The sequence below is a fragment of the Amphibalanus amphitrite genome, unplaced genomic scaffold (genome assembly GCF_019059575.1).
Source record: "Amphibalanus amphitrite isolate SeventyFive unplaced genomic scaffold, NRLGWU_Aamphi_draft 000308F_arrow, whole genome shotgun sequence".
In the NCBI taxonomy this organism is placed as follows: domain Eukaryota; kingdom Metazoa; phylum Arthropoda; class Thecostraca; order Balanomorpha; family Balanidae; genus Amphibalanus; species Amphibalanus amphitrite.
The window spans coordinates 548,350-668,795 of NW_024881803.1; the positions used below are offsets into that span (position 1 = coordinate 548,350).

The 120,446-nt window shown below is 49.9% G+C and overlaps 3 protein-coding genes and 1 pseudogene across 4 annotated transcripts; 2 read left to right on the plus strand and 2 right to left on the minus strand.

Moving 5' to 3' along the window:
• Nucleotides 1-4,280: 4,280 nt before the first annotated feature.
• On the plus strand, nt 4,281-67,536 carry LOC122388114. Of its 2 annotated transcripts, none has more exons than XM_043378915.1 (9): nt 4,281-4,349; nt 12,281-12,482; nt 59,030-59,127; nt 60,802-60,969; nt 61,942-62,133; nt 62,455-62,634; nt 64,225-64,347; nt 64,731-64,815; nt 65,752-67,536. In XM_043378915.1, exons 2-9 carry the CDS (start codon nt 12,346-12,348, stop codon nt 65,834-65,836), a joined length of 1,068 nt encoding a protein of 355 aa, XP_043234850.1. In that variant the 5' UTR covers nt 4,281-4,349; nt 12,281-12,345; the 3' UTR covers nt 65,837-67,536. The 2 variants fall into 2 exon arrangements, with proteins under 2 accessions (XP_043234850.1, XP_043234849.1); XM_043378914.1 differs by lacking the exon at nt 4,281-4,349 and adding an exon at nt 10,644-10,915.
• LOC122388115 (uncharacterized protein K02A2.6-like) lies at nt 15,470-17,559 on the minus strand. Its single transcript, XM_043378916.1, has 2 exons — nt 16,250-17,559; nt 15,470-16,053 (listed from the first exon to the last, which is right to left on the minus strand). Exons 1-2 carry the CDS (start codon nt 17,411-17,413, stop codon nt 16,039-16,041), a joined length of 1,179 nt encoding a protein of 392 aa, XP_043234851.1. The 5' UTR covers nt 17,414-17,559; the 3' UTR covers nt 15,470-16,038.
• Nucleotides 67,537-67,812: 276 nt separating the features above from the next.
• On the minus strand, nt 67,813-83,566 carry LOC122388113 (armadillo segment polarity protein-like). The gene is given in 16 exon segments (XM_043378913.1): nt 67,813-68,912; nt 69,468-69,649; nt 70,001-70,240; nt 71,756-71,906; nt 72,210-72,490; nt 72,808-73,036; nt 73,281-73,391; nt 73,393-73,401; nt 74,508-74,657; nt 74,926-75,226; nt 75,455-75,609; nt 77,356-77,505; nt 79,205-79,392; nt 79,731-79,949; nt 80,376-80,444; nt 83,449-83,566. Coding segments are annotated over 15 exon segments (2,427 nt in total). The 5' UTR covers nt 80,407-80,444; nt 83,449-83,566; the 3' UTR covers nt 67,813-68,882.
• Nucleotides 83,567-119,126: 35,560 nt separating this feature from the next.
• Nucleotides 119,127-120,439, plus strand: LOC122388117 (annotated as a pseudogene).
• The last annotated feature ends 7 nt before the right edge of the window (nt 120,440-120,446 follow it).

Consider the following 120,446-nt stretch of genomic DNA (forward strand, 5'->3'; position numbering starts at 1 on the left):
AATTGGCGATGTTTTGTAAATAATCTTTTTGCGGTTAGGGCGTTAGGATTAGGTTTAAGGCTAAGTTTGTATCGAGAATGGCGAGTTGACTATATCGATCGCAATGCACCGGTTATGGCTTGAGCTTGAGCATTACTGTATCGCCCGTTTGTAAATATAGCGTGAAAATTTAACAATCTGTCTGGGAAAAGAAAGGGAGGGTTACTCCAGATATGTTGCTGATTCAGATTCACAGAGACCGCTAACGTAATTATCATTGAGTCGTCATCGTCGATCACACGGCCTCACGCTAGCCTAGCACCACAGACTCACCGGAGTTGAATGAGACTACGCCACGGCCGTCTGATCACCAATCAACGGAAATGCAATGATCATCCCTCACGACGCGACCCTTACAGATACATTTTTTTTCGAAGCTAGTAGGTCAGCATAAGTTGTTTCATAATCTAATCAGTTTGAACTCGGTAGGCCAGCGTATCAATTCATTATCAATCTAGTGTTAATTCCAAGTTTGTCAATTGATTCTCAATCCTTACAAGTGCTATTCGAGATAAATCGACGGTCATCGTAGGATTGTCACATTCATGGGATATACTCATCATTCGGATACGGTTTGTCATGAAGGCGGCCCAGAAGTCGTAACGTGTTCAGTTACATTCGGATAGGGAGAGTAAACATTGTAAACATCAAACATTATTCTGCTCCTTCGGCAGCTCAGCGCCAGAACAAGAACGCTGTGAGTCTGAATCGCCTTCCGGTTCGTTATTAAATCAGCATTGAGCCGTTTCGTGACTCGTGTTTATATATAACCGACACATCTGAATCACCATTTCAATCGTTATAAATTTATCGCTGTTCGTAACCTGTCAATCAATTACTCCTTCTGTCCTAGCATTATCAGTACCTACTGATACTGATGCTAGCTCCCCCGTCGAGGTATATCAAAGATTAACGTAGAAATGTTACGGTTGTTAAATTGATGCATCATTTGAGGCAATTGATCATAAACATCAAGCGAGTTACCGTTCAATGTGACGTGACTATGTCAAAATGTCACCCTGCTTGTACACAACTAGAGTTGGTCACGGAGGGAAGCCAGAAATTACCGCAGCTCATCGTCATTTATGTAGGATGAAGAATTTGTTTTGTTCAGGTCAGATTGTCACCAGGCCACCTTACTGAACGAGATGCAGACCCTAATTAACTGATGTTGGACCTGTGAGCTTTTCTTTAAACTGAGCGATTGTAGTCCAAACGAAATGGAAATGTATGACCCTTGACCTTAAACATGACCTTAAACACTTAACAGGTCAATAGACGCACCGACGACAGCACCACTAGCGCCACCTACAAGATCCAATGCCTTCAGTGCAGACTCCGACAGTGCTCACTGCTCAGCTGCAGCTGACAGTACTAACAGTGCCACCTAGCATGGAATACGCCACACTGGTTCCCAAAACTGCCATGAGAGGTCGCCACATAACCCTGAATCTGACGCGTATGCGAGTATGCGTAGGAGAGACAGACTGGCAAGGATAGAAAGAGTAAGTGAGTGATGAGTGAATGAGTGGACGCGTGCGGGAGTGGATGAGTAAATTGGGGCGTGAGTTGGTATGTATGTGAGAAAGAGAGCAAGATGTCGAAGTTTCTAAATCAGTAGTTATAAAGATCGATCTCATACATAAAATATTTTGGTACAACTTCGACAATCCAGACCAACCCGTGACTCCCTACCGCCACCTAGCTAACGTAACCTTGACGACATCCGCTAGGAGTCGCCAAAATCACCGATGAGTCAGAATGGGCGCCGATCAGATCTGAAGCAGGGTCAGGTCGCCGCAGAGCTTTCATTACAATCAATTAAAGGCCGGTTATCACCTGTCCCTTTGTGTTTGCTTAATTTACAAATATTGTACAATTTCGATAAATCCCGTTTGCCTAAAAGACTCAACGATATGGTTCAATCTTAAGACCTGCGACAGTGAGTTAGAACAGATAATCGAGAGTGAGAGTGAGACAAGACAGAGACAGAGACAGAGACAGAGACAGAGACAGAGACAGAGAGAGAGAGAGAGAGAGAGAGAGAGGGAGAGAGAGAGAGAGAGAGAGAGAGAGAGAGAGAGAGAGAGAGAGAGAGAGAGAGAGAGAGAGAGAGAGAGTGGGCGAGTGAGTGAGTGAGATATCCAGGTGTAATACTTCATTTATATCTGTAGGCAAAAGCGACCTTCATGCTAATTTAAACCAGAGAAGACAATGACGCGAATGCTTTGGATCTCACAAATGCGACCTGGTCCCCCCGCCGCTGGATCGGAGAAAGCACGGGCCCATGAAGTCCTCAGCTCAGCTGAACCGCGGGCAGTACACGAATATGGACCTGCTGAGAGAAACAATTAGTATGTTAAGATAGCTGGACGAACACCTAATTTAACTATTGACCCATCCTGACTTCAGTGAAAAATGACGGACACAATTGCGGGTGGTTAAAGGGGAGAAAGAGGGAGCAGAGTCACATACGATCAAATTTTAGAAAATTTTGGTGAACAACCCTATAACCCTAGTCTAATTCAGGGAGAAACTGGTTACCTATGTCAGTCGAAATCAAACTCTGCATTGCAAGGCATGCCACCAAATCAGATTAGCAGACAATTATAGGCTAAAGGCAGGAATGGATAATTAATTGTGTTATGATTGAGCGTGTATCACTAAAACTTAGAAATTAAAAGAAAGAAAGGACCATGGCTGAGTCAGATGGTGTTAGATTCAATTGAACAGTACCAGGGACTTATGAGGAAATAGCACCAACCCCAGTCACCTTTCTAGTGTCATTCCCTAACGAACAGGTACTACAATATGTCCAAGGTCATTGCCACCCAAGCTAGGAGGACATTCATCTCATGTCATGCGTGGTGTGAAAAGCTACTGACAACTATACTTACAAAGTTTTGGAGGGACACGCTGAAATTAATGAATTCAGATGGTAAATCAGTAGCATGCATCAATTCGAGTCAGATTATTCCCAGTAACATCCAAGGTTATTTGATCCCTTTCTATTGACATGATCTATTGAACATGGAATTTCAATGTCAATGATCATTGACCTCTCAAGTCACAACTGATCTCATATCTGGCCTTGGATGCTAGCACAACAGTTTCAGACCAGTGCAGTTTCACTTAACATCCTGGAATTGAAAATTTATAAGGCATCATTGAACATGACAAACTTTGTCAGGTGACGGAACAGATACAACGATGATTACACCAGTCTAGTCTTAACCGAGCCATCAATTTAGTTTGAAATTAGCACCATTCTCCATTGGACAGTTCCCATTAGCTTGTTAAAGTTACTGCTCTTGCCCTTTTTTTTAATTTAGTCTGAATGGGTGAATGGGCAGAGTTGAGAAATCAGAGCTCGCACTAAGCATAGCTTGTTGTGCTGAACTCGGCCTGCCAACCGACCGCGCAATTCCAGTTGCATAGCATAAAATTGTCAGAAAGTTTAACATGTCCTCATGACTGGAAGTGGACACAGTCCCCGCTTGATTTGATATAACCATTTCTCATTGCTGATGTTCCCACTCGAATAATTGGATATCACATTTGCCAAAATTTGTATACCTTCAACAACATAGCAATCGGTAAACCGAGCTTCCTTAAATTAGAACACCACAAGTCGATTGTCAATTGCAAGTAAATAAATCATCTGGTCGAGTATGTCAATAAAATCTGTATTATAAAATTGACTCTCATAAATCGGTTCAGTAAGATAACATGAAATCACATGAATTGAATTGTTTTTAAATCGAAATGCAAAATTGAGACTAATCCGGCGCACTATCTTAGAGTTCCCTTGATGCAAATACTTACAACCCCAGAGAAATTTGCGACAACGTGGCGAGGGACGCCAGACAGCAATCCACAAACAAAATATTCATGATCACAAATGATTGGGCACTTCCGAGAATTACTTCATTAAATCACAGGCAACACTCAGAATATTCAAGCTGAAATTCCGATCAAAGTTGGCGTGTCCAAGGTTAGACGATGAGAAGTCAGGATGTACCAACCGCAGACGGCACGATCTTATGACGTCATTACTGATCAACAAGCGTAAACAGTCTGTTTCCTGGAGTATGACGTCACTGAGTGAATATAGCAAGCTGCGGTGGAGACGTTTCGGCTGATAGGCGTAAATATCGTGTAGATGAAAGGAGTAGTAGATGGTCTGAGTATTTGGCGGCGCAGATTTCTCTATCAAATGATTTTTTTTTTTGTTCATGTCACGGGTAACAATCGACACGTACCGCGCAGCGGGGCGCACATGGACTGAAGGGATTCTACGGATCAGACAGGTAAGGGGATACAGAAGGAGTGACTCTGAAGTGGTCGATAGATATTGAAACCGGAATTACACAAGGAGGAAAGATCTAAGAATGGATGCTAGCCGAAGAGGAGGTATGTTGCAACACTTCCATGTGTTTTTGACTCTGCTGATACGTCTAAGTCTACTAGGATTGGAACTGTCTCACGTTACAGAGGAAGTAAATAAATATGTTAGGCAGATATCAGAACAAAGAACGCCATAAGACGCCCAAGCTGAGAGGTGAGTCAGAAAGAGACAGAGACAGGACGAGGGAGCACACTGCCGAAGGTGAGTGACAAATACGAAAATGACAGAGGATAAGGCGAGGGAGAATTCCGCAAGAGGTGAGAGACTAGAGTCAAAGAATTGGGCGAAGGATTAATACCGCCGAGATGAGGTAAGTGATTAAGCCCATCGTTGGAAGGCCACAGCATGTATCACTCATGAAGCTAACGCGCGTGAACACACATCTGTAGGACAAACTTCCGCGACTTCGGATAAAATTGAAGGTTAGATAAGTCATGGAGTCTTTCGAATCACACCGGTCAATGATTGAAAGGCGCCACTCGCGGGTGCCATGGCTGTATGAGAGGGTAGGGACCTGTTCGAGCCCAAAGAGACTGCGGTCGCCGGGGCAGCAGGCTTGTGTCCACCGGTTCGTTAGGTGAAAACGCGTAAGACGGTCTCTCACAGAAGGGCTGCAAGGGTCAGTAACCAACGTCCGGCCGCGGATATTTTTAGTAGGGAGACAGAGATGTGCCGTGAGCGGCAGGGGTTGACGAACCAATCATAGTCACCGAGGAACGCTAATAACTGACGCTACCCGCGTCATATCTTTAGACAAGTAATCGGGGTCAATGATGTAGGTGTTCGAAGAGAGCGGGCCAGCAGAGATTGATTGAACCAATCACACCCATCGACGAAAGCTAATAATGTAATCGCTACCTGCGTTGCACCTTTAGACAAGTAATCAGGGTCAAGTGATGTAGGTGTTCGAGGATATTGGGCCAGGGAGCCAGAGAGGTGCTAGGAAGAGCACACACGATTCCAATGTTGGAATGGGGGCGCGATAAGTCGTTGGGAGGTAAGAGTAAGCTTAGATGAAATTTGCACTAATCACGGAGTCTATGGAATAAATTGCGTTTATTGTCCCTGATATGTACCGCTGGAGGGAGTTAGAACAATTGCTGGGAGGGACTGAGAGGTCGACGCGGGATAAAATTTATTGTAGTGGGATGAGAGAGGTATGACAATGAGAGTGAGTCTGAGGGAGATTGAGGTATGCGTCATATAGTGTAAGGACCAGCGGGAGATCTAATCTCAGCATTGAGGGCGACATTAAATGGGGATGTACTCGATTATCTTTGGGATGATAGGCATTAGAAAGGGAGAGAATGGTGGGTAGCTATCAGGTATCAGATGGTGGCTTCAGGTTATGTCCTCAAGGGAGGCATCAAAATTATATGCTTTGGGGAGACATCCGTGTCCTAAATTCCTTATGAGACAGATACCATCCTAGGCAGTGAAGACTATATGTTGACAAGCGACAAGCCAGCCTCATTATAAATATTGTTTGTGACGAGCCCCAGGCGCAAGGAACGGTGGCGGAGAGGAATCGGTCAGCTTGAAACCAACGGACCGACCAGCAATTGGAAATGGGTGTGTAATTACGTTTGAACAAGAGAGAAATCAAACAGCAAAAAAAATCAACTCATTAATCAACCATTTGAGGATCTACCAGCCGAAAACACTCACCTGAGGTTGTTCCAGAGCACGGCGCAGGTCGGCAACCATCTCGGAAAGAAAAACATCCCCGATGAAAGAAATTTTATTAAACATTTTTTTTTTGAAAACATACTCCCCACCGCTTCCGGACCCCCAGGGGGGCATCATCACACTTACACAATGCAAAGAGACTATAACGCTAATAAGAAATCCAACATCAGAGACCGCAGCGCCGCTAAGAAACAAAGCACAAAGAGACTATAACGCTAAGAAACATAACCACAGGGACTGCAACGCCGCTAAGAAACATATCGTGAAGAAACTACAACATCACAAGGAAATAAAACCACAGCGACTGCAACGCCGCAAAGCGTTGCAACATCAAGAGACTGCAACGCCGCTAAGAAACATATCATAAAGACTGCAACGCCGCAAACAATATAACACAAAGAGACTGCAACGCTGCTGGCAAACATAGCATATAGAGACTGCGACGCTGTGTTAACAATACAATGCAAAAACTGCAACGCTTACAAGCATAACACACATTATTGACACATAGACTGCAACGTTGCTAAGAAATATCACAGAGACTGCAACGTCGCAAAGAAACATAACACCGAGCGACTGCAACGGCGCTAAGAAACAACTAAAGAGACTGCAACGCTTTTAACAATACAACACAAAGAGACTGCAACGCTTGCAAGCATAACATACATAGACTGCAACGTCACCAATAAATATTAGCACAAAAACTGCATTTTTGCTAAAACACATATATATAACATATGTTACGGGTCATATGCTAACTTGGGCAGTATGCATACTACCCAGGCAGTATGCATACTACCCAACAGCCCGGGCAGTATGCATACCGCCCGGGTAGTATGCATACTACCCGACCCCTTGGGCAGTATGCATACCGCCCAAAAGCTTGGGCAGTTTGCATACTGCCCGCTTTCCGACATAAGGTTGTGTAATCCATGTCCACATTTTAAGATTATAAATGGCTCTCTAGATAACAATACGAGTAGATCAACCGAGAAGAATTTTTGCCGTAAAACGTGATTGATCGATCGTAGGATGGAATGAGGATTGGAATAAAGTGTTAAATTACTTTTTTCCCAAATCCAATAATGTTTAATAATGAATAACCAGTGGCCAAAAAGCCATTGTCATTGTGAAGCGTGAACTGAGTGAAATGAAACGACGACATAGTGTCGGCATTTGATGGCATGGGTTAGGTTTGGCACATTGACCGTAGAGGGCGTTATTACCAGGGCTGCGGAGTCGATGGATATTTTGATGACTCAGACTCAGACTCCGACTCCAGCTTAAAATCGACTCCGACTCCGACTCCGACTCCAGCTCAGACTCCGGATGTTTCTCTCAAAATCCATTTGATAAATGAAGTTCCAAGTGGATGTGTTTTTATTTTGCCTGAAACGATCTTTTTGAGTTCTAAGGCCTTACATTGCAAATATGCTTTATAAATAACATGCAGAATTAAAAGTAGGTTTTGGCGAATCCGCCGTCTTCGTATCTCTCGCCGAAAACGCTCGTCCAAAACAAAAATTTGACCTTTTTTAACAAAATCTGATTTATTTCGTCAACGAAATAATCAACGAGCGTAGTGTTGCCAAGCAAACAGGTGCAGGCCGCAGGGTATGACGTTGAGCCATGCAGCGTTAACTCCGATTGCGGAGTCGGAGTCGGTAAGATTTCAGTTTTTTCGAAATTCAAAAAAGAACTTTTTGGATTTTTTTGGCTATTATATTCAAAAAAGAACTTTTTGGATTTTTTTGCCTATTATATTCAAAAAATTACTTTTTTGATTTTGGGGGTCAAAATCAAAAAATTTAAAAATCCGAAATAGCAGTTTTCTAGGGCCCTCTAATTCCATACCTTTTATTTCTCAAACATTTTTCTGTATCTCTAAAGCTGTAGGCCTGACAGCTCTTCCCGCGAAACCTTTTTTGGGTCGAAAATGGCAGAACTGACGTCACTCCGACGTCATAAGCGGCCAACATATCATAGCCTTTGGAAAAAAAATGGTCACAATGTGTAATAGCTACGATCCCGGGAGGGTACTAAAAGTTTGTTGGCGATCGGCGCAGCGGTTCTGGAGATATATCGAAAAAAAAACTAAGGGGGACAAAAAATTTTCCCCCCCCCCCACCACCTGGAAGGTTAAAACGTTTGTCCTTCACATATATACGCGAGTTATTGTATTAACAAGCCTCACGAAGTGTAGTCAACATACTGCCCGAGTAAGCATCTTGCCCGTGAGAAGAAAGGTGGGTGGTATGCATAATACCCGGGAGGTATGCATACTGCCCGGGCGGTATGCATACTGCCCAAGGGGTCGGGTAGTATGCACACTACCCGGGCGGTATGCATACTGCCCGGGCTGTTGGGTAGTATGCATACTGCCCGGGCAGTTTGCATACTGCCCAAGTTAGCATATGACCCGTAACATATATAAACAAAAAGAGACTGCAATGCTGCTAAGGCACATAACCACAAAGACTGCAACGCCGCTGAGAAACATAACACACAGAGACTGCAGCGCCGCAAAGAAACATAACACCAAGAGACTGTAACGCTGCTGAAAAATGCAACAAAATGAGACTGCAGCCAAGAGTGGAAAAGTTACCCCGGCCGCGCCGGGGTAGACTGAAAGTTACCCCGGCCACGGCCGGGGTGGCCGGGGCAGGTTCTCCACCCATGACTGCAGCACTGATAAGAATGAGACTGCAGTGCTGCTAAATGACAAAACCACAGAATGATGATAACCTAAGCTTTGCTCATACTTAATCGATTTTCATATTTTCATCATCACTACAGGTATAATACTAACAATGCTCATCACAGCAATCAATCATATAACTACAGAGACTGCAACGCCGCTTAGAAACGTAACAAAAAGAGACGACAACGCTGCTGAGAAATGTAACCAAATGAGACTGCAGCACTGATAAGAAGCATAACATAAAAAGACTGCAACGCTGCCCAGAAACACAACGTAAAGAGACCGCAACGCTACTGCTGCCAGCAAGGATAACACGAAGAGACTGCAACGCTGCTAAGGAACACACAGAGAGACTGCAACGGCCAAGTGCAACGCTGTACAGAAACAAAGCATAGAGACTGCGACGCTACTAACAAGCAGAACACCAAGAGACTGAAAATAAGAATCATGCTCCTTACAAAACAATAACATCAAATCAAAACATCAAAACATAGAAAACATAGAAATCAAAACATAGAAACTAAGAACATCTGTATGAAAGCGTGCCATGGCCGCCGCTCTATCAGCGCCGAGTTTTACCTGACCGGTTTACCAGCCGGAGTCACCGGTCGACCGCGCACTACTACATACAGCGTAAACGGGTCTCCAAGTTGTGGCCAGGCAGCGTGAATGCTCTATGAGAGAAAGTGCTCGCGACGAGGAACACCAGCGAAAGCCAATCGCCAGATGAAAACCCCAGAGCATGAACGTGCGATTAAAAATTGGGGCACTGTGGTTTTGTAACTTTTTATGTGAGCCCTTTTTCGGTGTTGAGTGTCTCAATGTTTCAGCTTTCGCTGTGAGCAGGAGAAACAACTTTTTCGCCCTCAACAGCAACAATAAAGAGACAGCTATTCCACTAGCACATCGTCCCCTTTTCCGCTGGGCACATACAAAAATATGTTTGGCGAATCTTATATGGGTAACACCGACGCCCGTTGTTACCCGGGGACCGACGGGCGTCGGTGTTCCCTATATAAGATTCACCAAATTTAGGTATACTTTCACACAAAAGGTGACACATCCTTTGCGCTGGTCTTACCTCCGACAGTGTTGTTGCGTTATCTTATCTCTCCTACTGTAGGCACTAGGCAGGTGCATACGCGTTATATGTAGTAATGCAATTTTCAACTAATGCCGGGGTGAGGTAGGTTAATCATGCCCCCCCCCCCCCCGTGGCGCCGGTCGCGGCAGTCTGCGACTCTGGTTGCGTGACAAAAGATCGAAGACAAAAGATCCTATGGAAAAATATCGTAGGAAAATGATCGTAAGATAAAGATCGTGTAGATCGCACCATATGAATACTTTATTTTGATTGTATGATCTTTATCTTATACGATCATTTGGCGTACGATCATTTACTTTGACGATCTTTTGCGTATACGATCTTTCGTCCATACGAACATTACATTGTACGATCTTTATCATATATGGTCTTTTGACATACGATCATTTTCACTGATTGCACCCACGATCTTTTGTCCATACGATCATTATGCCGTACGATCTTTATACCATAACGACTTTTTGCCATACGATCATTTTCCTTGACGATCTTATAGCGAATACGTTCTTTTGTCAATACGAGCATTATGACGTACGATCTTTGTCCATTGCGATCTTTTGCATACGATCAATTTCCTACAATCTTCTGCCTTACGATCTTTTGCTTTACGATCTTCTGTCCGGTTACCGCGTCTCTGCACTGGTAGCTAGCGTACCCTTATAACAATGCCTACAACTATCAGTTTTACTTACGCCCGCTAGATGGCAGGCACTCCGCCAAATGGCGCTACAGCTACAGGTCGTCGTTTGGCGATGCGCTCCCGCGCCGTTACCGACGCGAGCCGCAGCAGAAGGCGGAGTCAGTCGTGCTCGAGCGGCGAGGGGTGGATGGGCGCTGTGCGTCCGATCGGATCGATGAGGCGTGTGTGATGCAAGATGCACGAAGTGCGTGACTATGCGATTGTTGACAGTGGCGGCGCTTTGGCTTTTGGCGCGCTGCACGCTCCCGAAGGATATCGACGAAGATGAACCCGGTAAGATAGTAGATACTGTTATTTTTTTAATTTCGTTTGTTTATCGCACGAACTCACTCGACGAACTTTATTTTTCCTGTAATCGGTGTCAAGTGAATATCGATATGGCGCCATTCTCTTCGTTCGCTAACAAATCATTCCATACTTTTTGTTGCACTTGCAATTGCAATACCTACTAGAAATTAATTTCAACTCATGGGGCGTGAGAAGAATTGGTATTTGCTTGTTTTCTTGAGTAAGTTCTGCGGTTTTTTTTTTTGGTTAGACTTGGTGTGTGTCGCAGGACAGGAAGAGGCGAAATGAACCGTCGCCAGTCGCCACCTTGCGCCGGTCCATCTGTCCCGACTCCCGTGCCACCGTATTCGCAGCTGTGTGGTGACGCCGAGTGTTTTCTGTAGCTCACTGTGAATTGGTTGGAGTCGCTGTGAGTCGCCAAATTGGCATGAAAAGTAATTGCGCGTTACTGTAAGCCACTGTCTCTCGGAGAGTCGCTGTGTGAGTCGCTGTATGGTCACTAAGTTGCTGTGAGTTGAATGTGGCTGCTTCAGTCTGTCAGTGTGAGCTGATGGGTGTCACGGCGAGTCATTGGGATACGTTATGAGCCACTGAGTCGCGGTGAGTCGCCGTGGTTACCGTTCCCAGGCTGTGTGGGAGAATGTCCGGCACGACGCCGGTAGTGCGTCGTCTGCCGTAGCCGCCGGCGCTGCCCCAGGGTACCGCCGCTGAAGGGTTGTACTCCTAGACAGATTAGGAAGTTACAACAGATGGATGCATTCCCAGACAGACAGAGACACTAATTGCTCCCTCCGGTACATTGTCATATGCCCAGAGGGGCCAGACGGAGTTCAGGACTTCACTGGTGCTTCACTGTTATTGAACTGCTTGCTTCTATGAAGTAGCCGTCTCACTTGGGTACTGTACTGGTTCTGAAGAAACGGTGTTTTAATAGGACCCGTTGCTAGCTGTGCGTAGTCAGTGGCTCAGTGCAGGATAAACTGCAGTCTTTCTGTTGCACTGATGTTGGTTGTATTACCCTTAGAGGAACGAATTCCATTTACGAAGCGCGACCCAATAGCTGACCCCATGCGGTCTTGTCCTAGTTAGATACCTCTCACTGACTCTGAACCTGAACTGCACTGTCATCGATCTCGCCAACTGTCACTTCCCCTGGCACTGACCTGTCACCACTCGACACTGACCTGCCCACTAGGTCTGACACTGACCTAGGTATCACTTCATTTGTCCTTGAATTGCCATTGCCCTGATTTTAAACTGTCACAGCCTAGTGCCCACTGCCTAGTGCCCTGACACAAGTGACCTGCCACTGTTTCCACCCTGACCTGTCACCCCCCCTCCCCCCGTCAGGTGTTGAGTCGGTGGTGAGCTGCGGCCACGACCCCGTGCGGCTCCGCTGTCGCTCCTACCACCAAATGGCCACCGTTCTCGAGGCGTGGTTCTACGAGACGGCACACGTGTGCGTGGAGCGGCCGCCGCCACCGCCCCAGCCGCCCTCCACAGCGGACACAGCAGTGCCGCGGTATTCCGTCCTGGCCAGCTTTAACGCCAAGTGAGTCCTCGAGTGGGGCAGGGGAGAAGCTGGGTGGCGATGGGAGGGAATCATGAGGGCTTGGTGATGAGAGGTTGGGAAAGCGAAAGGCAACGATGATCAAAACAGGAAAGGTTCGTTTTCGCCGTGGTGTGGACTGGATAAGGCAGTTGAGTTGGGTCGGATCTAGCCAGCCTGGTATCTTCAAGCCTTGCATGGCGCGTCCGATGTGGTTAGGCAGATCAGGCCTTGATCTAGATAGGGCAGGTCAGTCGCTCAGTTCAGAGTCAGGTCCTCTATTTGAAGGTCAGTTCGATTGCAAAATGTTCTCGCGAGCGCTGAATTAGTAAACAAGCCGTCTCGGTAATATCGGGCTGTTCTGCATACCGGTCACCCCATAGCCGCAGTTTGTTATGCTTTATGGCTCCTGACAATGTCGTTTGGCAAGAGGACATCGCACGATGATCTTTCTTGTTATTCATATGTCGCTACCTCCGGCGGAAGCGGCGACCCAGCCGGCAAAGGGTAGGTTCAAAGGACAGGGTAGTCTGCAAGCCATCCATTCGAATTGATCTGCTGAATGATTTATGGATAAGGATTAACTTAAACATTCAGCATTCGGATACATGTGTCTGAGAGATCCTGGTTAGCGATAGTGAGGGTTGGGCTGTGGAAGAATGACAGTGTCTGAGGCTTTGACATCGGGCAGCCCGATGTTGTGTTCACATCACGTTGTATCCGCCAATCCTGGAGTGGCATGATTATTTCTTTTTGACGAGATCATCAAAGGGTTTCCACAAATCAACATACCTTCAAAGCCTATGAATATATTTGCTTACACTTTTGACTTCGGTGTTCCGGCGTAAAATGTGCAGCATGCATCGGATGTTATGCCTCGCACGGTAACTTTCAAGGCTAATTTGTGCATTCATGCTTTCAGAAACATTTCAGGGTGCTAGGTTAAGCCCTTTATGTGTCTGACAGCACGTTGCATCATTGCCTTTCATCAATATTTTTTAAGGTGGCTTAGTCGCTGTGGGACCAGCTCAAATAAAAAACAACCGTGAATTCATAGATGGATATTTGTCCTTGAGATCCGTGCAATGTTGTAATTTGCCCATGTCCTCAAAAAGTGTTTCCATAGCCAAGTTTCCATAGTGATAGTAGAGCGTGATCGCATGTCATCCCCGCCCAGTTGTTTTCCTATCCAACCCCACCGCTGCCTGTCCGCTCAGCCTACCCACCATCCTCGGCACCGTCCGTTTTGTGGTTCCACACCGGTAACGGTGCGTGGCCGGGCGGTGTGGTCGTCCGTGCCGTCATTAGAAGCGTCTAATGCTCCGGGCGGTGACCGCTCCGTGCTGCTGAGCTCACGCCAGAACTCCGGAACTGGAGGTTTGTGGTCTGTCTCTGTCTGTGGGCTCTGAAATGTAAAAACTAAGCAAACTGAACTCTGTGGGCAGCTCAAGAAAGGTGTGTTTTATTTGCACTTCTCAATTTAGTGCGAATGCGACGCTGATTTGATTTCAGTCAGTGCACGTGAGCTCACACTAAAACACTCATATCCTTTTATTGAAGTTGGCTTGGTTGTGTGCCTAGCCGAATTCTCAAAGGTCCGTGTTTCTACGAAGTCTGTTCGTCGTGTTTTGTTAGAAGGAGCCACATTGTTTACGGTAGTGTGTGGTGGCTAATTCCATCTGCGGTTTGAGCTGATGTTCGGTGCTCGATGATTGATGCTGGTTTGTTTACTGTTGACGGATTCCGGTGTCTGCCGCTCGCCAATAGACACAGTGTAATGATTGGCAGACCAGAAACCACAGCCGACAGACGGGGCTCGCTGAACAGAACAGCAGATGGCCCGGTGGATAACTGTTCGGCACGGTGCGGTTACCGGTCTCGCTTTACCGTCAAGAGCACGTTTTGACGATTTATCAGTTACTCACAGCCTAATAAATATTTCTCGAACATAAAGTGAGGGATCGATTGCGCTCAGTAGCTAAGATCAGGTTAATTTATTTGGACATCAGCATGAGCATGAAGCATCGGATCTGAATTTAGCTCGACTGTTTCAGGCAGGTATTTCTGTGCGCGCTTTGCCGCCGGTATGTTTGTTTTAGAGGTTTGAGTTCCTCCAGCTGACGCACGGCTCTTGGGAACGCTGCTATTTTGGCGAGCTCTTTTGGTCCCTCGAGCCTCAGTTTCTTCAAAAACGGCACCTGAGCCCGAACTGCGGGTGTCGGGGGTTCTTTACTTGCCGTGATGGTCTGCCCTGCCGGTGAAAAATATCCGGTATAGGTACTCGGTAGGTCAAAACGTGAGCGTAACGTGCCAGAAAGTGGTATACGAACCACTTCCTCACCTGAATGTTTGATTAAATCACATGAGCTTACAGCTATTTTGGCACAAAGCCACCATCCTGCAAAGCCAACATTTACAAGATATTTCCGACAGAGCTGTTCACCGTTGTTGTCGTGTTGCTGACGTCAACAGCTATCTGGTATGTGGAATTTGTGAAATGCGCCTGCCTGTCCTGATGCAATTCTTCACGATTGTCTCAACTGGCCAGTGATTATCAATCGACCATGTAATTTGATCGGTGCTTTTATCGTTCTGAGTGTGAAATTATCAATCGAACATATGATTTGATCGGTGTTTTTATCGTTCTCAGTTCCTTGTCCAATTATCGTCAATACTTTGCTTCTCACATCCGTTGGCTGTCACTCAGACATTTTTTGTCCCTTTGCTGGAAAGGTTGATGCTGATATACAATTTATCACAATGTCCATCGATCTTATTTACTGTCCGAATATATCCCCAGGATTTCCGGGGCTTCTACCTAAAGCTGTGTACAGGCAGCAACGCCAGTATTAAATGCATAATAAAGCCGTTAGCCCCACCGTTAGCTCTCATAAAACCGCACTTGTGTCGAGTTCTACTGTAAAGTCCGTGCCGAGCTCCTTGCTGTATTGGGTCCAGCTGCCGACTGCCGCGCGGCCGCCCGACCGGCCGCCGCGCCAGGCCACACAAAACCGCCCGAGGCACATGCGCCGCGACACGCAGGGACGGACACCGCGCAGGGACGGACACAGGGACGGCCGATAAGGGAGGCGCAGCGGCGCACTCAGGCCACAGGTGGGGGGAGGCGTGAACCATAGTTCACTACACTGCCCCCTCACAAAACACAAGTAATATGAACAGAGCTAGGAACCAAAAAACTTAGTCTGCTTTCTCACTCTAGTTCCGCGACGAACACCACCACCCTCGTCCAACACACGAGACTGTACACCTGCACCAGCCTCCACTCCGAGCCCCGAACGCAGTGGGGTTTCCGTCCGTGCACCAGCGTCGCCGGCGACACACGCGGGCTCGAGCTCTGATGCCTCAGGCCGGGGCTCCGACGGAGCAGGCGCCGAAGACGATGGCGATGCTGCTGGAGCGCTAGGCGCCGCTCCAGGTGTGCTGAACGGCGGCAGCGACGCGTCCAAGCCAGACTCCCCCGGACGAGACGGCTGCAGCGCCGCCGTCGGATTCCGAGATGGCTGCCCTCCTTCCGCAGGAATGTCACCGGGCTCCGAAGTCAGCGCAGAACGTCCTGCAAACAGTTCGCCGTCAGACCTATGCCGAAGCTGATCGATATGTCGTCTCCACAGCCTACCATCTTCAGTCTCCACAGCGTAAGACACAGGTCCATCCACTCCGACGACAACACCAGCAACCCACTTCGAGCCAACACCATAGTTCCTTGCAAACACCAGGTCAGCCACATCCAGTCTCCTGCCAGTGCTCACCTTAGCATCGTGGTTTTCCTTTTGGATCACCTGTTGTTTCTTCACCTCAGTTCGCAGGTCCGGGTGCAGAAGGTCCAGGCGACTTCGGAGGACACGCCCCACCATCAGCTCTGAGGGGGCTACGGAAGTTGTGCTGTGCGGGGTGATACGCTGGCAAAGCAACCATCGTGATAGCGTAGTCTCCCAGTCACTGTTCGACCTCTGCAACGCTAGTTTGACATCTTGTACAGCACGTTCAGCTAGTCCATTCCCCTGACTATGGCGAGGTTCTATGGTCTTATGATGAATGCCGTTCTGGCGCACGAACTCCTCAAAATCTGATGACGTGAACGATGTAGCGTTATCAGTTACGATTACGTCCGGTAGCCCCCACCTTGAAAACATCTGTCTCAGTTTGGCTATAGTCGTCTGGGAGGAGACACTGGTACAACACTCTGCCTCCACCCACTTGGAATAAGCATCCACCACGATCAGGACGTACCTTCCCTTCTTCGGCTCAGCGAAGTCCACGTGGATCCTCGACCATGCCCGCTCAGGCCACGGCCACATGCAGATTGGAGAACGTCCCGGTGCAGGTCGGCTTTCCTGGCAGGCTTGACAGGAGTTCACGATGTGCTCAATATGCTGGTCCAGTTGAGGCCACCAGACACAGCCTCTCGCCAGAGCCTTCATGCGGCGGATGCCAGGGTGCGCCACATGCAGCTCCTTCAAGACTGCTTCACGTGCCCTGCTGGGAACGACGACACGGTGACCCCACATCAGCACTCCACGACAAACAGACAACTCCAGACGCTTCGAGGCAAAAGGTGACAGGTCTGCATTTGTAACCTGCGGCCAGCCACCCCTCTGGACAAGACGCATTACCCGAGACAGCACCGGGTCACGAGACGTCAGGAGGGCTACCTTCCTGGCGTCAAACAGCTGTTGATCATCGACCAGGAGCACCAGATCCTCCTCCTGCGAAGAGTTCGAGTCAGGCAGAGGACAGCGGCTGAGGGCATCAGCATTGCCCATCTCTTCAGTCCGCCGGTACTGAATCTCGTATCGGTACGTCGAGAGCTTCAACGCCCACCTCCGGATTCTGGAAGACGCCATCTCAGGTAGGTCAGCATGTTCACCGAACAACATCACCAGAGGTTTATGGTCGGTGACCAGCGAGAACATGTTACCGGCCAGGTACGCGTGAAACTTGGTAACCCCGAAAACGATTGCCAGTGCTTCCCTCTCTATCTGAGAATATTTGCGTTCACATGGGGACAGACTTCTAGAAACGAATCCCACTGGCTTCTCAGTCCCATCAGCTTCCCTCTGAGCCAAAACGGCTCAGTCACCAGCTGCTCCAACAACCTGTCCTCCAGAGTGTCCTCAAAGCAGCAATGTTCAGACGCTTTCCTGAGAGCAGCAACATAGTCAGCAACAGCCTGACCCGGACGGCGATTACATGTTCCGAACTTGAAACGACTGACCAGTACGGACGGTTTGGGATCCTGACATCTCATCCAGCGTCTGCAGTTCTGAATTCCCCCAGGACTGAAATCACATCTCCTGTGTACGTTCTCAACCTGAGAGCGCTGGGTTTCAACCTGGGACGTATCCGTAGAGATTTGTATGTGTCCTCTCCTATCAGAGTGTTACCCGAGCCGGTGTCTATTTCCATGTCTACTTGCGTTCGCTGAAAGTAAACAGAACAGCGAAGTGGCGGAGAACTCACCTGGAGGACGCTTGCAGATTGTGGGCTGTCGCTGCTGGTAGCCGCCACCTGCTGGACGTTCCCGGCGTCTTCATCGGGCCAATTGTCCCAGTCCTCGGTGTCTGAAGCGCTGACGGCGTTCGTCACCTGCCGACGACCCCTGCCGCGGCCGGCTGGGGGCCTGCCTCGACCTGCTCCTGTGCGGCGGGGCTTTGGACAGGCCTTGGACACGTGTCCAAGTCCGTGACAGTTGTAGCATTTGGAGTTACGGAAGCGACAAACATCAGCGCTGTGATTGTCTCCAGTACACCGCCAACACTGCGGATGGGCCTGCTGCTCCCTACGAGAACCTGCACTCACTGCCTGTACAGGCTCGGCCCTCTCACCGTTATGAGACATGAGGTGGGCGTCCTTGGTCGACGTCTCCAGAGCCAGGCAGATTCTCACGGCGTTGCTGAAGTCCAGGCTCTTCTCCGAGAGAAGACGCCGCTGCATCCTCTCGTCTCCGACTCCAATCTCTGATCTCATCCTCGTCGCCAGTGTAAAGTCCGTGCCGAGCTCCTTGCTGTATTGGGTCCAGCTGCCGACTGCCGCGCGGCCGCCCGACCGGCCGCCCCGCCAGGCCACACAAAACCGCCCGAGGCACATGCGCCGCGACACGCAGGGACGGACACCGCGCAGGGACGGACACAGGGACGGCCGATAAGGGAGGCGCAGCGGCGCACTCAGGCCACAGGTGGGGGGAGGCGTGAACCATAGTTCACTACACTACACATGTGGCAAATGCTGTCGTATCGTTTGACGTGTTTTCATACCGCTTTCGTGGCACATATTCGCGGTCTCGCTGGGAAACCGGCTGCTGGCTGCTACCGTATCCAGTGGGCAACCAGAACCTGCCCGCAGACACGCAAACAAACACACAGACACGCACACAAACATACAGTTGTGCCCTGAAAACCACAGCGACACTGAATCTGTGGGTGTGAATGTCCGCTGAACTGTGTGGACGCCCGCCGGGCCGGTGCGCGGTGTCTTGTGTCACGTTATTAAATCCCGGTGCAGCGGCAGAAGCCAGCCGTGACGGGGGCACCGTCACGGCTCTGTCACGATCCCATCGTCACGGATTTGTGATGATTCCTGTGACCGTGAAGGAGGGCGGCGACCGTGGAAGGCCGTGAATGAATCGGCATATTTTTGGCACTGACAGAAGATAGAGTCTAACGAATATTAGTTCTCAGCTAAACTGATCGTTGCGCCGGCTTTGCTTCTGAAGTTTGAACATTGGTAATATGTGAAAGATAAGTGCAATGTCCATTCGTACGGCAGGTGTAGCTTGACTGTTTTATCCGCTATCCGTGAAATGCTACAGGTACGAATAACTAAGTTCCCGATTCCCATTGTTATTTAATCATCCGTAACCCTCCTGACTACTCCAAGTATTTATGCAAGTCTTTCATACAGTCAATCAACTGCGAACTTAACCCTATTCCTGGCGGGCTCCGCCGGGACAAGAAACTGGCGGGGGGGGGCCGATTCGGCCCCCCCCTGAGATCTCGAGAACGAAGCAAGATAGCGACAAACGGTAAACGGCATCGGATACGCACGGTCAAGATCTACAATTTTTACTAAGGTCATTTTCAGGTCAGGTCAAAGATGACGTCACAGGGGTCGAAAAAGTCAAAATGGCGGCGCTAGATATGGAGAGAGTTTTTCTCGAATAACTTTCGAATTAGTCAAGATAGGAACAAACTAAGGGCATCATCGTGATCCTCTCGTCAATCCGCATCGAATGATATATATGTTGACCTCGCAAGGTCAAGGTCAAAGGTTGACCTCAGGTCACGTGACCTCGAGGTCATCATGTATATCATTCGATGCGTCTTGACGAGCTGAACACAATGAGACCATCCACGCGTCTGTATCTTGTTCCTGTACGGAGTTATTGGCCAAAAACCTTTGGTGACCTTTGATGACGTCACATGACCTCACAGCTGCCCAACAGCAAAACAGACCTCAAGGTAGTGAAGGTTGATCGTATATGAAGTCATGTATGGTATATGGGGCCATTCCGACCCGTTTTAGTGGTAAAAACAGGGAGTTGATTTTTCCCCCATTGACTTATAATGGGGAGGTCGCGAAACTGACCTGACCTTAGGTCACCGATATCAAAATTCCGAGATATAAAAATTGCACATACTGGTACCCTAACTAAAGCCTGAAGAGAAGAAATTGATCGGTCAAAAACTCTAGCTCTGGCGTGATTGCAAACTTTTCTGAGGTAGGGTCACCAAACCGCCTCTGGTGACCTGACCTGAGGTCAGATCAACTCAAAATTTTCAGACATGTTGCGTAGAAGCCTTTTAGGAAAAGTCAGAAAATTTGAGCTTCCTAGCTCAACGCGTTTGGGAGAAATAACCAAAAAACCTCAGGGGGGGGGCTCCTGAGGCCCCCCCCCCCCGCCAGGAATAGGGTTAAGCTGATGTCTGAATGTAAGGTAATTCTTCATTAGTCGGATTATTCCTGTGACCTTGGCCGAATGGCATGGCGGTAAATTCCGTCCAACTAATTTCATTTTTTAATAAAGCGGCTCATACATAGCTGGTACCTATGTGAGCTTATTCGACATACCGGCTTTATGTAGCAAATGCGGCTATGATGTCTTGCTGGCGGTTGTTTCATTTCCGGTCCCACACTGAAGATCTTTTTTATTTCTCCGCAGAGATGCTATGTTGTTTGTTTGTTGGACCTTTAATTCTCGGGGCTCGTTGGTCGAATGCGTCGTAAACTCAATTAAGTCGTCTTAACTATGTACTCTGGCGTCTCCCCTGCACCCCTAACTGTAGTTTGGTGTCGTCTGTATTCCGTCTGGACCCCATAGACTCTGATCTGGCCCGTACTGTCCCTCCCTAACGTCCCCTTCCCCTCCGCCCCGGCGCGGTGGTTCGGCGCGCGTCGTATCGACGCCGCCACACAGCTCCGATCACATTCCACGACTCTCGACCCGCCGCCGCCGGCCGCCGTCACCGCCTCGCCAACCAGACTCGGTGGGGACCCGCCTCATTAATACCCCTCCCCTCCCCTCCCGTCTCCTCCCCTCCCCGACCGACGGCCGCCTCTGCAGCGTCGCTCCCGACGGACCAGCGTCGCTCCCAACGGGCCAGCGTCGCTCCCAACGACGACCGGCGGCGGGATGCGTCCGTTTCTCAGAGACCTTCATCCCCTACCCTGCTGTCCCTCATCGACGAGGGATGATGTGCAGTGCGGTAGCGCGGACGGACGGTGATGAGGGACCGCCGCGCCGTGACCAGGAACGTCAGGGACGTCAGGGACGGGTCCATTAGTCGCCGTAAAAAGCGGCCACCCAGACGGTGGCGGCGCGTGCCCGTCATTAGTCCCGGCCGCGATGATGAAGGCTCAGCGCTGGTTATTTGTCACAGCGCTCGGATGTGTCCGTTTTTGCTGCGCCTTGTTATGATACCTGTGTTATCCGAGCGTCGGTGAGCTTCGGGTGGTGTCTAATGAGGGAGGGAGATAGGGGCGGGTGTGCGTTTTCAATCGCTCCAACAGACCGACAGGCAGGCTTTGACAGGTTTTGACAGTGGCGATTCGCCTGTCAGTTCCCTGGGAAGCAGCCCTCTGGACAGGCCATTGTTTGGCGCCGTTGTGGTGTGCGACAGGTAGCGTTTTTGACCAGCTCCGAAAACGGCAGTTGTCAGTAGGCTTGTGAAAGACGCTCTTGGCGATTGTGGTGACAGCATGTCTTTGTCGGGTATCAGTTTTTGTTATGCCAGTTTTTATGCGTTAATTGATTATTGCACATCCATTATAAGACGAAGTTTCCAATAGACGATACCATATTTTCCACATATTTCACAATATATCAACACCTTTTGACAAGAACGATATGTTGACTGAAAAGCTAGCACCATGTCGGCAAAAAGTCATGACATGGCGATAACTTGACATGGTATGACAATGATATGACTATGTCATGCCACAGACATTTTCGTCCCGACCTCGTTCCCAGGATACCGGACAAAGGTGCTCCATTCATCCCTTTGACCGTTTCTCTCCAATAAGACGACGTTTTCCGCGTATTCCGTCTGGGTCGCGGCCTGATATGTCGCCGAGACAATACCTCCGTCGCAACACATATCGCCCCGGCATGCCTTGGACGCCTCCCCGTCCCCGTCCCCCGTCTTCGTCCAGCGGCCTTCGCTAGCGTCGCCATCCGATCTCGGACCGTGTACGGACCCCGTGTTTGCGGTCAGTGTTGCTCTCGGTCAAACACAGCCTGTTGTCGCAGCCGCATCTGTCGGACATGGGCACACGCTGACCGAGTCGGTCTGTGATCTCGGGAGAAAGACGATCGAGAGACGGGAATCGGAGACGGTCGGTAGACGAGATACGGGATCCAGAGACGGTCGATAGACGAGGAACGATGTCTCGTCCTTCTTCTCATAGTGACGGATAGACAGACAGAGGAGCTGGCGGTGGCGGCGGTGGTTTCCCGGCTCCTCACAGTAACGGATAAATGAGGTGACGGTGAAGATGGTTCTTCCCGTCCTTGACCTCTGAGAGGTCAGCTTGCAGCACTGTGTAACCAACAGATGCTCCATTTGCTTCTAAGTTATCGCCCCTCATCCTTCTATTTGAACTATCTTTAGCTGCATCTGTTTGCTATCCTTAGCAAACCAAACATCTGCCGCTGCTTCAGCAGCAAAAGTATCAACACACGGACCCGTGGACAAACACGGAGCTTTAAATCCAGAGTTCCAAGTCACTCCAGATCGACATTTGTCCAAGCTTTGTTTTGCGCCATAATCGTATCCGTTTGCTTTTGTTGACGCAAGGACGAGGGATGAAACCTGTTTTAATCTATTCCAGCCTGGTCAGTAATTTGCAGTTGTGAATGCAGGCCTAAGGTGAAATGCAGACCATTGGTCCACGATGCGGAGAGCAGACACCCGTGAAGCTTGCTATATTTTTTTTTCGAATGATGTCTCTACCTAGCTCGCCATTGTTTGAGTACCCAAGTCTCCCTAGAAATGGCTTCTAGCTACAGGTCGCCTAAAGGCTGAAACAGACTCTTTCCGCGTTCAGGAAATCGCATGCGAGAGCCTATTCAAATACATTATAATTCTTCCCGCATCAATCGCATCCGGGAGGTGCGTGCGATTGATGCGAGCGTGCTTACATGTATTTTGATAGGCTCTCGCATGCGATTTCCTGACTGCGGAAAGAGTCTGTTTCAGGCGTAAGGCTGACCGCTGCACATCAGACGCCCGTCTGTAACCACTGCATGGCCAACCATGGGACAAATACACCGTCAGACACTCAGCTGTCGGCTGCCCGGCGCCAACTTTCCTAACAAGCCATGGACGTCGACTGTCGACCCTCTGGCGTTGACCGTCCGACTGTCGACTGTTGTCGACTGTCCCGCGCCAACGGTGGGGCGTCGACTGTCGACCGTCGCCTGCCGCCGGGCGGCGGATCGGTTGCAGCAGCCCACCGGCCATCCAGCCTCCCGCCCAGGCGGTCTGCCATCGGCCCAGCCGTCCAGGCAGGCAGTCAGGCAGAGTCCGTCCCGTCGCGCTCGGGAGCCGCATCGATCGCATTGTCGGCAGCCTTTTCACGGCCAGACAGGCTGCAGCAGGATCGGACCGGGACCATGGAGCAGAGACTGGACCGTGCAGATCGGATCAGAGATCTGACTAGGACTGTGACTGGACCAGATGCCGGATCGGAATCGGGCATCGGACCAGATCAGAAGAGAGGGCACAGATAGGTACTGGACCGGGACCAAATTAGGAGTCGTTGGGGACCAATGACCATATCGGGACCTGGGCCTTGTCATGTAGTGGGTTTTGTCTCCTCGCATTGGGTACAGCAGATTGCGACCGTATCGCTTCCATACTTCCTTAGGTGGACTCTCGGGCCTTTGAACACTTTCCACGATGTTTGACTGATTCTTAAGAAACCAACAATCTCCTCGCTAAATGCGTCAGTAAGACTCGGCCTTCCATAGTATTTTTAACATCATCATTCATCATGACTAACAGAATGTCCGTCGTCTCACATCATTCCCCGTATCTAATAGACTTCCCTCCCGTCCCCAGACACCATCCCCGTCTCTAACAGACTGCCTGCCCCGCGGACCATCTCCCCAGAGACCAACTGCGGCCAGACCGGACCACTGGCGGCCTCCCGTCTCCCAGGGGACCAACTGTGACCCCGGGGCAGCCCCGCGCAGCTGTGCCCCTAGGGAACCACTGGGCCTGGAACCCTGGGGTCCTCCGACGGGCTAGCCGGGCCGCTGGCATTGGGTGATGTGGTGATAAGGCACACAGGGCTAATCCTAGTGAGGCTGTATGCATGGGAGCCACGGGCGGGGGGGGGGGGGTTGGCTGGGGTATGATTTATTTAGGGAGAGGTAAGAGAGATTGAGGGGCTAACGAATGAGACAGGCGGAGGTGAGGAGTGTTAGAGAGCAGCAAAGGATTTGAAAATGAATAAGTAGGATGGGAGGTAAAGTAAAAGAACAGGGAGATGCGATAACGGAAAAAGAATGGAGGGAGAGAGAGAGAGAGAGAGAGAGAGAGAGAGAGAGAGAGAGAGAGAGAGAGAGGGGGGAGGGAGGGAGTGAGGGGGAGGGATAGAGAAAGAGGAAATGGAAGAAGCGCTGTAGTTTGAACATCGGGAGGGCGGCGGGTACGGTGGGCAGAACGGCGGACCGGAGGACTGAGGAGAGAGGGACGGAGCAGACGACGGCTGCGGGGGAGGGGCAAGGCCGTCTGGAGCGACCCAGCCGACCGACCGGTGCCAAGGGAGAAGGCAGTTGGCACCAGACACCGACTATTGACCCGCCGCCGCCGCCGCCTCCTCCCCCGCCGAGCGCGATCACGTGACCGACCTGTGCGGGGTCAGACGGGTCGCGTGGGTGGTTTGTGAGGGGCCAGACGGGTCTGTGTTGAATTTATCCAGGACATGCAACATTGATGCACTTCAATAAGTTTCAAGTTCCGAAGGCATGAAATAGTAGGGATGCCCATGTTTTCTGGTGGTTCCCTGCTCTCTCACTTCACCGTGGCTCAAAATTATTTGATTCTGTCGTGATCCTACATTTTTATTTCCTTTTATATTCATTTGCATTACTTTTAATTTTTTTCTTTTTTAACGGCAAGTTCTTGCCTTTTCGTTCTCATGTGACCTTATGTAGATGGTGGGCCTTAGTGGACGTCACTAGACATGCTATCTGTCTGCTGGGTCCCCAGGGGAACCTTTTTACTAATACCTGTGGTGGCGGGCTGTCAATAGCTAGAAAAAAGAGCGGGGAGTGATGTGACCTAATGTGCTTGAATTTCCCTCCTTAAATGAAGTTCTATGGTACTTAATGGTGCCAGGTCACATGGGCATGGGCACTCCTGCATACCAGTTCCACTATGTTTCACAAGGTGGACAATTCAATAGGCATGGGACAAAAAAAGAGCCTGAGTCGCTCACCGACTCACCTTGCCAGTATGGTGAGAAGGCGCAGGTAATCGGCACGTTAACTTCTGCATTGCTGAATGAGGTCATACGTGGAAAGCTGTGCACATACACCGATCTCCTTTTCCAAGAACTCCGTCGCAATATATGCGACTGGTCGTCCATGTAATCAGCTTATTGTTTCTCTAATAAGCAAACAATAAGTCTTATGTTCTGGTCTGATCGCTGTTGCCTGTTCCTGCCAGCGTACATCGGGCTAAAAGCAATTTCCAAGATCATAGAGTAGCTCGGAATTATTGAAGTTGAGCGGCTTGGGGCAATGTACCTAATACTTGGGGTATTATTATAGCAAAGGCTTAATTCCATTTCCCATCTGATAATTCAGACGCTTAGCGCTTAATCGGATGTTATGGTTTCATGTGATGATGATGGGAGCAGATGATTCAAACGCAAACGCTCGTCCTTGCTCTGAAAGTAGATTTAGTAGATAGCATCAATGCCATTTTTAGACCCGCTTCTGGCGATGCTGCCTGTTGCGTGTTTTTGACGTCATTGCTGAAGTGTGACGTCAGCATTACCTCACGATCAATATTGGCGAGAGGCGAACCCTGGGCGTTGGGAGTCGATAGTTCTCCCGCGGTTCTGGAGGCTATCGACCGGTCTGTGACCTTTCTCATCCTGCCCCGGTGTCTCGGAGGGTCGGGCCCCGCTGGTAAATCTCTGCTGCCAGATGAAGTCCAAGGCTGCCAGACGCACCAGTGACGTCATCCGCCCCCGTTTCCGGCGGGCTACGTCACCGGACGGTGTTTGCCGTGCTAAAGGTCGGTCCTAAGACAGTCGGAAACGTCTTTGGGTGCAGTTTACTCCCGAGAGTCCGGAGCCAGGCCAAATGGACCAGACAGGATGTTAGCGCTTCTCTAAGTGAAGCTTTAACTGAAAAGTTTGCTTTGATTTTAGGGAGTTTAACGAAATCCTTGATGTTGGCCGCTAGGCGACCATGAACCCGAAAAGCTGGATATCTGCCCGTCACTCGAACGAACTATCATGCGAACAAAACATTTTAATCAGGAAAATGGACATCACCTCAATCACGGCTCAGAGTTCAGACCATATCATTAAGTGGTTCCATCGTGTTTATTTAATGGAATTAACTGATTGTTTCATAATACCCTGGTTTCATATGCTTTTCACCGGGTATAACAGCGGAACCTTTGTCATGGAGTGCTTCCATTTTTACGTTTATCCTACCGTTCTCGTCAGCGTCTTATTTCTGTCCTGTTCCCATGTGGGGACTATCGTCTACCGCCACCACACCGATGACCAGGCCGGCACGATTGGCCTGTATGTATGACAGTCAGCCTCTGCCACATTATCGTCGGATCACCGGCAGAATTTCAACATCAGTCCGGTGCTGACGCCACCGCGGTAACACGCTGATTGCCGATCGACGTGGGTGGAATGGGACCGCGCCCGATCAGCGCGGTTTGGACTGTGACCTGAGTCCTGAATCTCATTAGTGTTATTTCTGATCTCCAAAATCGATGATGACTTCCGTTGCGCGGTATTGCTGCTTTTCCGCTATTCTTCCGAGAATTCCAAATCAATCTGTTTTACAGCTGGGATGTTAGATTATTAATAGTTCAGAAGTGTATGCTAGAAAGAAACCCATCCATTATTGGCAGTGTGCGGTGTTTGTGAGGCTAAACGTTTCCGTCGGTTGCTCGGTGCTCTTGATCGTCGGTGTGCCGCCATCTCTGCGCTGTCTCTGCAATCCAGTGGCGTAACCAGAACCTCCCAGAAGGGAATGATACAACTAACGCCGTAATAAAAAAGGAACGAAGTAATTATCGATAACATAGTTGGTTTCACGATTAAAGTGCACCATCAAAATAAGACAATGGGGGAAGCATGGCTAATTTAAGCTTTCGATGGATTTTCTCATTAAGAATTGCTGAAGCCTTCATTTTTTTTATTTGTCTGCACTTCCTTGCGCCCCATCTTGGGGCTCCTGGCTGCGCCCCGTTTACAGTCTGTGTAATATCTATGCTGTATTTCCATCGGTCGTTCGTCGCTGTGCGCGATCACTGCCTCGCCGGTTACTCGATCCGTCCCCACGAGTAGGTCCCGTTACAATCAAAAGAGCACCTGAGCAGCGGCGGCGGCGGCGGCGGCGGCGGCGGTCTGATTGGACGCACCCTAATGAGCATTGGGTGTACATACTGCTTCCCTCAGGGTGGAGCGTGGCGCACCGCCTCCCGCCGGGCACGGGACTGGGGGAGGGCAGGGGAGGGGCGTGCCAATCACGTCTGATCAGTGGGGAGTCGGCGGTGGTGTGGTACCGTTCCGCTTCCTCCCTCCCTGTCCTCCCTCGTCCCTCCCTCCCCTCCCTCCCGTCCCGTCAGGCAGTCAGACGCGGCAGAGACGATGCGGGAGTCATTAGTTCGGTTACTGACCATTTACCGCGAGGCCACTGGTGATGAATGGTGTCAGCTCAGCCGCTGACAACTGTGTCACCATTTGTCATGACACCTCCGGGGTGTCTGCGGCCGAATCGCGGCATCCCGTGGTGTAATAAATCGGACCACAATGGGGTAATCCCTCCGGCCATATCCGCTGGGCAGGTGCAGCTAGCCGGAATGCCGGCCATCAAAATAGAATGGCATCCTGCGCGCCCCTTGTCATGTGTTGTGCTGTATTGCTGGTATTTGGGCTGGACGCCAGCAGCCTTGATAATTTACCAGCGGGACCTAATTGCCTTCCGGTTGATTACTAGGATTCGATCAATCGTATGCTTGTAATGAAAGGGTCCAGCCGAATTGCCTCAGGGTGATCGTATCGAGTATAACGGAAGGCATCCGTTGCTGGTCTACGAGTATGTATTTACTGGCGCTAGAACGCTTGAGGTACGGGAAATTAACAACAGTTGAGTCCAATATGTTAGCCAGTGACATAGCAGTTATCCGGGAACTTCACTCCATCTTCCAACCTGAACTGTCTTGTCGAGCGAGAACAGCCGACATCGATCCACTTAGTGTGCCGCAGAGCCGGCTTTCCTGAAAGGAGGCTCGGATTTCCGTCTTTCACGCTCAGCCGCCCCGCTCCGCCTCCTCCGAAACTGGGACCAAGGTCGCCAAGGTCGCGCCGCAGCGCCCGCTTTGTGAAGCGCTCAACGCTGACGTGAACCACGCTAATTGGATTTTCCTCGTCGGAGGCTGAGGTTCGGCTTAGAAAACGGGCGCACTGCGGATGGGAGACCACGCCCCCTCGGCAGCCGGGGAGGGACCACGCCCCCTGGCAGATGGCGAGAGCCGTGAGACCACGCCTCCGCAGTGTCACGACAATGGAAGTTGAAATAGGATTTTGCAATGAATGGCAATGAATACGGAATTTGTCTCTACATGATGTCAACTTGCTGCCTTTGTAAAATACAGTCAGCTAATGATTTTTTTTTTCAACAGGAATTTTTTTTTAAGGAATCAGTGTGTGATCATATCTCTATGTGTGATCATATCTCGATCATATGATCATATCTCTATTCATGCTGGCTCAGATCGAATATCTTGCATGAATGTCACTAAGCAGGCGATCTGAGACGTTTTTTTCCTTCTCCCTCTTTCTCTCTCTCACTCTGTCCAGCTATGTCAGCAGCGTTATGGTCAATGGTTGGGCCTTGCCAGATAGGCTGTCTTTGCCTAGGGGATGGGCAAATGGCAATGATACTGGGAGATTGGCCTCAGTATTCATCGTCCGGTCCGTCTGATGGGAATATGATGAGAGAGAAACGAAAGCGAGAGAACGAAGAGAGGGAGGAGAGAAGGAGACAGCTAGTGAGGAAGAGGCAGAAAGAGAGGAAAAAAGAAAAGAAAAATATATTTTTTCACCGCACAATAGACGGTTGCGATTTGATTGAATTAAATACCCCTTCTCCCGGCTCCCTGAATGTGCCGTTATATAGCAGCCTTCAGTTAACGCGGCATAATAATAAAATGAGTGAATGTAGTGAATTTAGATGCATGGCATGTTTATTGTTTAGGAATGTATAAAACGTCTTTGCGTTATGCTTAACAGAGGCCTTGAAATAACAGCATAACTAGCATCCGTTTGAAGAGGGAATGGCACGAAGGGAAGGACCCTGACCTGCACCATTACATACAGGCGGGATGCCCATCTGCTACCCGTCTCCCTCCGACAATCAGACAGTGACCATTGTGGGTCGGCGGCGCATCTAGGTCAGGGGGCCCGAGTGATCATCGATCCTACTCAGGAGACGACCGGCCGAGGTCAGCCGCTCCCTCCCCTCCCGTCCCAGCGCCCACCGGTCACCCGTCGGCCACCCCTCCCACCGGTCACCCGCCTCCCCCACTCCTACCCACCCTTCCCGGCTCCCAACCCCTCCCACCACCTCCCAGCTCCTTCTCACGAGTGTGCCGTGTCAGTCGCGGCTTAGGCCGCCGAAAGAAGCCTCTGCTGATCCTGATGACGCCAGCGGGTCAGCTTTGGCGTGTCAGCAGTACAGCAGCGGCTAGATCAGATGAGATGAGGCCGATCTCCTTCAGCTCAGCTGTGCCTCTGGCTGTGCTCTGCCCGTTGGGCTAATGAGCAACGTAAGCTGTCGAGGTTGTATTCTGAAGATGACGAGGAGGCGAGACTGGTGCTTAAGGCGAGGTCTCAGCTTTTTGTTTTGCTAGCATCAGTGATTTTCCGTATTTTGTTGACTTCCTTCCACTGTCATCACGCCTTTTCTTCTTATCCAGCTTAACGTCTTTCTTACTGAATTCTGCTGGTTTCTAAGGTAGATCTTTCCTCTTCTCGTTTCTCCTTTCCTTTCTTTTCCTCTCCTCTCCTCTCCTCTCCTCTCCTCTCCTCTCCTCTCTTCTCTTCCTTCTCCTCTCCTTTTCTCTCTTCCCCTCTCCTCTCCTTTCTCCTTCCGTTGGCGCCAGCCGGAAGTTGAAGCTGTCCCGCTGTTGTCGCCTGGTAGTGATTATGCAGATGACTACGCGAAACAACCCATATGGAACGGCTGTCACAGAGAGCAGTTTTTGCAGTCTGGGGCCCGTCCTGCGACACACAAAAACGACACAGAACGGGACAGAACTAGGGAACTTTGGAAATCAATCATGTGTAGGGGACGATGAAAATGAAGAGTGTCCTGTCATTGGTGGTAATTGCCTCAGCATCTCTACGATGACGAGATGTTAGTTTTCTAGAATATATTGAAAGCCATCCGATCACGTACGCACGGAGCTTGAAAACAACGCATGAAGCTCTATCGTGATGAAGGCTCTCAAAGCAACCAGCGCTTTCAGAGTTGTGAATCTACAAGCTTTTGCAGCGTGAAGTGTCCCATCTATGGGGATCGGGAGTGTAAGGGACTCCCGCGGTGACAAAAAAAAAGAGATCGATACTCTCTGGATTCAAAGCAGGTCGCCCTCCCATTATCACTGAGGAGAGGATACGCAGGGTGGAACGTGTTTTCTTCACCGTGGGCATCCCTGGGGAGCGCTGTTGACGGAAAAGTCCACCGCTGCACCGTTGTCTTTTTTATGTCGGGCTTCAGGAGGCGCTCAGCTCCGTGCTCTACGTAACACTTCCGTGCTGTAACTTGCTGCATCGTAACGTTCACCTTTACGTTACGATGCAACCATATATTTATCGTCATCATAATATCGTCCCGCCCCGTCCCACGTCCAGCCTCGTCCCGTCCCATCACACACTGAAAACAATTTTACCCGAAGCTGGCGAATTAAGCGTTGCTCTGCGGGTGGTATATGTGTATTAACTCGCCATGTCCAGATTCTAGCTAGAGGGTAAGCAGGCTTGCCTGTCTCATTACTCGTAAATATGCGCCGCACCCACCGTCTGCAGTAAGGTAGCTACTCAGCACCGGATATTGTCCCCGCGGGTATCGAGTCATTGGCATAGCCCTCACTGAAAGAGTTGGAACTACTCGAGGTATCGTAAACGCGTATCCGTGGATGGCGAACCTTTACATAACCTGCTCTAAAGGAGTTGGATCTACTGGCACAACTAGATGGCGTTATCTCATACAGTTTTGAATTACAGCAATTTTTTAACTTTTTTTTGCACCAATGATATATTGGCACATTGTTTGGCGGTTTCAAGTGGAGGCGAAAGTACAATTGTTAGGGTGCATCTTTAAAACCTCTGCAATATTCATCACGGGACGATTGGCAACGCCTTTTCTTCCGAAACTACCAAGTGAGACCATTTTGATTCTTATATAGGTCACGAAAGCAGCCGCGAGACATCTTCTTGATCTCGGGCGGTCTGTACGACTACCGGTGACTGGGTCATTCGAATTTTCTATGGGAATTCGATTTGACCGTTCCCACCGACGTGAAACTTTCTCACCGATGTTTTCTAGGTGCGAGATTGTCATAGTATTGATAATTTCCCTCAAATATGGTCAAGCGTGGGAGTTTTTTTCGGCCCTCGTGACTTGGTCGGCGAAGGGTAGGCGTTAGGCGTGGAGGGTAACCCCTTCTAGTCATAGCTGCTCTGAGCGGATATAACCGCTGAGGCAGATACGGCTACACTGCAATGGGACCTTACTGTACTCCCGGGAGGGTGGTTAAAAATGGTTGCGGATAGGGGTACCCGCGAAACACCGGTTTACTCGCCGGCCCTGGGTTAAACTGTTTTCAGTGCATGTCACTAAATGCCGCTGTCGTGTGCCCCATGTCGTGCGCATCGTTTGGCTATGCTACGCCACTAGCTCCGTTCAGCCTCCCGTCATGCAAGCTCGCTGGATGACCGGAGGTAGCCAATATCGCCCGTCACGTGCCGTCATCAACCGTCGACGTGCACGGAAAAGTCACCCAGTCGCACGACCAAGGCCATATAACCAGGTATGGTCATCAGGCTTTTTTTTACCGTCCCCCTACCGGGCCCGAATGACGTCACTGGGATGGTAACTCGCCGGCCGCCGTCCGTAGCCATTATGGAGGACGGACGTTTAAATACGTTTTCAGCGGATTTTAGTGCAGTTTTGATGTCCGATGCAAGGCAGAACGGTGTGATGTTTCCTCAGTGAAGCAAATCAGGACCAGCTGTTACTCGAACCAAAGATTTGGCGACATTATTGGGATCGGACCGAGCCAACGTACGCCCCGCCGGTAATCCGGCCAGCACATCGGCGGCCCTCTCGTAGATGAAAATCGCCATAGTTTTGCGCGAGGCTTCGGAGTCAATGGATTTCTGGTGACTCTGACTCTAACCGCGACTTCCAAAAACCAACTCCGACTCCGACTCCGGGCTGGGTAATCAACTCCTACAGACTCTAACTCCGACTCCGCAGCCCTGCCAGATCTGCGGAGCGGCCAGGGCTGCGGAGTCGGAGTCGGAGTCTGAGTCGATTTTAGAAACCCGAGCCGGAGTCGGAGTCGGAGTCACCGAAAATATGTCGACTCCGCAGCCCTGCTAGGTCTGCGGAGTCGGAGTCGGGAGTTTGAGTCGGTCGGAGTCGACAATTCTGCCCGGAGTCGGAGTCGGAGCTGGTTTTTTAAAGCTGGAGTCGGAGTCGGAGTCGGAGTCGCCGAAAATCCATCGACTCCGCAGCCCTGGCGGAGCCGATGGATTTTCGGTGACCCCGACTCCGACTCGGTTTCCAAAATCGACTCCGAGTCCGGTCAAAACTGTCGACCCTGACTCCGACTCCGCAACCCTGGTTTTGCGTCTATTTCGCCCCATAATTAAGAGAGGTTGTGTGAACTGCACAAACCGAAATTGTACCGTAACACAAGTATATGTACACATTCCAAACTTCTGACTGGAACGAACCAAATGCGTACACAATATACCGGTTTATGTCATACCATACCATAAATCGTAATTATAAAAAAACCATATTGGACAGATTGATAAGAGGACAAATAAGGCACAAGCCTAATCTCTTGCGACTTGAGTAGGTACAATAAAATGCTCCGAACTGTCGGAAAGTTGTACAAGATGTCGCCTCTCCAAACACAAAGTGCCGATTGACTCCGCGACAGCCAGGAACCGGGCAACATAACACGTGAAACAGAGCGGTGGCACCTCAGCACAGGCTCCCCAAGCTCGTCAAGGCGGCGAGAAAGGTCCGGCAAGTCGGTAACAGGTTCACCACGGCAGCGACAGGTCAGGCAGGTCGGCAGCAGATTCACCAGGGCGGTGGCAAGTGCGACAGGTCGGCAGCAGGTTTACCAGGGCGGCGACAGGTCCGGCAGGGCGACGACGGACCTGTTTCACCAGGGCGGAAGCGTAGACGCGGCGGCAGTTCCGCCGGGGTGGCAGCAGGTCCAGGGTGGCAGCAGGTCCAGGGCGGCCGCAGGTCCAGGGCGGCCGCAGGCTCACCAGGGCGGCGACAGGTCCGGCAGGGCGACGGCAGTTTCACCAGGGCGGCAGCGTAGACGCGGCGGCAGGTCCCAGGGCGGCTCAGGCTCACCAGGGCGGCGACAGGTCCGGCAGGTCGGCCTCAGCAGCAGGCAGTCAGCACTAGCAGATTCTCGGGGCAGCCCTGGTTGAGGTGGGATGTCATCAGAAACTGCACGTCTGGGTGCCGGTGTCGGATGTCGTACAGACCACGCAGCGAGGCTTTACTGCGCAGCACGCCCTGCTGGCAGCGCAGGAGTGTCGGCAGCCCAGCGGGTGCTTTCGGGTTGCCTTCCTCAACTTCCTTTCGGAAACTGGCGCTCGCCACTCAGGGACTCGGGAGTCGGGCGACGTCTCCAAAGCTGGGAGACAGGTGCTGAAGTCGATATGATGTGATTTTATACCCTCAGCTCGGTGCCAGTCATTGTGTTGTTATGTGCAGGTAGCCACTCCTCGCCGTCCTGCACGCCAGAGGACCAGCCCCGGACCTGCAAAACACATTACCAAGTTTATTAACACAATGCAACATGAAAAAATTGACTAGGCGATGGCAAGCAAAAATAATCAATGCCCAAAGGTGCCTTTTCTTCGATTGCCTTTTCTATGTGCTGATATGAAGCCTCAAAACATGTACCTATTTCATATTTATGTATTGATTGCAGGCCTGACTCAGAATTCAGGTGAAACAAGCAAATAACACAATTTTTCATTAATATTTTGAATTTGGGTCTGGGATTACTGTTCCATGCACAGGTGCGTCCGCGTATAAATCATATGAAGCAAATGCATTAGGTAAATAGTCTCAACAAATAGAAATTAGTACTAGCACAGGTGGTATAAATAGAAACCAATATATAGACATTAGACAAGGATAAGCTTGTTTAGTTAGCAAATGTCAATTACATAACATTTACATAAACTGAAACAAGAATGGGATTTTCAGCAATAAGCATGTCAGAAATCCTTTTAAATTCAAACTTTGCATCCAAAATTTGAAAGTTTAGATACAGATTATAAAATCTGGCAACAACTAATATTGAAAAGAAGTAACAATGAGCTTCAACTTTGCACAAAAGATGTGCCAAAATTTTGGTGAGAAATCACTTGCGCTGAATTTTGAGACCCGAAAGCCCCTGGGCCCTGACGCATCTGACAGTGTGTGAATTTTTTCCAGTCTGGGAGGTAAGCATAGATTGATTTGTTATTTGATACTATTTAATTTGACAAATAAGTTGTTATTTTCACAAAGCATTAATATTTATAGAAGCTAGCCACTTCCGAAACAATTTACAACTATTCCATCTCCATTCTCCTTCTCATTATGTTTTCAACAATGCTAAGGCATTTTACAACTTAATGTGAGTTTATCATGCTCCCTTTGAAAGCCAAAAATGACAAAAAAAGGTTAAACCGGGTTGAACTGAAACGGGGCTGATCTGCATGATACTCATGCTTATACAGTTGAATTAATTGAATACCTGAGCTGAACTGCTGAAGCTGGTCATTCTTCATGATCTCTGAGACGACAAGTGTGTGAATGCCACTTATGTGCATGCTTTTCCGATTTTCAAACACATAAAAAGTGATATTATTATCAAATAAACAATATTCAAACTCCGTATAACAATACACGCAACGGCTGGAAAACACTGCGCCGGTGCGCCAGAATTGACAGCATCGCCTGAATCTCAGCGACCAATCAGCTTTCGACCATCCCAGTGACGTCACATTGGCAGCATTTGGTAGCAATTTTCCTCCTATGGCCCGGTAAAGGGACGGACCCCCCCTGCGCACGACAGCGGAACGGGCGTCAACGGCTACGACGAGAGCTCGTCGAGAGTCGTCGACGCAAGATCCACTTGGTCGCGTTGTCGACGAACGCAAGTCACTGGCCGGAGCCTTTGTTCCGAGGCCGTTTAAGTGGACGGCGAGGGCCGGGGATTGGTCTCCATTGTTGTGGCTACATCACACTGATCCCCGAGTCGCTCTGTGAAAGGCCGAACGGCATCAGTCGAGTAATCCAGAAACGGGCGGCTACGCGTAGGCTTTCAGTGAGGGCGTTCCGGAACAATAAAAACTGCGGCGTCCGAATAGCCTCCCGTTTGTGGTGAAATCGGAGCTTTTCTCTGAAGGCAGTAATAACGACAATTTACCGGCTGATCTAGCGTAATCACATCGCATCGCTCGGGCGGCCATCGAAACGACTCGCTGTGTACATAACATCGTGAATGTGTCGTTTTAGAGCTCGTCCCGACGATAAATAGTCGTTTACGAGGGTTTGATGCCGGCGTTACGTGACAGTTATGTGATTGGCACCGCACGAAACCCCCGGATGTGTAGATATTTTCATTACGGTGCTGTCTGCGCTATTCCCAGTGCGCTCCGGCTGACTGGCGATGGGCCACGTTTTGTTGGTCCCGGGGGACAGGATGTGCTGTGCAGTATAGTTCAGGGACTGGAACTCCCTCCTGTCTGTCGTCTCTCGCTCGTGCCTCGTGCTCAAACCGGACGCACGCCCCACGCCGCCCGTCCCCGAGTTTTGGGCGTCCCCACAGTCAATATTTACCCCGTCATGCCAGTGGCACGCGTCCGCTGCCGCCGGTCGGTTTGAGCCGCTCTCTGGCCGGCGTCCCTCCCCTCTCGCCCTCCCTCGGGGACACGCCGCACCTGTCGACCGGGGACGGTGATCTACGGCCGGCGACCCTCCCGACGCGCGCGACACTGCGACACAACAGACGGCCGTCCCAGTCGTGACCAACAATAATGGGAATTAGTCCTCTGTGCGCTGCACCCTCGGCGCAGACCCAGCGGGCGGTGGGCGCGGCGAGGGGGCGGCCCCGCCGGAACTGGCCCCAGTATCGCCACCCGGTCTGTGTTTACAGAGGAGTCCGTGAGAACGCATCCGGTGTGTATAGGGGGCGGGCGATTGTCCGGTCGGCGATATGCAGCCGTCGGTTCCGGCGGGCGGTGACAGTCCCCGGACCCGGACCCCGGAACGGTCCCCCGAGGGTCCGGCCCCGGGTGCGATGTGGCAGAGCCGTGACGCAGGGGTTTGTTCCGGGCGGTGAGCTGAGTTGACCGAGCTGATCTAGCTCTGATAGTGGCCAGCGGAACGGGCGGGGCATGGGGCGTCACAGGCTGGTTCGGACGGGGGACTTCAGGCTGGAAAGTGGTGCTATGAGCAGTGCCGGTGGACCGCTTCGGCATCATGTCGACCGCACCTTCTCTGTGCTAGTTCGATGAAAAAAGCTAGGCATTGTATCAGTCAGTGCTTGAATTAACATATTGAAGACATGGGTTTCATTCACTTCTCATGTAGTCGACACCCATGGCTTCGAATTTCCGCGGGCTCAGTTAACTCCTTCGGTCTTCAATCACTAAATACCCTTCGTCTCCCGTCTTCACTCATAACAAAGACTTCCAATTGTTTGCTGCCGCGGTCCAGAACTGGTCTCCGCTCCCTCAACATCGACATACCTGGCGTGCTTCTTCAGTTACGTCACTGTTTACATTCGGCCGTACCTGTACTGTGTGACTTCGCAGAACGGAGACCGCAGAAGGCACAGCTATCCATCACGATCAGAGCCGATACCGGTGATAGACTGTTTGGGATTTGAGGGATTTAGCGCTTGACGCATCAGTTGCATTATATGACGTTTTGGTTCTCTAAGTTATATCATCTTCACAATGACGTCATCTATCTTTCCAAACGACTTCATAGCCGTCAAATTGTCTAGCGTGACCCGACTGTGAAACTGTGAACCCTGCATTTCTAGCCGAGTCAGCATTCCACATTCTTCATTGGTCTTGGTTGGTCACGGTAGTTCCCAGGCCGCAGATCCTTGGACCCCGTGCCTTTTTCGGTTCCCTCCCCTTTACGGTCCATTGCGTTTCGAAGAGGATCGAATGCGTCGAACGGCACCTGTCGATGGCACATTCACCCAGAGGGCCCATCGGAGCCCGATCCATCAGTGACTGACGTGCCCGTATATCAGCTGTGACGCCTCTCTCGCGCCCCTCTGTGGAGCGGCCCTGCTGCCCGCGACAGGTGCTGAATGGATCGCGCTCGACGAAGGCCTGACTGGCGGCGACGTGCCCAGACGGCCTCTGTGGCTATTCGCCATCAACCAGTACTGTCCGAGACGGCAGATGGAGGGACAGACGAACAGACGGGCACACAGACAGAGGCATTCCTTCCGAGCTCCATCGACACCGCTTTTAGTTCCAATGCGTCACGCTCTTCCCAATTCCCAAACGTGGCGTCACAAACGTGGCGTCAAAACTGACACCATCAATAGCAGTGTCTTTGATGAGGTACAGGAGACTGAGGCGATACTACGTGGCGTGTCGCGAATCGGGGTGATATGGTCCTGCCAAATCTGCCTTTATTGAAACGGTTTCTTTTTGGACCGCCAAAAGCGTCTCCTCGCATCGGCGGCGAAGATGGGAAGCGTCGACGCAGCGTCGGTCTTTAGTTGGTTTTGAATTGACAGCAGGTAGAGTTTCTTTAGCTTTGAACATTCAGTGTCAGTTCTCTCATTATCTTTGATCAGCATACAATGGAGTCTTTTGTCGAGATAGGCACAATGGGCATTGAGTCGTGTTTACTGTCGCACGGAGCGCACATCAGAGACGCCCTGTGGTGCCTGGGTGGGGGTCCATATAGTTCCGTCGCTGCCATATCGTGTGATACGCAGTACGCCCCTCATCTCACATCCCGAACCCTCCCCTGCGCCGTTACCACGCAAGAGGCGGCTCCTTTTCTGATCACGCGACCATCACCATCGTCTCCCCTGTCTGCGGCATATACGGCGCACAGATCAAACGGAGGCATTAACGACGCACGGGGGCGATATTGGCCCCCAGACGCCGCGCCTGTCAGACTGCGGGTTGTTGATTCCGCAGGCGCGAGGACGCTCCCCGCGGGAAATGATGCTTTTTAACGTCGTCTCCTGTCGCCTAGGAGAACCGTGGGGATGCGAAAACAGCCGCGACGCCTTCTGTTTTTGTGCGCCCGGATTTGGTGTGATATTGCGAAGTGGGAGGCGCCGTTTCATTTTGATGCTATTTCGGGTGTTTTGACTCCCTGGGGTTTACAGCGGAGTGGGAGTTACTTTGCCGGTCGGATGGCCTCTGAACCCGTCACACATCTGCTGGGATCTCCCCTTCCGGAGGGGTTACCTTTCCGTCCCACGCCCAAACGGCCCACCTGCACAGTCGGGCTGTAAAACGGGCGTCGCTCGCTTCGGGGAATTGTCGGGGTGCCGGAGCGGAACGGAAGGGGGCAGAAAAGACCAGCTGGTCCCGGCTGAGCCCCCGGGCCGTCGGCGTTCCCCACGTCCGCTCGCTACGCGCCGCGTCGATGATGTGACGCTGACGTGACGCTGCGGGTGACGGCGATTGAGGCGATGACGGCTGTGGCGGCTGGCTGTGACGGCTGTGACGGCTGTGACGGCTCTTCACCTGCCTGTTATCGCTGGGATGTCTGTCGCGTGTCTTCCTGTCACTCAATGCTCGTCTCCATGCCGCTCGCTCAGATAACTTCTGTGTCACATGTGATTGGGTGAGACGCGTGTCATCAGCTAACTTTTGTGTCACAGTTCTGTACCGAGACACCGAGATGTGCGCGATTATGGACCGGCTGGACTTGATTCAGATGAGGTCCGAATGGCCAATTCTAGTCTGGCGTTTCTTGTTCGGGTGGAAGGCTTATGCCGGCGGGTCGCCGCCCCCTGAGTGAGAACTCAGGGCTGGTTCCGAGCCGCGTGTAAACAGATTAATCACCGATGGGCGGTGCTGCCGTCGACGCTAGTTGCCGCCCTGATGGGCCTGCGGCTTCCCCCGTGCACCGACCTTCCGGCTTCCCCCCCCCCCCCCCACCACCGCTCCATACACCTCCGTGGGACACCCCCTGTTTCCAAGTCCCAGACAACCTAGACCCTACGAGTACCTACGCTACGACTCTCAAGGACTTCGCTCCCGGGGCCTGAAGCTCAGGATCTCAGACAGCCGGCCGACCGGAAGACTTCTTGGACCTCCCCTCCGGCTTAGAGCAGGGCAGTTCCTGGGAACTCCGGCTCCGGTTTCGGTTCTCAGCCACCTAGGCACCTCGGCTTTCGAACTGTCGACAGGATGTGTCTCCACCGGAAGCAAGAGTCGCTCTGGGAGAAACCCATATCTCAGTCGTGCAAACTTGCGCTGGAAGTCACTCCTGAGTATCACAGCAGGTGGTGAGACAATTATACACGAAGGCCTAGAGACCACAGCGGAAGCGTGATGAAGATTTTGAAATAAAATTTAGCTCAGCCGAACTAGGGAGGGAACTATTCTTTGGAAGAATGGTCTGCATCATCGCGATGCTGGGTTTGATAGATGTTGATCGCAGACTGATTATAATGCTCTCCCAAAATAAGTCTGGTAATGGACTAGTCACGGGTTTTGATTTGCGAAATTGAGCTGCAATATTCGCTCCAGTGATCTGACGATTCCGCTGGGTACGTAGCTGAGAATAGGCTCTTGGCGCCGTCCCGACGGCTGTCTGTCACCTTTTACACGATATCTGAGTTCAATGTGCCCCAAACATATCAGCAATCGGATGTGATGAAATGTTCAGAATTCACTCACAAATGGTGAAACGACTCCATTTGAAAGTTATATTTAGTAGAGCTTGATTTCGGTAGATGCCACTGATCGGTTTAGTCATGACTGATCCATGACGACTTATTCACAAGTCGATGACTGATCATGTAAGCCGAGCGCAGATCTCTCGCATGGTCTCTCACGTCTGCCGCTCTGCGTCGCTGGTCCCTTTGATCCCGTGTTGATTTATCTGATCCTAGCTGACGTACCTCTAATCCCCTCCAATCCCTGGCAATCCTTGTGCAAAGGCAAACTACGCGACGCTAGGATCTTCATCCGACTGTGAGCTTTGGACGTGACGGGATGATGTTCGCTACACATCAAACACATTATCGCTACAGGGCACAGAGAAGGTATATGACGCGCCGGCTCCGTTTTACATCCAATTTCCATTTTCGAGTCATGTCATACCGGACGTCGTCACACGAGATTTTTCATTCCTAAGCACGTTTACATCCATTTGATGTCTTGACTTGTCTTAATGCTCACATCCGCTCCTCTTCCATGCATCCTACAGCACGTGTTCTACAATTGTTTCACTCCGGTGATGCTGCTTTCGTATTCACCCTTGTAACATTACATTTGTGGCCTCAAAGGCGTGACGCAGTTGTGCGTCTGTGACGCGCGCGTGGGTCATGTCAGGGGTCCAGGCGCTTGACGCCACCGCCAACAATAACACCACCCCACCGAGGTGTCAGCGTCGGGCCGACCAGGTGACGCTGTTGTCACCAAGTCTGTCCCCCGGGGGCTGCCCTGGACGCCGTGCTGGCGATGTCCCCGGCCTGTCACCCTGCGCCGCTGGTGGCGACTTGTTTCACTCGCCTTTTTGCTACACGGCTGTTTAGAAATGTCGCAGGCGATTTTGTTTTTAGCGGTGACAACCGCCATTTAGCAGTTCCCGCAGAGGGAAAACAGTTTCAGTGGATCGCATGCGATCTTGTTTATTGATCTTGAACATAGCTGTCGCCGTGTGCCAAAAATACCTGCAGCTTGCGCCAAGCTTCACGCAACTAAACCTCACCTCGCTGTTGCTATTTTGGCTCAATAAATGGCCGGTAAATCAAAGCCAAGGCTCCTGTAACTTTGTCAGCCAGCCTGTTATCCAATTCATCACTCACTCTGCAACTGTGTCTCCCGTCAGTCAGTTCACGATAGGTAAAACAGCTCACTGCTAGATCAGCGGAACAGACGGACGAACAGACGGACGGACGGACGGACGGACGGACGGGCAGGCGGACAGACAGACGGACAGACGGACAGACGGACGGACCGTCGAGCGAGCGAGCGGACCGACATACGAACTGGACGGACTGACGGACCGACAGGCGGACAGACGGACAGACGGACGGACGGACGGGCGGGTGGACGGACGGACGGATGGGCCGACCGACAAACACGGTAGCTGGCGACCGCAGCGGCGTGGTGGCGATGACGACCTGTTTTGGCTCGGATCCCAAACGGTTGGTCCGTCCCCGTCCCCGTCCCGGCGCAGGAGAAGCCTGGCCAACTGGGACAGCTCAGCTGAAGGTCGTCGGCGCCCCTCCCCTCCCCTGCCCCTCCCTTCGGTCAGCCGCCCCCTGGTGCGGGCCGTGAGATAGTATCTGGAGATCAGAGGCTACGCTGCTCACAGGTCAGTCGTTCATGAGGTGCTAAGAACGTGACTGTATTTGCAGTTCAAGATGTAGGCCACGTACAATCTGCCCCATGTAGAGAATGATGTCTAGTGTTTGTAATCACCATTCAACGATTGAGCTTGGGTAGTAGAGTAATGTTGCAACTTGCAAGAAACCTGAATCATTTCAACATTGGCAGTAGATGTCAGCAAGTAAGCGCCGAAAATTAGACTAGTCGCTTGACATCCAGCTGAATTTTGGTCCCATTAGACACTTTTATATTGCCGTGTCCGACTTGCGGGAGAATCAACACCAGTGAACTATTTCAGTCAACGATATGGGGCGCTGCATAATGCATTATGTATGTATATGCTGCTGCATGATCTTTATCTAGAGCAACTTTGTATTTAATTCATAACACCCGCGCTGTCTTGATGGCATCCATCAATGAAGTCGTTCGTTCATTGCATTACGCTAACGAACTGTCTCGTCCATACCAACGCTCTTTTGTTTAACCGCACACCAGCGAGGAAATCACTATCTCAGGGAAACTTGTTCATCTCACGCACCATCATCAATCCGCGTTTACTCAGCCCATACCATCTGCGGGTGAACCCGCGTACTTTCTTTGGTACATACGTCTCAAGACATTCTCATCCCTTCCCACGCCTACGCGTTGCACTGTTGCATGCATGCTAACCGCCACCCGGTAAGACGCATACGCTCCCGTCCAGTGGTGCCTTACCTCCGCACCCCTATAAGCCCCGAACACTGCACGCGTGACGGCTATCTCCTCATCACTTCCGTGACAAGGACGTATGTCAGCGGGAGGCCGCTGCAGTGTCGGGGATGGTGACGCAGTAGATGTTCGACACTCCAGGGAGTCCGACCGACGTGTCAGGAGACAGAACGTCGGGTGAGGCTGACACTGACACTGACACTGGCGCCGAGAGTGACACTGACGACCGATGTTCTTCCCAGACTGGGCAGACAGACGGCAGTGACCTTGACACTGACACTTCGACACTGTCACTGACACTGACGCGGACGCTGGCAGTGACATAGCGTGATCGTGATGGGTCGCCGGTTCCCAGGGCCCCAGGCGGTGACCTTTAGGGTCAGAATGACCTTCAGAAAGTCCCGGTCAGATATGCCGGACCCTCGCGTCGGTCAATCTGGTGCCGCTGGCTGGGCGTGACCTATCGATAATCACCCTCGATTCCGTAGACCCAGTCGAGGAGAGCACAGGAAATGAGCGCAGCGGATGGCCTGGCTTGATTGATATGGTTCATAGAGTCTGCTGATTGTCTAGTGTCCACTGTCCACTGTCCAGTCAGTTGGGTAGATTTTATGGGCGGTACTGCTCAATATGGCAAAAAATTAACTTTCTGAGATTCTATTGGAACTTAAATGAATTATGTTGCAAATCAGTGTAGTTTAGCATTCTGCCAGACGGGTCTTCTCTGTAAAAATCAATTTGCATCTCCCTGCGGCAGGCCAGTGGCAATATGCTCCAATCTCTGCTCCAATGGAGTTCATTCAGCGGTTTTGATTTTCGTTCCCGGTTTCACTCAGCGTGTTCGATGACATTTCGTTCAAGGTCGGACAACAACCGCCTGGACCGGTGCCAACACCTTCCCGCCGCAGCCGATTGAATTTCTCTCCCTCCTCTCTCCTCTCTCCTCTCTTCTCTCTTCTCTCTAGTCTCTCTCTCTCTCTTTCTCTCTTTCTCTCTCTCTCTCTCTCTCTCTCTCTCTCTCTCTCTCTCTCTCTCTCTCTCTCTCTCTCTCTCTCTCTCTCTCTCTCTCTCTCTCTCTCTCTCTCTCTCTCTCTCTCTCTCTCTCTCTCTCTCTCTCTCCTGTATCCTCCTCTCTCCACCTTTGGAAATGTGCTGAATGCTGCCCTGTCAATCCACATTCATGTATACTAGAGGAATTCCGTGTGTGTTTTGTTTTTCCATCATCGTTGCTATGGGTTTACCTATTTCCGCATGGTCTTGCGTCTTCCGTAGTAAGCTGCCACTGTCAGATTACCTGCGCTGTTAGCTGATACTAGCCGTGTTCACGACGGGCTATCCGGCGAATGCACCTAATTTGACCAAATCTGCACCTGATCTGCACCAAATGTGCACCAAATGTGTACCAGATGGCCGTCGTGAAAACGGCTACTATCTGCTCCGCTCGTTCGTGATGCGCGGTGAGCGTTCCATGCCGAGTTGTTGACGCAGGCAGGTTCTGTCTGAACCATTGATCGACAGACTCTCTGATTGGTTCTCCCGTGTGCTGGGCGCAGGTCCACGGGAGTAAACGGGTCTGCTGTCGGCGCTCCCTCTTCCATCGTTGGCAGCCTCCCTCCCCCCCCCCCCTACGCTGAGATTATCAGGACTCAGGTGAGGCAGTAATGGTACGGCAGAGCGCAAAGATGGACAGTAGTACATCATGTCGGCGGGATAAGGATAGGCCCCTCGGAAAATAATCAACTGAATCGATCGGCGACTGTCCCAACCTGGCAACGGTGAGCTGTGTTGTGAATATTGCACAGAATCAGTATCGCACAGCTCGCTGTAGAAATGTGTTTCGATGTTGAGCTGCGTAATCGACCAAGACAGATGAGATCTGCCAGTCGCTAATGCAGTTTCCTTTCTTGGACGGAGCAATCATTGCTCATCCGCTCGGGCAGATTGACGGCGAGCGGTCGAGTGTTCTTCTCCCTCCCCTTCATCTCTCAGGTCTGGTCTCTCTTCACACCAGTGCGGAGTGCTTTCCCGCTCCCGCTCCCGCTCCCGCTCCCGCTCCCGCTCCCGCTCCCGCTCCCTTTCCCGAACGGTGTAGTTCTCAGAATAGCTGTGTCGATCCACTTTTCCCGGTTCTGACCAGCAATATTGAGCGTCCGAGGGCTTTTCTTGGGTTCTTCATTTTCTAAAGTGCCGGAGATTGCAGCTGCTTCATTTCGCTAGGTGGGTAAACAGGGAGTGGGTGAGAGCACGTGCTTCCAGTCGTCTCTCCAACCGTCGTTTTGAGGAGGATCGACGTGCTGAGACTGAACGACTTGAATGTATTGTCCATGTGGTTGCCTGGGGTTCGTCGGAGAAACTCTGCATTTTAGCGCTATGGGTTGCGTGCGATTGAAACTTCCCAATTAACGGAGGACATTATCCTTCCAGGCGGTGGGGGGGCATTTTTTTGCCCCCCCCCCCTTTACTTTTTTCGATATATCTCGAGAACCGCTGCGCCGATCGTCACCAAACTTTCAGTACCCTCCCGGGAGCAGCTAGCGCACATGGTGACCAAAATTTTTTCCAAAGGCTATGATAGGTTGGCCGCTAATGACGTAAGAGTGACGTCATTTTTGCCATTTTCGACCCAAAAAAAGGTTTCGCGGGAAGAGCTGTCAGGCCTACAACTTTAGAGATACAGAAAAATGTTTTAGACATAAAAGGTGTGGAATCAAAAAGGGCTACAAAACTGCTATTTCGGTTTTCGAATTTTTTGGATTTTGACCCCCAAAAATCAAAAAATAGATTTTTTGAATATAATAGCCAAAAAATCCAAAAAGTTTTTTGAATTTCGAAAAAACCGGAATATATGTGATAGTCCCTACCGCCTTCTATCTACATACCAAATTTGAGATCGATAACTCGTTTTTTGGCCAAGTTATAGCGAAAAAACTGTTAAAAATTGATGACGTCAAATTTTCAAACTCAATTTTTAGCAATTCTAGACCTTGTAGCGCAAAACAAAGACCACCATTAGACTCCCCGTGACGAGCTGCATCGAATCGATAACCATTTTATGCAAAAATATCAACTTTGAAATTTGACCTTTTTTGACCTGACCTTGACCTGACCTCCACTAGAAAGTGACCTAAACCGTACCTGATTGTCTTATAACCAACACCATTGAGTTGGAAATGAAAAACTGGCCATAAAACATGCATCACATAACCTTAGTAAAGTTGGGCTCATGTGGTGACCCTTGGTGACCTTTGGTGACCTGACCTGTGACCTGACCTGGTATGACCAGTGACCTCTAATAGCAACATATGTACTAGACAACTGACGTCTTATCGCTGATTTTCGACAAAATGCGTTTTACTCGGTGTTATAGCGCTTTCCCTAGAAGCCCTGTGAACGGTGAAACATTTTATCTTTGACCTGACCTGTGACGTCATCGGTGACCCCGAGGTCAATGAAATTTGGTTTCCCTCGACAAATTTGACAGGGCTATCGAACGCCGTTTGAATTTTCCGGATCCGTCCAGTAGTTTCGGAGATACGGGGGGGGGGGGGCAAAAAAGTGCCCCCCCCCCCCCACCGCGTGGAAGGTGGCTGGTAGGCCCACCGCCTGCCGGGTTATGAATGCTTGTCAGATAGGTATTCACGGAAGGGGTATTCTGCGTTTATTTGCGTTTGGTTTGTTTTGATTTCTTTGCAGCTTTGGTTGCAACCCACTGCACTCTGAAAGCTCTCAAGATTTTTACCTGAATGGATAGTGGATACCCAAACTGTTAACTGGTATTGACGCAACCAATCAAGCGTCATCCCTGAACATGTTGGTCGGTAAATCGAGCTCACTCTCGCCACCTTGGTCTGTTAGCGCTGTTGCCGCTCTGCCCCGTGGGTGTATTTGGGTCAGTGGTGGGGGACGCCCCTCCCCCTCTCATCTCGCGCGACCACAACTCAACGCCAATGAGCAGCGACGCCGCCGCTGCGGTCGGCGCAAAAACGTCTCCACTGACAGAGATTCATGCGTGTGCGTGCCGCCAAAAAACCGGCCACGCACCGTGCCTACCGACGGTAGTGCGTTCAGCGATTGTCGCAAAAACGCCGCCGATAAAAACGCACTGTCGTCACTGTCGGCGGCGCCGTCGGTGCGTCTGCCTGGCTGTGTCGGTGCCGACGGGGCGTCGCGCGCGTGCGACGGGGACGCCCAAACAGCGCGGCACGCGTCGGGCGCCGGCGAGGGGCAGGCAGCAGGCAGAGGGCGGAGAGCAGAGGGGCAGAAGGCAGAGGGCGGAGGGAGCGATCAATGGGTCTGCCGGCCGCTGCAGGGCTGTGTGCCCTGGACAGAGGAGGCGCCGTGGATGCGGCGGCAGCGCGACACCCGCAGTGTCGCCGCAGAGACCCGGAGGGGACACCCCAGGCGGCAGCCGACCGACGCGGCCGCCGCTTCCGGCTCAGTAGTTAGTCGCATCGGTGGCGGCATTATCTGCGCGGCTGATTCGTGATGTGGCGCACGGGAGACGGTCCACGCCGGCTGCCCTATATAGGCGGACACGGCGGCTCCGCTGGCGTCGCGCTGTCTCGATGGTTTGTGCCGTGGGGGACGCTGCCCGTTTGTGGTCTGCCGCCCCCTAATCCCTTCCTGTGACCCCTTCCTACGACCCCTTCTCACTCCCTCGGCTCCCCTTGTTTTATCGCTCATGTGTTACCTGGACCGTGTAAAATCGTGCAGTTATCTGTATGATTATCGTGACCGTTCTGAATAAGTTATGATTGTGGTTCGTTTGCAAATCGGTGTCCACGCCGTCCGTTGGACCGGCGTGGCGGTTGCACGGGCCCGGGGTGCTATTAATGATGCAGACAGCTGCTCTCAGAGCTCCGGTAACGGGTATGCTCGGTTAATTGGTGGCGGCGTCGATGTACGCGTGTCATTTATCACCGCGACCGTTTTTTGTCCATAATTAATGACGTCATTTCGAACTGCTATTGCGATCGGAATGCGCCGTAACTCGCGCCAGGCCTCGAGAAACAAGGTGTTAAAGTCGACACGTAGGAAGTGATGACGGTTTTACGGCGTTCCGATATTAAAATCGCCGTGACCTTGGCCTGCTTGGCAGAAAATATGCGAATTTTGGTGTCTGGCTGGATCAGATTGGGTGAACTCCTCGCGCGTATCGAGCAGCAGATTCGTTCCGGTCTTCACGACCATAGCTCGTGATCTTGTAACAAGGCTCAATAAAACGGCTAGCAGTCTTCATATATCTTCACACCTGTAGACACGAAACTAGTCCTCAGCATGCCGTTCTTCTGACATCTGAAGATAGCTTTTTTTGTACTCTCGGGATGTTTTTTTTTTTCCACTGACACAGTGGCACAATGACACACACACATTTATCGCGTGTCTTCTGAAATGTCTTTTGTCACGATAGCCCGCGTGTGCCTCCGATGGGGTAGCCATCTGATCATCTCACAATAAATGTCCGAGATGGGAACACCTCCAATGCTCCAATGTTGTTTATCGCCCTGCTGATCGTAGACAAAGACCAGAAGAAGTAGGCCAACCGACCGACCCCTTTCCTCCCGCAATTTTTCTTTCTTCGGGCTTTCGATATTATGCATTTCGTGTTCCCCCTCAATGTTTCACGATCTTAGATTTCTCCTCACGTGAAGCCATAATTTTGTTTTTCTGTCAACCATATTTTTGCAACCAATGTGGCGACTGTTCTTACTTTCCGGCGATTTCTCCGGCGCTGGCCTTCTGTTTCCTGCCGATCACCTCACTCCGTCGCCTGCTCCCTTTTGGGCCACCCACTCCCCTCCCTCCCCACTCGATGGGTGGCAGCCGACATCGATCCCCCGTCCCCATCCCCGTCTGCCCTTTCCCCAGCGCAGCCCTCCTGACAAGTGAATTTATCCCCAGAATAAAACTCCTGCGGACAAAGCGCGCGCGCGGGGCGGCGGCTGGTGCGCGCTAGGTCGGCCGGTGAATGGAGGCCTGCTGTCGTCGCCCGTTCGTCCCCTGCCCCCTTTCTAGTCCCCCAGGGAGCGTTTTTAGCGACGGCAGCTGACCACGTGCGCGTCTGATCAATGCCGCGGTAGTGCGCGTGTGCGCGTTATGAGCCACCGGTGGCGGCGGCGGCGGGTCTGTCGCGCGCCGGTCGTTCGGTGGGGTGACTGTCGCTGGTCGGATCTATCAAAGGGTAATGGTGCGTGGGTGTCGACTGCTGACTGCTGGCCCCGTGCCGTGGAGCACAGAGATGCTCGATCCGTCGGGACGGTAATAATCAGTGACCTGAGATAACCAATGAGCTAGCTTGCGCTTGTCGTGGGGAGACTGACGAACGGTTGGTTTAGGACTGACCTGGCGAGTGGTTAGGCATGGAATGGTCGCTGCCGGACAAGGCGATCGGTCCGAGGTTAGCACTCCTCATTCGGGGCTTCACCCGATCAGTCGGGCCTCATCGGCTCCGCAGCTCAGTGTCCGTCCAGCTAGAAGTCCCATCTATCCTTTCGCTCCTTCTACCTGCTTTGTTATTCTCAGTCACATACTTCTCTATAGCCACAGACTCTATATAGCCACAGACAGCCACAGACGTCTCTATTTTTAGAGAAGTCTATGTCTCAGCTTATAGCTTTTCGTCCGGTACAGTAGGTCGTACCCTGCCCCTACTTCAGTGAGTCCGGGATTTCATGTAAATGAAGCGCCACTGACGCACATCGAAGAGCGCGAACATGCGGACGCTAATAAGCGAAGTGTTTTATGAGATGTTTTAGTACGTGCTGGAATGGCCTGTAATCACTTCAACGATTAACATTTTTGCATTTCATTGGATGACAGTGCAAATGGTATGGAATGTGTCGTGACGAGTTAGTGAACTGATACGGCATTGCATAAGTATTTTATCTATACCGGCTCTGCCATGTTTCTTTCTTAGATCGCGTCAGTTAGGCATGCGATAAGCATGCACTACATGCAAGCGTCTTTCCATTTACCAGTCAGGGTACCCGAATTCCAGCTAAATTATGCGCTGAATCGCCATATATTTCGGTTAACTCTTGTGCGGTAGGGCATTGAGCTGCATAAGTCTGTGATAGATATGTCGGGTGGGTTTCGTAGTGCGATTCAATTTTAGCATTAGGTGTAAGATACAACGTAAGTATGAAATGCCGAAGACTTCAATTGAGCTAATGAAATAAGCCACAGACTTCTGTATATAGAGAAGTCTGTGAATAAGCATACCAAAGTTCGCTTAGTTCGTCCCCTTTTTTTCTTCTGGATCACCAAGACTACGATGATTTTTTTTCTCAAAACCCTCCGTGAAATGTGGCACTCGCATCTCCCTCTCTCTTCTTCCATTTCTATCTTTCTTTTTCTTTCCCTGATCCCTCCCTCTCTCCCCAATCGCCGTTCTCCAACGTGACCCAACGTCCTGCCCTCCGCATGCACCACTCACCCTACCAATCGACTTCTGATGACCTCTGCGCACGCAACCCCACCTGTATGTCACGTTGAATGAAGCTCCGCGGCACGGGGTCAGCAGTCAGCAGTCCCGCCTCTCCTCCATCGTCGGTGCCGTCTTTTCCTCTGCACTGCAGAAAGACGCCCCGTTGGGACACCCAGGGAACTGTGGCAAGACAGTCCCGTCCTCCACCCGTCGGGCCCAGAGACCGCCCAGAGACCCCTGTCCTGCTCTCCAGCCCCAGGAGAGTATAGCCCCTGGGTCCTGGGTCCGCCCTTCGGCGTTCGGACTCAAAGACCGCAGAAAGACGCTATTATCCCCTGTCCTGCTCTCCAGCCCCAGGAGAGCTTGAGTCCTGGTTCCTGGGGCCGCCCTTCGGACCCAGCGACCACGGTAAGACGCTCAAGTCCCCTCCCCCGCACTGAGGGGAGCGGCCGACCCGGACCATTTGCTGCCACCGTTCATTACTTGTCTGATTGCCGACCGTTCGACCAGCTCGAACCAATCGCAGTCTGCGGCGACACCCTCCCGCTTCTGATATGACCACATTAGGGCACCCCTGTCCGTCGTCGTCATTCATAGCCCGGCCTTATGAGCGTCTCTTGGGTCTGCTGTCTGGGAGGCTTGGTAGTAAGGGCTGCGTGTCATATTTCATGCTGCTGGGACTAACAGGATATGTCTGATAGATATATGACAATAAAAGCAATCAACTGCTGGCCATGATCTTGTCGGTTGTAAGTGACAACATTTGAACGTCGTCTTTGAACAACGTCTTTGAACATCCACATTTGCCTCATGTTAGCATAAATGCAGCTGCCTATGCGTTCTTCATTGTTGTCTTGTCCTTCCTGCCTATATGCCCACTGGTCAGCGTTGTATCCGCGATGCGGTGTATTGTCCCGCTTGGCTCGCGCTCTGGCTAGGGGAGCTGCTGGTTCAGCACGCGCCTGGCTAACGGATATGGTCAGCTCCCACCTGATAAAGCTGAGGGAACGGACATGACAGAATTAGGGTAACGGACCTGACACAGCTTGGAGGTGATGGTATAGAGAGCTCATGTAGAGGAGAACTGAAAATGTAGAGTATGAAGTCCTGGAAAGGGGCTAGGTTCGACGACGTAGTCGCTGATGTTTCTGATTGATGAACAACGCCCATCAGTCACAGGGGGCCTGATCCGGGTGAGACAGGCGTCTGTCAATGTGTTGTGATCAGCTAGTTGCAATCTTAGAAGTTCCATAGCATCGCTCCCGCAAGTCCCAGGTAAATTGTTGTCCAATTTACCCATCGAGTTTATACGAGTGAGCAGGCGCTGCCTGTGGGTTTTCTACCCGCGATAGCTGCAATCGTAGGTGTTACCTAACATCGCTTCCTTGCCGCAGATGGGATGACTTCAAACCTTTATCGGCACCACTGCTTCTCGCTCTCTCGGCGAAGTTACCTGAAGTGTGTTATCTTCAGGTGTTATCTCGTAACACCTGAAGACGTGCTGCTGCACTCTTCAGCCGAAGCGCAGTCGCTAGAAACGGTCTGAACAGACGCGTAATCCTGACCCAAACAGCCAAGACTGGTTGTTTGTGGGGCGATTGAAAGTCCTGCAGCCTCTCAGAGAAGAAGGATAAGAGCCAGTCTGACTGAAAATTCTCTTACCGACAGTGGAAAGCGCCGACAGTAAACGGATCACGTTCCTATCAGCCCGTCTCTGGTAGCCTGTCTTGGAGAGAATGGACCTCTTCAATCGATGCTCAGAGGAGGGAGGTGGGCGCCCACTAGAAGAGATTGGACCTCCGCGCCCTCTGCGTGTTGTGATGTTTGCTTCCCGTTTCAATTAAGTGGCCTGGCGGCACACTTTTTCTGTTCAGACTTCTGTTCAGGCCTTTTGAGTTCGCCGTGGCGTTACACTGCTCATGACACTCTGCTAGCCGATGTGTTGTATGTTTGAATGCCGCTTTCTAGGTAAGCCTACCTACCGGCTTTTCTGTGGTCATCATGTAACCACATAACCACCGGGTTGAGTGGACTCATAACCGTCACCGGACGTCAACTTCCACTTCTATTCGTAGCTGGAAGGGGAACGGGCCGGGTAATGGTTGCCGCGATATCGCGTCCAATTTAACCAGTTCCGGCACGGGACGGTCCTGCCCGCTCCTGTGTTTTGGTCTGGTCGAAAGGGGTGACGCTGGGCAGCTACTCACCCCCGGTCAGTTGCTCGCTGTTGTTCGTTTGAGTCGCGTTTCCGGCGGCAGCCACCTGCCTGCCGTGACGGCTCGTTAGTGCGCCGTGACGCCGTGACGCCGTGACGGGTGACGCTGGCTGGTGACGCGCGCCTCCCCCTCTGTCCCCCGGCTCCCTCATGTCTGGGTCTGACGGCCCGGTTCCGGCCATTATACCGCGGTGCGTCCGTCCTGCTCCGCTGCTACTGCCGCAACGGCAGCGTCGCGACGCGAGCAGAGAGTAGGTATGAGCGACTGACGCGACGCGAGCCAAGCAGTCATCAATAGACGGACGAAACAGTTAACGGGGGACGATGTCTGAGTAGTCAAGCAATGAATTAGGCATTACAATTCAATCCTGAGTCAGACGCATAGTTTCTACTGGTCCCGGCATCCCTTTTATTGCGAGTGAATCCCACCGTCCTTGATTTGCCCTCAGTTGAATCAAACTTCAATCATGTCGGGCGTCGGCTTTCCGTTGTGGTGGTGCTGATGCATTTCATTTCAGGCTTCGCGGCGTTTCGTTTGATCAGAATGCCTCTGGAAAAATAAACTGACAGAACGCTCGGATGTTGTGTGTCATCCACGGTGCCTGTGCAGCGCTGGTCTGAAATGTTGCCACTCTGCTCTTCTGGAAGCCGGATAAAGTCATGTTGCAGTGGTTGAAGGGCCTCTCCGTGGCCTTGCCTTTGCCGTCTAAGGCCGTTTTACGTCCCACCAAGTCGATGGACTGTGCCGTTGACCCCTGGGCACTGGCAGGCCTAAAATTTACGACGTGACAGACGGATCAGCGGCGTAGAGCTGTCGCTCCTATGATATGTTACTCATGTTAGCTGGGGATGTCAGCCGCTAAGAAAGGTGTGCGAGGATCGGAAAGAAGAGAGAGAGAGAGAGAGAGAGAGAGAGAGAGAGAGAGAGAGAGAGAGAGAGAGAGAGAGAGAGATGAGCGGGAGAATAAAAAAGAGCATCAGAGTTTTGAGAGCCGTAATAAGATATTTCAAGGGTCAAACTGAGTGCAATGAAGGAAGGAGACAAAAGACAGTGTTGGAGAATATGCGACAGGAGGGCATTTTTGTCAGAAGTAGGTCAACTGATAAATTGCCCATTCAGTCGCCGTGTTGAAAGCCGCTCATCCTGTCCAATCGAGCCTGGTTTTCAGAGTGTTTTCGTCCAGAAAATGATGCCTCTTCCCTTATATTCGCTATGTTGAAACAGAATTGTGTGGATTTCGCACAATAGACGCAGTGCGAGTCAGTTTTTTTTTTTTGCCGCCGCTCTGAACTAATAATGCGTCAACGTCAAAATGGCTCCAGGGCCGAGGAATATCATTGTGATGAATCTCTCCTTTCATAATTTCCCGTGGATATTGTCTTACACGCACTCTCTCACCCTAATCTACCTCTTTCCAGTCCAGTCTTCTGCAGCTGACAGTGAACCTCATTAAGATCTGTGGGTTTGTTTTGCCTGTCGTAGCTAACGACATACCGTGGTCGTCCTTTTCAGACCACTCAAGCCTCGTCATCAATTCGTTAGGGCTGCCTGTGTTTCGTGCCAGCCAGTGTGCACTGTCAACTGTTTGGTTCTGTAATTACTGACTGAACAATGACCTTCCGGTGCTCTCCGCGGACACGGCTCTGCACTTCGCTCTGTTCGCAAGGTCAACATTACCCCTGCCCCCTCCCGATCATCGTCGAGCCCCCCTCCTGCGTCGAGCCCCTCCCATTCCCATTCGACGCCGATCTCTCTGAGCCAAGAGCACCCTCACTGTTAAAGTGGGACCGGGTCACCACTCTCGGCAGCTTTGTAAGTACATTCAAGCATCATTATCTACGACTGGGCCGCCATGGGCCACGCTGGCCCTCGTTAGTTCCCGGTGGTCCTCGCTGGTCCCCACTGGTCCCTGTTGGTCCTCTGCTCAGCACAATACGGGACCTGTGGGTGGCCCCAGCCACACAGCCAAAATAGGGCCCGTACAGCGGCGCCACGCGAGCAGCTGGAGTGTTTGTGCCGGCGGCCTGCTGCCGCCTTTGTGTGTGCGAACTGGGCTCAGTAAAGACACACACAATGCTGCCGGACGGTCGACAGGATGGCACTTTAATTGGCTGATTTAGAGATCCTAATAGAGGCTAATTTGACGCTTCCATTTTGTGTTCGACATGCTCGTACAGAAAATGACAATTCATTGACAGCACTAAAATTTACATGTAGGTTGTAGATCTACCGCGTCGATCTTTTCAATTCGATACCCAACGCTGATTGATTCTGACGTTTTAGAAATTCAAATTTGAAATTTGAAAATTAATCTCACAGGCGGCATCGATTCCTGCTGCACCTAACCGTCCTCTCATTTTGCTGGTTCCGCTCATTTTGCTGGCTCAAAGTCACTACATACCGGGTGTCCCACATTTATGTATCACTACTCGTACATACATTTATGTGTTTACTCCTCACATTTATGAAATCTAAATCATCATTTTTAAACGCTTAGTTATGCAGTGGCTTTATCATTGTTAAAATAACCGCAGGTTGTTTGAAAAGACAAACACTATTCGTTAGAATTGTGTTTTTCTATTGAAAAACAACCGGAGCGGTCCTTCTCCGGGCTATAAAAGTTCAAAAACCAAATGGCAAGATGATAGCTCAGCCCAAGGCCTTCCTCAGAATCAAAGCTAAAAGCTTCACATAAATAATGTCCTTTACGCTTTACCTTTACGATGTTCCTCGCACAGGCGCTCAACAATCCGAAGAGTATTGAACCAAGAATTGTGATCATTACACGCTGAACCCGCTCAATAGAGTTGGGAGCGGCTTGTTTCCAACATCCTTTCGCAACTGCTTGCTATCCGATGAATTCAGGGTGATTACGAAAAATCGGCGTCATTATGCTCCCATTATCCAATGAAATGCAATCATTTATCGATTTGTCGCCATCACCCAAATGCAGATGGGTGATCTGGTGGTATTTTGACCTATGGCCTGCCTCTGATGCTCCCAATCATTGCCTCTACGTGTCATGGTGGAAAATAGGTTTGGGGTCACTGCTCGTCCTGACAACCCCGGTGGCAGAACGTCGACCTCTCCCATTCTTCAAAAGCTCCCGACTCCCTTATGTCATGCCCTTTTTAGCTAAATTGACTCTGAAGTCTTAGTATTTAGCGCTAATCGTTTCAGATCCGACTCCCAACATCTGCTTGTGATTCAAATAGCTTTTTTCTTCTGTCGGCTCATGTTGCATGGCCACCACCTCTCACCGTGTCTCAGCCCAATTTAGCGGAATCATTACTGTCCCTTCTTCGACTTATCCACCATCTCGGTAGCATCAATAGTTTTAATGTTTTTTGACGGTGCGCTGTCAGTGACCTGTGTGACCCTCTCTGACCGTACCGTGATTCGTGACCGAACCGGACCATGAGTGGGGGCGGAGCTGCGGCGCTGTGGTGACTGTTATAACGCCATCAGCGGCGCTCCCAGTCACGGCAGCCATGTGACGATATCACATGTCATTCTGCTGCCGTGGGAACCGCCATGCTAATGACCGTGACGGCTTAGTGAGTGCCTCTTTATCGAGATACTCTTTATCACTAACTGGACTGAAAACTCAGAGCTCGCGGCTTTGCGTGTCTGATGTTGCATAGCGCGGTGGGAAGAGGCGTGCGTGTCGCAACTCCGCTCCCTCGTCTTCTGTCAGTGGTGGTACGTAGTGCTGGCAATCACTGCCAACACCCCTCCCCCTCCCTCCCCCTGCCGTAGGGGGTACACAGAGTGCCGAAGGCCGTTTTCGTTAGCTGCTTGCACGCTGCGCACATACGACTGTGGCAGCAGCGGCAGGACAGTGATTGGTCGGGCTTGGGGGGAGAGGGCGGGGGGTCTCGTAGGCAGGCTAGTTGTATCTGTGATTTAGGGGCTGTCCTGAATTGCCAGACATAAGGGGTTTGCAGTCACGGCCGGCTAGTTTATTAAATCAACGAATGAATGAGTTAATTAGGAAATAGCCAATCAATCAATAAAGCATTTAATAAATTAATTAATCTATCAATCAACAAAAATAGCACAGATTACTGTTGTGCCCTGTACAGATATGCATATAAAGAGATATACAGCACTCTATGCAGATATGGAGCAGTCTAGGAAATAACAATTCACAAAATAATGAATACCTAATTACATATGTGACGACATGACATGCGTGCCATTAACGCTAATATTGCATGTCATAGACCTCTGTATACCGAGCATGCCTATATGCGGAGTTCTATGCTCGCGCATTTATCAATCACCTGACCACGCGCATCCCAGCGCGGCTCTGCCCAAAGCGTCTCTCCGTGTCAGTGTAGGTATAACTTCCCTAGCTAACCTGTTGTGCCCGTGGCTAATGTCGCAGTGCAGAGTGACGTGGGACCAGCGAACGCAGCAGCACCCTGGTGCTAACAATGCCCGGTCATAACACTGTTTTAGCACCACCGTAACGTGTGCACGGCATCAATAAATCACTTTTTACGCTGCCTCTCTCCCTGTTTTGCGAGCCTCTGTCCTCATTTCTCTGTCTCTCCAACACCGGACCACAGATGTTTGCAAACACTTTGGCTGAGAAATGTAACACAATGCGGGTTCTGTTTGAATTCTTGCACCCTCCGACACTCATTAGTTCCTTCCTCCATCTGGCCTGTGCTTTACGTGAGTCTGTTGCACCGTCACTCTTCCTTCAAAGGTCTCGTGGTGACGCGCTGACGTGACGACGTTACTAATGAGTAATGACGTCACTAAAAGGATTTAATGACGTAGTAGGCGCGGCGGATCACCCGGTTCGTGCTGGGTCTGTGAGCTGTCCCCGTAATTCAGGAGGATGGTTCCAGTAGTCGGGGTCGACACGCAAGGTCGTAACTGAAGCCGATGGAGACGCAACTGGAGCACGCCACGGCGTGGGCGGGGAGGGGGGGGGGGGTGGAGGGGGTGTTGCCCGAGGTCAGGACTGGATCAGTGTGTAATACAGACAGCTGACTCGGGAGGTGAAACGTCACTGAAAAATGACACGGCTACCAAACGCGGGTGAGGCTAGTAGAAGTAACCACTGAAATAAAAGCTATGACTTAGTGATATTGTCATGGTAGTTGCTTGGGCAAACTTGAAGTAAAATGTATCCGTTCACTCCCACCCCCTTTGGCTGTCGCCTCTCGGGATGTTTTGGCACCTCGGTGCGCCTGGCGGATGACTTCTGAAACGTGACTGTCGACTAGTTAGTTCGATGCGATACAGTGGCTATTTTAGTTGAAGCAGCTTTGTTTTCTGGCTCCGGTATTTATTGAGTGTAAAAATGGATACACTTAAGTCAGCTATGGGCTCAAAACATGACAGCCGTCAGCCGTCGGCCTCGTCCGCTGTCGGTCAATTTACCTTGCGTCCATTCTTTGTACCAGTGATTCGTGTTCTAACCGCCAGAGCGCGGGAGCTGGTCCCGTGTGCAGCATCTGCTCGTTCTTCTTAGACCGACAGCCTCCCAAGTCCGCTAGTCCCAACAATGGATATGAGATTCTTGTGTGCTGGTAATTTACTTAGTTGTGTTGTTTGGAATCCTGTTTGTCCATTTGTATAGGCAGGTGGTGCTCCTAAGAGTTCAAAGGTGAGGTGAGCGAGGTCTTCTGAGTTTTGCAATCGGGCCTTGGGTTGCTAAGATGGATCAGACAACAAACGGTTCTTTGAACGCTTCGTCATACGAGGATCCATGTCTACATTCCAACCCAGCTGGTGCAGTATTTTTGTTAGTCCCACGGCCTTGACCGAGGTGCTGGTCGATATCCAAGGACAGTCGATGCTCCCTCGGGGTCGATAGGGTCACCTGGGACGAGTGCCGTCTTAGCCGTGGACCAGGCGGTCAGCTGAGTGTCCATTCCGGGTCAGATGACTGTCCATTTTGAGCCAGCTGACCGTTCATTCCGTGTCAGCTGACTGTCCATTTCGAACCAGATGAGTGTCCTGCGTGTGTCATCTGTCTTCTGTCCAGTGTCCATTCTTACCCGCAGCGGCGGTCAATTAAATGTCCACGTTCCAGTTCAGTTCGAGCGCCGCGGAGGGGAGAGGAGCCTGGATTGGTGGGGCGGGTATAAAGATCGGATCTCCATTGGCGTGTGAACGTAGCTGTGCGGACTGCGGATCCGATAAGTGCTGGATTTGGAGGCTGGGATAGTATGGTTGAACAGCTTTGAGCTCCGTTTGCTGAGCTCCACTTGCTGAGCTCGCCACTCCTAGCAATCAACGATCGTCTGCCTGGAGATGGAAAATGAGTTCCAGATTATGAAACGTTATTCGGCCAAGATATATGAACATGTAATGAAACTGCACGTTTCCCGGTCCCAGCTCACCCGACCAGCTGGTCCACCCTGTGACCCGCGCGACCCCCGACTCTCGCTCCGAATCCCCGGGATCAGCAGTGTGACCCGTTGACCGTCTGGTTTCAGAGGTCGGCCCGGCCCGGGGGTGCCCCCCCCCCCTCTCCGGTCCCGGCTGCGGGCAGGGTCGATATCTGCCCTCCCCCGTGCCCCGGCGGCTGTGGGCCGGCCCGGCTGACAGTGTGTCGCGCCTGCTCTGCCCTACAGGTGCTCCGGCCGACGGCACTGCACCTTTCGGCTGCGGGAGGACCATCCGAACGTGTGGCGGCCCGGAGTGGTGTTCGTACGATATCGGTGCATAGAACGTGAGTACCTGGGGCCTTGGTTAGGGTCTGCAGGGAAGAAGCAGGCACCAAGATCTCATGCCTCACGGGGTGGGATTGCTGACGTCGACTGGTGGCTCAGACCATGGTTCTTGCAGCTTGGCAATGTGCACCGTGACTTTTGTTCTGACAGGACGTTCGTCTGTAAATTTTGGACCATTGCCTCTGTGATCATTTGCTTGGCCAAATAATTAGACTGGTGGCTAAAAATCGTAGACGACTGGTCTTATGAGTTTTGATTTCCTCAGATGAGGATTGTAGTGTGTAGTCAGACCTTCTCGTAGTGTATCCTGTGCAGCTCTTTCCACGATGCTGGACCTCGTGAAGGGTACTATGTTGCATTTGGTTTTCTTTAGACGGTACGGACAATTTTATGTTGCTGTTTTCGCAGGGCTATTGGTTTGGTCTGGGTTGCTGGTTTATTTGGTTTGGTTATTGAGGCCCCGAATGTGATCAGCCTTCCCCCAGCTGTGTGGTTTAAATTATTGAAGGATCACAGATCGAAGGCTGTATCGGAAGGGTTGGGTCCGCCTCTGTGTTCTATTATTTACCTTCATCACTTCTTTCCCCACGTCACCGCCTCGAGTCCGGCTCTGGGGAGGCGTGGTCGAAGCCCCGTCGATATCTGAGCTCGGCCCGTATGTGTGTGACGTCATTACTTCACAGTATGACGTCATTTGATGATATCGATCTTGATTTGTAGCTGATTGGATTACGTCGCTCGTGAGCTATTTTTTTAAGAATGATGAATACTATAAGTATGCTTGTGACCCCTCTTTCATTTACAGTCTACAATTCTATTTTTATAATTCATTGTTTAAAATGTTTACAACCATCCGCTTTTTATTGGTTATATTACTGATTGTTTTCAACGTATAGACACTGGGTTATGCCTACGTATTGTATAGTAAGCCGCTGAGGACATGGATGTTGTACTTTTTTAACCCAGGTGTGCGGTTTTTATACTCGTGTTCCACTTTTTTATTAATCGCCCGAAGTTCCCGACACGCACGTCCACAAACTTCCACCAGTTGCTCTCCTCTCTCCCCTCCCTCCCCTCCTCCGCCCGCCTGCTGTGCGCCCAACTGGCTCACACGGGCTCCCCCAGTATCGATTATTCCTCCCTTCTAACGTCGGCAGTCTGGCCGTTTGGTGCACAGACAGACGAACGAACATCGGTCGGTGTTGGTGATGGCAGCGGTGGTAGATGTCACGTGTAAAGTGTCGGTGCTCCTCCCCTCCCCGCCTCTCCCCCTCTGTCGGCTCCTCCCCACCTCTGTCACACCTGACTCGGGTTCACTCGGTACGAATGTGTGTGGCGTGTGCTGGTAAGCTGTAGAGGTGGCGCGGCGGTGCCGTGTGAGGCTCTAAGGATTGGCTGATGTTCATGTGGATTGCGGTTTTCTGTAAAGGGTGCTGTGGAATGAGGATAGAATGCACGTTTGTGGACTGTGAAGTGCTGCTGCTCCTGATGAAATGCTCTAACCACAATAGCAGTTCTTTATGGGTGACCCACAGTGTCAGCGGTGCGTTGGTTTCAACACATTGGTGACCTGTGGATTCAACAATGACCCCCCTGCAACCCAGCTTAACCCCTGAACCGCCCTCTCTGACCTCAAGCCGCCCTCTCTGACCCCATGACCCCTTCCCCGGCAGGTGAAGCGGTCACCCGGTACTGTTCCGAGGTAGTGACGGCGCCACACGGCTACCTTACCAACCCCGGCTACCCTCATTATTACCCTGGCCAGGTCAACTGCTCGTGGCACGTGCGCGCCCACCCCGGCCAGCACCTGCGAGTAACCGTCCATGATCTGGATGTGAGAGGTGAGAATACGGATACAAAGTGGGGTCAGAAGCCGGGGAAGGTGTGAGTTGTGTTAGAGACTTCAGATGTGTTTCAGCAAATCATGTCTTGGTGATGATAGATCAGCTTAAAGTAATTTTTGGCTAATGAAACTGAAGTTTGACTTAATTGGTGAATGATAAATACTTTTTGTCGAAATTCGGAAACCACGGCGACAGTAGCCTCCCGCCGCCAACAGTCGCCGGCCTGGTAACAGACTGTGCCGCACTACACGGCTGCTCGGCGGGCCGGCCGCCTCTGGACCAACACATCTATGAATGGTCGCCGCTCTGTGCTCAGGCCAAATCACCACAATGCGCTCTTTATTCCTGCAACAATGGCGGCCGCGACCCGGCACAATAGCTATGTCGCACACTGTCGCCCCACGCAGCTCTTATGGCAGCTCACCTCTGACGTCACAGCGTACGTCACACACCACCCACTGAGGGCTGCTGCCCCCCCCCCCAGCCCCCCCCCCCTGCTGCGCGCACTGGACCATTTATTTACACCCGGCCTTGTCACTATGACCCGCCGAACCATTTGTTTGTGGTCTGTGCCGCGCGTTGTATGCGGTGTATTGTTCCGCAATGTGTCGGCACTGCTATTGTGCGAGGATGCGTGCGGCTGCGATGATTATTCAACGGGGCTGTGATGTCGGATATTGTTGGGCAGTTTCCAGTGACGTCTGGCTTGAGTCACTTGTTGTGAACGTTTCACTACCTCCCGCATACAACTGCGGATGTGATCGCCCACAGCTGATTCCAGAAATACGAGGTCACACGCCAGTTATTCGTAGAAACACATCCAACTTCATTTCTTGCAACTGCTTCTGTTTATTTCTTCGCGTTCTCCCACTGTTTCCAGTCGTCTTGTTTCTCACCACCTATCCCCGAATTGGCCATCTCCCTCCCTCTCTTTTCTTCTGTCTTACGTATATCTCGTTTGTGTTCCAGGTATTCGGCAGGGCGGTGACGTGTGCACCGATTTCCTCCGGGTCTCCGAGGGCCGCCGGGTGCTGTCACTCGAGTGTGGAGCCCTCCAGGAGTCACGTGTGGTGACCTCCCGCGGCCCAGAGGTCACCGTCACTCTCTGGGGTCAGGGTCAGGCGCTGTTCCCCCACCGCGGGGCGCTAGTTGAGTTCACAGGTGAGGGCTGGATGGCGAATCTAGATCAGAAGTCGAGTGTTGACTTCTATTGAACTTTTCAGACGCTACCAATGATCAAATGCTAGCAATCAAATCTAAAGCTCACTTTGTAGCTATCTAACCATGATTTTATTTTGGTCTTGAATTTGTCTCTTTGTATCAGTTACTTATCATTGACCATAAATTCTCAACATCGATTTGCAACATGACGTGTGGTGTCATGCTCCTAAGGTGTTAAGTGTTTGACCTCTGCCAACCTATGCTGAACCCCTGCTGACCTTTGTTAACCTTTGCTGACCTCTGTTTGATCTCTGTCCCCAGCGGTGGGTTGCCCCACGCCGCCGCCACCTCGGGACGGCTACCTGGTGTTCCGGAACGAGACGCACGCCTTTTTCTCCTGCTGCGTCAACTTTGTGTTCGGCGACACGCTGGTCAAGGAGCGTCTGCTGCGCTGTGTCGACGGCCGAGGCTGGAGCGTGTCGCTGCCCAGACAGTGTATAGGTGAGGGGATTGGGTGTAGAGGAGTCAGGGAGGCTCCGAGGGCTACTAAGGGGTCAACGATAGCTATACGGTGTTCCAAAGGTCAGAAGGGACATCAAATGCCACTAGAGTGATCGATGGGTCACTAAGGGCCAGCAAAGATCACCGATATGCACCTGGGGTCAGTTGTAACCAGGGAGGGACGCTCAATTCGTTCAAACATTTGACTTGAATTTATATAAGAGGTCACCAAGACATATTGAGTTGTCACCTATCGCATGGTACGACTCAGCGTGGAGGAACATGTGGTGTGACCGTGCGCACCCACAGTTACCCTCGAGAGCAATGTGGTCAGTGGTTGATATCCGCGCCACTAGATGGCATTAGTAGTGCGCGCCTGAACGTAGGCTGTGCCGCCGAGCCTGCCCGAGCGCTGCATTCGCTGGGCGAAAAATGACCGACCAAAAAAGATCGTTTCCGGCGTCGAGAAATAATGCTACTGTACTGTGCTGTACAGTACTACTGTACTGTACAGCTGTTTTCGGTGTTCTCAGGATATCATCCGGCACCTGTGCTTATAAAGGTTTGGCTTCGGACCGCTTCTCGCCTTTTCAGTCCCGTTCGAAAGGGATGTTCCAAGCGATATGGGAGGCGGTCGAACCAGCCTCAGTGTCCGCTGTCCGCGTCTGTCAGCTTTCTGCTCACTGTCAATCTACCGGACAGAGCAGTGTTATTGCATGGGCACTGATTGCCTCTCGATTATTCAGGCTCCAGTCCCCGCAAGACTGATCGAAGTACCGCGGAAGGGGAAAACGGAACCAAACGTGTCATGTATTATACAGGGGTAATAACTGTGGTGTTCCGCTCCCCCTCCCCACGGGCGTGCAGTGCGCGTTGAGGGGGTGATATGGTAATGTACCGGCGAAAAATGCCGGCGACTGATGGCTGGGCCGGCGCCAGGCAGCTGTGGCGACCGTGTTTGCCACACTGGGCTAGGTAGGGTGAATAGTACGTGGCATATGAACTGTGTAGTAAACGTGGGCTATTAATCCACCCTATTGCAGAGATCGAGAATTAGTAGAGAGCTGTTGGCACAGTAAATGGGGGTTGTTGTATGTTTACCGATATTTGCTATGGAGTAAATCCACGCAGTGGGGTATATTATTGTGCTTCTTTCTTTGTGTGCGATACGTTATTCGGAGCCGAACACGCTCGATGCGTATGCAGATGATATTACTGCTTATTTTCTACCCTCCCCTCCTTTGCTCATTGTGCATTCAGCCACGTGCGGCGTGTCGCGCCCATAAACTTGCACTCCTTGTCCATATAACTCGCATTTCGCTGTTTAGTAGCTCCCTCCGCCATCTGCACATTACATCTGTTACAAACACATTTCCTAGTGTTGGCGATTAAACGCACCACTAAAAAATGCCAGCGTATACCGTGTGCAAAGAGGGTGTCCACTCCACGGCTTCAAATTTTGTCGCGGTATGATGCAACCGAACTATCAAAACACCACTGTCGCCCGACTGACATATGTAAATTATACCACCGCCTGCACCCTAATACTCCCCTCCCACTGACCCCCCTTCCCCACTCCTCCCCCCTCAGACGTGCGGCTACTGATGGAGTATGCCAACTCCACTGTGCGGCGCGAGCTGGAGCGGGAGCTGGTCACAGCACCACCGGCCGACACTCGGCCGGTTCATGTACGCACCGATAACCTGTTTGTAGGTGAGTCCGCAGGGAGAGAGTGGTATTTGTGGAGAGCGGTGTTTTTGGGCCAGTGCTGGGAGGGAGAGAGGTGTGATAATAGGGTTTATGGGTGGGTAAAAGGCTGTGTTTTAGTGCTAGTGGATGGACCGAGGTAGCGTTCACGTACCGTGTTTGGATGGGTGGTGGGACGGTGATGCTGTGTTTGTTAGTGTGCGTTTGTGGTTGGGTGATGAGCGAACTTTTGAATTGATAAGTGCTAGTCTACTAGGACGTTCAATAAATACGAGATAAATAATATCTTAAAAAATGATAGGTGTTATATCAGACAGCTGCAAGGAGTTCCACTGCGGTGTTGTGTTTTCACTTCATTTTGTAATAACCTCCGTCATTTCTTTTTTCAGATACTATTCTTCCAATATTAATCCTGGTCGGTTTGATGCTGGGAAACTGTGTCATTGTTGCGGTTATCCTCAAATATAGGAGGAGGTAAGTCATCAAAGTTGCTAAATCTCTTACCATCCACACACATTCATAATAAGCCAACGTCCTAATCGTTATTCAGAATACCTACTAGTTACGGAGCGAGCGAAGCGAGCGTAGTCTTTCCTTAGATTAACGGAAATTTCTGAGTATGAGCGGCCGGCCGGCCGGCCGGCCGGCCGGCCGTGGTCACGCTTTTGCGAGGCTTATATCTCAGCAACCACTTGACCGATTTACACGCGGTAATTTTTGTATGGTAGCTTCATTCCTTCTACCAAGTATTGGACTATTCCTGATGCATGTGGGTGACCCCTTATGCACGTGCCACGTGCAAAACGAAGAGGTGTCCGTTTTGTAATTGTTGCAATATCTCGGTAACTACTTGGCCGATTGCGCTGAAAGTTGGCATGTAGGTAGGCACCCACTAGGCACTGCATATCCATGTGCCAGAGTTGGAGTGCTGCTGCACGTGCGCACGTGCAGGGGTCGTTTCCAGATCTCGAGAACAGCTGGACCGATGGCGCTCAAATTTGGTACACGGTTAGGGACCAGTTAGTAGGGTGCCGTGCACAAGTCAGTTGGGACCCATTTTGCACGTGCGCACGTGCAGGGTGCCGTTCCCAGATCTCGAGAACGGCTGGGCCGATTGTGCTCAAATTTGGCACATCGCTAGAAACCGGTCAGTAGGGTGCCGTGCACAAGTCAGTTGGAGGTACCCCCTCGAAATTTCGCACGTGCAAGACTCACCCCCTCGCTCGCTCCGTTAGTCGCCCCAAAAGGCGCTATACTGGTATTTTATTCGGATTGGTGAAATACCGATTGATTTCGCATATTTAGTCGCATAACGTTTCCCGGTCGCCTCTTGTGAAATTCGATGACCTCAACGACCTCACTAGACATCTGATGACCTCAATGACCCTTGATGACCTGTTCTGCCGACAGGGACAGGGACAGGGCTCGGGAGGGGACCGGTGGCGGCGGCCGAGAGCTGGTGGACCTCAGTGACCCCGACCCGCGCACCGTGTAGCCTGCGGGGGTCACTGGAGGTCACCATGTCACCAGCCTGGCCTTTGGAGGTCACAAGATTGCCTGCAGGATCACCGAGGGACTACCAGGTCGCCGACTGGGCCGCCGAAGGTCATAAGGTCGCTGACCAAGTCACTGGAGGACAGCAGAGGTCACAAGACTGTCGCCAGCCACCGAGACTGCAGCGACACCAAGTCACACCTGGCCGAATGTTCCTAGACTGTTCGCCATTGATCATCTCCGCGGCGACCACTGAACTACAAAGGCTGTCTGCGGTGACCGGTGATCACCAATGATCACTGATCGCCAGCGATCACCTCGGTGGCGGGCTGCCGTTCCTCTCATTTACCGCTCCGACAGACTGGAGCCGTGTAGGTGGCGCTCGCGTCGACTCTGCCTCTTCGAAGGATCGGAAAGATTCCTATCACGGAGACCAGCCAGGTGGCCCCCGGCGCCACACGGGGCCGCTCCACTGCCATACCTAGCACCCCAGAGAACTCGCCAGTGAGAGCGTGAGCACGGGGAGGGAAACCAACGCGAATCGTTAGATGGGCCGCGATGCTTTAACAGTATTTTGCGTTACGTTAGTTTGATTCATGATTTTATCACATCACAGTTCAACGTTGACATTGTTTATTGAGTATACTTTATACACAATTATCAGTTTGAATGTATTTAAATGCGACGCGAATGTTGCTTTTGAAGTGAGTGAGGATTATGTTGCGAACACATGCCGATGTTAAATTATGTAGACTTCGTCGTGCTAGCTTTCTCAGTCATTTTCTTCTGGCGCCTGCGCGGCCGTTTTAGTTGTGTACTTTGCGTGTAGATGATGTCAGACAGATGCTGTGATTAGCCGAGGCCGCGATGATGTGTAGACAAGGGGATGTCAAGGTCCACAGCGGATGGAGGGAGAGTATTTTCCTGATCGCAGGTTGCCTTAGGACACGGCCGCCCCACTGCCAGCGCGCGGGCTGTGGAGGGCGAGACTCGGCCGGCGCCCCGGGCAGCACAATCTGACTGTAGTTGACGCGCCTCCCTTTCAGTGAAACTGCCAAATATCTGACTTCCAGACTGACAACCTTCCTCCGTATATCTCTGCATCAGGACGCCTGTTGTCGATCAAATATCAGTGCTACTCGTTTATTGATATCAGCTGCTGTTGGTCTACTCCTCTCCAGAATATCGACTGTATACTCGTCTTATCTCGCCCATTACATAGCCCGCTTTCCGGACTCAACATTACCGCGACTTTCAGTGTTAACCCAATGCGTCTCCCGATTGTCCGAAGTGCTTCACCAGTCGCGGATAGTACAAACACGGCACATCGCGGCGAACTCCGTCTATTGTGGATAGCAGCGACAAAGGACGCCGCCGAACGCAGCTCGCCTGCTGCACAGTGGCAGTTATAGCGAAAGTGAGTGAGTGCACTGTGCAGAGCCCTTCGTCGGCTCTGGTGTGTCCGTTTCGGCGCCCGACTCCTACACGCTGCTGTGAGCTGTCGCGGCGCCCGGCTCCTACCGCCGCAGAGGCGCTGTGTCAGCAGTGTCAGTGTGTGAGCGGTGTCGTGTCACAGTGTCACTCGGATGTGTCAGTGTCAGTGGGATTGTGTCTCGCCGTCGGCCGGATATTTTTGTATGCGAGCGGCCAGCGCCGGCGGCGGAGACGAGTGTGGAGGTAATACATGCACCTGTATGGAGAGTCGAGGTCCCTGTTGAGACAGCACTTCTCTCATAGTGGAAGCTACCCAGAGCAGCATGCGGCTGGTTAGTTAGACAAATTCAATTGCTTTAATTACCTCGATATGAGAAATGACAGTGATAAATGAAAGTGAAAAGATAAGTGAAAGGTGAATGGCAGGTGACTTTGTAGTCAGTCGGTACACAGGATGCTAACGTTTAGGATTGATTAGAAAGTTACGTTCCTCTTAAACACCTCGCTCTTTCTCTCACCACCACGTCCTCAGCAACACAGCCGTTAAAGCGATAGAAAAGGTTCTATTGGAATACAATGACTGTGTCGTGTCGATAAAATCTCACAAAGCCTGCTCAGGAGGACCGATTGCGATCTACGCGCTACAGCACCGATAAAAGTATGGCCTGCTAGCTGCCTCGAGAGCTCCAATCATCTTGATACAGAGCTGGGCAGACTAGAGAAAGGAGCGCTAGCTCGACATTGGAGGGGGAAGAGCATCCAGAGGGGGCTAGCGCAGAGGGGGGAACTGCCACGACCGCGAGAGTGCGAGATCATCATTAACAGGTGCGGCGGCAGGAAAACAGCGCGAACGGTACGAGCCGTGGAAATAAACGACACCGAATTGTGTGCGGGACGAAGTTCCGACGCGCGTGCGAGCCGACACCGCGGAGACGGCAGCCGATAAATCTTACGCTAAACCTTAGGCCAAACTCGCGGACAGGACCCCCGCCTTGATTACAATATTCCTAGCGCCGTCCGCACGGAATCATCTCACGTCGGCAGAACCTCGCGTCCATCTAAGATTACATCTGTGATTTGCACCACTGAAAGCGCCTCCGGCTGCGGGCCACCACCTCGCGTGTTGCGTCGGGACAGACGCCGCTCGAGACGCTCGATCGGTCCGGCGCCGGCTGGATACTCTGCGCGGAGAAGCTCGGGCTGCGGCCGGCGCGCGGGGGGACCGAGTAGCGGGGGGGGGGGGGCGGTGAGCGGCGGACGCTCAGCCGGCATCCGGCGGGCGTGCAGGGACGCCGGGCGGAGCCGTGCAGCTTACATCTAACGTCAGGCGCGCGGCGGGGCGGCAGCAGCGGCGGCGGGCGGCAATCTTACAGCGGGGTCGGGCCGGCGCGGCGCGCGCTCAGACCCCGGCTCTCTGGCCTCGCCGGAGCTCAGCCGGTGTTGGAGTGAGAGACAGCCACAGCGAGCCGTCTGAGTCGGAGCGGGGCGTGCGCCGTGCTGACCCGACCTGACCTCAGAGGGGGCGGCGCACGGACAGGGCGGCGCGACCACTACACGCTAGCACTGTACACTGATCGGGCAGCAGCGGCCGGCGGCGACGGACGGCGTGGCGTCTAAAGGTCCGTGTCGTACCAGGCGGCCATCTGAGGGAGGCACAGATTGAGTCAGAACGGAAAAGGTCATAGCTCACAGAGACTGAGGGGACTGCAGCACAGGGAGACATAAGCCCAGCGATCAGATACCACGATCAAGCCAACATCTACCAACTGCAACATAACAAAAACTCACATATGATTCGAGTAGGTACACTTAAAAACTCATCCTTACAGTAGGTACCTATGAATCCTAACTTATAGTCATCACAAAATAATAAAGATGAGGTGATATGGCGCAAATACGTACGCCTTTGGTCTGCATCACTGTGTGACGCCGAAAGCAGCTAGAAGACACGCTCGTTTACCCACTAGCACTTGCACATTCTAACATGGACAAAACATCGTTTCAGTTTTCCTTAAAGCGACCGATGGCTGCTTCCCGACAGCGAAAGGCAGCGCGTTAAAAGCAGACACAGCACGATATAAAAACCTTCTTTCGGATCCGGACTTCATCCAGGGAGTGCGAGGTCCGCACTATAACCGCTCCCTCCCACACGCTCGCCCGTCCAACCCTCACCCTCCAGTCCGTCACCACCCCCGTACCTGGTTGTTGTCGCGCGGCGGCTGCGGCGGCGGCAGGTCACCCATAGTGTCGAAGCCCATGTCGGGCGGCACAGAGCCCGGTCCGCCCACGTCCATCGGGTCGAGGGGACCGTAGTTGCTGGCCGGCCCGGCCGAGCCCAGCTCCAGGCCCTCCATAGACGCCACCGGCACCGGGTCGTAGCCTGGGGAAGGAGGGGTGCGTCAGTGGGAGTTCGCGCGGGGGTGGCAGTGGTCATTGGTATATTATCACTGTCCCATGATCCCTGATCCATCTACAACACTCACACCGACACAGTTCGATAGAGTTCCTAGCCTACCCCTCCCTGAAACTTACGCGCCATTTGTTGAATTCGTAAGCCTACCCCGAACCGTTAAGTCCCAAAAGGGGCCCGCCCCTAATCATAATCACCCTGTCCGTAGGGCTCCTAACTCCCCCTCTCACGACGAAGCCTGTCCACTGAATCCCCTAACTAGCCTGTCTCTCACTCCTTACCCTGTCCGTAGGGTCCGTAATGCCCTAATTCACTCCTTACCCTGTCCGTAGGGCCCGTGTCCGGAGCGGATGCTCGGTGTCCCCGGTCCGTACAGGCCGTCGTAGCCCTGGTCCTGGGCCAGCATCTCCTGCAGGTCGGGCGGCATGCTCATGTCGCCGCCGTTCCACATGCCGCCCTCGTCGCGGCTCAGGGAGTTGGTCAGCTCCATGGACAGGCGCTTCTTGTAGTCGTGCGGCTTGTCCTCAGACATGCGGAACAGCACCGCAGCAGCGTACGTCGCTGGAGGGAGATGGGAGACTCGGTTAGGGCATACGGCAACAGAGAACGAAACGACCGACACATCGGGACAGGGGTGTTAGGTTAGAGAGCCCAGCGGAGACTGAAGAGCTACCATTGTGGGGTTATCAGCAAGATCAGCAACAGCCGCCAAAACACTGAAACGGTTTGCACACCAACTAACCAGTATATTACTTCAAAAAACAGGGATGAAACCGACGCCCCACGGAAACCTTAACCCGCGCCCCAGTGGCGGTCTCGGCCAACTTCGCCCTAGTGAGGGGGGGCATATGTTACCACCCACCTTTAACTCAAAAACTAAGAGGGCTAGAAAGACGCGGTAAAAAGTAGTCGATAGCTCTCAATGCGTACGTTTGAAAGTATTTCGGTCATTTTTCACCTTAGAGCAATATTGGGGTCACCAGAGGTCATCAAAGGTCAAAATTTGCCAATTGTCATGATATTTTTCAGAAAACATGCCGCTATCTCAGGAACTATGGTAGCTAGGAAAACGCATGGAACAGCAATCGGTAGCTTTTGAACTCTTCTTTTGAAAAAGTCATTATCAATATTGACCTCAGGTCAACGGTTTAGCCTCCAGAGGGCAAAAACTCCAAAAATAGCCGTTTTTACGAAGTGTTTTTCGACAATAACTTTCGACTACAAAAAGCCACGACATTTCTATTGCCAGAATCGTGTTTCCCTCGCCGAGACGCGTCGAATGAACTATAATTTGACCTTGAAAGGTCAACTTGAAAATTTGACCTCAGGTCAAGGTCATGACCTGACCGGAAAAGGTCATGTTGCATATCAGTCGATGCGTCTCAACAAGACAAACACAATGAAACCATCCCCAGCGTTCTACCTCTTTCCAATCGCGAGTTATTGGCAAAAAAACTGTAGCCTCAAATGACCTCGGATGACCTTTCTAGAGGCTATCAGCAAAAATGACCCCTTGGTCGTCACGAGTGGACTAAATCATTGTGATTCTGAAATATTTGGACTGTTCCTATGCGTACACACGGATCTAGAGGCATTTTCATTTTTCTCCATTGACTTGTAATGGAAATGTCACGCCACTGACCTGACCTTAGGTCACGGATATAAAAAATCCGAGATATACAAATTGTAGGCGCCCATAACAGCATGCAATCCACCAAGTTTAAAACCTTTCTGACAAACATTGCAGGCTGGACATGATTGCAAACTTTTTTAGGCTTGGTCAGTTAACTTGACCTGGTGACCTGACCTGACATGACCTGGGGTCAAAAATTTCACACATTGTCCAAAATTGATGTACCAAAAGCTACCCCAAGCGGCGCGGCGCGGTTTTTTATTCACACGCAAAAAACGCGACAAGGTGGTAACATATGCCCCCCCCCCCACTGGGGCGAAGGTTAATCAAGGCTTAAACTCAACCGCCCCCTACATCAATCGCTCTCCCCCTATGCCACCTTGCGTGCGTTAGCCTCCCAGCACCTGCGATCTCTCCCTTGACCCTTTCTCCGCGATACGTACCGACTCCCTCGTTACGCGAGTGCAGCAGATCGGTCAGCGGCGGCGTGGCGCCCTCGCGTTCGATCATCTCGGCCCCCTCCTTGTCGGCGGCCAGCTCACACAGCACGCCGGCGGCCACGCGCTGGATGTTGTCGAACTCGTTGAACAGCAGCTGTGGGGAGGTAGAGGTCAGGTCAGGTCAGGTCAATGGATCTTGCGCAGGCCATCAAACTGCGACCGTTGGACGAAAGGACGGTACGATACGATACGACGTCAGGTCAGGCATTTTGTTGATGAGTTCCGCCAAGAGTGACACAGAAGGCCGCGATGGACAATTACAATGCCGAATTCTGCCATTTTTACGCGCCAATAGTCAGAAACATATGCCAACCTAAATGCCTAGCCGCATCTAGCTACTGCAGCCTCGGCCACCACCACACCCAGCCCTCCTCCTTCCCTCAACACTCGCTCTCACCTGGACAAAGATGGGGATGACCGACTGAGCGCGCAGCTCGGCGCGGTTGTTGGCCTCGCGCGCCAGGATGTGCAGCGCGCCCACCGTGCCCTCCACGATCTCCTCCATGCGCACGCCGTCGACAAACGCGCCGGTCGAGTTGCTGCCGCCGGTGGCGACCGACGTGCGGCGCTGCGAGTCCTCGAAGGCGCGCACCAGTAGCTGCACCAGCCGGCCGATGGTGCCCTGGTCCCGCAGAGGGCCGTGGTTGGCCGGGCTCAGTGCCAGGTTACGCACCAGTCCTGTGAGGAGGAGGAGGGAGGGCGGTCAGAGTAGAGTAAGGTGGTTCAGGACAGGGTATGGCGCATCTGAATATACCAACCACCCATATTCATTCGCAGCCCTAGTCTCCTCTCACACAAGTACATCCTTCATCACATCAGATTATCATTTTTTCCTTTTCCCTTCCCTCGCTCCCTCCCTCCGAGCTACTCTTGCTCTGCTGTCGTGCTATTCTGCTCTGCTCTGTCCTACTCTACTCCGATCTGATCTTCTATGTTCTACTCTGTTCTGCTATCAGTTCCTACCCCTCCCAGTCTCAGGCCTCCCCCTGACATACCGACGACGGCCTTGACGAGCGGCCAGCGGCTGGGCGGGTGCAGCAGTTTGCAGATGACCGGTAGACCGTTATTGAGCCGCACGGCGTTCTGGGCCATGTCGGCCTCCGGATGACGCGAGGTCAGGTGGCGCAGGGCGCACACGGCCGGCTCCGTGATCTCCTCACGGTCACGGGCGTTGAAGATGGTGTTGATGAGGGCGTCAATGCAGCCGACCTGGCAGGCAACCACCTGGAGACGGAGGATCGGGTTCAGTTGGGGAAGAGAAGACTACGGGGAAATCTAATAGCAGTATCGTGGGCCACCTTTAGGTTTTACACTACCATGATAGTACGTTGAACACAAATCTTGTTACAGAGAATTATACAAAAAAAACTGAAAATTCAAATCTTAAATCATCAGTAATGTACCCCAAAACAAACATAAGCTAGCCCGTATTTTACAGACACGCCGAACAGGCCGCGCGGCCACGGACCTTGTTCCTCTGGTTGTTGCAGGTGAGGTTGCTCAGGATGCCGGCAGCGCAGGTCACCACGTTCACATCAGCAGCGCCGAGCAGGGCCACCAGAGAGTTGATCATGCCCTCCGAGACCATCCTGTGGACGAGACACAGAGGACAAGTCAGTGCCAGAACAGGGAGTTCGTGGCCTGAACTCGATGGTGATTTATCCAGATTAAAGACAAATTAAAGATATCTTGCCACCTAGTTCAATACTCCACAGCAAAGCCGTACGAGACGCTCGGGGCTATAAGTGAGTCATGATATGTTGAGCAAAATGCGTGGTATTAGTGACAGCTTCTGAATATCTATTTAAGTCAGCTCCGGATACGCTGCATCTCGACATGCTGCCTTTCTCTAAATGTATCTAAATCGAGCTTTCCCTTTCAGGCACAGTTTAATCTCCAGTTTAACTGAATTATATATTTACCTTCATATAAGGTGAATTAGCTGTGCCTAGCCAGCAAAAGATCCCCATTTCCAATTTCCGTTGAGGACAAAACATCCTATACTAGTGCCGCCTTGCACTAGATCAATGCAGCAAGGCACAGTAACGAAGGCAGAACCGAAAGATGGCCGGCTAGCAGGATCTGAGGCCGATTCACAGTGACAAATAAAGTGGCTCAAAGGGACAGCGACGCCTGGTCTCCCAGCTCCGGGAGACGCTCAGTGGCTATAAGTGAGCCGGAAATTTAGTGCGACAGGCGCCGCCAATCAAACCGGCGCGCCGTACAGGCTTGAGTCGACTGGCGACGACACTTATTGGATTCTTCGCGTCAAAAACGATGGCGCCCGCCAACTAACGACGATTAATGTGCACTGACGAAGCCTCGCTGCCCTTCAGCAGATGTTTCAGCTTCTTCTCAAACAACGCCAGCTCTCCATCGACAGAAGAAGCTCCTTCCGTCCCCGGAACTCATTCCTAGTTCGGTGTGAACCCCACCGCTACCCCTCCCTTCTCTGCTAGTCTTCCTCTAACCTGACCACTAAGGGACCGATCACCTCTCCGTGTATTTCCACTACTCCCTATCCCCGCTCACCACGAGCGATTCTCTCCTCTTCTTGCCATCCTTCCGTCTCTCAGTCCCCTACCATCCCTCTTTCCTCTCCCTGCTATCCCTCCACTCTCTTGTCCCTCCTTCTCCTCTCCTCTTCCTGGCCGCTGCTGTGCCACTGAAGTACCGATCCCTCCCCTCTACTCACCACTTTGGTGGCGGCGTCGGAGAGGTTCCTCAGTGTCCAGAGACAGTTCTGCACCAGCCGCTGCGACTGGTGTCCCAGGTGCATGGCCAGCGCCTGCACACCACCGGCGTCCACCACGGCCGGCTTGTTGGACGAGCACACCGACAGCACCTGGTGGGAGGAGTCAGAGGTCACGGTCAGTGGGTCACAGGTTACAGGCAGCACCTTGTGGTGGATCAGGATCACAGATCACAGGTCACAGAGGGCCACTCACAGGTCACAGGTTACAGAGGAATCACAGGTTATATTGACAACACCCTGATAAATAACGCTACAGGTCACGATGGGATTTGCAGGTCATAGAAGAAGACCCGATGATATTTCGTCTCATCCCCCCCCCCCCCCATCTCCCATCCGCCCGTATCTTCCTACCGCCCACCTTCAGGACGCGGGAGGTGGTCCAGAGCAGCTTCTCGTACGTGTAGCTCCTCATGATCCGCACCAGCTCCACGGGACCCTGCGACGCCAGGATGATGAGCTTGCTCTCCTGGTTGCCGTAGGCCAGGATCTGCAGGCAGTCGGTGACGATGGCCAGGAACTTGACGTTGTTGCGCTGCAGCAGGGCGACCATCTTCTGGAGTCCACCGGCCAGCCGGACGGCCGTCTTGGAGCCCTCCTGGTGCAGCAGCAGGTTGTGCAGCGTCGTGATGGCGTAAAACAGCACAGACTCGACCGGCGAGCTGCGGACGGACGGGGCGGGTTGACGGTTTAGTACAGCGTGTCCGTGGTCTGGGGAGACTAGGGGGCGACGGTGAACGGTGAAACAATATACCGAAACAGACAAGACTATGTAAATACGGGGCACATGGTAGGATTCAAACGTGAGATAACAATCGAGTCTGAACGACACGTGAAGCACTCGTCCCAGCTACGTATCCATACGACCAAGGGCCATACATTGGACCCACCTGAGCAGCTTGACGAGAGCCGGGATGCCGCCCGACTTGAAGATGGACAGCAGTCCCTGGCGGTGGTGCGAGAGGTTGTGCAGCGCGCCCACGGCCACGCGCGTCGTCTCCAGGTCGTTACTGTTGGACAGGGTGCGCACCAGGGCGGCCACCATCTGGGAGCGGCCGGGGGCGCTCGGTTAGAGAAGTACAGAGGAGTGTACACAGCCAGCCGTCGAGAACTCATCAGGGGTTAGTAGCCAGGGAGGGGGTGATGGTTTCATCCAAACGTCTTGTCATCAGAACTCCCCACAACCCACACATACGCAGACTGTTATACATTCTGACCAGCCAGTCTCCATAGAATTCCAGCGGCAGTGAGGACGATCAATACATCACCAGGGTTACCCATAGTTGTGTGAATTTATGGAGACATTGACGCAAAAACGCCAAACTATTCTAGGAATCATCGTACACATAATAATGTTGAATTTTGCCAGAAGCTTGTGTGCGATTAAATTATGCCAGAACTGAAGCCTCATTACATTCTACATAGCTCACGTTCCGGACTGGTAACATACCAAGTCCTACAGCCAGTTATCAAACAAATTACCATCCATTTTTAACAGCTTGAAGGGGCGCTTCCTCAACATACACGATCAAACAGCAGTTTTATACGCCTGCACACGGCACAGCCGCGGCGTTCGCCGGCCGGGGTTCCCCAACCGGCACTAATAATTTCTGCGGACTCCGGACCATTGCTCATACAGATCGGATCCCAGCAGGCAGCAGCAGACAGCCGTCAGACACACAGCCGGTCGCAGCTGCTCAGCGCTGACATCCAACGGACCATGTGCGGCGATTTCATGCCCAGTGCAACATATAAAAAGGAAACATTAACGGTGTACAGATTATAGGAAGCTTGGCACAGTCATGAGACATGCGAACATCGGATGCTTAATTATAGTTACTGTGTGGGATTGGCACCCAAGTGGGCGCCCAGAAAGCCGAAACAATAGCATTACTTAATATGTGTAGCGTCAAATTATTTCAGTGCATGAGCTACGCTTTTGTTCCAGTATCAACAGCTCGAGCTTCAGCATTGCCCGAATTCAGAGCGAACACAGTATAATTAAATAAAATCGTCATGCCACATTTTCCAGTAATCCTGAGTGAGACATAAAGGTCACTGAGAGCAGTTGTGCCGACGGTAACAAAAGAAACTGCTCCAGCTCAGAGTTCAATTACGCAGCATTCAGCAGCATGCCAAAATAATATTCTCTGGCAGCCGACATACAATGCCTCCATTACAAAATGTGCCCTCTAGGCATTCAGCTGGGGACCTTTACAGTAACTGCTGACATAAATAACATGCATAAGCCGGCGACTGAGCGTCATAACAATTAAATATGAAACAATACCTGATTGAAGCCCTGGAATATAGTTTCGTTGGTTAGAATGCGGACAGGCGAGAATGACGTAGAAAACGGGAATGTTAGAAGAGGAAGTCAATGTTAAGTAGGTCCATGCCTAGAAACTTGTGAGAATAACTGATTTTGCATGGTCATAACGTCGCATATAATTAATAGCATAACTACAACCCCAATCACAAAACGTCAAACGATATCGACAAAGACGGGGTAAGACACTTCACTTAGTCTTATCACAGACATAAGCTATCCAACTTCTAATAATGTGTGAATTCACCCATAAAACTCGCTTACACAAAATTCGAGCCATTGTTCAAGCTATCCGCCTTCCACCTTCCTTGAGTTCGCATTCCGCTACGTTTATCGCAGAGACACGGCTCCCACCTCCCATCCCCTTCCGTCTTACATACAACACAGCCATCCAGTCCGTGGATGACGTCATTCCCCAAATGACATCACTCCGCAGTGACGTTACGTCACCTCATCACTAACCTGTGGCGAGTTCATGATGGCGTGTCGGCTGGCCTCCTTCTTGCTCAGCTGGTGCACCATCATGGCCGCCTGACTGACCACTACCTGGTCCTCGTCGTTGAGCAGTTTGATCAGCTCCGGGATGGCGCGCGTGGCCAGGTCGGCGTCATCCTGGGCGAGCAGGGTCACCGGGTCAGTACTCAGTGGGGTCACAGAGTAAACGGCTCCAAAACTGCACGACGTTTGCTCTCAAGAACACCGAAATACATAGAGAAGATATGCACCCTAGGCGACGTAACTATTGTGCAGGATTAAAAATAAATATGTCTACGAGCGCTTTTGTATAATTTCATATAAGCTTCTCGATATTGCATGTGGAAGAAAGCTACGTAGCGAAGAAAACGAGCCTACGGGAAATAATTCAGTAACTCTGCTCCGGCCTTTGATGGTTGCCGCTAACCGCCAACACCGTGCAAGTTTATCGGTTGTCAACAGACGAGTGCATGAGATCAAAGCGCCGATTAGCGTTAAGGAAGCTTTTCAGATGCCGGTTGCTCGGTATACATGACACTTATGATTGCGATTGGAATCCTTTGAGACTTCATTCTGGATACGGGTTCCTATTCCGAGGAGAAGCCTAGCGTCCTTGCTGGTCATAGATAGAGACCGCCCGCATTCGACCGCGTTATCAGAGCACCGTCACGCACGGTGACACGTTCTCCTAACAGCGCGCTATGAATCACCCCTCAATCACCCTCCTCCGCCCCACCCTCCGGCCGTTTGTCCGAGTCGAGCTGGCCGGTGTCAGTCACCAGGCCTGCAACGTTGCCAAAAACTCAGCACGGAAAGTGGACGTCCGAGCGAATTCCAACCGGCCGGCCGGCCGGCCCGACGGACGGACGGACGGCTAATCCTGCCTCGGCGCGTCCTTGGCTCCACTTCTGAGGGAGTCGCCGACGCTCGTGCGTCAGTCGCCGGGTGCGCGGTGCAGGAAATTCCGGTACGAACCGGTGCTGTGTCACGGAGTGGCCGTGGCTGTGATAGGGTTAGTGAAGCGGTGTCATGGATAGCCGCTGCTAACTGGGCACGAATTGCAGTGTACGGCAGTGGAAGTGTATGTGGGTACTTGGGGGATTTTTCGATATTTCGATATTCGATATTTGATTTGTTCGGCTCACTACTTTGCAAAAGGTTGATAAACTTGGCAACTACTTTGATGGGATTAGTCTGCTCAACATAACTACTTATATCTAAATAACACTCACTAAAAATATGAGTGAAATAGTACGAAATGTCAGCATCACCGTCCTGATATTCTGCAAACTTTACAAACATCTTTTGCTCGCAGCCCTTTCTTTTCAATGAGCAAGCCTACTCGAGGTTGTCGGAAATCATTTTCATCCCAAAGGAATTTAAGTTCGCAAGAAAAGCAACTTTACGATTGCTCCACAAACTAAGTCAGAGTCGGCATCATTAGTGAACAATGTAGGAGCGACGAAAACAACGTCCGATAATGATCTCAAATGGAAATCCTGAGAACTAATTAAACGAGGATAATCCAATCGCGAGGACACGATTACCAGTCCCAGCCGCGGGATACGATGACTGAGGATTCCAACGTCTAGTGATTAGTGGCCTAGCTGATTGATAAAGCATCGTACCCACGTCCCATTCGGCATCTCCTGCCTGGGAACATATTCTTCAGCCAGACAGCCTCTACCACGTACGGACAGTAGCATTATGTTCGTATTCGCCGCATTGCGTGCCGCTGAATGCCGTCTTTTCTAAGACGTCTTTTATCTAAACACCTCAGAGCTGATGTCAGCCACCTTCCCGGCAATAACAAGTGCGCCCGTTCCCGTCTCAGCACCTGGTAGTTGATGAGGTTGACCACGGCGTGGCGCAGCATTTGGCTGGGCTCGGCCAGCCGCTGCACGGCCGTCGGCTGGCCGCGCTCCATCTGCGTGCTGGGGATCTCCAGACCCTCGTCCAGCGTCTCCGGGAACATCGCGGCGCGCACCCGCTGAGAGCGCGTCTGGCTCAGAGTCTGGTTCATGTCTGCGGACGATAGATGCCAAGGGATAAAGAAGATACATTAGTCAATATATATTGCCTGTTGTTGGTGGAACCTTTAGACAAAGTGATAATAATGTGAATGTCCTCATGAAATCCCCTTCTGAACAAAGCCTCATCAATCCTCTTCGCCTTCCTTTAATCTCTCCCCGCCCCACACTCGTGTCCAAACGTCAAAACTAGTGCGTCGAACTTCAAAGCTCTCCTACCTCCATCCCTCCCTGCCCACCCTTCCTCGAACAGCCCCACGTCGTTCACGCGTGCAAGTCCGACTTCAAAGCCCTCCCACCCCTACCCCTCCCCGTCCGCGAGCCCGCACTCACCATCGACCTGGCCCTGACTGTATCCGGCGTAGTTTGGGTCGAACATCATGTCGGCAGTCTCCATGTCGTCCTCTTTGCCGGTCAGCGACGGCGCCTGGGTGGTGGCGCCGGAGTTGATGCCGGAGTCGCCGCCGCCCAGGTAGTTGGCCTGCTGCCACATCTTGACGTGCTCATTGCCGCTGGTGTCGGGTGCCGCCGGGTACCCAGACGACTGGCGCCCTGGGGAAGGGGTTAAACAGTGGTGGTGAGGAGCATGCTCTGGACTTCAGCGAGGAACTTGGCTCGTGGGTTGTGTTCATGATGTCATGGATAATCTTGAGGGACTAGGGAGGGACACAAAGGATGCACCTACATCCAGTAGTCATCACCTCAGAGTTCTGTTGGCAGCAAAGATGTTGCCAAAGGCCTCCTGATGCCTCAAAGGTCAGATCCTAGTCAGCTGTGAATTACACTACTTGATAGCATATACATCAACATCACAATATTTAATATGTTCTACACAATGAAAGGGCATAAAAAACCGTTTATTTAAAACCAAAATGTAGTGCAGAATGTTGTATAATAGGAAAAGAATGCACAACTAAAGAATGGTGTATATGTGTGAAAGAAAATGTGTCTACTGCTCCAGTAGAACCTGAATCGTACCTGGCCGGGCCTGCTGCTGCATGTAGCTCATGGTGCCCGCACTATGATGGTGTTGGGAGTCTCAGGTTCCTGTTAACAGATGCAAAACAGTCACATCAAAAGTTCAGTTGTCGTTTACCCTGGTCAAAGCTCGGTTCATTTTCCACTATTTCATTCACTTTTCTTCATATCAAATACAAGCAATTATGAGAAGCCAGGCTATACATGTTTGCGGTCCTCACTTCTGAAAGGATATAGGTACCTACCTACTGCAGGTATTTGAGAAAAAATCAGCACATTTAGCTCCAACTCCAAGGTTTTCTTATTTCTGATACCAGTGGATCATGAAAAAATGGCAAATGATCTGAAATCCCTTACTCATAAGTCATAAAATTATCTAGTAAGAAAAGATGATTTTTGCACAATTTTATAGTCTTTCAACTCCTGGCCTTTAGTTTACCAAATATTTGATCTATCTCTAGCAGTGAGGCACCCATGCCACTGTTTTACATGACTGGCACTGCGGTAAAGCCCAACTACACTGCATTTTATACTTCATATCCATAGTGAATTCTGAACAGCTGACTGCTGAACAGCCTCACATCAACAATATGTGTCTAAATTGTTATAATTTGCACCTTGTACATAGAAAAGCGTGCTAACAAAATATCAAATGCTGAAAAAGGACATTAAAACTTTTCATTATGACCACTATAAAATCAATAACAGATCATATGGCCTCCTTGCCTACAATAGTTTGGTAGTAAAAAAATAGCCTAACCTAGCCTAACCTACAACCCATAACCTACGTCCTACAACCTACAAACCTACAACCTATATCTCCAGGCATAGCACCTCTCCTTGGTTACAAAAATGAAAGTGTAACACCTGTTTTATGACTAGATACCAAAAGTCTTAGGTCACTGAAAAAACATTTGGTATTTTAAACTCTTACCTAATTCAAAAAGAATGAAAATTATTAATATCTGTCTGAACTTTATTCAATTTCTGGTCATGTTCTAGTGAGGTAGATAAGATTACTTGCGGCCCAATAACACAGCACCTGCCGCCTGCCACCTACCAACTCTCTAACATCAACACAGGCATTATTTTTAGGTGTATTTATCAGTAAATGTCAGACTTAGTTGCTGTTCACCATTCACTAAACGAGATTGTATTGCAACTGAACAGGGGCTCCGCCACAGGGGGGTACGCGGGGGTCCGGACCCCCTCAATAATTTACCTGGGGGGTACAGTACCCCCCAATATTTCGAATACCTTTAAGCTTTTTTTGCGTAAGAAGGACTAAATCATTCACAGAATGTGTTGAATCATTTAGAATGTGTTGACGGTCGCAAAGCTGAGATATTTAAGATCTAGAAATGTAAGGAACTAGGGAACCCTTAACATGTTGTGATAGACGAAGTGCTCAACACTCGCCGACCTATATGAAGGTACGGGAGTGTCATCATTCTACCATTTTGTTATTACTATAAATGCGTTTAAGATTGATAGGATTAGCGATGCATGCTAGAATTCGGCTATAATTTCGTGAGAGGGGTCCAGCTTGCAGGACACCTCCTAGACACAATATCCGCCCCAAAAGAGCTTCAAATCGAACTGAGAATCCTCTTTCCGTGTGAGGTCACCCGATAGTGTTGGGGTCGGGGGGTCCAAGCCGGTCTTTCGAGCCCGATACTAGTCTAAGCAGCCTCTCACTGTTCTGAGGTAATCTGCAATAATCTGTACAGGGCTCTGAATGCAGGTTGGTAGAGATAGGATAGGACATCTACATATTCTACAAGTCACAACTCTTGCAGGATCCCCATAACCTGACCTTTGATTCAAGTGCAGCATTTTGATATTCATTTTCAGGTCAAGCTAGGTCACACTCTGATCACAGAGACTGAATGTCAGTCTCTAAGGATCCCTTACTGCTACATATATGAGGGCAGGGCCTTCAAATCCCTACGACTCCTTAAGCCCTGCACTTTCCTTTCTACGGTCTTGGAGGACCCGACACTGGATTAAGAGCCTACCTACATAGATGTCTGAGCGCCAAGGTCCCTGAATTCCCAAGCCCATACCAGTCACTGAGGGCCTAATGCGCTGTCTGATGGCTAACACCGCCCTTGGAGCGCGCAACAGCGGCCTCCATTCCTCAAGAACGTTGATTTGAGAGGCCGCTTTGTTGGTGTCAATGGGCTCCACTTCTCGGTTTTTGATTCCTCGTGCAAATTGAACCTTGGTTTTAACTGAAGAAACTGTTGAGTCAGAACTGCATCAGCATGTCAGCCCAACAGGTAACAGATCAAGTTGGTTCCTGTTAACATTATAGTTTGAGCCTTCAAGAACAAAGTTTTCAGTTCCCTAAAGGAAATGGTTCACTAAACTTTTAACATGGGGTTTTGAACTGGAATAGCAATTTTGTAGCTTGGGCTGAGACCAGCACAAATCAGAAGCTTTTACAGCCCAACAATCACCCTAGACGAAGATATTCCATTGCTCGTTATGATAAGAGTGCCTTAGCCCTTGCAGAGGAATCAGAATGCATGTCTTGCTGAAGAATGCAGCCACGTAGTCGTCAGCCAATCATCATGCTGCTTACAGCCAATGGGTTTGTAGTTGTAGTTGTACTATGCAATATGATTGGTCAATGCGTAATTTAAACAATACTTTACATAGAATACAGACACAGTTCTTCCTATATCAAAATATAGAGAATATTTTTTTAAGTTTTAATATTCTTAGCTGATCATTTGAGCATAAAAAAAAAAATCATAAATCTATTGCTAAAAACGAATTTCGGGAAAATGAACTATTCCCTTTAACGTAAAATCAACAGGTTTCAAGAAAATAAAACCAAGTGTCCTTGACTAGCTTAAAATTCACGATAAAATTAGCAGCTCAAAGCAAACATGAATAGCTTAAGTTAAACTTGATTTCAATTCAGATTTCTTACTGGAAGAGGCGTCACAGTCAGGCGAGGATTTGGATTGGGATTTTCGTGAGAACCGATCATCCCTCTCCAAACAAAGGAATACGAATAATATGACAATACGTATAAGAGCATAATATACCAAGTATAACATACCTTCTTATTCAAACCCAGCGGCCGGCACACCCTGTCCACCTTTGTCTAATCGAATGCAGAAGTTCACCGTTTGTCGAATAAGGAAAATGGCGTCGTTATCTTTAGACTTTTTATGACGCATCTGAGTCAAAAGCCTGCGCACACATTTAAAAACATGGCTAGTAAATAAAAGTTTTTCCTCGGCCCATTTCAAAATCATTTTTACAAATAATACAATTAGAAGCAACTCATACTTTAAAAAAATATCGGCTCAAAATGTATAACCATAATGCAAGAAACATTTATAAATGCTATTTGGCGTGCGGACAAGCTTGGAAAGAGCAAAAGGCGAGTCGGCGCAGCCGTGCTGCAACCAGTAGCGGCGCCGGCGGAGCACGGCGGGGCACTGCCGACTTTTGGTCCCATTCTTTCCATGCAACGTCCATAGCCCATAGGGCTAATGTTAAAATGCCAAAACCAAAGGGGGGCACGGTGCCCCGGTGCCCTTCCCGTTCCGCCGCCAATGGCCGCGCAACGCAATACCGGAGGCGGAACTACGTTTATTCCTAGCTGTATCCTTTCGGTTTTCCTAAATCTTTCCTATTACAATGCACAGCGTGTTTGAGTCGAGGATCAGGATTCAGGATGGCACCAGTGTCTCAAAGAAGGAATCGATGACAAATGAATCATGAACCGAATGTCATGCAGTACTGACCAGGGCTGCGGAGTCAATGGATTTTAAAGTGACTCCGACACCGACTCCGACTTCAAAAATCGATTCCGACTCCGACTCCAACTCCGACTCCGACTCCGGACGATTTTATTACAATCCATATTAGGTGTGGTATTGAAGTTCATAATGGAGTTTTTTTCTTGCCTGAAACAATCCCTTGTGCGTTCCAAGGCTTTGCGTGACAAATATGTATTACAAAATAACATGCATTATTAAAAAGCAGGTTCTGGGGTATTCAACGTCTTCCACTTCTTTCGCTGAAAACGTTCGTCCAAAGAATGGCCTTTATTCGACAAAATCTAATTTCGAGTGCAGTATCGTAAATCAAACAGGTGCAGTATATGACGATCCATGCGGCATTAAGTCCCACTCCGGAGTCGGAGTCGGTAAGATAATGGCGACTCCGACTCCGACTCCGACTCCGGGCAGAACTGTCGACTCCGACCGACTCCAACTCCGACTTCGACTCTGACTCGCAGCCCTGGCACTGACCGAGCACTCAGCACAGCTATAGCCTATAGGTATACTTGCTTGGTGCTCAGTTAGGTAGGGGAGAGTGGGGCACATTCGTGCAAAAAATGGATAAACCCATATATCTGTTCTTTGGTTAGTGCAATGGCAAAATTGTTGATTGTAGTATGGAAAGGAACTATTGCAGATAGTTTTCCTCTTTAAAAGTTATCCTATAAAATTATTGCTTCCATTAGAAAAAATGACTTTTATTAACTCTGAACATTTGCACGAAACTGCCCCACCTATGGGGCACATTCGTTCAAGAGATGGGGCACTTCCGTTCACCCGGCAAAATTCGAGAAATTACCGGGCATTACCAGAAATTTACCAAAGGAAATTGGCAGGGGGTCATTTCACTTGATTCCTTTCGACAAGAATGCATTGCACAACAAATGTAGAAAGAATGGGCTGGCCAACAAGAATGTGCCAACTGCCGGCCTCCGTGACCTCGCCAAGTTCGCGTGAATTGCTCGTCACGACGTCGCAAGCAGTCGAGACTGAGTCAGGCGAGCGTCATTAGAGAAACCTACTACAGATAAAGTCATAAATCGTAAAAACTAAAAAAAAAAATATGCACGAATGTGCCCCCAGGCAGTGCGTACACGAACCTGCCCCACAACGTTATTAGTAATACCTATATTTCAAAATTTCTTTTTGAAAAAATGACACTTTTTCAACAAACAAGTTTGCAGCAGTTCCGTGAATAGAGTGGGCTTCTTCACCCCCAATTTTGAAAAGCTGAACCACATTTCCGAGTCAGGATCACGAAAATGGATGATATGAGAAAAGTTTGGAAAGCTCACGAATATTACAAATTTGCGTTTTTATCAAGCATGACAGCAGGTACAGTGTTGTCTTATACGGTGAACGAAGGGCGGCAACGATAGACATATTTCCATAATTTACCTTGAGCTCGTGCAGTCACTCGTGTTCCCATAAACTGCTGAAAACGAATGTGCCCCATGCACGAATGTGCCCCACTCTCCCCTACTATAGGAGGTAAGTAGAATAATCCTGGCATGACTGGTTTTGACCTAACATTGACCCTCGTCAAAACTAGCATTTTGCCATCCACTAACGTACAGGGTTTCCAGCTATAAGGCCAATGACCCAAATGTCGGGGTCATAAAAGTCATAAAACTCGAAAAATCACCCGAGGTCAGCAAAGGTAAAAATGACCTTGAACTGGCCTCCAAGTGTCCAAGTGACCTTTAGCTACACCCAATAATGCATGGGGTAAATATCATTTCACCTGTTAGCACGTTTCTAATCACAAAAAATCTAAAAACGCACGGATAATGTGCGCCGGCCGCCGACATACGCCGAAACGCCATTGTGGCGCAACATTGTTTCAAGAAACAGGTCGCAAGTCAAAGGTCATCAAGGTTGGAGTCAATTTTTTTAGGTAGGGGAAGTTGGGGGAACGCCGAATACTTTTTTTCTGACGCCCGTAGCACGCAAGGTAGACAACATAAGCTATTCTTGTTGGCGTCATTCGAGAGGCCAGTCTTTTGTCTTTCAAACATACCAGGCGCATTTGATGAATTCGCATACCGTTAAAGGGACCCTCCCACCTTAACATTAGATTTGAGTTGAGATAGCCAAAATGGGGTCCCTGGCTCACAATTACCGGTTTCGGCACTCACAACATCGAGAAATGCCTTAAATCGGAAATATTGAATTTCAAAATTGCAGCATTTTGATTCAGAGGGGCTAATGCTTAGGAATACCCCTCTGAATGTGTGACGTCAGCGCAAATATCTAACGATTTTTAAATGTTTGACTAAAACGTTTTGTAGCACGCGGTGGTATATGCTATTTGCGCGCAACATCTGCCGCAAACGCCGCACTTCTAAAATAAAGTCGCTAGAAACAGCGGAGATCCCAAAAAAGTAAACAAAAGTAAAAGTCTAATATCTTGAAAACCGGTGAATATTTTTCGGTGAAATTTGGTATATATTCGTTTTCGCTCTTTCTGAACCGAGCAACATCACTTTCATGTCAATTCATAAACTTTTTTGAAGGTGGGAGGGTCCCTTTAAGCGCAAAAACTAAAAATATCAAAGAACTGACTTTTTCGGCGTTGCCCCGGACTGCGGGGAAAGCCGAAAATGGGTTAAATGATCTACGAGGAATGCCGACATTGATGTTTTGCCAATTTATCTCAAACTTTATCCAAAATTCATCAAAGCTGACACGCATTTTAAGACCTTGAGGACGCTTGGTGCACACTGGAAGTTATAATTGTGTGATATAATAAGAAAATGCCAGGTAAATCATTCCTTATAGGTAACAGGCCGTTGTGCCGGCTGAAAGTGTAATTTGTTTGACCAAAAATACGCGTTGCTATTCTACAGCAGTAAAGTCCACGTAGCGTGCTTTAACCCGGCAGTTGCTGGGGTATTTCGCCACCCACCGTTTGCTGGGGGGGGGGGGGGGGCGTTAAACGCCCCAGCCGATAACTCGAGAACCAATAGGCGCAGCGAAACGCACGGGGCGGCAAACGAAAGAACGCGACGAGACGCTTCAGATGAGTACTTTAAAGTTGAATTTTGAGGTCACAGGTCGGGTCAAGGTCAGGTCAAACACCTGAAATCGGGCTTTCAGTACCATGGACTTCGGGACTTCGCAATGGGCTCCTATCGTCATAAACTCTGTCAAGACGGTGCACAATCCATCATATAAGGCCTACAAGAGTGTCAGCTCCATGTAGGGGTCAGTCATGCATAGGTCAGGGTCAAGGTCAGGTCAACCGGGTAGGCAAATATCCCCGAAAATCAAAACTGATATTCGCAGCCTGTGACACATGTTTTATGGGTAATTTGGGGCGTAGAACACGATGATGACATTCATTTTATCATATGTGTACGTGTTTGGCTCAAAAAGTTCAATTTAAGAAATGCATGTATCATGGTCGTGAAGTAGTCACGAGAAATTGCCAAGATTCAGTTCAAGATTTTGGAATATACGGTACGATAATCAATAATCGAAGATAACCATTTGATTGTTCATGGTATTGGCAGTCTAATGGCGTTTACGGCATGTCTGTATGTCTATTCTGTGATTTTATACGATTTTTTGAACATATGCCGTTTTTGGTCGAAAACTCAAAAATCATGACGTCACTATAACCTCGATATCTCAAAAATTTTCCGACCGATTTTTTTGAAACTTTGTTACAATACACTTCAATCAATTCCCTACAGGTACCCAAAATTTGGCGCGCCTGCGGCGCGCCGTTTTTATGCTATGGCGCGACGAAAAAAGTGGGGGCGTTTAACGCCCCCCCCCCCAGCAACTCGCGGGTTAACGTGCGTAATTGCACGTTTTCGGCATTACCCCAGCCAGCCATGCTTTCATTTGCAGGCCCATAACTTTTAAACGTGCTGTATAGATTTCAAATAGGCAGCACACTTATGCAAAGACATGCTGAAGATTACTTGACCGAATTGGCCGGACAAACGGTAGCATAATGAGTAAGAAATGCAGCTTCAAAGGCGCATGTAGTACAAGGGAAACGTACCTTGAAAACGCTTTTGGCGCCCTCACAGCCGAAGTATTCCAAATGACGACTCGTAACAAACATGCGATAATTGTAGTCACTTAACCCTATTCCTGGCGGGCTCCGCCGGGACAAGAAACTGGTGGGGGGGGGGGGCCGATTCGGCCCCCCCTGAGATCTCGAGAACGAAGCAAGATAGCGACAAACGGTAAACGGCATCGGATACGCACGGTCAAGATCTACAATTTTTACTAAGTTCATTTTCAGGTCAGGTCAAAGATGACGTCACAGGGGTCGAAAAAGTCAAAATGGCGGCGCTAGATATGGAGAGAGTTTTTCTCGAATAACTTTCGAATTAGTCAAGATAGGAACAAACTAAGGGCATCATCGTGATCCTCTCGTCAATCCGCATCGAATGATATATATGTTGACCTCGCAAGGTCAAGGTCAAAGGTTGACCTCAGGTCACGTGACCTCGAGGTCATCATGTATATCATTCGATGCGTCTTGACGAGCTGAACACAATGAGACCATCCACGCGTCTGTATCTTGTTCCTGTACGGAGTTATTGGCCAAAAACCTTTGGTGACCTTTGATGACGTCACATGACCTCACAGCTGCCCAACAGCAAAACAGACCTCAATGTAGTGAAGGTTGATCGTATATGAAGTCATGTATGGTATATGGGGCCATTCCGACCCGTTTTAGTGGTAAAAACAGGGAGTTGATTTTCCCCCATTGACTTATAATGGGGAGGTCGCGAAACTGACCTGACCTTAGGTCACCGATATCAAAATTCCGAGATATACAAATTGCACATACTGGTACCCTAACTAAAGCCTGAAGAGAAGAAATTGATCGGTCAAAAACTCTAGCTCTGGCGTGATTGCAAACTTTTCTGAGGTAGGGTCACCAAACCGCCTCTGGTGACCTGACCTGAGGTCAGATCAACTCAAAATTTTCAGACATGTTGCGTAGAAGCCTTTTAGGAAAAGTCAGAAAATTTGAGCTTCCTAGCTCAACGCGTTTGGGAGAAATAACCAAAAAACCTCAGGGGTGGGGGCTCCTGAGGCCCCCCCCCCCGCCAGGAATAGGGTTAAGCTTCAGAGCATCACTGAGACGTGGGATCCATGTCGTACGGTTTAAGAAATATCTCGAATTTCGGCTTTGCCCGAACTCCGGCATTGCCCCAACTTCCCCTATGTGTAGGATTGAGAAACTTGAGGAACTCGAGAAGCTCAAGGAGAAAGAGGAAAACTTCGTCGCATTCGACCACTTCTTACGCAAGTTATTTGCGAAAGAAGTGAGGGGGTCCAACCGACTCCCCCCCCCCTGCGAGAGTTTAACCCCACTCTTATTGTCAGGTCATTGTTCATATCAGGATGGGATCGTATCCCATGGCTGGTCGAGTTATAAAAAAGGGTCGAACGAAGGAACGGGATTTTTTTTTTTAATACTACGGCTATAAAAAATCCTGGAAATGTTACGTCGCTGCTTCACATCGCACACCTAATCCCGGAGCGTGTTACCTATATCAGTGCTAGTAGGTACACCTGCATCAGCGCCACAACACTGGCAGTTGGCACCGCTTTCGAGCAGACATGTGCATGGATCCGAGGAAATGGATTTGATGAGATCTGATCCCACGAATCCTGATCTCGGATCCGTCGGGATCACTGATCCAGCTCTTTTATTCAGCGAGAGATCCGTAGGGATCATAGATCCGATTCTATTTTTTTGCTTGAGATCCAATGAGATCATAGATCTTCATTTATTTTTTGTCAACATGAATCCCCCCCAAAAAATCACTCGATGCAACTTAAAACGTTCTGTTTTAGTGATTATTGCACGTCATAATCCATAGTTTTGTGGCGGCACTTATTGACAGGGCTGCGGAGTCGGAGTCGGAGTCGCAGTTGGGGTCGGTCGGAGTCGACAGTTCTGCCTGGAGTCGGAGTCGGAGTCGGAGTCGCCAAAATCTTACCAACTCCGACTACGGAGTCGGACGACGGAGTTACCGCTGCATGGCTCAACGTCATGCACTGCACCTGTTGGATTGACGATACTGTGCTCAAAATTCGTTTTGTCGAAAAAATGTCATTTTGCTGTTGTAGACGAACGTTTTCAGCGAAACAAGCAGAAGACGGTGTACCAAAGAACCTGCTTTTAAATTATGCATGCTATTTTTTAATACGTAGGTATTTTCAACGCAAAGCATTGGAACGCACAAGGATTCGTTTCAGGCAAGAATACAAATGTGTAGTCATCGATCAAGTACATCAAGTTAGATGTCGTATCAGCCTTATGCTGGTAGCATTGAATCGACCACCGTTTTTGGTTTCCATTATAAACATCGATATCATGATATGGATTTTAATAGAACCGGCCGGAGTCGGAGTCGGAGTCGATTTTTGAAGCCGGAGTCGGAGTCGGAGTCGGAGTCACTCAAAATCCATCGACTCCGTAGCCCTGCCTATTGACAAAGAAACACTTGGAAACCTGGTTTCAAATGTTGTGCATGATGGGATCCACTCAGATCATGGATCATGTTCTTGGTTTATAGCCAGATCCTATGAGATCATAGATCCAAGATAAATTTTTGAAGCCGGATCCAGTGGGATTAGATCATAGTGGGATCCTATGAGATCATAGATCCGATATAAATTTTTTTAGGCCGAATCCAGTGGGATCATAGATCCTAACCTGAAGTTTGTTTCGAGATCCACTGAGATCATAGATACATCACTCGGATCCATGCACATAGCACAATGTCTGTTTTCGAGTAACTTCACAGCGGAATCGCTCCCTACCTCTCCCTTCATCCCCCTCTCTCTCTCTCTCTCTCTCTCTCTCTCTCTCTCTCTCTCTCTCTCTCTCTCTCTCTCTCCTTCTCAGTCCAATACACGATTAGCCAGCCACATTTCGTCGGCAGTATCGGTATCGAGCCCGCCGACCGGACCTCTCCGTCAGACAGGGAGCGGTCAGGGGCGCTCTCGCCCCACCTTTGGCCACACCGCGGCCGCGCCGCCGTGGTCGCTCGCTCGTCGGTGTCGTCGACCACGGGACGTCGGCCGCCGGTCTGAGGGTAGTAGTCGATGGGACGCGCTCCCCGGCAGGGACTCGAGGCTCGCGCGAGCAGAGAGGCTGGTGGGAGGAAGGCTTCGCTGACCTGAAGACGTGACGTTACCTGGAAGCGTGACCTGAGCTGGAGGAGGCCTGCTTGACCTGGTGTCTCCACTGGTCTTGCTTGGCCGGGAGCTGAGGCTGACCCGTCAGGTGACCCAAAACACGCCATACCAGGGTTCCTGCCTTGAATTCTGCGTCTGGCTGCAGAAAGGTGAGCAGTCTTGCCCTCCTTTAATACCCGGTCAGCTAGAAAGAGGGATGCCCTGGACGTGACGGTCTCATTAAACCTTTCCTTGCCTTAGGAAACCATGGTTTATGGATGATAAGTCTGTTATATTAGCCGTTTTCACGACGGGCTATCCGGCGAGTGCACCTAATTTGATCAAATCTGCACCTAATATCTTTTACTGTAAATATCTTTATTTTATGAATTTATTTCATGTTTTAATCGATGAGCTCTTTGATAATATGACAAAGCAGGCATGTAAGCAATTAGTGCAACCCTAGCTGATAGCTAATAAGAGATACACTGAACCTAATTTGACCAAATCTGCACCTAACCTACACCAAATGTGCACCAAATGTGTACCAGATGGCCGTCGTGAAAACGGCTAATATATGCTGTACAAAGTATTATTTTCTATATGGACACCGAAAGCTGACTCTCATACTGTACTTCATATGCATTATGCACACATCATATAATCACTTTTAAACTGGCATATCAGAGCACACTGAAGCCTGAACAACGTTAAAGCTCTACTGGGAAAAGGGCATGCCTGATTGCACAGATCGAACCCAACCGTAGTCAGGAGCCACACACATATCTGAGGTCTCTGCTCTAATAATTTTGAAAGTCCAGGGCCACCAAATACGTCGGTCGGTTCAATGCTATCAGCATAAGGCTGATACGACATCTAACTTGCTGTGTAATAAATGAATGAGGACTTTACTCCACAAGAAATCGTTCGGGTCGGAGCTTTCGAATTGTATGCATTTACAAAACTTCGTCAGCGAGTCGTAATCGGGTTCGGGGGGTATCGGTCGCAAAATTGAGGGTAGTTCGCAATCGGTTCGAATACAATTCGAAAGCTCCGACCCGAACGATTTCTTGTGGAGTTAAGTCCTCATTGACTTATTACATTAACCCTCGCCCGTATTGGTGTTTTTCCAGCCGCGAACGTATAAGGGGGGGGGGGGTCGTTGGACCCCCCCCCTTGCCGTTTCGCCCCTGATCGAGCTAGAGCTTCGCGGAAAAAACGAGCGTGTTGCTCGTGACGAGAGGAAGCCTATGCTACCCAATTTTAAGGTCCTAGGTCATTGGTTGACCTTGCAGGTCAGGTCAATGACCCAAAAGTCGGGAAAATCGGGACCTGTTAGAACGTCGTGAAGTGTGGCTGCTATGGGGTTTTTCGGGGTGCTGATCACGAATATCATGTTAGTTTTGATCACAGATGATGTCTTCATGCATTTAGGCCAGGTCGGGTCAGGTCAGGTCAGGTCAACCAGTAAGGGTATTCGTAGTAGGTGGCAACCGCCTCTAACAGCTTCGTAACATGTTACGAAGGCACCAAAACTACTTCGTAAATGTTCATATGGTTGCTAAATTCGAATTCAGCTCCAAAAACTGGTCTAGAAAAATGTAAAACTCGAAAAAGTGAACCGAGGTCATCAAAGGTCAATGACCTGACCTGACCTTCAGGTGACCTTGACACCCACCCTAATGCATGGGGGCAACATCATATCACATGTTTGAACGCTTGAAACCACGAAAAGACTGCAAACGCGCGGCTAATGCGAGCCGACATACGCCGAATCGCGATTCCGGCCAAACATGGTCTCGAAAAGTAGGTCACAGGTCAAAGGTCATTTAGGTCAGGGTCATGAAATTTTCAGGGTAGGTGTAAAATTGATGAACGCGAGGGTACTGAAAGTTTCGTCGCGATCGGCCGCTTTTTACGCGAGTTATTTGCGAAAAACCATGGGGGAGGGTCCGTTCGACCCCCCCCCCCCCTATACGGGCGAGGGTTAACAAACTCCACATCATGTCCTTAAGATAACTTGCTGTGCTTGATCGATGCCTACACATTTGTATGTTTGTACTTTAGAAGTCTTAGCTTTCCATGGTCCGGTGTCCATTGATTGAGAAAGTAAGCCCTGATGGCTTGACCCGTTGAACAAATATGTATTCAAAACAGAGGTTGTCATTGAGGCTTTACGAGCCTAGAACGGTAATAAGCCACTCTGCGAAGTCAATGGTAGCAACGTCTTCGACTCGACTCGATATGCATTGACGACCAGGCGTTGAAGAAACCAAACGACTACGCATTGAACGGCACTGAACAATGAACATATCGAAAGGCCTTGATCTCTGCCGCAAAAGCCAAGCAGCACGCCTTGTAAGAGCTCTATATTTTGATTTGTAAATATTACAATTTTGTGCTCAGATGTCAATGTCAGTGCCTGGCCTGTTGACGTATAAGACGTTTTCGAAATTAGCAAGGCTCGTTGTTTCTTTGTTTTCTCTCTTTAACTGCCAGGCGCTTTGACCTTTCTTTCTCTTTTTGTAACTCATGCTATTTCTCAGTCTAAAAACAAGCTGTTCATTTACTTTTGAAGTTTCCCTGACAATGACACTTTGCTGACTTTTGAACAACAATGTTGTCACTTGTCAGTCTGTTTGTAAGCATGATATTCCGTGCAAAACGGTGAGTTAAAGCCGTTATTACGCCGGAACACATAGTTCATAGGCTTACACTTTGAAGTCTGAATGAATAATACGCTAAAATGAGAATGAAACAGACTCGAAAGATTTGGTGGAGGAAATATATAGGAAATATAGGGAAATACATACATTTCAGGACAATTTCCTTTCATTAGAATGTCCATAGAGATGCTTGCTACGTGCAGCTTTTAGTTGATCGAGGTACAATTCGGCCTCTTTAGTTCCCCCGTTTCCCAGCTGAATACTAATTGCATCTAATAGTGCCACGCGGTCCCTCCGAGATTGCCTTTCAGGGCCCACTTAGCCGCCATATTGCCTGAACAGGACCAACGCATTTGGACGAGCGTTGTTGTGTGAGGTCTGCATCCACAACGTTTACAGAGATGAGAGAGCATGCCGTGTTCTTTTTATAAGCATACAACAAACAATCTCTACAGCCTGCTGTTTCACTCCTCTCTCTCTCTCTCTCTCTCTCTCTCTCTCTCTCTCTCTCTCTCTCTCTCTCTCTCTCTCTCTCTCTCTCTCTCTCTCTCTCTCTCTCTCTCTCTCTCTCTCTCTCTCTCTCTCTCTCTCTCTCTCACTCTCTCTCACTCTCTCTCTCTCTCACTCTCTCTCTCCCTCCCTCCCTCTCTCTCTCTCTCTCTCTCTCTCTCTCTCTCTCTCTCTCTCTCTCTCTCTCTCTCTCTCTCTCTCTCTCTCTGCTCTAGTCTTTTCACAGCATGTCTCATATACGCCAGTAGAGAGAGATGTGCAGGCTTGGGCGCAGTGGAAATCTGTCCAAGATCCTTGAAAGGGATTGTCTCACAATTCTGTGAAGCTTCTAAAGAGCTTTTCGAGGAGAAAAGGCTTTCAGGATGAACGATTCCTGGGCTTATTTCGTTTATTTTCGTTTTTTTAATCCGTATGATATATGAGCGTTACTCAGCTGCCTGAGGAGAAAAGGCTTTCGGGATGAACGTGTTCTGGGTTTATTTCGTTTTTTTTTTAGTCCGCATGATGCATGAGACTACTCAGTGTATTCACTGTTTTGCTCTGTTTATCTTGTTTATTGCTATTATACTTGTTTATCTGATTACATAAGCACTTTAAAGTGTATAATTTCTTAGTAATTGCCTTTCATGGCTACCTTTAGAATGAACAGGTACCTATTGCAAATAATCAACAAACAAGCCTAAATAACCAGAACCTAATAATCATCTTTGAAAAATATGTCTTGTGTTGGATAGCAGCTGAAGGGTTCGTTGAAGAAGGGTACTGAAGGGTACTGATAAAACCACCTGATCAGTTCCGCTTATAACTTGCGCTTATATTCTAGATCGGACCATTTTTTGTTGAAAATCATGACGCCACGATGAAGGCGAGATAAAAGCCGTGACGACCCATGTGAGGGACGACCCGTGTCAGTGCGCGGTACTTGGATCGTGTAGTACCTATGCACAGCACAAGGCCGATAAAGCTGATGTCTGACCGCTGAAGTAGATGATATATGTACATAAGACGAAGACGTGGCTCAATCTTTTTGGCTGTTTGAGCTCTATGCGTAGGAAAACAACAGCGATTGTCCACGGGTAATGCGGGGGAAAGGGGTACGACCTGTAAATAATAAACCGCATGGCAACTGCCCTGTTTCCACGCCCGCAAAAGTCCTACCGTTTCGACTGGTTTATCCCAAGGGTACCTTTTCTTATTGCACTATAAGTAGAATAGTGGATCCTATTGGATAAGTGAATTATGTCTGTCACAATTTCGAAACTGTCATCATTGAAGTGCTTCTCGCCGAACTCCACAAATAACTGTAATTTTTGTTTGTCGGAGAGTTCAAAGCTAATTCACTTGCATATTGAAGTTACGACGAACTCTTCCGGAGCCATTTAAAGTTTTTGCAGCCGATAAGCGTTTGATTAGACTTGATAAGCAGTAAAGCATTGTGCACTCGATTCGGGGAAGTGAACCTTGTTTGAGAGCTTTAATTCAGCACCTACGCAGGCACGCTTTGTGTCTCGGAAGGGCTCATCAAAGGCCGATGGTGCTTCAATCAATGCTAATATGCATAATTACAGTCCTGCGTGACACGAAGGCGAAGTGAGTCTCTGTTGTTATTTCCATTTGACATGCAGGAGAGTGAGGCCGTATAGGTACTAATTCTGCTGCACTGCCTCGCTGTTTGGTCACTAGATAAAAGAAAAAGAAGAAAAAGTAAGAAGTGACCCACCTGCAACCAAAAACTTCTCAATGGCATCTGAATAAAATGTTCTTTCAACACATCTTTGCGCCGCTTGTCTCACTATATTATTCACATAAGAGCCCTCAGCAACTTATTAGGTGACATTGGTCGACCAACGTCTAGCATCAGACACCTCACAGATGGCACGTTTTTGCTGCAGTAGGTAGCACCTGTGCCACTGTCTTTTATCACTGAGTCGATAGCACTATCGACTGGACAAGCCAGCCACTCAGGGGTTTCGTAATGCCGCCTATCGCAGAGTCGCTAGTCATCTGAGAGCTGCATTGTCTGGTGTTCGGAGAGTCAATATCCGTCCCAATACAGTCGACACTGCGGTCCCGCAGAGTCCGACGGGCGACAGGGGGGGGGGGGGGGGCACGGAGACAGAGGCGGAATGAACGACGGTATCGCGACAGAGGGTGAATCGATGAAGTAGATGCATGAGATGCATGACGAAGGTCGTATGCAGATCAATGAAATTAATATTTGTATGCCCAGACGAACAGAATAGTGAGTGAGCTAGTGAGACGTGCTCACTGGAACACGGAAATGTGAGGAAAAAAATTGAAGGAGAAAGATATGTTAAGAAAGAAAGAGAGAGAGAGAGAGAGAGAGAGAGAGAGAGAGAGAGAGAGAGAGAGGGACAGGTAGATAGACAGACAGACAGACAGACAGACAGACAGACAGACAGACAGACAGACAGACAGACAGACAGACAGACAGACAGACAGACGGACAGACTGGCGGAGAGAGAGAGGACCAGTAGTGCAGAGGGAAGGGTAGGGAGGGACGGAGACTCGGGATCAGTCCTCCGGGGGCCGACCAGGCGATCGATTAGCCGGGTAATGACGGAGCTCGACAGCTGGGTCACCGAGCTCCGGGTGACCTTTCACCTTTACAGCCCTCCCATGTGTTCAATAGGGTGCGGCGCTACGGCACGGCTGTCACCAACGTCAGTGAAAGTGACCTCGTGTCGTGTTATTATCCTCAACTGGAAGACGGGACTTCAATAGAGCCATGCTTATTGCTTCGGTGCTGGTCAATAGCGTTGGTTCCGGTTGCCTGACTAAGCTACAGCTAGGTGAGCTAAGCAATGGGCATGAATAAGCGTTGCTAAGTGTTGGACAAATATGAACGCAAGATATCACAGGTTGATCTTTTTTCTTTAAGTAACAGATCAATATTCTTGTTAAGTACAAAGAGGTGCTGCATTATCGATTATCGAAGGTAGGCTTATAGCGATGTATTCTGTTGCAGAACTAGAAGGAAACAACTGTGATCGTGAGTGGTTTACTTTTTATAACAAGAGTGCTAGTTTTTCAGTAACATAATACCGGGGAACGAGTGAAAGTTAAAATTCATGAATAACAGCTTCATTCATTATTTAATAACAGTTTTCTGTGTCAATGAAATATAGGTAGATCAAAGCCGATTGTGGTTCATTCGCACGCCTTTGCATTTTATAACGCTTACACTTTACAGTGATGGTTTTAAGTTTATCTAAATCTCTCCTTGACTTATCTTATAGAATTGGGTCATCTATGGTCAGAGTAGAAACACGAGCCGGGTAAATTGAAACACCAATCTTCCAAACCACCCCATTCTGTTGTCGGTTCTCATCACGGCGAGCCTATCTCTCGGCCCGTCTGACCTGGTCTTGGCCTCCCTGTGGACCGTCTGCCGGCGCCGCAGTTCATCCGATGGCTCCTCGGGGAGACCGGCGGCAGATGAGGTGCAGCCCCTGCGCCGCGGCCGCCGCTCTACTGCACCTGCAAGGTCTCCGGGAGCGGAGTCCCGGAGCGGAACAGAAGCGGAACCCGGCCGCGCCATCGCGCGCAGCGCCGCTAATGAAGAGCGGCGCTCGTTTAGTGCCGATAACGAGCTGGAGCACGGATAGACGCCGGCCTACCGTGAAATGTGGCGACGACTTCAGAGACTAACGGCCGTCAGTCACGTGGACCCTTAAACAGACTGATTCATGGTCGGATCACAACATAATTGGCGTGATTGCTGCTTGCAACGATCCGACCTCTTTGGCCTACACGTATAACTTGTCTAGGAAGTAAACAACTTTTTTGGCAGTCAATACGGGTATGAAGCTTCTGTAAAATTCAATGGTCTCAATATTAGCTATACAGATAAAAGGAACTATTTAAACGGTATCCGACTGTTCGTTGCCGCAATTCACATACCGATTTGTTACGCGGTCTGGCAAATGTATTTCTCCCTGCGCCCGCTGTCACCATTTCACTCAAATTGTGAGCAGCAACTCGATTTGCTGGGCATCGACCTATTGATAAAATCCCTCTGGGTAACTCCTTAATGTGTGTATTGTGTAATGTGTATATTATCGGTATACGCATTGAAAGAACCTGCTGATGCATCCTGCCATTGCAGCCTGGGCGTTATTGCAAGCTGTAAGCAATAAACTGCATTGCTGGCATTTGAGTTAAATCGTTTGCTTATCACGGCTTCTCCTTAACCCGGCAGTTGCTGGGGTATTTCGCCACCCACCGTTTGCTGGGGGGGGGGGGGGGCGTTAAACGCCCCCAGCCGATAACTCGAGAACCAATAGGCGCAGCGAAACGCACGAGGCGGCAAACGAAAGAGCGCGACGAGACGCTTCAGATGAGTACTTTAAAGTTGAATTTTGAGGTCACAGGTCGGGTCAAGGTCAGGTCAAACACCTGAAATCGGGCTTTCGGTAGCATGGACTTCAGGGCTTCGCAATGGGCGCCTCTCGCCATAAACTCTGTCAAAACGGTGCACAATCCATCTTATAAGGCCAACAAGAGTGTCAGCTCCATGTAGGGGTCAGTCAAGCATAGGTCAGGGTCAAGGTCAGGTCAACCGGGTAGGCACATATCCCCGAAAATCAAAACTGATATTCGCAGCCTGTGACACATGTTTTATAGGTAATTTGGAGCGTAGAACACGATGGTGGCATTCATTTTATCATATGTGTACGTGTTTGGCCCAAAAAGTTCAATTTAAGAAATTCATGTATCATGGTCGTGAAGTAGTCACGAAAAATTGCCAAGATTCAGTTCAAGATTATGGAAAGTTCGGAGCAATAATCAATAATCGAAGATAGCCATTTGATTGACCATGGTATTGGCAGTCTAATGGCGTTTACGGCATGTCTGTATATCTATTCTGTGATTTTATATGATTTTTTGAACATATGCCGTTTTTGGTCGAAAACTCAGAAATAATGACGTCACTAAAACCTCGATTTCTCAAAAATTTTCCGACCGATTTTTTTGAAACTTTGTCACAATAAACTTCAATCAATTCCCTACAGGTACCCAAAATTTGGCGCGCCTGCGGCGCGCCGTTTTTATGCTATGGCCCGGCGAAAAAAGTGGGGGCGTTTAACGCCCCCCCCCAGCAACTCGCGGGTTAAAGGCCGCCGTCCACTGTGCGGAACGCGTGCGGTCCGTACGGAATTTAACACAGAACCCTATGGGCGCATCCGGTCCGTACGGAAATCGTGTGCGCTCCGTCCGGACCGCATCCGAACGGCAATCAGCTGTTGATTTTCCGTCAGCTCTCCGCATGCGTTTCGGATGCGGTTGCTACGGAGACGGAAGAGTGATGTCCGACGCGTTGAACTTTCCTGCGGAAAACGCATCCGGAACGTCCGGAACAGACGTGGTTTGGGGCCGTATCGGAGGCAAACATTGTGAATTGTACGAATAATTGGAACTCGATCATCATGAAGTAAGTAAAAATTATTTCCTTAGAATGGCAAGAGTATTCGCTGCTGGTTACTTGCAATATTTTATTTGGTAACAAGTGATAGGAAACATTTATTAGCTCTCCGCATCCGGACCGCATCCGGACCGGATGCGGCCAGCGTGCGGCGACATTCCGGACGGACTCCGGACGGAATTCCGTCGCAGTGGACGGCGGCCTTAAAACATCCACATCTGACCTCAAGTGACCTTTGCACACGCTAATGTGCAATTCATCGATCTCTTCATTTTGCTTTTTTCACAAAAGTGGAGACTCGGAACAACACTTTTCTCTCCCGCATCTTTTCCCATCGATCAGTTTTAAAAGCGGCTCCGCAGAAACGAGGCGCTCTCTTAACAGGATTCGGGCCAAATTGGTTCGATGCCAAAGCCAGCACGTTCTTTAACCACCAACTAAACAGGCTGGAAGATTAGAAGAGAGAGAGAGAGAGAGAGAGAGAGAGAGAGAGGAGAGAGAGAGAGAGAGAGAGAGAGAGAGAGAGAGAGAAGAGAGAGAGAGAGAGAGAGAGAGAGAGAGAGAGGGAGAGAGAAGGAAGGAAGGAAGATATGAGGAGAGAGGGGAGAAGAGGAGAGAATAGAGAATGAAAGAGAAAATGAGAGAAAAAGGAAAGAATAGAGAAAGAATAGGAAAGGAGAAGGAGGAGGGAAAAGAGACGCAAATAGAAACAGATGGAGAAAAAGTGAGGAAAATAGATATGGAGAGGGGAGAAACTGAGGGAGAAACGTCTTATAATCATGACTATTGCGTGTTTTACGCTGTGATATCTCCGCCCCGACATAAGTATTCTCCATAGTGCACATAACATTATTCAAAAGGGCGTTGTAACGTTTGATGATGTTACGATCATGAAAGTTGGCTGTCATGTCTTACGGTGGATAATATATCGTGTGTTACAGGCATGACTTCTGAGGGTTGGTCCTCGAAAGCTGCCACCGTCGTCTTCCTCCTGCTGCTCCGATGGCAAGGTAAGGGTTAGGCCGACGACACGCGTTCGCACTAACTGTAGGATGGGATGGGATATTTAGTAACTGCTATAGGCATAATAGTTACATAGCTTGACAACAGACTTCTATTGCATACAGTAATACACCAAAGCTCCATGGTTTGACAATGAAAAGGGCATTGCTGAGCATCAAACGCAGCTGTTTACTGGCGTTCTGTTTATTTCTTGATACACTGCCTTGCGCCACAATACCCACAACAGCTGAGAAGTTGTGGGCGGTGGAGCTCAACACAACACAACTGCGTAGTGTACTTCTGTGTGGGCATTCAGCGCTTAATCAATTCACCGAGTTGCTCGATTGGCATTCCAGTGGGTCCGGGGACGGAAGAACACCCGTCGACAAACACAATTAGCGTGGGGCGCACACGGTTAGAATAGCCGCGGGGCATCGGCTCCGACCCGCCGCGTTTAGACTGCGGACGCTGATTGCCGAGGACATCAGCAGGGAATACGGCAGTCCTACATGCAGAGCACTTAGAACTGCGGTGTATGACAAAGAGCAGGGGTGGACGAAACGGCGTTAGAGGGCTTTGGGAGGGGTTGGATGAAGGAGGAGGCTATACTGAAAATAGAGATATCTCAGATGTGAATGTGTGCAGTCTAAAGTTTTGAAGGCGTGTTATGTCGTCTTCAAGGTAACATTTTAAGTGTTACGACTGCATGGCCTGTGACCTGTCCCAATGATGTCACTGTTTCTTGAGTTTCTTCAATATCTTATTTGTATTTTGTTCCATGTTTTTATGTTTCAGCATTTAAGTTCAGCTGTTGTCAGTTTAAAGTTCACTCGTCCACTTGCATTTTGAGCACCAAAGCGCCGGAATACGTTCATTTGTTTGCTCATCTTATGGTTAGTACGAGTATAGGCGCCTCTGGTTGAGATTCAGTTCTATTACTTTCCAATATTCGGTTAGTTATATAAATTCTCGCCGTCCGATAAGTCCAATAAAGGTCAGAGGTGGGCTTCACGTTGACCCTAATGCATTCATGCATGGTTTGGAGTTTTAAAATGGAAAGAGTAGACGTCCTTGCGCTTGCAAGACATTCATGTCGTCAATCCGTCGAGCCGTAACTGAATCGGTTTTCAGCCTACCATATTGATGTTTTAATTTCGAATTGAAGCCCTGGGTCACAAAACTATAACTTAAGTAGGTATCAACAGACCTGTATACTCGCACTTAAGGGGACCCTCTCACCTTAAAAAAACTTAATGAATTGGCAAGTACGAGTAAGTAATGTCGCATGGTTCACATTGAGCCGAAACGAATATCAACCAAATTTAATTGAAAAATATAAACTGGTTTTTGAGATATAAGAAATTACTTTTGCTCATTTTTTCGGAGCCTTCGTGATATCTACGGCGTCATTTGGAAGCAATAATTTAATATCGAAAAGTGCGGCACTTGCGGCAGACGTTGCGCGCAAATAGCATATACCACTACTGCTTCACGACGATGTTAGTGTCATATTTTAAAATCGCTAGATCTGCGCTGACGTCATATATTCAGAGGGGGCATTCAAATGCACTAGCCTCTCTGAATCCAAAGCGCTGCAATTTTGAAATTAAATATCTCCGAATCAAATCCTTTCTCGATGTTGTGAATGCCCAAACCGGTAAGTGCGAGCCAGGGACCCCAATTTGGCTATCTCAACTCAAAACTAATAATAAGGTGGGATGGTCACTTAAAAGATTATGACTGAATCATTGTGTGTGATACCTTGCTTTCCGTACTAATATGCGCTGTAAAAAATGGGCACATGAAGGTTGTTCTTGCATGTGTAAATAATGGCAAAGCTATAAAAAAATAAAAAATAGCTAGTTTTAAAAGTTTTTTTTTTCCACGCTTCCTAATACCATCCAGTTTTTAATTTAATTTGTCGCTTTTAGCAGAACGGTCTTCCTCCCAACTGGATCAGGGGAACGGAGAACAGCTCCGGTCGTTGGTTTGATGTTCGCTGGCTGCTCGCAACAGCTGTTTACGACCACGATAAGTCCTTTTTGAAGTCGGAGCCGGCCTTACAACTTCCACCAGACGGTGGCACTTGACACGATTCTCTATGCATAGTGGTGCTTGACGGACGTGGCCAGAGTTAAACTAGGGAACTTTTAAATCAACTGGTTTGATCTTGGAGCTGCCTAGGTCGGTGCGGAAAATGCAAAATAGTCTGTACCCAACTAGATTTGGTCGTGCATGGATGAAATGGTTGGATGCTTAGAGGTATTGGTTAAAGGGACACTCCCACCTTAACATTAGTTTTGAGTTGAGATAGCCAAATTGGTGGCCATGGCCTGCAAATACCGGTTTGGGCACTCACAACATCGAAAAGAATTTCAAACTTGCAGTTTTCGGATTCTAAGGGGCTAATGCATTGGAATGCCCCCTTAGAATTTGTGACGTCAGCGGAAATCTAACGATTTTTAAATCTTAGACTAAAACCATCGTTAACACGTGGTGGTATACGCTGCTTTGCGCGCAACGTCTGCCGCACTTTAAGGCTGCCAAATTATTGCTTCCAAATAAAGTCGCTAGTAACAGGAGAGATCCCAAAAAGTAAACAAAAGTAAAAGCCTAATATCTTGAAAACCAGTGAATATTTTTCGGTGAAATTTGGTAGATATTCGTTTTCGCTCTTTCTGAACCAAGGGACATCACTTTCATGCCAATTCATTAACTTTTTTGAAGGTGGGAGGCAGTGGCGGCGCCACGCATTTTCGCCAGTGGGGGCAAGATTGAGGTGACCCGACTGTTGTCTGATACGCCGATCTGCAAAATCCATGAGCACCTTGCCCCTAGATGCTGCTATTCAAAACTATTATGGTTTCAGGTTTCATGCATTTCGTATTGAGCTGAACCATTAACCCTCGCGGGCCCGCGCGGAAGAGAGGGGGGGGGGGGGCGTTTTTCGCCTCCCCCTGGCGAATATTTGCGATGCCTCACGAACGCTTAGGGATAGAAAGCCAAAATTTGCTGTACCTTATCACCCATTAATTTAACATTTTTTGAAGCAACAAAATTGGACATAGCCTCCTTGATAACGTCTCAGGGCCGATTTCTCCAGGCAAACTTCGGCGCCACAGACGTGAACTTCAACCACCTGCCAAAAAATAGAGTTTTAGAGATAAAGACAAATTACGAGCGTGGTTGTGTAGCATTTGACCGATAAAAAAATACTTAAGTAACTTTGGTGACCTGAGGTCAGAGATCAGGTCAACGACCCCGAGCTGGGGCTTTAGTTTTTTTTTCGCAAATAACTTCAACAAAAATGATGCTACGGCAGAGATATCTTCGCATTCGTCTCGTCGAGTCGCGTCGAATGACATATATATTGTTTTGAAAAGGTCAAGTTTTATGTTGACCTCATGTGACCTCGAATGACCTTTGGTTGACTTTGACACATGAAAGGTCGTTTGTGATTATTTCGTAGCCGCTGATCACGATTCTGGCATCCATTTTGCTCTAAGCGTAAGCATTCGTTTAGAGCCTCAGGATTGCAAAACGTGTCTTAATATAGGTATTATGCCTGACTTGAATAAGTGAAAGAGAAAAAGTATAAGAAAATGTGCAAAGTTTGTGGCCAATTTTGAGCATGACCGTGACCTTGAATTTGAATGTTATGCACATCATGGGAATTCCAGACTCTCGTCTTTCGTTTAACATCTGCATTTTAGCCGGTTTTATGCACCATGCCGTCCTCTGGAACACGTACTTTGAGACCACTATACAAAAGTGCCGGTTTTTGCCTTTGACATTGACTTCTGGCCTTAAAAATTTACCTGAGGTCAAAAGGTTTAGGGGTTTTAAGAATCTTCTCGTAGATATCTTTCATTTGGTACCATTTTTGTTTACGTAGCTGCCTTATTTACGGAGTTAGACAGGTGGGGGGAGGGGGGCTACCCCCGGGCTGCGGTGGTTGGGATTACCCCCGGGCCCGGCCGGGTTAAAAGGTCGCGAGCAAATAAAACTATAAAACTAGATTGCGAGACACAAACCTGTGAAAACGTTATGTTGTTCGTTGAGATGTAAAATGGTCTATTCCTCCAAACAATAGTTAGTAAGTACCTAGTTCTCTTTTTCCCGTAGTACGTATGTATATGTGCGATTTCTCACACACGATTGATACCAGAATAAGCTCCATTAGGGCGACCCACACACATTTCCAGATAACCAGGATCACCCATCACATTTTGTCACACCTTCCTGAGCTCAGTCTCAGTCTAAGGTTTCCCAAAAGATCTCTTCTCTGGCCGACTTTTGACCAGCTGCCTCTCAACCTCCTCGAGGTCAAGCTCGAGGGCAGCCTTCTGGTGCAAATGAAAAAGAGTAGAAGAATGAGTGGGAGTAGGAGATATGCGACAGACGGTCCGAGAACGAACGTTTTGCTGATGCACTTGATACGGGGACGGTCAAAAACAGGCGTACTATTATGTTATTAACCGCCTATCATGAATGTTGCACCGGTCTTCTGTTCCCTTTTCAACATCAGCCAAATTTTGTGGGGGCAAAAACATAGTCTTGCCCCCACGGCCTCCTGCCAGTGGGGGCAGTCTGCCCCCACTGCCCCCACGGTGGCGCCGCCCTTGGTGGGAGGGTCCCTTTAAGTGATCACTGTTTTTTTTTTTAGTTTTTCAATGAATGTATAACGAAATGTTTCGTTGCAGTTATATTCAGGTTGAGATAAATACGGAGATTACGAAGATAATCTCCGATAATCTCCGTCCTCCTGCGCAAGCTGGAGTGGTACGGGATCGACCCGACCTGGTTTGGTAGTTATCTTGGCGGCCGGGGGCAGCTGGTCAGGGGCGGCAGAACAGTCCTGCCGGTCCCCTGCGGGGTTCCGCAGGGATCCATAGCCGGGCCGGTCCTCTTCAGCCTGCTAACGAACGACCTGCACTGCCATCTACCGGACTGTCGGGTGATCGCATATGCTGACGATGCCCAGCTGCTCGATCACTCGCGTCCTGACCCTCAAAATTTAGCATCACTAAAACAACGTGTCGAAAACTCCTTGGATGTCATGAAACACTGGTTTAGCTCAAATTCTCTTAAAATGAACCCTCAAAAGACCGACTTCATTCTCATCGGAACCCGCCAGACTCTCAGCAAGATCGAAAACTTTCATATCTGCATAGCTGAGTCAGTCTTAAAACCGTCACCAACCATCAAATTGTTGGGGGTGACTGTCGACTCGTGTTTGGCCTGGGACGCCAACATCAGTCACATCGTCAGGAGGTGCAATGCCCTCCTCATATCCCTCTCCAAGTTCCGCCACCATTTTGACCAGGAAACGCTAAAGTTACTCATTGAGACCCACGTGTTCCCTCACATTCTGTACTGCATTTCGGTGTGGGGCGGAACCACAAAAAATCAACTCACTCGGATCCAAAAACTCATCAACTTCAGTGCTCGGATCGTGACAGGCGTGCGGCGTCGGGAGAGGATCGGGCCGGCTCTGGCATCCCTGGGCTGGCCCAGAGTGGAGCGGCTGGTGTGGGAGAGGGACCCATAGAGATCTTATATACATAGAGATGACATGCACTTAAAATCGTGGCGATTCAGTGGGTCTTTTTAAGCAACTTATTTTCAGCCAGTAGCGTGCCAATATGGCTGAGGCATTGTTAGTCTGAAGAAATTATTACGTAGCGAGCGAAGCAAGCGTAGTCTTTCGTAGATTAACGGAAATTTCTGAGTATGAGCGTCCGGCCGGCCGTGGTTACGCTTTTGCGAGGCTTATATCTCAGCAACCACTTGACCGATTTACATTCGATGATTTTTCTAGAGTAGCTTTATTCCTTCTACCAAGTATTGGACTATTCTCGATGCATGTGGGTGACCACTTATGCACGTGTCACGTGCAAAACCAAGAGGTGTCAGTTTTGCAATTGTGCAATATCTTGGTAACTACTTGGCCGATTGCGCTGAAAGTTGGTGTGTAGGTAGGCACCCACTAGGCAATGCATATCCATGTGCCACAGTTGGGGTGCTGCTGCACGTGCGCACGTGCAGGGGTCGATTCCAGATCTCGAGAACGGCTGAACCGATTGTGCTGAAATTTGGTACATGGTTAGGGACCAGTTAGTAGGGTGCCGTGCAAAAGTCAGTTGTGACCCATTTTGCACGTGTGCACGTGCAGGGTCCCGCTTCCAGATCTCGAGAACGGCTAGGCCGATTGCGCTCAAATTTGGCACATCGCTAGGGACCGGTTAGTAGGGTGCAACTGCAGTGCTCAAGTTAGTTGGAGGTGTCCCTTGCAAATTCGCTTGTCCAAGGCCCACCCTCTCGCTCGCTCCGTTGGTCGCCCCAAAAGGCGTTTTACTGGTTAAAAATATTGCTGTTCTTTCCTGGCTGATTTCATTCCTGAGGCAAGCAATGAAATTTGTAGCATGATTTCATTTTGTATTTTTATTGAATTCCTTAAAAGCTCGCTTAAAAACATTCTCTCTCATTCAGGCTCTCATCAACCCGGCAGGCGGTGGACCTCCCGGCCACCTTCCGCGCGGTGGGGGGGGGGGGCATTTTTTTGCCCCCCTCCCGTATCTCCGAAACTACTGGACGGATCCGTAACATTCAAACGATATTCGATAGCCCTGTCAAAATTGTAGATGACGTCACAGGTCAGGTCAAAGATAAAATGTTTCGCGTACGTTAAAGATAGGGCGTACGTTGCCTAGTATATATGTTGCTATTAGAAGTCACTGATAATACCATGTCAGGTCACCAAGGGTCAGCACATGAACCAACTTTACTATTTACTAGGGTTGTGCGATGCATGTTTTATGGCCCCCCCCCTGACATGGTCCCCCCAAAAAAAGGTTACAGGTCTAAGGTCATTTGGGTCAGGTTCATGGAATTTTCAGGGTAGGTTCCTTGAGATTTGGTCAAGTTTGGCGCTTTCGGTCAACCGTCGTGAAAACGGCTGTTCTGAACCTTTCTGAGCACGGTGCAAGCTCAAATATACATATGTTGCATGTTCCCATTCAATGATACATTAACCCTCGCCGGACCGATTGGTTTTCTACATACGCGCCGGCCGGGGGGGGGGGGGGTGGTACGATTTCCCTCGCCGTCTCGCCCCTGATGAAGCTAGAGCGTCGCGGAAAAAACAAGCGTGTGCGCCGTTACAAGACGCAGGGACTGGTACCCGATTTTAAGGTCTCATGAGGTCAGGTCAAGTGACCAAGGGCCAGGGTTCAGTTTTTCATAACTTCGCAAAAAAAAAACGTCGGAGATGTGCGATTTTGGCATCATCGTGTTCGCCTCGCTCAGGCGCGTCGAATGGTATACTTTTTGTTCGGGTGAGGTCAACTTGAGGTGTTGACCTCGGGTCAAGGGCAGGTCAGCTCCCCCAGATCACGAAGCTGGTTGAAAGAGGTCATGTTACATATTGCTCAAATCGGCAGGTCTTCCTGAGTTTATTGGTGGCTTTCCCGACTCGCTAACTTAATTTGATGGGGAGTTATTGATGAAAAATCAAAAACTCTAATGACCCAAGTACATAACTGCAATGAAAACCGTAAGCCTCATGCTAATAATCATATTCAAAATAGGGCCAAGAAAATAAGACATGTTGGCCAAACTGACAAACTGACTTTTGTCAAACCGTCTTACGGTTTTCATTGCAGTTATATATGTAGGTAATCATGACCCTCAAAACCGCGCTTTCTTTAATCAATGACCCAAGTGACCATAAATGACGCCACGCAATGTCAACAATGCAAAAGTGAAGCATCGGACCTTGCAAGACGTGCAAGAAATCACGATTCCATGTGCTGGATACAGTTTGAGATAGTTCTCGGCGCTAACATAGCAGTTTTCATTTTTCCCCATTGACTTATACCTAATGGTGTGGTCACGTGGCCGACCTGACCTCATGTGATTTTTAGGGAAAATCCGAGATACATGTACAAGTTGTGAGACCTCTGGATGATACTACATCCTGTAAGTTTCATCTCCCTGTGAAAGTTCCTCTGGCACTGACGGCGTTGCGAAGTTGCGACATCTGAGGACTGTGCAGAGGCTCACTTATGACGTCACAGGTCAGTGACTTGACCTGACCTGAAAATGCGGTTGGTGTCACAAGATGCGGCTTGGATCAAAGGTCAGGTATTCCAAGTTTCAGCTCTCTATCGCCTGCGTGTTCGGAGCTATCGTGAAAAAAAACCTATAGGGAGGCGGCACCGGCCCCCCCCCCGTCGGACGGCGAGGGTTAATGATACATGCAGTACCTGATACGAGCATAAGGTTAAAACATGCCTAATTTCATTTCAATAATAACGCTCGAAAGCGTCACAGCTAGACAAAAAAGAAAAACTGTACTTAAAAATAAGCAAATGTGAACACAATCTCCATGACCGAATCCTTACAAAATGCAAGTCACGGGCCATGGCACCCCAGAAAACCTTGCTTAAAAAGACCCACTGAATCGCCACGAAATCAAGTGCTTTAACATAGGCGTGTCATCTCTATGTATATAAGATCTCTATGGAGGGACCTACTGAAGGTGTGGAAGGCGCTCCACATACCAGCTTACCCTCTCTCCATCCGCCGCATGTTTGTGTCCCGCTCTGAGGTGTCTGGCCGGGTCACACGCTCTGTAGAAGCTGGCGCCCTGGAGCTGCAGAAGTGTAGGCTCTCTTCCACACAGAGAACGTTTAGTTACCGCGCTGCTGCCGCGTGGAACCGGCTGCCGCCGGCCGTCAGGGAGCAGCCCACGCTGACCGCGTTTCGCCGCGCAGTGGCGGCCAGCGAAGCCTGAGGTCCTGGGGTGCTGTGTTTTATTCCGGTTTTAGTGCAATTAGTTGTCTTATTTTATCTGCCAGTGCCTATTGCCTTCTTGCATTTTACTGTATTGTGCATGACGCTGAATCCTGAAAAACCATGTTATGTGGATGGATTTTAGATCAATACATACATACATACATACATACATAAATCATTTTTATCTCTATTAATTTAGGTACCATATATTGTTTTTGACAAGCCAGCCGACTGCAAAAAAAAAACGAAGCCAGTGCAAAACTTAGGCTTAGGCGACACCGTGGGCGAGACCATCAGCAGCTTAGCTCTTATCTTCTCGACATCGATTTGTCTTTCACTTCATCTTTAGGTACTTACTCTTCGAAGAGTTAGAGTGTGTTTTTCCGTTCTGTGTGTACGGGAACTCGAGCTCAGCTAACACGTCCTAAGCGACGTCAAAATACGTCCCAGAAAACTCCGAAAGAAGATCATTTTACGATACTGCTCAGGATGTGCGTGAACGCCCCACACATTATTGGATGGGGCAAAGATCATGATATCTTTATTAAAATGTTTAAAATTAAGTTGTGTTTGGTCCCGATGAAATAAATTGATTAATGGGCTTTGTCACTATCGGCTGATCGTCTTTTTCATTTTTTCTCTTCTCATTCACGTTCGATCGTTTCCTGGTGCCGTATGGACTCTCGTAAGTTTGACAAATAACTTAAATTATTTTCAACAACAAAACCATTTTGGCACTGTGTTTGGGTTATGTTTGTCACGTCAGAATAAGTGGCACAAACACCATAAATCGCTACGATTTATAGCACGTCTGTACTGCTATATTTCGTATTCATCATAAATATCAAAATTCTATATCGATCGATCATGTCTCCTGTAAATCTCAGCATAAGGAAAATCTGAGACATTTGTGATTCTGATAGGTGTTTATGTGATAACTAGTGAGTAGCTACGGTAAAGCAAACAAACAACTACCACAATGTAATGTTTACCGCACGATTGACATGTCACCGGACAACTTAGAAATATCATAGTGCGTAAGTCCCGTGGCGGCACTGAGTGCCCTCTCACCGGCGTCTCCCTGCGGCCTCAGCTAGGTCGGAGAGTGGCAATAACCCCAGAATGGGGGCACAAGTGGGCTGGCGCAGACAGGTCGAGATTGCGTGGTCAGAAATTACTCACCGCCGCATGAGTATGCGACTATTGAGCTACACCAACACGAGCTGGATCCGACGGGAAGCATAAGTCTATATGATGAATTACACACTGGTATGCCCATAATTCGTTATGTTTGTGTGATTAGACGTAAGCTACAAACATGCCAAATTAAAAAAGTAAATTAACTTTTTACTTTTTAGTAACCGAGTGGAGGCACATAATTGGAGAAGAATTGCAATTTTCGGATTAACGTAGGCATGCTCATCACGTATAAGTTTGTTGTATGTTCGTGTGTTTTATGTGGGCCTTTCTGTGGTTACTATTGCCCGTATGGGGTAGCGGGCATTGGGCAATAGTTAAAATTATTTCCCGATGTGACGTCACTGTAGCCCGAGGAAAGACCGAAGCCGGGTGCAATAATGCTTGTTGAGGTCTTCACCCGAGGGCTAGAGTCGAGTCACAGAGGGCAATATTTTTTATTATTGCGGATTTCCCCTACCCCATGGTCATGCAGTATTCATTTTATTACATGGCCCACCCCAACTTGCTAATAAATATCGTAAAATATGTCGCCGCTCAGAAGAAAATTGAAAAAGGATTCAAACACGCTCGGATTACTACTGCCCGTTGTCATGGTGTCACTAACAAAAATACGCATCCCTTCAGAAGGAAATTACTTGCGAAAACTGCGGTCAACAGTCCAAATTGTTACACACCCAGCTACCATACGAGCCATGTAACGATACCGTTTATGCCTCTTGCCAGCCCAGACAGGGATACGGGAGACTGGTTCATAAAATGTGACTGTTATTTATGTCACCTCAGTGGAGGACTGCCACCAAGTTGCGACCCACGACATTGGGCCTCTGATCAGGCGTCTGTAATGCCCTTCCCATGTGTGTCCGCCCCTCTATCCATACGCCAGCTCGGGGGCGCTAGTAAATATGTACAGGTCTCGCGGGTTTTAGCGGTAGGTTTTGCACCTAGAAAATTTAGTGTACTTCAGGCTATATCTTCGTCGTCTTAACCCGGCAGTTGCTGGGGTATTTCGCCACCCACCATTTGCTGGGGGGGGCGTTAAACGCCCCCAGCCGATAACTCGAGAACCAATAGGCGCAGCGAAACGCACGAGGCGGCAAACGAAAGAGCGCGACGAGACGCTTCAGATGAGTACTTTAAAGTTGAATTTTGAGGTCACAGGTCGGGTCAAGGTCAGGTCAAACACCTGAAATCGGGCTTTCAGCAGCATGGACTTCAGGACTTCGCAATGGACGCCTCTCGCCATAAACTCTGTCAAAACGGTGCATAATCCATCTTATAAGGCCTACAAGAGTGTCAGCTCCATGTAGGGGTCAGTCAAGCATAGGTCAGGGTCAAGGTCAGGTCAACCGGGTAGGCACATATCCCCGAAAATCAAAACTGATATTCGCAGCCTGTGACACATGTTTTATAGGTAATTTGGGGCGTAGAACACGATAGTGACATTTATTGTATCATATGTGTACGTGTTTGGCTCAAAAAGTTCAATTTAAGAAATTCATGTATCATGGTCGTGAAGTAGTCACGAAAAATTGCCAAGATTCAGTTCAAGATTATGGAAAATGCGGAACGATAATCAATAATCGAAGATAGCCATTTTATTGATCATGGTATTGGCAGTCTAATGGCGTTTACAGCATGTCTGTATGTCTATTCTGTGATTTTATATGATTTTTTTTGAACATATGCCGTTTTTGGTCGAAAACTCAGAAATCATGACGTCACTAAAACCTCGATATCTCAAAAATTTTCGGACCGATTTTTTGAAACTTTGTCACAATAAACTTCAATCAATTCCCTACAGGTACCCGAAATTTGGCGCGCCTGCGGCGCGCCGTTTTTATGCTATGGCCCGGCGAAAAAAGTGGGGGCGTTTAACGCCCCCCCCCCAGCAACTCGCGGGTTAACCCTCGCCGGCCGAGGGGGGGGGGGGCGGGTGCCGCCCCCCCCCATAGGGTTTTTTCGCGATAGCTCCGAACACGCTGGCGATAGAGAGCTGAAACTTGGCATACCTGACCTTTGATCCAAGCCGGATCTTTTGACACCAACCGCATTTTTGGGTCAGGTCAGGTCACTGACCTATGACGTCATAAGTGAACCTCTGCACGGTCTTCAGATGTCGTAACTTCGCAACGCCCTCACTGCCAGAGGAGATGTCACAGGGAAATGAAACTTGCAGGATCTAGTATCCATTATGAGTCCCACAACTTGTATATCTCGGATTTTTCCTAAAGGTCATATGAGGTCAGGTCATTTTCGTGACCTCACCATTATAAGTCAATGGGGAAAAAATCAAACTGCTATTCTGGCGCCGGGAACGATCTCCAACTATCTCAAGCACACAGAATCGTGATTTGATGCACTCCTTGCAAGGTTAGATGCGTCACTTTTGCAATGTTGACCTTGCGTGACGTCATTTATGACGTCATCAAGGTCATATTAGTTTTTCGTCAATAACTCTTGATCAAATTGAGCTAGCGAGTCGGGAAAGCCACCAATGGACTCAGGAAGACCTGCCGAATCGAATGATATGCGACATGACCTCTTTCGACCAACTTCGTGACCTGGGGGTGCTGACCTGACCTTGACCTGAGGTCAACACCCCAAGTTGACCTGACCCGGACAAAAAGTAGATCATTCGACGCGCCTGAGCGAGACGAACACGATGCTGCCAAAATCGGCGCTCTGCGGCCGTTTTTTGCGAAGTTATTCACCAAAAACTGAACCGTACCTTGGGGCACTTGACCTGACCTCAGAGGTCACCGGTTGACCTAGGACCTTAAAATCGGGTACCAATCTCTGCGCCTCGTAACGGCGCACACGCTCGTTTTTTTCCGCGACGCGCTAGCTCCACCAGGGGCGAAACGGCGAGGGGGGGGGGTCGTACCCGCCCCCCCCCCCCTCGGCCGGCGCGTATGTAGAAAACCAATAGGTCCGGCGAGGGTTAAAGGGACCCTCCCACCTTCAAAAAAGTTTATGAATTGGCATGAAAGTGATGTCGCTCGGTTCAAAAAGAGCGAAAACGAATATCTACCAAATTTCACCGAAAAATATTCACCGGTTTTCAAGATATTAGACTTTTACTTTTGTTTACTTTTTTGGGATCTCCGCTATTTCTAGCGACTTTATTTTAGAAGTGCGGCGTTTGCGGCTGATGTTGCGCGCAAATAGCATATACCACCGCGTGCTACAAAACGTTTTAGTCAAACATTTAAAAATCGTTAGATATCTGCGCTGACGTCACACATTCAGAGGGGTATTCCTAAGCATTAGCCCCTCTGAATCAAAATGCTGCAATTTTGAAATTCAATATTTCCGATTTAAGGCATTTCTCGATGTTGTGAGTGCCGAAACCGGTAATTGTGAGCCAGGGACCCCATTTTGGCTATCTCAACTCAAATCTAATGTTAAGGTGGGAGGGTCCCTTTAAGCTTTTAAGTGTTGAAGATGCGATCGACTTGTTGGGTAACAAGCCGGCCATGATCGTGTAAAATGGCTTCATCGTAGATCGATTAGTTTCTGAGATATAACCGGAAATGTAAAAGTGCAAAACCTACCGCTTAATCTCGCGAGACCTGTACATTATAAACGCCGCCGGCCGCGGCAGGAATGAGGTTATACCGTTACGTCGCCACTGTCGCTAGCTATGTTGGGTTCCGCGAACTCATAGCGGCTCCGAATTGAATTGGAACAAGCTCCAGTAAGATGAGAGAACAGTTCCAGCGAAACAGAAAATATCTAGGTGGCGGTCAATTAACTTGGTTGATGTCAGAGAGACCTAGGGAGAGAAAGAGGGGCCGAGAGAGAGAGAGAGAGAGAGAGAGAGAGAGAGAGAGAGAGAGAGAGAGAGAGAGAGAGAGAGAGAGACAGAGACAGAGAGAGACAGAGACAGAGAGAGGGAGAGAGAAGGAAAGGAGAGAGAGAGAGAGAGAGAGGGAGAGAGAGAGAGCGAGAGCGAGAGGGAGAGAGAGAGAGAGAGAGAGAGAGAGAGAGAGAGAGAGAGAGAGAGAGAGAGAGAGAGAGAGAAGAGAGAAGAAAAGAGTGAGAGAGAGAGATACAGAGAAAGGGAGAAAAAAAGAGAAAGAGAGATGAGAGTGACAAGAAGAGGGAGAGGGAGAGAGAGGAAGAGAGAGGGAGAGAGAGAGATTAAGAGAGAGAGAGAGATTAAGAGAGAGAGAGAGAGAGAGAGAGAGAGAGAGAGAGAGAGAGAGAGAGAGAGAGAAAGAAAGAGAGATGAGAGTGACAAGAAGAGGGAGAGGGAGAGAGGGAGAGGGAGAGAGAGAATGAGAGAGATAGAGATAGAGAGAGAGAGAGAGAGAGAGAGAGAGAGAGAGAGAGAGAGAGAGAGAGAGGGAGAAAGAAGACGGAAAGACTGGGTATATGAAGCGAAGGCAGTTTGATATTGCCTCCAATACACAGTAAATTCTCGCTCGGCCCGGGAAAGCACTGTTTCTAATCACTGCGGTTATTGAAGGTCAATCCGTTATTTTTCTTATTTGATAAGTATGTATTACTTGGCCTTGGTCAGATCGTAGTCGGGGAAGGTACCAGAGTTCCAAGCTGATCTTTCATAATTGTGGCGTTAAAAATAAAGGCCGTAAAATAAAGACTTATGTTGACATAGTCACGTAAGTTGAATGTCTCAGTGTGAACCACCAAACGGCAAACACTGTTTTATTGTATAGGTACACACGACAGAAAATCTGATGTGAGCCAATGGGTGCCTCAGTAACCATAGCCAGTAGGTAGGTAATAGGTACCTAGTCGTGTCCAGGCCGGATATCTGACACACATTTGGTCGCATTTGATGCGATTTGGTCATATTAGATTCATAGTTGATTTGATTCTTTTGCACTTCTAATTTTTCATGCTGGGCTGTACCTACAAGCTGCTATACCCGAACATTATTGATCAAATTATGAGACATCATTTTCGGTTGAAACGTTGAAATTAATTAATGATATGAAGATATTTGTTGTAAAAGAGATTTTGCTAAATCTGTTCAAGCATGCTGCATTCACCAGATAACCCGTCGTGAAAACGACTGATAGGTATAGGGGAGAGTGGGGAAAGATGCCCAGGGTTTTGCTATGTCGTATATTAGGTATTCGAAAATTACGATGGGAAAGCAAAAACTTGGAGTTTCAACGGAAGCCGACATCATTTTTCTCCAAAAATATCACACTTTCGTGCCTGAAATATTATAACTTTTTTGCTATTAAGCATTTTCCTGAAGAAGTGAAAGGGGCATCTTACCCCACAGGGTGGGAAAGACGCCCCTGACGTTGGGAAAGATGCCCCCTGCACTATAAGTGACATAAAGGGGCACGTGAATCGCCTGAACGAATCAGTAGTCCCTTCGAGCCTGCAGTAGACACCAAACGTCATCATAAGGGCCCTCAAAAGTAGTCGAAGGGGCTTCAGAGGTCATCGTTAGGGCCATCATAGTCCAGCGCGGCCAAACAAGCCTCCGTAGTGGCGTTCGGAGACCACTGTGGGGCTCTTGTAGGTCTTCATGATGCTTGAGGGCCCTCGAGCCCATCGTGGGGACCTCCGATGCCAGCGCGGCCCGTGGGGCCAACGTGGGAGCCCTCAAAGGATGTCGTGAGGGGCCCTGGAGCCAATAATGGGGCCCACAGAGGCCGTCGTGAGGGCTCTCAGAGTCAGTTGCCGCCCAAAAAGTCGCTATGTGGGCCGAGAGACCGGCATGGGGAGCACCCGACCGTACTGGACTCTCAATAGTCCCAGATCGGCTTTTGTCTACATCACAAGTATGTAATAAATGATTTGACGGACTGTTTGAAGGACAGCCTACGGATTTAGGGGGGCGTCTTTCCCCATCAGGACAGGGGGCATCTTACCCCAAGTAGAGTTGCAAAGTTTTCCCAATGGGCTGCTACCGGCACCGCCCCGCCCCACAAAAATTTTCTGGGATACCGGCGTGCTACCACGCCACAAGCAAAAACATCGCCAAATTACCGGCATACCAAAAACCTGCATTCTTGATTCTGGCTTACCCCTACATGAGATGCCACATTTTGGCAATTTCAGTAACCGCCCCACCCAGCAGCCACCCATTGTCCAACTTATTACAATTCAATAGCCTCTTAGTGTCCAAAGTTTGAATCATATGCTGATGTTTTTTTTTGTGCAAAATCAAAAATACCGGCATGGTACCGGCAAGACATGCCAGATACCACGAAAAAACCTGCGATAGTGAAAAATTACCGGCATGCCGGTAGTGCGGTAGGGAAATTTTGCAACTCTAACCCCAAGGTACCGAAGTATCATTAAATCAGTACAATTTGTTAGCCATAAAACTACACCCTGAAACAAACTGTTTGGGACACAGTACAACGCATGCTAATGTATCACGACTATAGCAAGGGACGCAAAAATTATCTACCTTCTTTGATATTTACAATGTTTTGACACCAAAATATTTTTTGAAAGCAGCAAATAAAAAACCTGCAATCATCAGCCAGCCGTTGCCCAAATGAGCTTCGCAAATTTTTGTGCAGTTAACAAGGCAGGCTTCCGCTTTGCGCTAAGAACATTAACCCGCGCCCGGCTGGGGGTCCTGGATTTCCACGCCCTGCTGGGGGGTGTCTGAACACCCCCCCTTCTAACTCGGCTCCTGGGCCACGTAGCGATACGCGGAAGGCGGCGTTCGAAAGAGCGCCAAAAATAATGACGAAATCACTTCGGTCAATTTTTTGGTCAGGTCAAAGGTCAGGTCACCAGAGGTCATTGAAGGCAAAATTTCGCCGATTTTCAGGTCGAATGTCGACAATTTCCAAGAAGCCAACGCATAACTCGGGAACCAATAGAGCTACAGCGCCGCGGAAAAGCGCATTCGATAGCCCTATTAACGCCCTTTCTGAGTAATTCTCTCAGATTTGACCGAACGTCAACGGTTTTGCCTGCAGGGGGCAAAAACTGCAAAAATAGCCGATTTTTCGAAAACAGTTTTTCTGCAATAACTTTTGACCCAAGCCTTGTACGAGCTTACTTTTACCGGCATCGTGTTCCTCTCGTCAAGACGCATCGAATGAACTATAACTTGACCTTGAAAGGTCACTTGAAAATTTGACCTCAGGTCAAGGTCATGACCTGACCGGAAAGGGTCATGTTGCATATCAGTCGATCCGTATCGTCAAGCTGAACACATCTAAGGCGTTTTCATCGCTCTAGCATGCCTCTATCAAAAGTTATTTGCGAAAAACTGTTAGATACCATTCGTGACCTAAGATGACCTCAGGGCATAAACAGGGGTCACAGACACCATTTTCATGTTCAGTAAGTCTAAACCACTTGTAATCCAGTGTTTGGGAGTGTTTATAATGTCTTTTGTCCAAAAGAAGCGCATTTCAATTTTCTCCCATTGACTTATAATGGGGAGGTCGCAAAATTGACCTGACCTTAGGTCATCGGTATCAAAATTCTGAGATATACATTTTGTACATGCTATTGCTCTTAGCAATCGCTTAAAGTTTCAAAGCGATCGGTCACTCGGTGTAGCTATGGCAGACATTGAAACTTTTTATGAGGTGAGGTCACTTCAAGTGACCTGGTGACCTGACCTTGAATGACCTTGGTCTGAAATTTCCACAACATGTGTAGAATTGATGTATGATAAGGTGTACCAAAAACGGCGGCGCTCCGCGCCGCCGTTTTTTGAGATATTCGCGAAAAACCACAAGGGGGGGGGGTGTTCAAACACCCCCCCCAGCAGGGCGCGGGTTAATTTCCAGGTCAGATTCTTTGTTTCGCCGCTAGAGGGGGTGGGGCGTCTCTCCCACCCTGGGCATCTTACCCCACTCTCCCCTAAGTTGAGTAAAATTTTCAAAGTTATTTGAAATGAGTACAATTTGATTTATAATAGAGATGGTTAGGTTGCCCTGTATATTAGTCAGTTTGCAATGGCAGGGGCAGTTTGTAGAAATGCCAAGAGCACCCCGGTAAGACAAACGAGCCTGCCTGCCTCAACCGTCACTCTAATCAGATTACAAATCCCGGGCTGCCGGTCTGAAATCCTGCAGCTCTAAGTTTTCTGGCCCGGTGGGATATGACGTCATCGTTCATCTCCGCCGCACTGGCCCGGCTCGCTGTGGTGTATTTTTACCACGCGCCAGCTGAGCCACCGCCAGCTGACGAGGGGTGGTAACCCATAACAAAGCCGGCCAGAAGCTGGCAGCGGCGTCGAACTGTGCCCTGGGTAGCGCCGAGCTGACCAAAGTGATACCCAAGTGTCGGTGAAAAGCGTTGAACGTTGACCGAGGGACAGTGAACAGTGGACAGCACGATGCGGTCATCCGTGGTGCTGACGCTGGCACTGGTGCTGGTGCTGTGCGCGGCGCTGAGCGCCGGCGACCGGCGGCGCCCGGACGGAGGTCAGGCACAGCACCGCCGGCGCGACGGGGCCGACGATAGCAGAGAGCACCACCACCACCACGGCAGTCAGCGGCGTCAGCGTTACCGCGGCGACGACCACAGCGACGGGGATGACAGCGACGACGAGGATGATGGTGACGATCACCACCACCACCGGTTTGTCGAGCTAGCGGACTCGGACGGGAGTCACTGGAGGCACGGCCACGATCGAGGTCACGGTCACGGTCGAGTTCACGGTCACGAGGGTCGCACCGAGTTGGACGGTCACGGAACAAAAGCTGCTCAGAATGGACGCAAGAACGGGGGTAAGAACGGACAGCAAGACGGCAGAAAGGACGGCAAGAAGGACGGTCAGAAGAAGTCGAAAGACAGGCGCGGTGGCGGGGATTCTGAGGACGTTCGTCACCACCAGGGGAGCGGTCATCGTGAGGGGAACCACCGCGACGAGCAGCATCAGCACCAACACCAGCATCGCGGCGACGCCCCCTCCAAGAAGAACTTCTCCAAGAGCGCCAAGCAGACGTCCGAACGTCCTGAGGAGCGGCACAGCCCCGCGCACGGTCCCGAGTCTCCTCAGATCGCCGACCCCGACTCCGGCGAGCTCTCCCCTGCAGCGGCGTCGGTAGCGGCGGCGATGGCAGCCTCGGAGGCTGGCACCGCCCTCTCTGCAGCCGAGGACGACTCTGAGGAGACCGCCGAGCCGCTGCCCCCTCCGCACCAGGACGTGGCGGCCATGGCCCGCTACATCGTGCACGTCCTCCGACTGGGCGGCCATGGCCACCATCTCCACCCGTCCGCCGACGCGCGGCATGCCCTTCGCCAACGTGTTCTCCGTGTGCGACGGGACGCGCTACCGGTCCACGGGCGTGCCCTATCTCTACCTCACTGATATGGAGATCTCTGTGAAGGACCTGCGCGTCAACAACAGCGCCTCGCTGACCATGAGTCTGGCGCAGACCGAGTTCTGCCGGCGGCGCGCGGTACGACCCGAGGACCCCTGTGCGCGCACGTCATCCTCACTGGCCGCGTTCTGCAGATGGACAGAACGACCCTGAGTATGTGTTTGCGCGTGACGCCCTGTTCGCGCGCG

What these genes read in the sequence shown, in the direction of transcription:
- LOC122388115 (XM_043378916.1), bottom strand. Translation starts at nt 17,413, where the DNA reads ATGTTCTCGCTGGTCACCGACCATAAACCTCTGGTGATGTTGTTCGGT.
- LOC122388114 (XM_043378914.1), top strand. Translation starts at nt 10,837, where the DNA reads ATGCGATTGTTGACAGTGGCGGCGCTTTGGCTTTTGGCGCGCTGCACG. An exon ending in ACGATATCGGTGCATAGAAC is followed by an intron (nt 59,128 to 60,801) that starts GTGAGTACCTGG and finishes CTTCCCCGGCAG; the next exon opens with GTGAAGCGGTCACCCGGTAC. An exon ending in CACCGATAACCTGTTTGTAG is followed by an intron (nt 64,348 to 64,730) that starts GTGAGTCCGCAG and finishes TTCTTTTTTCAG; the next exon opens with ATACTATTCTTCCAATATTA.